The sequence below is a fragment of the Miniopterus schreibersii genome (assembly GCF_964146895.1).
Source record: "Miniopterus schreibersii genome assembly, chromosome: 6".
NCBI classification, from domain to species: Eukaryota; Metazoa; Chordata; class Mammalia; order Chiroptera; family Miniopteridae; genus Miniopterus; species Miniopterus schreibersii.
Genome location: NC_138107.1, coordinates 53,129,079 through 53,250,974, shown reverse-complemented (window position 1 = coordinate 53,250,974; position 121,896 = coordinate 53,129,079). Strand labels below are relative to the sequence as shown.

The 121,896-nt window shown below is 36.7% G+C and overlaps 1 protein-coding gene and 1 pseudogene across 9 annotated transcripts; both read left to right on the top strand.

The window, feature by feature from the left end:
- Positions 1–938: 938 nt before the first annotated feature.
- On the top strand, positions 939–98,490 carry ATG5 (autophagy related 5). Of its 8 annotated transcripts, none has more exons than XM_081139692.1 (8): positions 948–1,217; positions 7,372–7,537; positions 15,526–15,653; positions 21,560–21,638; positions 28,838–29,000; positions 49,315–49,409; positions 82,281–82,398; positions 97,714–98,490. In XM_081139692.1, the coding sequence occupies exons 2-8, from the start codon at positions 7,430–7,432 to the stop codon at positions 97,848–97,850; spliced, it is 828 nt and encodes a 275-aa protein (XP_080995818.1). In that variant the 5' UTR covers positions 948–1,217; positions 7,372–7,429; the 3' UTR covers positions 97,851–98,490. The 8 variants fall into 8 exon arrangements, with proteins under 8 accessions (XP_080995823.1, XP_080995818.1, XP_080995821.1 ...); XM_081139695.1 differs by having other exon boundaries at positions 977–1,217; positions 49,319–49,409; XM_081139694.1 differs by having other exon boundaries at positions 1,133–1,217; positions 7,377–7,537.
- Positions 98,491–120,831: 22,341 nt separating this feature from the next.
- On the top strand, positions 120,832–121,297 carry LOC308558554 (large ribosomal subunit protein uL23 pseudogene; annotated as a pseudogene). Its single transcript has one exon. The product of its transcript is annotated as a large ribosomal subunit protein uL23 pseudogene (transcript).
- Positions 121,298–121,896: the final 599 nt, after the last annotated feature.

The window sequence follows — 121,896 nt, the reverse complement described above, 5'->3', positions numbered from 1 at the left end:
TTTTCTATTTTATTTCCTTTAAAAAGTGCTGATCGTGGGCCTGGCAGGGTAGCTCACTTGGTTAGGAGCATTCTCCCAATATGCCAAGGTTGAGGGTTTGATCCCGGGGTTGGGGCACATACAAGAAGCAACCGATGAATGCATAAATAAGTGGAACAACAAATCGATTTCTCTCTCAAAAAAAAAAAAAAAATACTAGTCATGACCTCCTAGCTGGATTTGATGACCCACCACCATTGGGTTGTGACTCACCATTTGAAAAAGGTTAGACTCCCAAAAGAGGTCTTTTAAAAAGAAGCCGGTGGCTACAGCTAGGATTTCCCTAATCTTTCCAATTATCAGGAAATTATTGACTCTCGAGCACAGCATTTACTTAGCCATAGCGTTATGTTACATGGCAATCTTAAGAGAAAAAAGTTAAATGCCTGGTAAGGCTTCTGGATAGATCTAATTCATACACTCTTCAGGAGTAAGCTTACTAATTGCTTATTTTCACAAACAGGAAGCTATAGATATACACTTTTGGATCGATGGGAGGACGTCAGTACTTACGTATTTTAATCTTCTGTTAAAGGCGACTATTAATCTCTGCTGTGGCTCCGACAAAGTTGAGAAGAACAAAGAGAAAATAGATATAAAAACTTCGAAAACCAACGTTTTATTACAATTACTCTGCAAAGGTAGGAGAGGGATGCTGCAATCAAGTGTCCGTGAGGCAGTGTCTCAGTACTTTCAAAACTCTGAGCGCTCGCAGAATTGCTACATTAAGCTCCGGGAACAGCGATGACTGCGCAAACCCTAGGGGACTCTCCGGAGGAAGAGGCAGCGAACTCGCCGGGGCTTGGAACCCACACTCCCGCGCTCCCTCGGTCCGCGCATGCTTGCTCCCGCCTCCTCGCGGGGCCGGGCTGCCTCCGAGGGCGGAGGGCGGGCCACGTGGGGTCCCTGACGTCATCTCCGGGCGCCCAGGGTAACTGGACTTGGGGTGGGCTTCCAGGGGTTTGCGGCGCCGCGGGTTGTATCTGCTGGATACCGGAGGGCGGAAGTGCAGCGCGGCTCGGCTCCGACCTCCTCGCCGGGCCCTTCTGCGGCTGCGCGGGCTCGGGGGACTCCGGGCTCGCGCGTCTCTGCGGGACTGTGTCAAGCACCCTGCGCCGTCGAAGGATCCAGGTCATCTTCACCCGTGCGGGAAGCCGGAGGAGGAGCCGGCGCTTCTGGTAGGGTGTTTGTGTGAGTGTGTCCTCCGCGTCCCCCTCCCCCCACGAGGAAATGCCCGAAGGGGGAGGGTTGGGGAGATGCCAGGTAGGTGTGGTAAAAAGGAGCGGCGAATGGCAGGCTGGAGGAGCGCTCCCGCGGGCGGCAGTGGCGGGTAAAGGTGGGTCCTCCGGGAGGGGTGGGGCTGGCCCGGCGTCGCCCTCTGATCCCGTGGGCTGGCCCGAGGGCGAAGCCTGGGCGATCTCTCTGGGGGAATACGTCTGTCTCTCCCTTATTAAGGTAGGAAACCTAGGCTCCAGAGTTTAGTTCAAGACCTGCATTTTTCGTGGAACAGTTATTTAAATCAATCATTTCACAGGCAGTTCAGTTCTGTCTGAATTCAGTGGGTATTTCTTCCAACTTATTTTCTCAACGGCGTTCATTCAGTCTCATTTTAATGATATTTAGTGTTAACAAAGCCATTTTCTGTTGGCAAAGTATTTTCACGTACTTTCATTAGACTTTGGATTGTTTTCAGCTCATACCTGAAGCACTTGAGGAACCCAGGGAAACGGGATTGGTTCTAGATTTTTCTGTAGGGGGGGAAGGCGCAGCAGGTCTTCAGCAAGAATCAGAACCCAGAGACCATAATGCAGACTGAACTTACGAGGCCTTTCAGAATTCACTTGATAAATCTCAGAGTTTTGGGGACTGTGAGTACTTTGATCCGAACTGAATTATTTGTGACTTCCATAGAAGGAGTTATTGGTTGAATTTTGAAGTTGAAAGTAAAGATGTTGGGCTGAGGGTAGTTGAGGGGAATTTTAGAATTTTGCAATAGATTTAAGTATGTGCTTTCATCCTCAAAGATGTGCTGGTTAAAATCAGTGGGAAATGAACAGAATGATATTATATGGATATGTTTTTAGAATAATGTGTACATTTCAAGTGTAGGTTAGCTTTATTAATTTAACAAATACCAAGTGCCTGTTAATGTACCAGCACTAAGCAAAAAGTAAACAAAGCAGAACAGTGGCCAAAACTAGAAAAATCCCTGCCATCACGAAGTTCACCTTGGGGAGATGTAATATAAAAACTAATTAAAAAATATATATCAGATGGTGAGAAGTGCGAGCGAGAGAAAAAAAAAGCAATGAAGGGGAATGCTGGTGGTGTGCGTAGATTGCAGTAGTGACCTTAGAAGAGATGATATTTGAGCAGAGATCTAAAAGTGTTAAAGAAGAATGCTGTATGGATGTAGTGGAAAGACCCATCAAAGCAACCACAAAGTCCCCGAGACAGGAGTGTACAGCTAGTTTGGCTGGAACTGAGTGAGCAAGGGGGAAGAGAGGTAAATAATCTGGTTAGAATGGGGCCAGGTCATATATGGCCTTGTAGGACTTTGTAAGAACTTTAGTTTTTACTTTGAATAAGAATAAACTGATCTGACTTGTGTTTTAAAGGATCTTTCTGATTGCTTTGTTGTCTGTTTGCAGCAAGGGCAGAAATGAGACCTATTGGCTGTTACATGTTTCCAGGTTAAAGGTCATGGTGACTTGGCTCTGTGCTAATAGTGGCGGTGGTGAGAAATGGCAGATTTTATGACTTGTGTCTAAGCTAGAGTCATCAGATGTGAAAAGGGGTCAAGGATGACTCCAAAGTTTAGAGCTTGATCACTAAAGAATAGAGTTAGCATAGAGTAATAGGGAGAGGAGGGAGGAAGACCTGAAATCATTAAGTTTTGTAATGTGCTAAATTTTCAAATGAAATGTCAGTACGCAGTAGTATATATGAAACTGGAGTTCAGAATGTAAATGTGGGAATTGTTAATGTATAAGTGATATTTAAAGCCATGAGAGTCTTCCAAAGGTATGGTTCAAGGACCGAGCCCTGGCCTTGAACATTTGGAGGTAGGTGAGATTTTTCTAACTCCCCCAAGGATAGGGTAGGGCTGCTCATTAAAACCCTTGTCAAGAACCACTGATCTTTAGACACAAGGTAGAAGAAAGGAGAAGCCAGGTCCTTAGCTGAGAGAGAGTAAGGAAGGAAAAGTGAAAATCTGAGGAGAGCCGAGATATGAAATGGTGATGTAGGACAGTGGGAGAATAAATGGACTAGGGAAATGGAGGAACCCTGGGCAGTACTTAGGGCCCACTTTTGAAGATAGTGTTCATGAATTTAAAGAGAGATCTATTATTTTTAGATGTTTACAAATTTACTACTAGTAGGCATTTGATATTTTAAGTAATTTCTAGGTAGTTGGGGATTTTGTCAGCAAAATAGCTTTGGGCAATAATTGGTTAGCCTTACTTGTGTGTAGTGTGAAAGGGACTATTGTGCATTATATTTTTGTCAAATTCACTATGCTATTTGCTAAATGTTGTTGATTGGGCACCTGCTCTGTTCCAGGTCCTGAAATAGATGTAGAGAATAGAGCAGTCAGAAGTAGCCCCTGCCCTCAAGCAGCTTGCTTCTAGTAGTCTGCCTCATGGGTTGGGATTTCTGTGCTTCCAAAACATTGCTTCAAATTGGATGCATGATGATAATAGTGTAGTGTATGTTTGAGAAGGAAAAGTATTTTTTTTAAATAATGAAATTTGATGAATTTAAAGTGTGATTGTACTGATTCGGAAAAGCATTTAGATGGAAAAAATTTTTAAGTAGCTAGTATAACTTTTGGATTTATATATTTTATATATTGATGTGTTCAACACATGAATTTTCCAGTTGTTCAACAAAAATTCTAGAGCCTGCTCTGTGCTAATTATGCTAATATTGTGGATACAAAGGTATCCAGTTTCTGCTGTTAAGGAACTCAGTTCAGTGTGGGGAGAGGCAAGAGACGGATAAGATAAACATATCTGCAATGCATGGTTATAACATGCTGTTATAGAAGTAATTAGATTGGAGGTTGCTTAGCGGAAAGCTTCCCAAGGAGCTGATGTTAAGCTTAAAAGGGGATTAAGAGTTTGGCAAAAGAAGAGGGAAAGGTTGTTCAAGCAGAGGGGCCATGGAAGCACAAAGAAACTATATATTAAATCCATATACCATTTATTGAGATAACCAGGTGCTAAACACCCAAGAGCCCCCTGAAATTAAAATTATCTTCATTTTACAGAATGAGGTTCAGAGATGTCAGATTTGTTGTCCAAGGACACACACACAGCTTAGAGGTGGAAGTCAGGGTTTAAACCCATGTCAATCTAATTTCAAAACCCCTTAACTACCTACCTTACTCTATTGCCTGCTGTCAGCATTTAAATCTTCTCTGTCTTGTTCTTTGTTTTTCAGCCAGTTTTTCATCAACTTTTCATTCTTCCTTGGAAAGACCTCATATTTGTCTTTCATTCCACTGCTATGGGCCTAGGTCAGGCACTCGTTATTATATGCCCTAGTTGCTAAAATTGCTTCCTGGCTATATTCTCTCTGACTTGGGATCTCCTTTTGTTCACTACTATCATTTAGTTGTTTTTATTTCGTTATAAAACTTTACAGGCTCTCTAGGCTTATTGGATGAAATTGAGAACCCACAATATTCATGATCTAGTCTTATTTTACATTAACAGATTTGACATTAAAAGAATACTAATTCATTTCTAGCACTTAGTATGTGTCCAATACCCTTTCAAGCACTGTGTATTTTTTTTCCAGAATAGCCTGGTGAATTTTACAGGTAAGGAAATTGAGACTTAGTGAAGTAAAGTGATTTGCCCAGGGTCTACATGTGATATTAAGACTTTACAATGTCATCTCTTTCATTATCTACTCCCAACCCAGAGTTTCCTAAAATATTTGCAAACATACTGCTTCTGCTCCTTTTCTGCCTTTATCAGTGCTAGTTTTCCCTGAGTGGAATATTTCTCTTCTCTTTGCCTATCCATATTCTACCCATTCTTCAGTTTCCATATCTTTTAAAATTCTTCCCCGAACACTATAGGATATATTAATATTTTACTTCCTTCCCTCCTTCCTTATGAAAGCTCTCTGCAAGTAACATTTCATTATAACCATGAATGTTTTGGGGTTGGAAGGCACGTTGGCAATCAGTATGGTGCGATGGAAAGAGTATGACATTAGAAATCAGAGTTGAAAAAAATCTTTACTGTAAGCTTATAAGTGCTTTAGTAGAGAAAAATAAAGGTACGATGAGGATACAGGTTCTACCTGAGTCATGTGTTGAAGAAAGGGTATTTGAGCTGGGTCCTAAAGGATGTCTAAATTGGAAAGATACAGTGGAGAAGGCAACTTTAGAGTAAGGAACCACCAGTATGAGCAGAGCCCTGGAAAGGACATGCAAGTGCATGATATGTTTAGTAGATTTAGATAAATTACCTTCCGGGCAATGCCTAAGGTTTTTAAAAAGTTATTATTATCACCATCATCATCTTGTATACATACCCTCGGCACCTGCCACAGAGCTGGGAATATCAAATGAGCAAATATTTATTGACTTTGCATTAAGGATTATTAGCAATGTTTAATGCATAATTTTTAGTTAATTTCCTTTACTGTTTTTATTCCACTTACATTATATAATACTTTTGATTATTCTTAGTTCTTGAAGTCTTTAGGACTTTTAAACATTTTTTGAGACATGCTCTTTCTTGTTGGTTCTGTAAATTATGATAGATATACTTTATAGTACTATGTTATAGAAATTGCTCTAAGTACTTTACATAGTACTAATTTAATTTTTATATGTTTTATGTGTGTAAGCACTGTAATTCTCATTTGACAGATGAGAAAACAGAGAAGTTAAGTGGCTTACTTGAGGTCACATAGTAAGTGGCTGAGCTAAGTTTTGAGTCCCAGTGATCTGGCTTCATATTCTACATTTTGAACCCCCACATCATAGTGCCTCTCAAGAGATAAGTTTTGTTTATGGATATATTTTAATAAAAGTTAAAACACTGGTATGCTAGAAAAAGCACTGGTCTCAGTTCAAGTGAACAGAGTTCTTATGGTTTGAGTGTTAATTAGTGCTCTAGTTGGGCACAGTTTTTCACCTCTTTCAGTTTACTTACCTGTAGATGACATTGCATCCAGTTGACCTCCAAGGTGTACTCTTAAGTATAGTGATACAAACTTAGAACTCTATTGGAGTTTTTCTCTCTTTGACTAATTAATTTATGGCAGTCTTGATGTACTTGGCATTGGCCAGTGGGAGAGAAGAGAGAGAGAAAAGCTCCTTGAATAATTCAGTGGTAATAGTTGATATTTGGCTAAACTAATACAGTTATTTAAAATGTTTCTACAGGATACAGTATGATAAATTATGAATTAGCTAGCTTATGAAAGATGGAAAATATATACACACAAATATAAGGCTATTGAATCTCAGTAGTCAGGTACCAGCAATATTTACTTCAGCATTTACTCCAACAGTATATTGTGATGTTGTTTAGTTGTAATTATTAGTGCTGGAAGACACTTGGACAAAAGCCATGTCCTTCTACCATATTCAGAATATTTTAGTTTGCAGATTTAGTGCTATATTTGTGGTATAGGGAATATTCTGCATCAGAGTAGAACTTTTACTGTTTCATTGGGTCAGAGGATTGTGAGCTATGTTTGCAGAGTAGGTAGGATTTGAGAGGTGAGAGAAGGGGATATTAGTCAGTGGGGATCGTAGGGCAGAGAGCAGCGTTGTAAGGGACCAGTTTTGATAGAGGGTTTAAAAAGAAATATAGTAAATAAGATTGGAAATATTGGTGGAATCAAGATTGTGGGCAGGATGAAATTTAGAATAGGAATAAGTTTGTACAAAGATTCTTTTCCAAGATGAGAGAGGTATTGTTTGTGTTTTGTTTTTTGGTTTTTTGGTTTTTTTTCCCAGAAAGAGAGTCTGAACTATTTGGAGTAGGAGAGGTTAAAATATGGGACAGGGATAATTGTGGAATGACATTTTGGAGTTGGCTTATAAGGGTCGATAGAGCATAAGTGAGGAGTTTACTTTAGATGAGGCTTGAGGGAATGATGTCTCTATACTTTCACTTTGGCTGTGGTTCATTAGTTAGCGTACATAATTTTGAATTGGTTATGTCTGTGATCCCTTCAAAGAATAGCTCTGCATTTAGAATTTGTTGTACTGATTTTGGCATTCATTTTTTCCTATAATCTTTCTTTGTTTCAGAGCAGGTTCAAGGATCTGATTAATGCTTCTTATTTTATTTTCAGTTTAGCTTTGGTTGAAAAAAGAATTTAGCCTATATGTACTGCTTTAACCACTGGAAGAATGACAGATGACAAAGATGTGCTTCGAGATGTGTGGTTTGGACGGATTCCAACTTGCTTTACCCTGTATCAGGATGAGATAACTGAACGGGAGGCAGAACCATATTATGTAAGTATGTTGATGGTGGCATATGGGGTATTTGACTTTGTTCATTTTTGTAAATAAAGCTCTAAGAACCTGGAGGCTGTTATTCAACATTTATATACAATTAGTACTTGCCTATTATGGAAAATTAGAAAACACAGATCAACAAAAAGAATGAAATTAAAATTGCCTCTGTTCTTACCACCCAAATGGAAAAACCACTGTTGACATGTTGATATGGGACCTTCTTGACTTTCTTTTTCTTATGCACGTATGCATATATATGATGATGGAATGATAAGTTATATGCTGTTTTTTAACAGGAAGCTATTTTGAAAATATGTTCACATTCTTTGTATTTAGGTGGTTCCAAGCAACTGTTTGACAAATTCTTTATTATAGCTCAGTGAACATATGAGCATATGTGTGTTTTCATATGTCAATGAGCTAATATATATTAGATAAAATATATTATTTAATAACAAATTGCTGTATATAGACTTGTAGTTTGAGTTAGTGTATTATCTCTTCTAAAGAGAATATCAAATATCTTCTGAATTTAGCCTGTTTTTCTTTTTTCCTTCTTTTTTTTCCGAGTGCACATATAATCCAAACTTAAGCATGTATCGGAAATCATAGTTTTCTGCCTATTTACTGAATAGCCCCTGGTAGGCATAGACATTCTCAGTTGTCATTATTTGAGTGCTTTTCTTTTTAATTGCTTTGATTTATACATAATATTGTTTACCCAGGAGGTTCTGGAAAAGTGGGAAATATATTTGTGGTTCTGGACTATTTCTTGTTTCACCTTAATAAAGCTTGCCCTTTGCTTTCTCCCTTTTCTGTTTGGGAGGCAGCACTGCTCCTCAACCTGCTCAAGCTATGGGAAGTCAGGCTGTTGGAAAGCTCAACAGTTTTCTCCCTTTAGAAAAACTTCTGTAGTTAAAAACAAAATGTGGCCATAGTTTATTTTTAGAAGAATTTTCATCTGTTATATGTATTTTTTCTCTAATTCTTCTATATGGGTTAGGATATCATTTTTGTTTTGTTTCCAAACTTGAATTTTCTGTTTTAGTTAAAACTTTTAACTGTGGATAACTTTCAAATAGTATCTAAACAAAAGGAAAATATGTATCTAGTTGGTCAAAGTGGCAAAAACTGAAAAATATATCACTTAAGTGGGTTTACTTTTGCATCAGAATATGATATTTGACACATTTCCTGTGGTTTAAAAAATTCAAGGAAAGAATACAGTATTTTTTCTTCTTTATGTATAAATCTGTTTAATTATTAAAAGACTGTCTTGAGAACTAGAGTGTAAGTTGTTTTCTAGCTATTTCTGATTGAATTGAAATTGGCAAGAGGTAGGAGGAAAAGGATTGTTTTATCTAATAGGTAATTGTTTTTGTCTTGAATTCTTTCTAATTCTTCGCCCAAAAGAAACTTATAGTCATAATGATGATGTTTTTGAAGAATATTGGGTAACAGGCATATAATAAATACTAAATAAAAACTAGGGTTTAACATGTAGCATAATCCAGAATTTGCTCTTTAAGTGCAAGTTAATACATACAGGAAGAAAATATACAAAAACAGCAGTGATTAGTCTTAGAATTATAGGTGAGGATTTTAGTGCCCATATGGTTTTAGTTCACATATGTTGGGGTTGTAAATTAAGTTTAAAAGTATTTTTAATTGCTTTGGTTTATAATAATAATGTTTTAAAGATTCTGGATGATATGAGGTAAAAATATCATGGCCTGATAGCCAGTGTACCTCTTTCCCAGAAATTCTCAAAGCTCAGGGTTATCACCATGGCTTGAAAAGTCTGTTCATGTTCAGGTAAAATAAGGATAGGTGAGTAGAAATGTAGTTTACTTTTATAATGCTTATGGTTTATTTCTTAGAAACTAGATTTTAAAATGTCCACTCATACCAAATTTATAAGTTAAATAATAATTATTCAAAGAGTTTTCTGTTTCCATTGGAAAAGCATATGAATGTTAATTTCCTATATCTACATTTTGATTTGTTGTCTTCTCATAAATCTTTCAGCCTACATCCTATCATTAAGAATTATATTCTGGCCCAGCCAGTGTGTCTCTGAGTTTGAGCATCGACCTGTGATCCAGGAGATCACCATTTGATTCCCAGTCAGGGCACATGCCGGGGTATGGGCCAGCAGGGGGTATGCAAGAGGCAGCCAATCAGTGACTCTCATCATTGATGTTTCTCTCTCTCTCTCTCCCTCTCCTTTCCTCTCTCTGAAGTCAATAAAAATATATTAAAACAAAAAAAGAATTTCTATTCTGTCTTGCAGGGAATGTTAGGAAGAAAGTTTGTTAGAATCTAGGCAGCTTTTCAATTTTTGTTGTTTCTGCTGTATTCATTTAAGCTGTTGTTTTTCATTTAGATAATGTAAAAACATACTAATTTGGATTCATATTTTGTGACTTGTTACCAGAGGAAATAACACAGTCAGAAATATGGCCATCAATCTAAGTGAACCCTAAACATTACCCAGCAGTCCTTTCATGTTTTCTTAGTCAGGTTCTGTGTTCTCCATTATAACTATTCTCTGAGCCCTGACCTCATCTTTCACTCTAAACAGGTGACCTCACTTCCTACATCACAAAGAAAATAGAAACTATGTGATAGTACCTCCCATAATTTTCACCAAGTCTGCAAATCCTGTTTGCACTCACACATGTTTACTTCTCTCTTGCTAATGGAAGAGGTATTCTTCCTCTAGACAAGACCCAATCTTCCATCTGTTCTCTGGACCCATCTCCTGCCTTCTTAAGGAAGCTGGTGGTTTCTAAGAGTCTTTCATCCCCACTGCTGCCTTCTCTGTTTATTTTACTTTCAACTTCTGTCTACTGGCTACTTCTTTTCAGCATTTATATTGTTTTAAATCTTATCTAAAACAACACTCTGTTGACCCATCTGTTTCAACCTCTTGCTTTCCCTTCATAGCCAGACTTTAAAAAGGTTGTCTGTATCCATCAATTCCTTACCTCCTACCACTTACTTCGCTGTAGTCACATTTTCACTACTACAACAGAACTATTCTTGCCAGTCACTAATGACATCTTTTTTGCTTTTTATATATTTTTTAGTGATTTTAGAAAGAGGAAGGGAGAGAGAGGGAAACATCGATGAGAGAGAAATATCGATAGATTGACTGCCTCCTCACTCCCCCTACTGGGGATTGAGCCCACAACCCGGGCATGTGCCCTGAGAGTCCAACTGAGATCTGGATCGTAGGTTGATGCTCAACTGCTGAGCCAAGCTAGTGAGGCAAAATCAAAACTTAACTTTTTTTTGCTCACACAAGGATATTTTTTCCATTGCTTTTCCGAGAGAGTGGAAGGGGGAGAGAGACACACATCGATTGGTTGCCCCCAGCAGGCACCCCAACCAGGGTTGGGGATCAAGCCTGCAACCGAGGTCCCTGCGTTTGGCTGTAATTGAACCTGAGACCCTTCAGTCTGAGGGCTGATAGTAACCACTGAGCCAGTCTGACTAGGCTTCTTATCTACTTTTATGTCTTGAGTGTTTTTGTCTTGACAACTCCCAAGATTTTACTTCTGAGCTTCAATCTATATGTCTGGTGGATATCCTTACTCAGATGTCTCAAAGGAGTTAAACTGAGTATGTTTGAAACTGGACTCATCATCTTTATCCCCAGACAACCTGGTCATCTGCCATATTTCCTCCCTATTTTGGCAAGTAGACCTATCATCTAGCTAATTAATTACTCCTACTAGTAATTAACATGGGACTCATCCCTTGATGCTTCCTTCTCCTATATTCCTGACATTTGGTCAGTAACTTAGTCCATCTGATTTTACATCTGAAATATCTCAAACTTACCAGTTCCTTTCATACCCCCTGCTACCAGCCTACTTCAAACCACCATTTAGAAACTGATGGATTGCATAGTACTAATTTCCCTGGTCTCAGTCTTGTCCTCTTTCCATTTTCTAGTCTGCAGTTGGTGTAATCTTTTCAAAACACATATCTGACCTTGCCACCTGCCTGCTTAAAATCTTTCATGGCTTTTCATCATCTTTAGGGTCCTTGATGTAGCTTACAAGGTTCTTCATAATCTGGTCCCTTGCTTCTTTAGTACTTATTCTGTCCCAACCCTCTACATTCCTGTGATATTCAACTTCTTATAGTTCCTCAAATGTGCTAGTTTGTCTTTTTGTATTCACTCCATGCCTTCTTGCAGTTTCCTCTGTCTGGAATGAGTGAACAGCAGTGTCTCTTACCCTACTCATACCCAACACCCACACCCACCTATGTTTGGTTTACTCTTGTTTGCCTTTTGACTGTTACCTCAAAATAGCCTTTCCTGAGCCCATAGATTATGTTAAAATCCTTTGCTACTTGTTCTTATAACATTCTTTACTTCCTCCTTGAATTTATCACATTTATAATTTCAATTTTACTGTCTTCCTTTCTAGCCTGTAAGCTCCATGAGAGGAAGAACTTTCTGTTTCATTCAGTGTTGTATCCTTATTGCCTGGTGAAATGCCTCACACATTGAAATGGAACAGAATTCTAGTATATTGTAATTCTAGTTTTGTTCTAAATAAGTAAATCTCTAATTTTATAATTGAAAATGATGAAACAAAATAGGATTTAGCATGAACAAACAGTATTAGAGGCACCATTTTCAGAAACATAAGTAACATACAACTATATAAAACGTATGTCTTACAAGCTATATAGAAGAAAATGAGTCACTTGTGTCATACTCACTGGAGTACTTGACAGTGCTAAATGAGGAACAAGAGAATGCTAAATTCCATATAGTTGACAATATCCCCAGAAGGGATTAATCCTTTTCATATTAAAAGAACTTCAAGAACCTTGAAGACATTAATGGAAGTGAAATAAACCAGGCACAGAAGGACAAATATTTTATGATCCATTTATTATTATTTTTAATATGTTTTTATTAATTTTAGAGAGGAAAGGAGAGGGAGAAATATTCATGAGCTGCCTCCTGCATGCCCCCTATTGGGGATCCAGCCAATAGCCGGGGCATGTGCCCTGCCCAGGAATCGAACAAGTGACCTCGGTGCATGGGCCGACACTCAGCCAAGTGAGCCACACAGCCAGGGCTTATGATCCATTTATATGAGGTTCCTAGAATAGTCTAAATCAAAAGACAGAAAGTAGAAAAGTGATTACCTAGGGCCAGGGAGAAGAGCAATGGGGAAATTATCATTTAATAGTACAGAATTTGAGTCTGAAGTGATGAAAAGTTCTGGAGATGGATAGTGTTGATGGCTGCACAACAGTGTGAATGTATTTGATGCCACTGAACTATACACTTAAAAATGGTTAAAAGGGAAAATTTTATGCTAGGTATATTTTACCAGGATTTATAAAAAGAACTTAAAGTAAACCAATGAGATAAATCTAAGAAAAATGAGTGGTACAGTGTGGATATACAAGGCAGGATGATGTCTTTTTGCTGTTATTTTCTTTTCATTTTTACCTATTTAAATATTTACTAAGTGCTTATTTAAAATTTATTAGGTAAATCGTATCTAATATAGTCATTCTTAAATCTTAGAGTTACTGTAGATATTTATATCAGTCATAGACCAATTTGAAACAGAAGATGCCAACTACATTTCCCTATAGTTTCTGTCTGAAGGAGGGGCATTCTTTATTATCATTTTTGGCCTTTTGTCCCAGTTTAACCTTTGGCATCTCTGATTCATTCAGCAAATATTTATTGTGTGCCTATTATAATTTTGGGGGCATTGGGAATGTATCAGTGAACAAAACACAAATATTCCTTTCTTAATGGAGCTTACATTCTAATGTTCCTCATCTCCTTATTGTAAAGAAGTTTTGGTTTCCTGAAAATCATTTGTGAATTTTTCAGCAACTTTGATCAAACCCTAGGCATGTAGTGTAACACTCTCCGAAATCAGGAGCTGATGTCCATACTCATTAGTCCTAACGTGTCTTCCTTCTTACAATCTCCCTAAGTTAATATCATTCTCTACAGAACAGATGGTGATTACTATTATTATTAAATGCCTAACGGACATTTTAAGGTAAAGTTCTAGACTTGTAATATAGAACTTACTCGACTGATAGATTATATGTATTTATTTTTTTTTAAATGGCCAATTTACCATACTGTTTTAACTACTTAGAGACTGTCCATGTTACATGTGTATTTGATGCAGTTTCTCTCTCTAATGAACCTTTTCTTTGCCATTTATGTAGTAGAATATGATTTTGGAAAGTTATTTAAGCTGTATATAAAATAGAGGTGATAATATTTCTTGTAAAACAATTAGTGCTTTTCCTTATACTAGTGTTAGTTCTCTTTTTCTTTTCTCTGCTAATCACATTCTAGTTGTTACTTTATAAAAGAGGACCTTATGTTCTGTTGAATCCACACTACTATCCAACAGATTGTTTGTAGTATTAGTGCCATCTATTCCATTCTGGAGCATGCCTCCCACACACTCGTTCTCTGTAGCCCCTAGGATCATTGTCATGTTCTCATACCTACTTGGTTGGAGCCTGTTATCTTAAGCTTCAGTGTTTAAGTATCATTTCCTTTAACCAGAATATCTCTCTTTGTCTGTATTCCCCAGCCCAGTAGTTGTACTTGATTTTTACTGATCAGAAGACATAACCTTGAATAAGCAGTATGAAAAATGATGCAGAGTTACACGCACAAAAGCAGCTGAAAGAGTACCAAAACAATTTTACCAGCAAAAGAAAACAGAAGCTTAGAAAAACAAGAAATGGCTAGAGGAACTATGGCAAAGGTGGAAAAGACATGAATTCTCACCAGTTTTCTCCTTTCATCTGCTATCTTATATTTTCTTTCTGAGTACCTTTCCTGGGGTAAAAACAGTGATGGCTTTCACAGTAATCCAGTTGAGGCTTTACCTAGCCCAGCATTCCCTCCTAGATTTTTCTCTCCAAAGTCCAAGGCCCAACCTTCGTAAGGACAGGGTTGAGAGAGTTAATTGATAGTGCAGGGTCACCAGTCTACCAGCATTCTACCTAAGCTTGCACTTTATCGCACTTTAAAGATTTATGTGTGTAGCTCAAAAGTCAGTCATTTTAAACATCTTTTTGATTTCTTCATTAGTAATCACCAAAATATGTTCTAACTGATCTCTAGACCTTCCCCACTTTTCCATTTCTTGATCCCCATCTCCTTATGTAATATTTCCTTAACAGGTTTCCTGTCTATAATCTTTTCAGTCTTTTATATACAGCTGCTAGAATATTCCTCAAATACTGTTTCTCGTCATGCCATTCTTTTATTCATGGGGTAATGGGGTAGTGACCCCTGTTGTTATCAAATGAAAATTTCTGTTTGACTTTTAAAGATCTGTTGCTGCCATGAATATTTTTATAAGTAGTTATAAAATATACTCATTTTTTTAACCTCTATTTTAGCCTCATACAGAGGAGGACAGATTGTGTCTTTGTCTTGATATTCTTCATTGCAACTGATCTAATACATGGCAGATTATCAAAACGTGAGAGACTAGTTGAGAAGTCCTGATTGATCAGTCAGGGTATACTTTAGGACCGAGTTGATTATCCTTTCAGAACAATTTAATTAACTCTGGTGATTCATATTTTTAAGTTAAAGTTGGTTGAAATACTACGTATCCTGAGTGATTTGACATCTGATCACATTGTTCTTTTATTTGGAGAAAATTATGGAAAGATTGTACTTAGATATGTGTTGTTTGTTCTAGGCATTTATGCTGTAAGCTGTACTTAAAGTAATGATCTCATAAGAAATTTTAAAACATCCTAACCTTTGGCCTTTGATTTGTTACAAAAAGCAGTTGACTTTGAAATATTCAGAATATGCAAAGAACATGGTTGTTTTTCCTTAAAATTCAAAAACCTATTTACCTATTTAGTGTGTGTGCGTGTGTGTGTGTGTGTGTGTGTGTTAAAATAGTAAATAAATATTGTTTCACAATTTTTTATTTCAGTTGCTTTTGCCAAGAGTTAGTTACTTGACATTGGTAACTGACAAAGTGAAGAAGCACTTTCAGAAGGTTATGAGACAAGAAGACATTAGTGAGATATGGTTTGAACATGAAGGCACACCACTGAAATGGTGAGTGAATTTTTCTGTATTAATAAGCATATGCTAACCTTAAGAAGGTACAGTGCCCTGAAGCAATTTTTAAAAAGTTCTATAAAGAAAGAAATCACTGGTTGAGCTTATATAATACAGTAAATTTCAAACTGTTGTTAGACTATTTTATTGAAAATATTTCTACCTTCCATTTGGATGCATGGGAGACTGGACAGATTTGTATGTTTTCAGTAGATTTTTTTATATGGCATAATATAATGTATTTGCTTATGGGTTAGTTTTTTCCCCCAGATATAATTAAAACCCCTTTATAAATAAGTCACTTTGTGACACTATTCAATTTTCTTTCTATTTCCAAAATCTTTTACATATTTTTATATACACGCGATTCCTTTCAATGGCATCTTTCAAACTGATGGCCACATTTAGTTGATCACTGTACCATAGGCACATCTTATCTAGCCTTGGTTTAGTATTTAAAATATATTGATTTCCTTTTTATGTGAAAAATAATTTTGATATTATATTATTTTTAAGAATTGTATTGAAAATTAATCCTGAATCGGGGTTTATCCATATACAGATGATGTATTTTGTACTTCCTCTATTATTGGGAGTTTTGTTCATTATGCATCCAAAAGTATTTAATGAAACTAGAGAAATTACAGAGAGAATATGAAAAAATGGTTGTAAGTGTTGGAAGTGCTGCCAAATGGATACAGACTGAATCAAAATTTAAATGAAATATGAAGAGTAGAATCTGGGAGTATTAAAATGAATTTTAAAGGAGACGTAAAAGGAAGTTAGTAGGTGTTTAATGAGTGCAGCTGAATCCAAGGATTACTTAGAAACAAGGAATGAACTTTTGGAACTCACCTTGTGCTGATGAATGAGTAAATTTTTCATAATGGTTTAGAAATATACAGGATAATATTTAGTATTGTTATGGGTCACTTCTCTGTTCTTTTGAGGTGGTTCTGGGAAGGGATGACAAAGTTCTTTGTAAAATTTTAAATCAAAACAATACTAAGTTTGCTCTGGCCGGTGTGGCTCAGTTGGTTGGAGTGTCTTCCCATGCACCCAAGGGTCATGGGTTCAATTTCTGGTCAGGGCATATACCTGGGTTTTGGGTTTGTTCCCTGGTTGGGGCACGTATGGGAGGCAACTGATCACTCTCCCCACCACCCCATTCCTCTTTCCCTTTTCCCTCTCCCTCCCTCCTCCTCTCTAAAAGCAATGGAAACATCTGCTGGTGAGGATTAAAAAAAAAAAGACAATACGGAGCTTCATGAGCATATATCAGATTCATGACTTGAATAATTATAGACCTCAGACAAGATAGATAAGTTAATTTTTTATGTGTGTTATTTCTCAGAAGAATTGAAGGTTTTGTAATGGGAAAGTGGCTTAAAGAAGTTTAAAAGGAGCAAGAATCAGGAGAGTAGTGGGAAAGGGAGGAGGGGGAAAGATTGTGGGTGAGTATTCTTGACAGACCTATCTATATTGTAGTTGGATAATGTAATTGTATTGATTCATGTGTATTACAGATTATTGTAAGAATCTGTGTGACTGACACCAGGCTTTGCTATTTTTCCATTGTAAAGCAGGGTTTCTCAACAAGGGCCCTATTAACAATTTCACTTGGATAATTCTTTGTTGGGGGGGGCACCCTATACATTGTAGGATTTTTAGCAGCAGCCGTGACCTCTACCCACTAGCACCAGTAAACATTTCCTCTAGTCATGATAATAAGTGTTTTATATGGGATGCAAAACCACCCCCAATTGAAAAACTCTGGAAAAGATAGGAAACCAATTTAGCTTTTATAGTAAATGATTAAGTTACCATCCTTCAGCTGACGTTTTAATCTGTCCTGTGTGGAGGCTATTTTTTTGTTTGATGTGGTTTGTATTCTTTAGGTTTGTATTCTACATATGATATCAATAAATAATGTTTGGACCCATATATCCCTGTTATTCTGGAGTAATATTTTTGGCTTAAATACAGCATGTTCCTACTTTGTCAGTATTTATACCTTTGTCTTTTATTGAAGAGTGAAATTATTTTCCCTTTTAGAGAGCGTATATGAAAGTAATTGTGTTTACAGATCTTTGTTCATTTTAGTTCTGAGGATATGCATGATATCATGTGCATAGTTATGTCTTGCTATAAGCTCATTGTATTTAATGGTTTTGGGTACAACTTTCCTTTAGTATTGTTAGTTACTCCATATATTTAAGGAATGAATAACTACCAGAGGCATGAGTGTAATCCAGGACTTCTGAGTTAGGTCTTGATCATTTCTCTCTCTGCTCCCAACAGTAGCAAGTTTCTCCTTTGTTAAAAGAATTATCTTCCAGGAAATAGGATATCAGTATCTACCTGGTATTTAGTAGGCCTCATAGGATAGGTTAATCATTGTAGCAGCTACTACTGAAGCTTTGTAGGACTTGGGCTTTTGAGACCATGAAAGTATCTTAAGAGTAGAGGAGCATTTATTTGAGTAGGATGATAGCATCTTTCTTATACTTGATTCTCTGGAGTTTTAAATAAATTCAGTTGAGAGAGGAAATCAAACATCAGTTTAGACAATTTATTTTAAAAAAAGAAAGTGTGAATTGATATTCCTTTTCCTATTTGTATTGTTATTATAATTGTTTAAATATCTGAGTGAGATGCTTAAGCTGGGACTTTTTACCGTAAACAGTAGCTTGTAAGAGATGCTAAGTCAATGTTTGTTCAAGGAATGGATAAATGTAAATTAGTCTCTTTTATTGAGAAAACTGAGGCTAAAATAAATAAAATAACTTGTTCAAATAAGCAAGTAGGGCCAGATTTTGAGAGACTTAGTTCAGGGCTCTTTCCATCACACCTGCTGATACTCTATTTGTCAGTTATTGTTTTCTCCAATTTTGTATTTCTTTCTAATTGCTTATTTAATTTGTCTGTATTAGAGTGGCAGAACATTTAAGAACAGTGTCATACTTAATACTTAATATATTGTTGATTTGTAGAGAGATTACAAGGAGGTTTTATCTGATTAGTGCTTTAGCCTCTACAGTCCTTTGTCTAACTTTTTCAAATTACCTGGAAAGTGGAAAGTACTGAACTAACTCAAAAGCTCTTTTTTTTAGAGTGATTTGAGTTGATTAGTCAGCAGAGGGTGCTCTAACATTGCATTTTAAGAAGTGAAGTTTCTTCTTACCATAACTCAAGTATTCAAAATTTGTATTTGTATTTGTTACTTATGTATTAGACCTTTCTGTTGAATGACTAAGTGGATAAAAATGCCATATGTCCTTAGAAATATATTGTTTCTTCATTAGTTCTTGTGTTCTATAAAATATATCTAGTATATCATCATCTGAAGACTCAGTCAGAGGTTTCACTTAAACCTTCAATTTTACCATTGTCATTAAAGTCTGAGGTACTGTTATCTGTCTCTGCAAAAGTGCTCGTTTATCTAATGAGTGTGTAACATCTTCCTCTCCGTTTTCTTCTCTTTCCTATTATAGGTGGAAAATACAACATTTTGAATTTTTAGCTGTATTAGTGATGGCTAAAAGCAGACTCCAAAGATGGAGTCTGCATCCTTTTTTTAAACTTTATTGAAATATGATGTGATATTTTAAGTGACACAGTAAGAAAATGGAAAAGAGGATACATTAATGTATCATCCTTCTAGGCATGCTATTTTTCTTCCAAATTCTTACTATTTTCGTGTTTTTTTAGCATTAGTTGGGAATAATTGCTAAGTAACAAAATAATTCAGAGACTGATGAAATAGCAAAATGTTTCAAGATAGAGGAAAAAACAAGATCACCAAAATCCCATAAGACAGCGTAGATTTATAAAAGGGTCCAGTAGATCCACATGGAAATTACTAGATGAGTAAGTTTTCATCTTTTTTTTTTTTTTAAAGTGAGTTTTCTCTGTGGTTTTTGGCAGACCTTTAAGAAAGAATAAAAGTTATGAAGTGTCAAACCTAAATTAAAGCTGCTCAGAAAAGAAATTCAGAACCTAAAATTGAGTCCATTGGATCTTTATGGTATACTGAGGGTTACCTATTTTGTGGCTCTTTGATTTATGCATTCACAGCTATTTGTGTCTGTGCACCTACAGTCATTTTTTTAATATTGAGGGAAAGATAATAATTATGAATCTTTTTATGTTTAACTTGTATTCTGACCCAAATAATAATTATTTATTTTTAAAATTATGCTTGATTTTATATGACATTATTGATTGCTTTACAATAATATTTGATTTCACTTTAGAATTTGCATACAGTTTCATTATAAGTGGCAGAGAATGTGCACAACACTGCATTGCTAGCCATTTTATGGGCTTCTGGTGAATCTATCCAATATGTCAACTGCTTAATTTGCTAAAGGGATTGGAAAGCAATATGCTCTGCTAGCTTAAATAGCCACATTCATTCTTAACTTAGTTATGGACACTTAAGAGGAACATTTTTTTTTAAAAAATGGAAAGGTCCTTTTTGTAAAAAAGTATAAGACATTATGTAGAGCTTGTACAATTTTAAGAATTCAGAGAGAGGGACCAGAATTGAATAAAATCTATAACTTGTCTCTAGTGCAATGTTTTTTTAATTGTTTTTATTTTAGGTTTTGATTGAGGCCAGAGTTTTCTCTGGTTTCAGAATATCCTGAAGCTAACATTTTATTATTTAAGTAGTCTAAAATTTCCGACCCTATTCGTTTCAACTTATGAAAGACTTGTAATAGATGCTGACTTTTGATTAAAGAGAAGTTTAAGGGTTACTATTAAGAAATACAACTAATATGAAAAGCTACCCACTGTTTTATTTTACTAGCAGGGCATTCATCTTAAATTTATTCTAAATAAATATATGATCTCTAATGACTGATAACTTTCCACAACTATACTTTATAGACATAAGCAAACATAAGTAGTATTAGCTAATATTTGAATCTTAGTGAGAAAATGTATTGGGTCACTTGTTTTGAGGGAAATAAGGTGTATTTTCAGATTTTTGAGTTCTTAAATCTAGGAGTAATTCACTAATATATGGGAAACAACAGGACTGTATATAACACCGAATAGTTCTCTTTTGCCTTTGTTGGGATTATTATTTAATTATGATTTACTGATTAAGCTACTTTAGATTCTTTAAAGGGATAATTTAAAAAATAAAGTTTGTCCACTGAAATCAGCAAGGTTTGTATTCTTTTGCGTATTGGTAAATAATTTGCTTCACTTGTGAGTAATGATTATATTAGGAAATGTTCTCTTATTTAGGAAGTCCAAATTTTATTTTTAAAAAATCACTTTAGAATTAGATTACAGAAGAATAGTCATTCTGGAAATTTTTCACATATTATATGAAAAAAGTGGGTTATAACAGTTTGGAAAGGAAAATCCTAATCTATATTTAGATTTGTACACATAAGTAAAAGACTGGAAATTTATATGCTATAATATTAGTAATAATAACCACAAAATAGGTGATTGCATGGTCTTTTAGCTGCTCTTTTCAATTCTAAAATTTTCTAAAATTTTAAGTTGTTTTAAAATCGAAAATATATTTAAATAAGCTTTATAAAACTGATTGCCCAATATGAATACTGGGGTGATAATTAGGTATTGCAATAGTGTAGCATAACAGTGCTCATGGGTGATAAGAGATGCCTTAGCACAATACCATTATGCAGATTGAGGCTTCCCTGGGGAATGAAATGATTTAGAAGAAAACCACCTGATGCCTGAAAATTATACCATATTAGCACAGGCACGTAAGAGTATAAAATGTCACCTTTCTGTGATACGTGGTTAGAAGTCCCCTGATACTTGACATTAAAACATGCTGGAAATTTATTTTGGAGTTGTAGTTATAACTTTAAATATTTATTCTTTCTTAAAATATACTCTTTCATTTTTAGGCATTATCCAATTGGTTTGCTATTTGATCTTCTTGCATCAAGTTCAGCTCTTCCTTGGAACATCACAGTACATTTTAAGGTATAGTTTAAATAGCATTTCCCATTTGTCCCACTTGTGGTACTTAGTAAGTAGACTTAGAATAGAATTTTTTTAAAAAATGAAGTTGTTTATTGCTTTCCCCATGGCACTTTTTAATTGCTAAGCTGCCATGAGTGTTTATCTATAAAATACCTTCCAGTTTCTTCCTAACTCTTGGAAGATCTATTTAAACATTTAATGTATAATACCTATTCTTTGTTGGAGCCAAATAAACTTTAACATTTATAATATTTTGGGATATTTATATTCATTAATTAAAAAAATAAATCTCAAATAGGAAGAACAAAATTCTCATTGTGGATGTGGGCATGGAAGTAGGAAAGGAGAAAACTTAAAACTTGGTAATGCTGTCTGGCCAGTGTCGCTCAGTGGTTGAGCATTGACCCATGCACCAGGAGATGGCTGGTTTGATTCCCAGTCAGGCACATGCCCAGGTTTTGGGCTCGATCGCCAGTAGGGGGCATGCAGGAGGCTTTCTCTCTCTCTCCCTTCCTCTCTCTCTAAAAACAAAACAAAACAAAAATACTGGGTAACTCTAAGGCCTTTTTGGTTGAATTGAGAGAAGGATTAGGAGACAGAAAATAATTGATCTAATTCTGTTTTGAGAAATATTAATTCCCATAGTTTTAAAGAGACCAAGCTAGATTTATAACCTAATTTTGTCTCAGTATTTTATAAAGTGCTGGTCCCTCTTTCTCCCTAACTACCCTGATTTTCCATCTCCTACCCTCTGAGCAATTCCCAAACACCTATGAAGGATTGAACCACCTTCATTATTTGATCACTAGGCATTGATTCTGAACTGGCAATGAACAATGGGAGGGAGGCTTGTTAAGAGTTTGAAAAGTCATTTAGTTGTTTGATTTGCTTTCCTATAAGGGACACATTCAAAATCACTGCCCAAAGGAGGCTCACTTATTCTTCCTAAGATGCTTTCCTCCCTGTCTTACTGAAATTGAATTTGTGAGTTATTGGAATTTATTTCTCTATTGTTTGCACTGATGTGCTTTGCACAGTACCGTGTTACCAAAGGTTTTAGTTAACACGGAACCATACAGAGGACATGGTTCTGATGTACCTGAGTTTCACTTTCCATGGTACCGTGCAAAGCAAGGACTGTCTGTGTATATAATAATTAAAATTTAGAATGGTGTAAAGATAAAACTACTCCAAGCATAATAAGAGTAGAGGTCCCATATTTCCTAACAAGTCTTTCCCATTATATTGGAAAATAATTTCAATAATTACCGTGTGTGTGTGTGTGTGTGTGTGTGTGTGTGTGTGTGTATGTAATGCACTCTAAAAGACCTTTTATGTTAAAATACATAATGGCTACCATTTATTCATTCATTCAACAAATATTGAGAGTCTGTTATGTGTCAGCCAGACACTGTTCTAGGAGCTTGGGATATATGAGTGAATGATGTAGAGACACTCAGACACTTTATGGTACCTGTCTGGCACTACATATTAAGCCCTCTGTAATTATTGACTGAATGAGCTGATGGGTTGTAATAATGATAGGAAAGGCTTAGAATTGTTAGGATTGGTATAGTGTAATGGTTCTCAAAGGTCACTCTGAACGCATGGAAGTTTCCAAAATCCTGTTAAGGAATTCATGAGGTCAAATCTATTTCTTTAATAATATTAAGATGCTATTTGTCCTTTCCAGTGTGTTTACATTTGTACTAATCTGCAAAAGTGTTGGTGGGTAAAACTGTTGGTACCTTAGCACAAAGTAAGGCAGTGCACCAAACTACTAGTATCCTTCACCTCCAAACACTGACTATTCTGGCTGAAGCAGTACAAATTATTAATTATTATTGATCTTGACTTTTAAGTATATATCTTTTTAATCTCCTGTGCAATGAAATAGGAAGTACACATAAAACACTTGCTGTATGGAAAATATTGTGGTTGTTCTAAGGAAAAACACTTGTGCCCTTACTTGAGTTGCAAGCTGAGTAAGCCACTTTTTTTCATGAAACACCAATTTTTATTTAAAGGAGTGACTGATAGACGAACTGTGGTTATTTAGACTTGGGCATTTGCCAGACAGTTTCTTGAAAATAAAGAAAGCCTCTCATTGCAAGTGAAACAACTGACAGTGTTTGTTGCCAGTGACAAAATTTGAACTTTTAAGTGAAAGTTAGAATTTTGGAAAACATGTTATCTGCTACCGTGAGCCTTGACAGTTTTATTATTCTTAAAAGAATTTTTTATGAGATTTGCGGTCATTTTAACAAATCCTATTTTTAAGAAATTTTATTATAATGACGTGTCAACATTTGGAGAAGATCTACATTAACTCAGTAAACACATATTTTCCAAATGACCAATGCATGATGTTACAAAATCATGCGCATGTAAAAAGATCCATTCAAAGTGCCAGGTTAGGTTTTTGCAAGGCACTCTTGCCTGTCTTACAGTGCTTGGGAAGGCACTACTTGTATGACTGACCACGCCCCTTTTCTGGTGGACAAGTTCTTTCTTGCTAGGCCGAGAGCCACTGTGCCTCTCAGGTAATTTACCATATGCCAGCTTTTTCCACTGTGTGTTGGATGACATAGGTGAGGTAGCTTTCCTTGTTCTTGAGTACATTCTATAGTTTTTCTCATGCTTCTGATAGCTGTACTTCCTAGCTCTAAATATTGGTGTGTGTTTTATAGTATCTGTCACATGATATTAGTTATCTATTGCTGTGTGACAGATCACCACACATGGTAACACAGATCTGAGGATGACTGCTTCAAGGAGAATAGTCAAAGATGTCATATATCCCAAGCTCCTAGAACAGTGTTATTAGGTGTTTGATGAGGGCTTAAAACATTTAAGGACTGAAAGGAATCATTGTTGACCTTGAAGAGAGCAGAGTTAGTGGAACAGTAAGGGTAGCAGACAGATTGCATGGATAAGTAAGAGCTGAATGCTGTGTTTCAAGGTTAGCTCTGAAGGGGAGAAGAGAGGGCTCTAGCCCGAGGAAGTTGAGGGTGAGGGAAAGGTTTGGTTTTTTGCTTTGGGGGTTGCTTTTATTTTTAAGAACAGCGAAGGAAATGGTAATTACAGAAAAACTGTTAAAGATAATGTTACTAAAAGAGAGGGGAATTATTAATTGAGCTGGATTTCAAAGATACAAAAAAAATGGGATCTAGAAAACAGGATGGAAGATACACCTTAGATTGTACCAGGAAAGGAGATGATTGGTTGCAGGTAAGTTTGCAGATTGGATCTTTGTAAAATTAGGAGATTTAAGAACATCAAGCAAGTTTTAACAAATTTTAGTGCTGATTTTAGCATTGATACAGTTAACTTCTGTTAGCATCCTTTTCATAGTATATTCTTTTCTCATCCTGAAAATGATACTTTGGAAGAAATATTTTTGAAAATTCTTCTCCCTTTCCATTTCCACATGCACACTCACCAAAGTGATTTTGGAAACATTTTAGATTTTATAAAAGTAAGCCTTTGGACTGTGGCCTCATATTTTCCCTTCAGAATGCTGAGTCTACTATTAGAGGTGAATCAGCAATAAAAGCACATTGCTATGGATGTTTGCTTTGACTGCCATAACAAAATACTACAGCCTGGGAGGATTAAACAGCAGAAGTTCACTTTCTCATAGTTTAGGAGGCTGGAAAGTCCACAATCAAGTTAAGGTCCAGCAGGGTTTGGTTTTGGGAGGACTCTTCCTGGTGTTTGTATGTTTGCTTTCTCACTGTGTCCTCATATGGCCTTTTCTCCTTGTGTATGGGGAGAGAGACTTAGCTCTCTGCTGTCTTTTCTTTTAAGGACACTAATCCTGTTGTATTGGGGCCTCACCCTTATGACCTCATTTAAACTTAATTGCTTCCATAGAGGTCCCATCTCCAAATAATGCCACACTTTTCTGAAGGGTTGGGGCCTCAACACATGCATATTGGGGCGGGGCACAAACACTGAGTCTACAATGCTGTATTGGCAACTTTTGTATTTTCAATTAGAAGTTAGGTTCTTTATTAATTATATGGAAAATGTTTTTTTGTTTGTTTTGCTGCATTGTCTTAAATGAGCTTGTAGTATTATTAAAAGATTAAAAGTCTTTTTTTTCTCCCCATTTACCTTAGAGTAGTTTTAGTTTAGTGTTATTTGGTTGTCTCTAATATGTCTGGACATATTCCAGACTGTCTGGATTAATATTTTAATTAAAGGACACAGGTAATAATATCTAAGTAAATGGAACCTTTCCAGTCATTTCTGTAAGAGTAAAATTAGATTTAGTTTAGCAGACATTCTGACGAAAATTAATGAAAGCCAGTAAACCTGGTGTCAAACTCCCCTTTATTTGTAACAGTTTGTTTGGACTAAAAGATAAGAACTTATACACAACTGCTAATATATGTAAGAAGAGATTAGAAATATAATGAATCAAGAGTCTGCTTGTAATTTGATTGTGAAGCTTTAGGAAAAAAAGATTTTCCACTCCTACCCTAATCATGGGAAAGGAGGGCATTTCATGAGTAGGAGTTGAGGGACATTTGGCTGAGACATCTGTCACTTTATTTATTGTCACAATTAATTCAACTGCTGTGGCTGCTTAAACAGATAACTTCTTTTTATGTTACTGCTTTCACATTTCCCCTGAGTTCATTTCATGAAAGAGTTCACCTCCTTCCTGGATAGAGTGAGAACATTCTCTGTTGAAGGGTAGGTATGCAAATATCTGCACTCTCTTGATAGACTCCCCCTCTTTTGCTGTAAAGACTAGTCATTTGTAATTGTCAGCTGTCAGTTATAGGTGTCAGCATTGGTTTAGAAACCTGTAAAGCAAAGGAAGTCTGAGAAAAGCAAAACTTTAGTACCTTCTCCAGTTATAGGAGCCATTGAGGGGCTTTGCCTACTCTGAAGCAATACTAAAAAATGGTGAGATATTCCCTACCCCCCAACTTCTCAAGCAACTATTTTTGAGAGATCCTAACTCCTTCTTTCCATAATCAGTTTACATACAGTTTTAACAAATTCTAACAGTACTTAAGCTTAATAGGTCATAAATTCAAACTATATGATAATAATATTTTCTTTAGAATATGAACTTTACTATTTTCTGCCACTCATTCATAACCAATGTGGATAATTAGCAGTGCAGAGAACTCTACAATATCTGAAAGCTATTCTAAATTTATAGATCAAGTATAACAGAGTCAAAATTTTCTTAAATAACTGGTATAATGCTAATTCATTTGAATAGATTTGATATGATATATATTTATTCTTTGTTTTGGTCAGGAAGCCAGGACAAATCCCCTTAATCTAGCTGAATCAAAGCAAATACAGCTGATTATAAAGCTGATTAAGGCAGGGACCCTCTCTCTCTGCCACCATATCCTCTCCCATCTTTTACTTTCTCCTTTCTCTCTCTCATTCTCCTTTTGCCTTTTCGTTTTTATGAAATTTTACATTTTCTCATATGCTTTGCCTTTGTGTTCCTATGTATGAATACATCCACCTTAGTTCTTTATGGACCTCTAGTGCAAGAGCATTATGAATCTGGAATACCTTTGTACCTAGAGAAACAATTCAGTTGTCTCAGCTGTTTCCCTCTGCTCCAGGTAACTGTGACCAGTGGGTAGTTTATATAGCGGCTCACCTTTTACTCAGCAGAAACTATGAGATCAGACTCCATGAGAACAGGAGATAACGACTATTTTCATTTAAAGAATATAATGTAGAAAATAGCTATAGGTAGTCAAGTAACTTTTCTCTTGGTAGGAGGGCATCTACTTTAAGTTTTTAAAAATGATGCAGGAGCTTTCCAGGACTTGAATAATTGAGTGTTTCTATTAATATAGCAATACGAGTAGGCTATGACTAAATGCTATTTTCTACCATTATTATTTGACTCTTTTTATTGAAGGACTTATAGAACAAAGTCTTTTCCTGTAAAATAACGTTAGAATATAATCATTAAGTATTTAGGTGTTACGGAGGAAGTGGTATTTCATAGTGGTTAAGATTTGGGACTCTGAGTCAGACTAATCCTAGCTCTACCACTTGCAAGCTGTATGACTATCCACTCCCTGAGCTTTAATTTTTTTTAAATCTGTAAAATAGCAATGACAATAGTATTTGCCTCAAGGGTTATTATAAAGTTTAAATTATAATCATATAAAAAGTCTTAGCACAGTATCTCATACGTATTCAATTAGTGTTAGCTATTGTTGTTAGCTTTCTTTTTTTCAGTGAAAAGTTTATTAGTCATCTCATTTGCATAACTGCTTGCTTATCTGACCTATGATCTTTGCCTCAACTGCCTGAAAGATTCACTGAAGGTATAGGATATAAATTTAGCTATTTGACCTTAAAAGTTACATTTTAACAGCTTTCTTAAGCTCTAGTTGGTCTATAGCAAACTATACATACTAAAAATGTATACTTAGATAAGTTTATACCACAATTTATGCATTCATTTACCTGACATTTAGGTTGTTTCCTGTTTTTTTGGATCTTACAAATAAAGCTGCTATGCACATTCATGTACAAGTTTTTGTGTGTACATAGGCTTTTTTATCTTAGGTAAATACCCAGTTGGAGAATAACTGGATCAGATGGTGGGTATATGTTTACTTTGCTTAAAGAAACTTTCACATTGCTTTCCAAAGTAGTTGTACCATTTTACATTCCTACCAGCAGTGTGTGAGAATTCCATTCCACATTCTTTTTTTTTTTTCTTTTTTAAAAATATATCTTTATTGATTTCAGAAAGAGGAAAGGAGAGGGGGAGAGAGAGAGAGAGAAACATCAGTGATGAGAGAGTCATTGATTGAGCCCGAAACCCAGGCATGTGCCCTGACCGGGAATCGAACCCCGGTCGATTGGATCCCAGGTCGACGCTTAAGAGCTGAGCCACGCCTGCCCGGGCTCCATTCCACATTCTTGCCAACACTGGGTATGGTCAGTCAGAAAGCTACTTTTAAAATTAGTACTCTTTCATATATTTTTTTCATGTTGTTATAAACATATCATATAAGGAAGAGGTATAAAATATACCTTTATATACCTAAATCTTTAGTTGTACTGAAGTCTCTTTATTGGAAAGGTAAGAGATGGTTTACTAAAAATATTGGAAAATCGGGGGAGATACAGTTCTTTAAGAAGCTAATTTTACACTGTTTTATATGTATATATATATTTCCCTTTGATAGAGTTTTCCAGAAAAGGACCTCCTGCACTGTCCATCTAAAGACGCAGTTGAAGCTCATTTTATGTCTTGTGTGAAAGAAGCTGATGCTCTAAAGCACAAAAGTCAAGTAATCAATGAAATGCAGAAAAAAGATCACAAGCAGCTCTGGATGGGACTACATAATGGTAAATATAACTGTTTCGTTTCAGAATACCCTTTTATAAAGTATGAAGTCACTGTAATCTGTGAGTAATTGGTGCATCTTAGGATTGGTGGTACAAGTTTAGATTCCAATCTCTAAGCACAAAATTTTGCAAAGAAGCTACCTTCAGTCATCTCTTACATTGTACCCTTCCAACATTCCTGTCTTCCTGGATTCCCCAGCATTAGACTGATTGCTTTGCCTATAACATGACGGTAGAAACTTCCTGTGTTTAGCTTCTGGAAAAAGTGCCTTTCTCCTGATTATGATCCTTCTGGAATTGCAATTGATACCCTGTTTGCATACCAAAGTACCTCCATTTGGTTAGGGTATGAACTCCAACTTCTGTTTTCTCAGAACAGTAAGACTTGTTTTGTGCTTAGATTCTCTCTCCTGGCTGGGACTTAGAAAATGTACTCAAGGAAAAAACTGGGGACAATTTGCAATTTACTCTGTATTCTTCATCTTTTAGAGGTCATAGCTCCTTAATCTTTCCTGCACTGATTGCCCTCCAGTGCCTTCAAACAGTTCTGTGTACAGGAGGTCCTTGCTTTGCACAAGTCCAGTATGCATGAATTTTAGTTAACATGTTTTAGTTAAATAACACCATTCCAAGTTGCCAAGAGATTAAATCTTAAACGTTCTCATCAAAAGAAAAAAATTTTTTGTAACTTTATATGGTGATTGATGATAACTAGACTATTGTGGTGATCATTTTGCAGCATATACAAATATTGAATTATTGTGTTATACACCTGAAACTAATATAATGTTATATGTTAATTATACCCCAACTTTAAAAAAAAGAAATAAAAACAGTTTCCCAAGAATATGGTTCAAAATTTTACTATTTTTATTTTTTTTAATTTACCTTTATTGTTGAAAGTATTACAGATGTCACCTTTTTCCCTCATTGACCCCTTCCACTGGTTCACTTTTATTTGCCATGGTATATATTAACTGAATAATTACATAAAGTACAAACTTTATTGCTTGCTCTTTGGTCCATGAATCATTGTGCAACAATGCATATGTGTCATGATCAGTGATCAGTCAGTCACTTCACTTCTTTCAGTGTCTGTCAGTGAATCATCATTATGCATCTGTTATTTTCATCTGTAGACAGCAAAGCATATAGTTATGTTACCTCCTTGTCTCCAGTGATAAGCCCACAGAACGTTTTAAACACTGGATAATTAAAAGAGGGAATTGGCTAAGAAAGGTGAAAATGAAGCAAAGAAAGAAAAAGTGATAATCTTGGAAGCGAAATTTGAATAGAACTAATGGAATTATAGAAGACATTTGCTGACTGTGAGAATGTGGACACTACCACCATTTGAGAGAGTTTCAATAGCAGCCACAGGAAATTAGTGAAGGTGAACTTTTTCACATAAATGTGGAAGGGGTTGTGATGAAAAGAATGAAGTTACCCCAGAGGAAGTGATGCTGGCAAAAAAAACTCATTAAAGGGACAGGGATATTTCATGATGTTGAAAGCGCAAATTGGTGGTATGTTAGAAATTGATCCAAACTTGGAGAGGAGTATGACAGTTCACCATGGTTTATGAAAGATGCTTGCTGGTAAGTTACATGTCCTGGAAGCAAGCACTATTCAAACATGCTTATGTATTTTTTTTTTACAAAAAAATAAAATACTTTAATTCTCTATGTTCCTAATGTTTTAAATTACTGTGTACTAAATAAATACAGTATTAGTCGTATTTACTTTTTTCATTTTTCTATACATTGGTAACTGTCAGAGTTTTTTATGTTTTGACAGTTTTGTAAGGATCACAGAACAATTTAATTTTCCCATTAACTGTTAAGATCACTTTACATGTTCACATCTTGCAAGGTCACTTTTCCAGTCCCATACTACTATGCAAAGCAAGGACTGCTTGCATTCTGTCCATCTTTCAGAATTGTTTTTGGACAGGGAGTTAGTCCAGTATAAGGCACTCTTTCATAGAAACTATTAGAATAAAAATGAAGGCCCTACTCCCCCCAAAAAAACCATAATGTAAAAAAAAAGTGATACAATTTTATCTTCTGGACTATATTATTACCATGTCAAAGAGGTGTTTAATAGTATTAAACTTTCATTATGCAAAATATAGAGTATTATCTGACTCGTATACAAAAGGCACATATTTTATGATACTGTACTATAAATTAAGTTTTCTCATTTCTTTTAAGTTTCTTAGATTTGACCTGAGTTACATGGAGTTGCTCCTTCGTTTCATATTTGTACCTCTGGTATTTAGCAACTAGATTATTTCAGAGGCAGGCACCAGGCCTTTCACCTCATTTATATTACTGAATACACAAATTTTTATTAAATGATCAAGAGTTTACAATCCCTTAAGGTATACTTTTCCTATTTCCTTGCTGGCTATTTGAAGATGAAGTGACATTTTAGGAAACTTGTGAATCAGATTACCTAAATGGAAGAAGCCAGGAATCTTCCAAAGAGAAAAGGGATCTGAGAATAATTTGGCTTCAGAATTGAAGTAAATAATTTAAATGTATGTTCTTGAACTCTATTGTGAATGTGATGAGTCAGCAATAGAGAGTTTATCCCTAGGCAGAGGATTCTAAAAAAGATTGAAATGTTTCTTTTGAGGCATTGGAGAATTGGGTATGGAGGGTGATGATTAACAATTGTGAACACAAAGGCCTGGTTTTTAGTTATCAGTTCTGCTAGTAGCTTCTTAGGGCAAGTCACTCAGTTCTTTTAGCTTCAATTTCTTTATCTGTAAAACAAGAGAACCTCTGTTTCTCTTACAGGTGTCTCTAGAGGCTTTAGTGAAACACTAACATACTGGGTTTTGTTGTTATTTATTTATTTATTTATTATTTTGTTGAGAATATTACAGATGTCCCCTATTCCCCCCCTTACCCCCCTCTACCCATCTCCCACCCCTCCCCAGGCCCCCACCTGTCCATTGTCTGTGTCCCTGGAGAGTGTTCACAGATGCTTGTAAGTTCTTTGGTTAATCTCTTCCCGCCCTCCTTCCCACCTCCCCTCAGATCTGTCGTCTGTTCCATGCTTTCATACCTGTGGTGGTATCTTGTTCGTCAGTCTATTCTATTCCCTAGATTCCACATATGAGTAAGGTCATGTGGTACTTGTACTACTACAGTATGTGTGAAAGTGTTTGAAAGCTGTCTTGATAAAAGAATTATGAAGAAGTCACTTTGAGACTCTAGAACTGGGGTTAGCAAACAGTGGTCATGGCCAGCCACCTGTTTACTGTTTATGTAAATAAAGATTAGAACTCTGCCACACCCATTCATTCATGTATTGTCTATGCTACTATCATGCCACAAAAAAACAGAGTTAAATAGTGGCAAAGACCATGTAGTCCACAGCCTAAAATATTTACTACCTTTGTTGACCATTTTAGAAAATATTTGTCAGCCCATAGAAGGTTGACCAAACCAACAGCTAGCTCATATTTATCATTGACCTAAAGCATGACTGAAAATGTCACACACTCAGAACTTGGTATAACATAACGTATCAGACTTAGTCTAATAACTGCCTTCAGTGATATTTTTTGGAATAAAATTAATTCCCCACCCCAGCCAGGTGGCTCAGTTGATTGGAGCATCATCTTGTACACCAAAAGGTTGCGGGTTTGATTTCCGGTCAGGGCACATACCTAGGTTTCGGGTTCGATCCCTGGTTGGGGCATGTCTGGGAGACAACAAGTCAATGCTTCTGTCTTGCATTGGTGTGTCTGTCTCTCTCTCTCTCTGTCTCTCCCTCCCTCTTTCCCTTTTTCTCTCTCTAAAAATCAGTAAGAACAAATCAGGTGAAGACTTAAATTTTTTTTTCCTATTTTTGTTTTAGCTCATATTACTTAGTAAGTTAAATTTTATAACTTGAGTTTCATGAAATTCAACTTAAAATGGTATGTGGTTAAAACTATTTTATTCCATTTTTGTACTTAGTTATAAATTACTTTTCTTTGGTTTTGTTTGTACTGGTAGTGATTGGGCTGATACACTTAAAATCTTATGTGCGGTATCCTGTGGATAGTGGAGACTTTGATAGTTTATTTTCTACTTTTTAAAAATGAAAATACTCATTTTAGGAAATTTTTAGCTGGGTGAAGGCTGGTTGTAGAAAATGTTATTATTTACATTAGAGTAAATTAGTGTAAGGTGGGTGTAATTAATTTGTCCCTTCTGAGTGGAATGCCCTTTCCATCCTTTTTGTCTATGTAACTTTTACTTGTGTTTTAATGCTCATCTCTTTTGTCACCTTCTATGTGAAACCTTCCCTCTTTTTTAGCCAACAAATATTTATTGAACATCTAACATGTGCCCAACACTATGCTGGGAGCTAGTAATCCCCCAGCAGTGATTGAATAAATATGGATTCTGTCTTTGAGGAGCTTACAGCCAGTGGAGGCAGAACTATTGTTTTCATACACTCCTGGCACCTTGTCTGTTTATGTGCACTTTTGCTCTCATATTTCATCATACTCTGGAATAGTTACAGTTTATGCATTCTGCTAGAATATAAATTTCTCCTTGTTAGACTATATTACATATTTTGGTATCCCCTGCACCTACTCTAGTCTTAGGCATAGAGTAGACAAATATTGACTGAATGACTCCTTTATTTCTTTCTCATACTATAAGGAAGTCATATTACAGCTTTTTATAAATAGTTTAATATTAGTATAAAATTGTGGAAGTGCCTTGTTTGAATTTATTTGCTGAAATAGAGTTTATGTTTAAGAATTTTTCCATCCAAAAGAAAGTCCTATTAATTTGTGAAGTCAAAGGCATTTCACCATTTGGTTAGTATAATTGCAAATTGGTCAAGATTGAGACACAGCAGATGGTAAATTTATATATTCAGAACTGCACCTGTAGAGCATAACAACTAAACGATTTAAACATTTTTTGAATACTTTCAAATGCTAATTTTAATTTTTCAGATCTCTGTGAAAGAGAAATAAGAAAAGCTTTTGAAACCAAGAAAACTCATTTAAGACATACTCTGCCTTTCAGTGTTTTTTATGGGTTTTCATTTTTGATGTAAAAGTATTTAACTTCCCTGTACAACAGAGTTAGTGACCACAAAAAAAGAAAGAAAAGAAAAAGTACCACTTTTATTATTTATAAGACAGTTGTCACATGTGTAGGCTATTTTCTGTTAAATATCAAGCTGTTTTTCTTATAAGCTAGAGATTTGAGGAAATCTCTAAAAAATATTTTTAGTATATGAGTTAGTTTTCAGCCTTATTTTTTAAAATATACTGTAGAAGAAATGATGCCATTAAATAAATTCTTCAAATAAATGTAAGTTTTGACTGCTAAATTTGAATATATACATTTGTTTCTAAAGTGTGGCTAATCACTTTGAGCTAGGTAATGTTTTAGAGAAATTATTTTGTAGTGTACCATTCTAACTTAAAACTGGTTTTTAAGAGGAAATAGTGATTAGCTTAAAGGTGATTTTTGTAACAGGTCATAACATTTTGAAAGTACTTTTGTTGGGTAGGTGATATAAAAGATAAATGCAGTGGTTCTAGCTCTTTGGAGGCTTATATGGTAGAGACAGTTTGGTTGTAATTAGATTGCTTTGTTTTTGTCAGTTGCATATAATAGAATAAATATTTGACTGAGAATCTGTTGCTCAGAGGAGCTTTGGGCCCGATCATTACTTTGCCATCTCTTATCAGTTGTGTGGCCATGGCAGGTTACTCTGTAAGCTGAAGTTTCCTTATAAATGCAGTGTTAAAATCCCACAAGACTCAAAATCCAAGGATTGTAAAGTGGTAATCACTTATATCTGAATTCTGATAATGAGATATTCTCAATTGATTCCAGAAGGACTTCTTGGAATAATAATTAGTGTTCATAATTTCTCTCCCCCTTTTCTCTCTCTCTTCCCTCCCCTCCCTTTTTCCCCTCTTTGTTGTCCCACCCCCCACCTTCTCGCCCTTTTCTTCCTGTCCCTTTTAAGTAGGACGTAGGTGGAAGGTAGTAGATAACTTGCCAGAAATGTGTGGTGTCATAATAGCAATACTACTAAAACAGAGAGACATGAGATTTTTGGACTCAACTCTGTAAGAGTGATGATGTAGAAAATAATATAAGGACATGTTGGCTGCTGAATGGAGAGTGAAAGTGAGTGAAGACTGGAAATAGGCTCTAGTAGTAGATCTGGGAATAGGATGGTAATGGCCTTTAGGGTGACAATAGTGTAACAATGAAATGCTCAGCCTTTCTCACTCCACCTTGTTCAAGCCTGCTTTGTTCCCATGGTCTCCAGGGTAATAGCTTCTACTTAGTCTTGCAGATAGACATGCTAATAATCATTACAGGAATTCTGCTTGTGGCTTGAGTTTTACAAAAAAACAGTCCCGTACAGAAGAGATGAGGGAAATGTGTACAAAAAAAAAATGATTATCAGAGATTTGTAGGAACCTCCTACAAAATCTTCCTCAGACCCCTGCTAGCACCCAGATGTCTGTGCTTATCAGTCATCTCTTGCCCCTCTCATTTCCCCTTCCATTGGCCTAAAGGAAGCCTGAACTCTGTACTTTCGTAAGATGCTTAGGTCTCCCATCTCCTCAGTTGGTGCCTTCTTAATCAATAAACCTTTCCTTACCCCAAACTCTGATATTTTTAGTTTTGGCCTTTTGAAGCATGGGGGCACAGGAACTTTGGACAAATAACAGTAGTAGAGATGGAGATAAGTCAATGAATCTGGGGCTGTTTTTGGAGGTGGAATTGACAGAATCTGTTGTTAGATTGGATGTAAATTTAGGGCGAAAGAAAAGAAAGAATCATTCCTGGATTCTTACTTGGGCAGCTAGATGGATAGTGATCTTTATACTGTGACATGAAGTAACTAGATAGAGAATAGGTTTGGGATGGGGAACAAAGCCTAATTGAAAACATCAGCTTTGAGGTCAAAAGTTTGAAATGTCTCTGAGACATTCATGTGGAGATGTATTGAGTTAGGTGTTAAGTATTGTGTATGCCAGTGGATGGAGAAGGCTTAACAGATTTGAATCAAATGCTACAGCTTCTAATTACATACTTGTTTACTTTCACAATAACTGCCATCTTTATTTCATCTCTTAAGGTGTGACAGTTAATCTTCCCAGTGATACAGGGCAATGAAACATGGAGCAGCCCCTTATATCCTGCATGTTTGGCAGCTTCTTATATTCACTAAATCATGTGTTTTTCTTTCTGCATGTGTGTGTGTGTGTGGCATTCAAGAATGTACCACTTTGAGAAGTTTGCTTAAAACAAATTTGTAACCTGCTTGAGCATTCAGTTAAATTTTACTTTGGAACAAACAAATGTTTTTACTATATTGTATTACGTGTTTTAAATCAATCTCTCAGTATTCTACTTTCTGTAATTAAAAATAATGATGGAAATCTAAAAAGTTTATACATTGCCATTTTAATATAAAGCCATAAATATACCCTGCTAGGCTTCTGGAGAAATATTGCTCTTGGAAATTACATGATTTAAGTGAATAAATTTGGTAATAATTTGGATCATAGCCTCTTCTTACAGTGCTTTGGGTATACTTGGCAATGAACATCATGGATAATAAAACTACATGTTGAAAACATTTAGACAGTTATTTCATAATACACTACAAATTACACTAACATAAGTTTATTGGAAAGAGTCCATTAATAACAGTGAATGGTCATATGTCCCAGAGATCTTCCATGGTAGGGAATACATTTTGTATGAGATTCAGTTGATATATGTATAAATCTATATGACTAGATTAATACTTCAGCCTAAACTCTGATTAGTAATTGAAAATATTTTTGGTGAACTCATGTTGCAGCAATACAAAGGTTTAGTTTGTAACATCCTTTTAAATAAAATTTCAAATCATCTATAGTAAAAAGGCTATCTTAGATCTTTTATTTATATTTGATCCAGTTAAAAAACTTTAAGAAGCTTTCCTTATGAATATTGGTATACTATATAGAGGAAAGGCAAACAAACATCTGTCTGGTCAATGATTTTCACTCTTGGGGTCATGAACATCATTACTATTTGAATTTAGAGCAGGAGTCCTCCTTTCAGCCTTACACACACACACACACACACACACACACACACACGCATATTATAGTTTAACTTATTTTGATTTTAATTTTAAAAATATTTTAAAATTTTTTTAAAATTTAGGTATAATTGAATAAAAACATAACATGTTTTTATTGATTTTAGGGGGGGGAGAGAGAAAAACATCAATAAGAAAGAAACATCATTGATCAGCTGCCTCCTGCACGCCCCCTACTGGGGATCTAGCCTACAACCTGGGCATGTGCTCTGACTGGGAATCGAACCTGCAACCTCTTGGTCCATTGGTCAGCGCTCAGCTACTGAGCATACCAGCCGGGCTATAATTAACATTAAATGGTATATTAAATTTCAGGTGTACAACATTATTCAATATTTGTACACATTACAGAAATGATCACCACAATAAGTCTAGTTAACACCCATCACCTTACATAGTTAGAAAAAAATTATTTTCTTGTAATGAGAACTTTTAAAATCTACTCTCCGCAACTTTCAAGTATGTAATACTATATCATTAACTATATAGTTACCATGCGGTATATTATGTCCCCAGGATTTATTTCTTTTATAAATACAAAGTTGTACCTTTTGACCTCCTTTACTCATTTCTTTCACCTCTTCACCCTTCCTCTGACAAACCACCATCTGTTCTCTATATCTAGGAGCTTTTTTTTGTTTGTTTTTGTTTCTTAGATTCTACATATAAGTGAGATCATACAGTATTTGTCTTTGATTGATTTCACTTAGCATAATGCCCCTGAGGTCCATTTATGTTGTTGCAAATGGCAAGATTTCTCTTTTTTAATAATATTCCATCATGTCAGTCACATTTTTTTTATTCATTTGTTATCAATGGACACTTAGTTGTTTCCATATCTTGGCTATTATAAATAATGCTGCAGTGAACATATAACTTTTTAAGTTAGTGTTTTTGTTTTCTATTTCCAATAAGTACCCAGAAGTGAAATTGCTAAATCATATGGTAGTTCTATTTTTAATTTTTAGAGGAACTGCCATACTGTTCTCCTTAGTGTCTGCACCAATTAACATTCCCGCCAACAGTGCACAAGGGTTTTCTTTTCTCCACATCTTCTCCAACACTTTTTATTATCTTTTTTATAATAGCCATTCTAACAGGTGTGAGGTTATATCTCATTGTGGTTTCAGTTTGCATTTCCTTGATTAGTGATACTGAGCATCTTTTCATGTACCTATTGATCATCTGTATGTCATTTTTGGAAAAAATCTATTCAGATCTTTGCATTTTAATCAGATTAAGGCTTTTTGTTTTGTTTTTTGCTGTTGAGTTGTCTGAGTTCTTTATATATAATTTTGACTATTAACCCCTTATCAGAAATATCATTTGCAAAATATTTCCTCCCATTTGATTGGTTGCTTTCTTGTTTTGTTGATGGTTTCCTTTGCTGTGCAGAAGGTTTTTAGTTTGATATAGTCCCACTTGTTTATTTTTTTACTTTCGTTGCTTTTGCTTTTGGTGTCAAATCCAAAAGAATCATTGTCAAGACCTATACCAATGTATATATGCATATATAGTTTAACTTATTTTGTTTTGAATGTTTTGTTTCAAAACTTAATTTCATAATTCTCCTTAACAGAACAGAAAAGCTAAGATGTATTTACTTTCCTATTTTTTTTTGTTTTGTCAGTTAACTCTTCATCACTTTTCTTAAGACCAGTGTTTCTCAAAGTGTAGACAACTGACCAGAAGCATCAGCATTACCTAGGAACTGATTAGAAATGCACTCTCACCCTGTTTGCTGTGGCTCAGTTGGTTGAGCATCCTCCTGTGCACCCAAAAGGGTCTCTGGTTCGATTCCAGGTCAGGGCATATGCCCGGTTTCTGGATTTGATCCCCAGTGGGGGGCGTGCAGGAGGCAGCCGATTGATGTTTCTCTCTCCTTCTCCCTTTTCCTCTCTCTAAGACCAGTAAAAAACATTAAAACAGAAAGAAAGAAATGTGCTCTCAACCAACTGAATCACACTCTAGGGTACATCCCAGTAGCCTGTGGTGCAGCAAGCCCTCCTCCAGATGATTGTGGTACACAAGACTTAGTTTGAGAATCACTGGAGCCGTATTTCTCAACCTTGGTATTATAGATATTTTGGACTGGTTAATTCTTTGATGTTGGGGTGGGGATGGGGCTGTCCTGTGTGCTGTAGGATATTTGACAGCATTCCTATCCTTCACCCACTCACTAGAAGCCAGTAGCACACTACTCCCTACTCTTAATCATGGTGTTAAAAATGTCTCTAGACATTGCCAAATATCCCGTCATTGACAGAATCACACCATTTGGGAACCACTGCTCTGGAGAGAGGTGCTGTAGAGTTAATGGATAAAACTGCTTCTCCTTTAGAGCTGCAGTGACCACTTATTGGATCCCCAAGTTCTGTCCTAGGCATTTTTCATGAACTGCTACTGTCATCACAACAGCCTTGCAAGGTATGTTTGAAAATGTAAAGCCTGGGCCAACCCATTTATGAAGTTTCTCATCTGTGTTACCAGCTCAGCCCTTGAGAACTAGTGCTTTCAGTTGTTAATTTAATGACTCATTAGACCATATTTGGAACTATATTGTTTAAACAAAAGGAATTTGGCATATAAACAAATTTAAAAAGTTATTTTAGCCAGTCAACTCTGTTATGTAAACTGGACGATGGGGGTTATTTTATTTTTTCTGAGGTGACTATTAAATAACAAGTAAATCAATAGTATACTGTCATTTCAGTAAGACTAATTGTGCTTACATTTTTGAAGTAACGTGTCTTCTATATTTTTTCTTTTCCTTCTTTTGCTTCCTTTTACCTCGCTCTCCAGCTTTCCTTGTGGCACTTGATCTGGTTCTACATGTGTTAATAACACCTCTCTCTCTTACCTCTCATTTAAATTTACCTCGTCTCCAACCAATTTCTTCATTATCTTTCTGGGGTCTGGATTGCCCAATAAATACTTTAGCTCAACAATCTGTAACTAATGCTGGCCAGTGTATGACCTATTCCCAGGTACCTATTTCATGTTCTTTTAAACAAAGACACGGAAATTACTTTATTCAGAATTTCAGAATTTTAAGCCTCTCTACCACTCTCCCACCCTACCCCTGTGGCATTCTGTTTACTCCATCTTTGCCTATGCAGACCAGTCCTGATTTAGTGGCTGTGAAAATGAGTTCTGGATGTCAGATTTCTCTGTATTAATGATGTCTTTTCCTGAACCAAAGAAGTAAGTGCAGTTCTATAATAGTGCTAATTTCTTATTATTCATTGCATGTCTCTCACTGTTTTAAAAACTGTAGAAGGTTCAGAAATCCTTTCATGTGAAAATCACATTTAAATATTATTAAACTCTGCCAGTGTTTTCATTGTCTGAATTCAGAGAGCTGCAAGGTTTTAACCAAACACTAGAAAAGAAGCAGCCCATTAAAAAAAATGAGTACAAAATAAACAAATTTGTTCATCTAAGATGCAGCGTGTTCAGTCAAGTTCTGATTATTATCTTCAAAGTAACATTCTACTTGAGCATTTCTTCCCACATAGTCCATTTAGGATTCAGACTATTCTTGGAGTTAATTTCCATGAAAGATTTAACCAACAAAATGTCACTTTATTTCAAATTACCATAAGCCACACTCAAAACTAAACCTCAAGATTTTGTGGCTGTTTTTCTTTAGCTTCTTGTTTTGTTAATATACTTCTTAGATTTTCTCATAGGCTTGTTAAGGTGAAAGGCTTTACATTTCTAAATCCCCCCCCCAATATTTTTACCTATCAAATTAATGATATTACACTCAAGTAATGTTATTATACTCAAAAGAATACTGTGTGAGATTCAGATATATGAGTTGTAAATGAGTAAGTTGAGAAATAATGGGTAGGATAATTTCAAATTTTAATAACTATTGTTTTTACTGTTAGAATTCTTGGAAGTTCTTATTAACATTTTTTGTGCTATATAGAATACATTCTGTATATCATTCATCACTAAAAGCTACTGAATATGTTTAAACTACTATTTAGCTTGCCCGGCCTGTGTGGTTCAGTGGTTTAGTGTCGACCCAGGAACCAAGAGGTCATGGTTTGATTCCCGAGTTGCGGGCTTGATCCCCAGTAGGAGCTGCACAGGAGGCAGCCAATTGATATATTTCTTTCTCATCAATGTTTCTGTCTCTTTCTCCCTCTCCCTTCCTCTCTCTCTAAAAAATCAATTTTTAAAAAAAGTAAAATACTATTTAGCTCAAAGTAAACTTGTTTTGGGAAATAAAATGTATACCTAATTTTTGAGGTATGTGTGTAATTTTAAGAATCAACTTTGTTTTGGAAATGAAAGAGTTGTTAAGACAAATTAATTTTGTTGTAAGTGCTACCTGAATAATCCCTAATGGCTAAAATTTGAACTATGATTTTTCAGTTTCACTCATCATTGTCCTTGTCTTCTTCTAAGAGGTAGTTCCTAATTGAGTGTTTTCACTTGATTATCATGGTGCATTTCCCCTGGTTCTCATTGAAAAAATTATGACTTAGTGAACATTTTGAAGTAAATATTAGTTATTTCTGCACAGTGACTGCTTACTGTTCAGTTTTGTCATCTATAACTGCCAAAGGAGATGAAATTAAACTACTCTTATTCTGGGGGCTAAAAAAGTTACACACACACACCCTTTCTAAGTTCTTCTAGCTGGGCTAGTAATTTGATGAACAGAAACAAATTAACAGGAGAAAACGTTCAAAGTTTATTATTATGTGAATGCACATTTGAGAGTGTCATATAAAATGAGACCTGAACTGCACTGGGCAGTTGAGGTTTATATGCTGTTATGGACAAAAGAGAAGGGGGCATGACTCTGAGATTTCAAAGGAATAGGCAGTTTATTGGTAGCTGAGGAAGAGCAGAACACAGGTGGCAGGCAAATTCTTGCTAGACAACCCAGAAACAATGGGACATGGGGGCATATAGCAACTAGGCCACTGCCTGGTGCCTGCCTATCTAATGGTGTAAGGTGAATATGCTAAGTTTCCATTCCTGGAGCAGGTCTTTCCAGCTGAATCTCTTGTACAGGAAAGGGAGGGGGTTAAAGGTCCTGAGTCTTTTGTTTCTTAATAACCAGCTTAAATTAATATTGCAAAAGGCAAAGCTTTGGGGTAGCAAAACTTTGGTCCCCTTCACTATTATACCTGACACTACCATGAATTTGAAGTATAGAACTCTGGAATTTTTGATAATATGAACATTCCATTCATTAATGGTTTCCCAGATTCTTGTTAATGAATCATAGGTTATTGAATTGACTCAACTTGGAATTTTACCAAGCAACTATCGTTTTTATTTATGGAAATGTAACTGAGTTTTCTGTGATATGGTAGCATCCCTGAGAGTCTATTGGCTCGATGACCTCGGGTAAATCATTTACCTGCTTTGAACCACAGTTTTCTCCTATGTAAAATGCTGTGAAAATCGATGTAAAACCCATATTGAGTTTTAAAAATGTCTAAATTCTCTTCAGGTATATTATTATTAATAAAAATGATCTCTGAGGTCCTATTACAATCAGAATCCACAACTTTTTTTTGTTTTTTTTTACAGATTTTTTAAATTGATTTTGAGAGAGAGGAAGAGAGGAGAAGGAGTGAGAGAGAAACATCGATGTGAGATAGAAACATTTTTAGGCTGCCTCCTACATGCCCCCTACTGGGGATTGAGCCAGAAACCCAGGCATGTGCCCTGACTGGGAATCAAACCAGTGACCTTTCAGTGCATGAGACAACACCCAGCCAACTGAGGCACACCAGCCAGGACTGGACCCACAACTTTTTAACTAGCATCACTTTAGTCGTGTTTTGTTTAGTACCACTTCTTTACCAGCCTAACCTTTAACATGCTTTTTAGCATCTGTCACTTGGTCATCTGTCTTTGAGGAGATGGGGGCAGGGTGGAGGAGGACTTGAACCGTCAAGCACTACTGATTTCAACATAAAGGACTAATCAGGCCTATTAAAACTTGCGATAACTTTATGTATGTCAATTGGCTTCCCCAACTACATATTAAGTGAAGGAAAAAGCCTATTGTATACATGTTCTATTTTGTTTGTTTTTGTTTTTTTTAATTCTTTAGAGCTCCCAGTATTCACTTGGGTATATAATTGGAGCAAATAAAGTTTGATAGATTTAACTCTGTGCAGATCCTACAAAGTAAAAACTTGTTTGAGTACACTTTTCCTTTTATCAACTGTTTTGTTCTTTCTTTTTTCTTCTTTGCCTAGAATTAAACTAGATATTCACAATATGAACTGTTTGCAAATTGGGACCTTTTTAAAGAGAGGTATTTTTCATCTAACCACCATAAACAGGTTAGATGGATTTGAAATAGAACAGAATTTACCTGGAGTTATATTACATTTACTAAATCCCTGTGGTGTCCCAAGCCTGGATACTTTTTTCTTTTAATAAATCTTTAGCGATTTCAGAGAGAGGAAGGGAGAGAGAGAGAGATAGAAACATCAATGATGAGAGAGTCGTCATTGATCGGCTGCCTCTCCTGCACGCCCCCAGCTGGGAATCGAGCCTACAACCTGGGCATGTGCCCTGACCGGGAATCGAACCTCGATCTCCTGGATCCTAGGTGGATGCTCAGCCGCTGAGCCACGCCTGTCCAGGCCCAATCCTGGATACTTTTATATGCATTATCTCAGTGATTCCTCAGAAGAATTAGATAAACATTATCAACTTTGAAAATGAGCAAATGATCTCACAGAGCTAGTAAGAGGTAGGATCAAGCTTTGAACCTAGATCTCTGATTCTAAAATGAGAGTATTTTTCATTGCATCTGTAGGTTGTGAACTCTGGCTACATATTAGAATCATCTTAGAGCTTCCCATACAGTTGTCAGGGAATCTGAAATAATTGGAATCTGACAGTGTTTTTTGAAGCTCCTCTGGTGATCCAAGGGAGCACCTAATGCTGAGAAATGTTGCATTACTTACTGCATCTCCAGTGAGTAATTATTAGTAGGATTTTCTCATTTACGTTTTATCAGAAGCATGAGGGATTTGTATTAGAAATGACCATATCCTGCATAATAAACTGCAAAGAGACATGAATGTAATGGAATATCCATTTCTGTGTCTGTCTTTCAAAAATTAAGATAGATTTTTATTTTTGCCATGACTCTAGAGTGCTCTCTGCGCGAGTGAAAATGAGCTTGATTACTGCTTCAGTTTGTGTCTGGCCTCCTGAAATAGGAAAGGGATAAGCTATAATCTAGCCTAAGAGGAAAACATTTGCTCAATTTATAGTAGTTTTGAAAGGTAATAAATCAGGTTATTGGTTATAAATCTATAGGTGATTTATACAGGAATACATTTAGTTAATTAGTCTTGGCCTGCCACTGTACTACAGCTCTGTAAATCTCTTTCTGGCAAACAAGATAATTTTTAAAGATTGTCTTTTAGAGTGAAGACTGCTGTCTAATTGAAGATTATTCTCCTTTTTATTTTTATCATGAGCACATAGAATAAGTGGGGGTTTTTTTACATTGTGAAAATTTTAAATTTTGAATCTTTCTTATGTTGTTACTGGCCCAATTTCAAAACAAATTTGAAATAAACTTTACTTAATTAGTTGGAATACTATAATTGAATTCTGTCTGCTTAAAAATAAAGTCAGTTACTGGATTGACTTGGAATACATTAAAGATGTTGTAACTCGCAGTAATGGTTTATTGGCTTGTGATGTCAAAGTTAAAATTTACAGCCTGCTTTTTTTTCCAATCCTTGATGAGATTAGCTTTCTTTAGGTTTTCAGCAATTTTTTTTTTAACCATTTATAAAGTAACTAGTTTTGCCTGGCTCCATTGGTAGATTGATGCTGTACAGGTATAACAATTGTGAGCCTCTTCCCAGATTAATAAGAAACTTCATTTTTTTCACTCTGTTCTTCCCTAATATTTTAAGACATATTAGGAGAGAGAGGGGTTGAGAAGGAGTGGTTGTTAGATCTTAAAGGTAGTAAAGGTGGAACTCAGACTAGCCTGTCAAGACTAGAGGACTCCCCAAATGTTGACTTAGATGTTCTTGGACCACCATTCCTGCCCCCACTACCTATTTCATGATATAGCTGAAGATTAATGCAGTTGAAATTGATGGAAGGTAAACGGCAACTAAATTGTTCCCACAGAGTGAAAAAAAAAGGGCCTTATATATTAGTTGAAAGGATTGGAGGAAGCAAGATGGAACCTGAAGGGCATTTGGTGTTGTGAAGTGTTGCATCTGGATTATGTTATGGCTATTATTCTCCCCACCTTGCTGGCAAAGTTCATTCAGTCGTATCACTTCAGGGGGTAGCATTCACATAGAATTGAACACTCTGAGCCAGACTGAACACTCCAGCAATCTTGTAATGATGGGGTTTTAGCAGAACCACTTTCCCATACTGGTTTTGACCTTTCATTTACCTTGTTGCTGACTCTAGAAGCTCAGTGTCTTTGGCAGCCTGAGAGACAAAACACTCATTGTAGTATTACTTTGTGCCAGGTACCTTTGTAAGTATTTTGCGTGTATTCATTTATTCCTTCCAATGACTTTATGAATATATACTCTCAGTATCTTCATTTCACAGATGAGGAAATTAGTACACAAAGTTTAAAAGTATGTTGCTTAAACTTACCCAGATATTAATAACTGGCAAATTTAGGAAGCAAACCCAGGTGGTGTAGCTCCAGAGTGTCTTCTTTTTCCACTATGCTATACTACACTATTTTGTTTTTCCCCAATTGCCTAAATCAGTCATTCAGTTATTTAGTCATTTAACAAAATTTCATTGAGCATGTACTTTGTGCCAGGAACTTTATAGGGCTGACAACAAATGCTTTACCCTCCTGGAACTTATATTTTAGTTTAGGGAAAGAGATAATTAATAATTAAGCAATAGGGTAATTTCAAGTAATGATAAGTGTTTAAGAAGAAAAATGAATAGTGTGTTAGCTGCAATTATGAGGGAAATCTCTGAGGATGTGACACTTCTTTTGAGACTTGAATGGTGAGAAAGTGAATTAGGGTAGACTTTTCAATTTTGTTTCTGGTTACCTAGCTATTTAGTTGCAAACCTAGAATTAGAACCCAAAACTTTCCATGAAAAGTTCTATACATAATATTCTGTCATTCATTCTTTGGCTTGAGCATATATATGCATGCGTTGTAGGTAGGTGCTAGAGATCATTAATGATGAGGCAGTAAAATTTCAGGTGTGCATGAAGAATCATTTAGCTGTCACATTTTTGCTTAATACTTGATGGAACAAAGGTTCTCATTTAAAAGCACTGAAAGAATAATTGATTCATATATGAAAGGACTGTGGTCAAAGGGGCTTCTCTTAACATCAAGATACAGTTTTGTGATTGCAGCTGTTGAAATGGTTGTGGATTTTGAATCAAAAGACCAAGTGTCTGGTCTTCATTCTGAATTAAATTCATCACAACCTACACCTTAGTTGTCATTTGTGAAACTGCACTGAACTAGCTGGATTCTAAATTCCCTGTCCTACCAGTCTTAGTGTAGTATCAGTCTTTCCCCAGATTGGACTTGAGGGTGAGAGTAGAGAAGGCCTACGGCCTGTCACAGTATAAAAAGAAACAACTAAACTTTATTTTTTATCTAGTTTTGATGGGCCAAACAGAATGAATGGATAGACAGTAAATTGGATTGAGACTAATCTAGTAGATGAGAATTGTGCTTTAATAACCAAACTGATCTGAAATTCTGGAGCTATTATGTGCTCTACAGAGATTTGATTCTGAGAGAAATTTCTAGGGGGAAAAAAAATTTAAGGTAAAATTCTGGGTGAGTTAAGGAGTTAAAAAACAATGCACAGCCTGGCCGGGCGTGGCTCAGCGGTTGAGCACCCACCTGGGATCCAGGCGATCGGGGTTTGATTCCTGGTCAGGGCACATGCCCAGGTTGCGGGCTCGATCAACGACTCTCATCATGGATGTTTCTATCTCTCTCTCTCCCTCTCCTTTCCTCTCTCTCTGAAATCAATAAAGATATATTAAAAAACAAAACAAAACAAAAAAACCACAATGTACAGAATGGGGAAAAAAATATTTGCTTATCCTTTATCAGATAAGGGACGTGTACCCAGAATACATAAGGAACTCTTATAATATACAACAGTAAAAAACAACCCAATTTAAAAGGGGACAAAAGATTTGATAGACACTGTTCCAAAGGAGATAGCATAAATGGTCAGTAAACAAATGAAAATATGCTCAGCATAATTAGTCCTTAGGGAAATGAAAGCAAAACCCTAAGGAGATACCACTTCACCCACTAGGATGACTATAGTAGAAAAGATGGACAATAACAAGTGTTGGCATGGATTTGGACAAGTTGGAACCCTTACACGTTTCTGAAGGGAATGTAAATTGGTGTTTCCTCTTTGAAAAACAATTTGCCAATTCCTTAAGACATAGGTACTATGTGGCAGTTGAACAGTTACCATATAACTCAGCAATTCCACTCCTAGGGATGTGTGTGTGTGTGTGTGTGTGTGTGTGTGTATCTGAAAATATAAATGAATTCACAGAAGACCTTGTGCATGAATGTTCATAGTAGCCAAAAGTGAAAACAACCCAAATGCTCCATGACTGATGGATGGGTAAACAAAATGTGATATCTCCATACAATGAAGTGTTATTTGGCCATAAAAATGAATGAAGTTCTGATACATGCGACAACATAAATGAGCCTTGAAAACATAGGCTTGAAAGAGAGAGGGGTTGCGGGGGAAAAAGAACAGATGCAAAAGACTGCATATTGTACGTTCCATTTATATCAGATATCTGGAAGAGAATAGAGATTAGTGATTTCCAGGGGATAGAGGAGAGGGAAAGGTAATAACTATTAATGGGTACAGATTTGGGATGATGAAAATTTTCTGAAATTAGACATTGGCAGTAGTTGCTTTAACTCTGAATATACTAAAAAACACTCAGTTGTACACTTTAAAAGGATGAATTTTATGATATATGAATTATATCTCAGTAAAGTGTGTTTTTAAAAAATTTGAACCTGAAAATTTTAAAAAGGTGTTGTTTAATAGTCAGTTCACATTTCTTTCAAAGCATTTCCTGTAATTTTATCTTTTTTTGCTGTTTAATGTTCACTGTGTTTGGTATTTTTACTTTGTTTCTTTAAGCAAGTTCTGTTTAAAATTTAGGTCATTTGAAGCTGTTGCCTTTAGAGTTTAGTCAGTAAGAATAGAGCAAAGGAAAATCAAGACATTCATCCTTGTCTGATGTTTTTTGCCTTGATAACACATGTAGTCATAATCTGTTTAGGCTTTTTCTTATGAGAAAAAATGTCTATGAATTACCTAGGAAGAGGAAGCATTAATGTAGAAAATTAATTTTATATCTTGTTTTCTGTCTAGTTATAGAAACATAAGCTTAAGAAAAAAATAATATATAAATTATGCCCTTTCAGAAACTTCTAAGAGGTAGAAGTTTAACAACTTTTATCTTCCCATGTGAGGTATTAAATTATAATGTTGGTACACTGCTGGTGGGAATGCAGACTGGTGTAGCCACTATGTAAAACAGTGTGGAATTTCCTCAAAAAATTAAATATGGAACTGCCATTTGACCCAGTGATCCCACTTCGAGGAATATATCCTAAGAAACCTGAGGCATCAATCAGAAAGAATTTATGCACCTCTGTGTTCATAGCATTTACAATAGCTAAGATCTGGAAATAGCCCAAGTGCCCAGCAATAGATGAGTAGATAAAAAAGCTGTGGGATACTATGCATCTGTAAAAAAGAAGGATCTTTTACCCTTTGGGACAGTATGGATGGACCTGGAGAGTATTATGCTAAGTGAAATAAACCAGTCAGAGAAAGATAAGTATCACATGATCTCACTCATGTGGAACATAATGAACAAAATAAGCTGATGAACAAAATAGATCCGGAAACATAGAAGCATGGAACAGACTGCTGAATTTCAGAGGGAAGGTGGGATAGGGGAGTGGGTGTATATATGCATAACCCATGGACACAGACAGTAGTGTAGAGAGGGCCTGAGGGCAGGGCAGATGCAGAAAAAAGGGAGACATCTGTAATACTTTGAACAATAAAGATAAATTTAAAAAATAAATTATAATGTTCATTTTTAATAAATAATTTATCGTTACAGATAGATTTGACCAGTTTTGGGCCATCAATCGGAAACTCATGGAATATCCTGCAGAAGAAAATGGATTTCGTTACATCCCTTTTAGAATATATCAGGTAGGAAGTTACATTTTTAACAGTAACAACTTATGAAAGCCTAAGACATCTATCTTCTTTTTTTTCTTTCTTTCTTTTTTTTTTTAATATATCTTTATTGATTTCAGAGAGAGGAAAGGGGAGGGAGAGAGAGAGATAGAAACATCAATGACGAGAGAGTCATTGATCAAGTCCGCAACCCGGGCATGTACCCTGACCGGGAATCGAACCCCGATCGCCTGGATCCTAGGTCGACGCTCAACCGCTGAGCCACGCCCGGCCAGGCTATCTTACTTCTTGAAGCACTCTAGTCCAAAACTCTTTAAGTTTGCATAGTAACATAGTAGTATTTCTTAGGGCTTTCCAGATTTCTCTCTTTTGGTGCAAATGAGAGACTGCACTGAAATATTTGACTCATACTCAGTTGAACCTCATTATCGACAGATTCTGTATTTGCAGATTTTCCTGCTTGCTAAAATTCACTTGTAACCCCAAAGCCAGCACTCAACAGTGCTTTCCTGGACATGTGCAGAGGGACGAAAAATTTGATTTGCCCAATACGTACATTCTCAGCATTGCTGTGTCTTGTTTCTGCTCTCTTACTGTGAACCAGTGACTTTTTCCTCTCTATTTAGTGCCACATTTTGTGCTTTTTGTTGGTGATTTTGATCCTTAAAAAAGCTCCCAAGCATAGTGCTGAAGTGCTGTCTTTATACAGAAACACACATAAAACAAAGTGATATATTGATCAGTTGAAGAACATGTGACCAGAGGTTTGCAGTAACCCAACTCTATACCCCCCCTAGGAGCAATGGTTCAGTATTGCTAATTCAGTGTTTGTGGTGACTATAAATAACTACCACACATAAGAAGAATCGAGTGTATTTGTTTTAGAAGCTGGGTCTTCATTGTTGTGCAAAAAAATAGATGGTGGGAGCTCTTTGCAGCAGCACACTTTCATGAGGTCAGGAAACTCCCTGTTTCTGTAGAGTACTTTGAAACTCCTATATGTTTGCCATGTAACAAATAGTAAATATTTGTTGAGTGAATGGTATTGCAGAAAGCAAGTTACCTATATGAAAAAGCAGTTAAGAATAGAAATTGGAAACATAATATTAAAGACATAGACTCTAATCTGGCAAAACTTCCATTCAGACTCAAAGACGAAGTGTCATAACTTCTCTTTGTAGCCATTTTCAGTATCCCACAGTCTTTATTCATAGTTACTTTGATAGCTCATCTTAAATCTTTTATAGAGCCATTATGTAACTGTGTGTTCAAAGAGGAAACAAATTGTCTAATTGAAAACAAGTAAACAAAAATCCCAATATACTCAAAGAATGAAAAATATTTCTGACTTAAATAAGGTTACTTTTCATTGATTTTATTAACATAATGACAAACTATTTTTTAGATCATAGATTCATAATATGTACAATAGGAATAAAATGAGGAAAATGCTCAGTGGAATAAGACCAGATTATCTAATTAGCCACACTCCTCGGCTTCCTTTTTTTAAATAGGAAAGTAAAATTTTAATTCTGTAAGTCTTTGTTAAGCAATTATTACAGTGGGTTTGGAAATACCATAGTTTATTGTTTATACTTTATCTTATATCATGAAGAATCTGAGGCAATGTACAAGAGTATATAATCACAAAATATAAAAAAATTAAAATTTAAAATCAAAGCTACTGAAATATAAAATGGAAACTCAGCGTGAAATTACATAAGTTTTTAATAAGTGAGACCCTCAAATTTATTAAAATTGACCTGCAAATTTGACCTGGAGCTTTTTTCTAACCAGAGCAAGGGGGGAAAATGTGATGAGGTATAATTTTTCCCCCCAATAAAGTGAAAACTTTATTGTCAGGGAAAGCTAAACTTTCTTGGGTGTTAACAGTTACATAGGAAAGAAATTTTATTTAGAGGAATCAGGGCAATATATCATAAGCCATTGATCATCCACAGTATAATACAGAATTGGTGAAGTAATGAGAAGGCTAAGACAGAAAGGATTTTTAGGTTATTTTATGGAAGAATGTGTCTATCAAATAAGAAGGAAAATAATTGATGGAGCATGGCAGTTGAGGAGTGGAATTAACTAGTAAAGGTTAACCCAGCAGAGGAGAGGACTGCAGAGAACTGTTAAGGAAAAGGAGGGGAAAATTTGTTGCTGCTCATATGGGAAAGTCTCAGTCTTTTCTGTACAGCAAGGAATAAAGCCATCTTCTGAGAAGAGGGGTTAACAGTTTTGGCAACTGGTCTGTTCCAAATTGGCCAAATAGTACAGTTCCAATATTTGCTTTAAAAAAATTTGAGAAAGACTGCAGGACGCCTAGTAGTTTATATTGAGAGAAGAAATATCTCACATTAGATGAATCTGTATTCACCACCTTGACATTCCTTAAAAGGAGCTTTAGGAGTATTTTTACAGAACTGGATTTAGCAGTGATATGCTTAGTTATTCCACAGAGAAAAGCCAAAATAGAGTGAGATTTTATGGACTGAGTATAATATGTAGAGTGGGTAAGATTCTTCATAGGGATTTATTTCTTTACCATCACTGACATAAATACTGATGATTAAAATATGAATTAAAAACAATAACAGGTTATCATAGAATTTTAGAGCAGTCCTTAACTTTTCTGAATGGTTTTCAATATTTTTTTAAGCAGCAGCCCACTTTGGTTCTCAGCTTAGAAGGGGTGGGTGGCCCGGCCAGATGGCTCAGTTGGTTGGAGCATCGTCCCATACACCAAAAAGGTCCTGGGTTCAATTCCTGGTTGGGAAACATACTAGGTTGTGGTTTCAATCCCTGGTTGGGACGTACGTGGAAGGCAACCGATTGTTTCTCTCTCGCATCAATGTCTCCTTCCAAATCAATAAACATATCCTTGGGTGGGGATTAAAAAAAAGGGTGGGGTGGGGTAGGTGGATGGGGACCAGTGGAGTTGACTCAGGCCGCTAGACACTCCTCCTGTGGTCAAAAGTTGTAGCATCAGATATTTATGGAAATTTTGAAGCACAGTGTGAAAATTACCTTTCTCTAGGCCTATACAGGTTCAGTGTTTTGCCCAAGTTAGATAGTTCTTGATCTAGTTAGCACCCATGCAGTAATAGCCTCAACATGCCAGTAATAGCTTTGATGTAAGGTCCAATGTTTTTTGTTTAAATCTATGTAGTATGGCCCTGGCTGGTGTTGGTCCGTTGGTTGGGCGACCTCCCATGCACCAAAAGGTTGCTGGTTTGATTCCTGATCAGGGCACATGTCCATGTTGCTTGGCTCAATTCCCTGTGGGGGTCATGCAGGAGGCAGCTGATACATGTTTCTTTCTCACATCGATGTTTCTCTCTCTCCCTCTCCCTTCTTCTCTCGCTCTAAAAAACAATTTTTTAAAAAATCTTAAAAAAAAAAAAAAATCTATGTAGGATTTAGCACAGGGTTTTACACTGTAAGTGCTTCATAAGTAGTTATTTAATTTAATCCTGGGGCATTAAAAGCCTCAAGGATCACATAATTTTAGAGCTGAAAAGGACATTGTCGTTCAAATAATTCAAACCTGGAAAAGCTAGCAGAGTTTCCTTGATTTTAGATGTATGGTGGTTTTTAACAAGGGCAGTGCTGTTGTAGCAGTTGAAGAACACAAAACACTTTTAAAATTAACTGAAATTATGGGAGAAGAGTAGGAACAAGTGGGAAAGAGCTGTTGGAAGGGTTGCATAGAATACAGTGTATGGCCAAGATCATGGTTTTGCCTTACTTGCTTAGTAGAAAATTATTTTGACCACCTTTTGCTTCACTTTCCTAGTCTGATGATTTGTGCCTACATGCAAACCTCACTGAGCTCAGAAAGTTGTAAAATATTTGAGACAAAAAGGATAAAGCTATTGACCTTGAAAGAAAAAGCTGTTTTCTAGAAAGAGCACTGAACTGGAAGGCAGACCTCTCAGGCTCTGCGGGAGGCCTGACACTGACACCTGCGCCTCCATAGGAGGTTCCTCAGCCTCCCTGGGCCTCTGTTTCCTCATCCTGAAAATGAAAGGGGCGTGACTGAGTGAATTCATACACCTGGTTGCAGTTGTTCTTTCAAGAAGCCATGTGATTGGCTTATGTAATTATACGAGTGAAGCTCTTATTTTCTAAAACATTTAAACTCCTGGCTTCAGAGCAGGTTGATCATTTTTACAACAGTCCTTTTCTTTATGGCACGGTTTGACTCAACTCCTGTGGTGCCGTATGACTTTTAATCACTTCTAAAAGTGAAATTTATACTTTTCAGGTGGTTCATCTTTTTATGAAGGCAGAGCATTTGTTTTGTTCATGCTGTGTGTCCAGGCTCTAAAGAGTGCCTGGCATGTCGTAGGTATCTGTGAATATTTGTTAATTCATTAAATTTGTTCATCAGTAATTAGTAGTTGATTTGGGGCTGTTCTGTTTTCCATGACCTCCATAATAATGTGCCATAATACATTCCCAGGGTTTAGCAAAGCATCTTATTTGTGGAATAGTTGAATAAAATATATGAGACTCTGAAGAATCCCCAAAAGAAGAGTTCCAAAACTAATTTGAGATGTATACCTCCCAGCATTTATTTATGCTGGCATGTATATTTAACTATACTGTGCTTTCTGTGTTGTAAATACTTTAAGCACCTATAGGGAAAATGTGTTATGCAATTACTTAACACAGGGATTATTATTAGAATAATAGTGCAGATGTACAGAATGGAGGTCTTTCTTTTCACATTTATCATTCTTTTCTGGGGAAAATTGTCATCTGTATCATACCTCTTACTGGTGTCATAACAGAGGATTTAGAGAGAAAGAATGTGAGAGAGAGGGAGGGGGAGAGAAAGAGAGAATGAATATGAGAAAGAGAATGGTTTTCATAAAGTTCTATAATTAGATAGAAAGTAGGGAGCTAAAGAATTCTCAAAATTTGCTTGACAAAACGTGGCTGCCAGGTGGGACCTCTGTTAGGGCAGAGCTTGCTGCCTGATCTCTCCTGTGTCAAGAGAGTATTTTTTTCTCAAATAGGAGACAGAGCCTGAGGTTCTCAACTGTCCTATATGACTTTCTAGTTGGCTCTACCCCTTTTCCAGTTTGGTAATTACTTGAATTTGTTAAAATTTTAGAAGTGAGATTTGTAAGTGAATATAAAAATTTAGGAGTCTCAGTTTTTGCCGATTGTTATTTTCTTAGCTTTTTCCATTCCCTATCGTGTATTTTCGATTTTTCATTCTTGCCTTAACCAAAGGAAGGAGGGCTTTGCTTTCCGTTTTCCTAATTATATGATCTAAAGGTAATACAGATTTTTGATGCTGACTCCTTTACAGCTGATTTGTTGGTATGTTAGCATATTCCATTGATTTACATAGCTTTTACTTACCCTGCATTTTGATTCATCTGCACCTTTTAAACAAACTAGATATAAATCTCTGTACTATTTGAGACCTTAAATTAGTAAATTTAAATAAAACTTTGAAAGTCCAGGTTTATTAATAATATATATGAGGGGCATAATTTTGCTAAAATACTTTTTTCTTTGCAGAATCCTAATAGAATCCCTCTGTAGCAAGGGGTAAAAAGGAAGGGCACTGAGCATGCTTGAGTGAGGCCCATTTTATCTTTGAAGCGTCAAAACCATTTTATGATGATATAGGGATCATTATCTGATTTTATATAGAAGGAAACTGAAGCTGAGGGACTTTTAAGTCACTCAGGAGCACACAAATGAAAAATGGAAGAGCTCAAATTCAGACCTAGGTGAGACTTACAAAGTATGATTTTGTTTATAAAAGTTAAGTTTATGGAATTTTTAGGACATAATTATCACATAAAGTGAAGTACACCTTGACCAAATAAAGTTGATAGAAACCTTTGAAAATCGCTAACTGGTGATATTTAAAGGCTGATTTTTGTACCAATTGTTAGAAAACTTCAATTCTTTTTCATCCATAATTCACTTATCATGGGCTCAAAATGACTATACTCTAGTTCAGAATTTTAGTGGTATAAGTAAAATAAATCCAAAAGTATTCTATAGGCCTATTACAGACCAAAATGTGTCATTTCTGTCATTTACATAACAGTTTAGTTTGGTGTGTGAGTTTCGGGTCTGTGTTCCTGAAATCCAGGTGCTTCATATTAGCCAGTATTCTAGAGATGAGGTTAATGGCAGGAAGTGTTTCAGAAATGGAACTAAAATGTTATTTCGACTGGCGCATGTAAACAGATGGTGATTAATGAAGATGTCTGTTAAAAAGATTGTATAATGACTGTAAGTGAATATTTGGCACATTATTTCTGTTTTCCAAGAAGCAATGGATTTATAAATGTTAACCTGCCAATATACGTTGTGTAAGAAAAGTTTGTCTTATCCATTCATTAATTCAACAAGTTCATTTACTCACAGATATTTGCATGCTATGCCCTGTGCTGTGCACAGGGCTACAAGTGGTGATTAATATTATACCTCACCCTTCATAGATTTTATAATGTAGAGGTAGAAAGGAGCTAATCAAATAAGTATGTAAAGTAATGTAAAATCACACCTGTGATTGGTGCTGGGAAGGAGAGGTGTACAGTGCAATAAAAGCCTAATTCCTTTAAGGGGAATTTGATCTAGTTTGGGAGGGCAAAGAGGGCTTTCTTGATAATGTCATATCGCTTGAGATGCTGCAAATGGGTGGAATTAAGGTAGTCTTTGGGCACATTTTCAATATGAGGACAACTTGTTAGTCTTGAGCACAGAGTTTGGGGATGGGAATAAGGCTGCAGAGGTAAAGGTAGGACCATATTAAGGAATTTTTTCTTTATCCTATAGATATTTTTATTTTTTTAAAAATATTTTTTTATTGATTTAGAGAGAGGAAAGGAGAGGGAGAGAGAGAGATAGAAACATCAATGATGAGAGAATCATTGATTGAGCCCGCAACCCAGGCATGTGCCCTGACCGGGAATCAAACCTCAATCGCCTGGATCCTAGGTCGATTCTCAACCGCTGAGCCACGCCTGGCCAGGCCCTATAGATATTTTTTAATAATTTGAATATCTGTATTCAATAAAGAGTATTTAATCACCTTTTTTTGTTCTATATGTTATTCTAGAGGTTACAAATAAGTTCAGAGAATGCTTTTAGGAACCAGTATACCAGTATTTTTAGTTTAAACAAAAACATGAAGGTGATAAACAGTGCAGTGCTTGTTTTCTGATAAAGTGAAGACAGGAGAACTGTGGGGCGAATTATGGCATTATTTGTTAGAATTCCTCCTCTCCCAGGATTGTGGCAGCTTTGGTGAGACATTATAATTCTGTTCTTTCATTGTTTTCCATTTTAGTTAATACCTTGCAATAACATCTAGCAGAAAGGCCAGAGGACAAGAGGAGGGACTTAAATTGGGCAGTAAACTGAATGTTATTGCTTCTAATTTTGGTTTTTGGTCATTTCAAAAAGAAATACTTAGTAATTTGTAATATATTTTGAACTGTGCAGGGATATTTAATATCTTTAACAGGTTAGAATGTAAATATTCTCTATTCTACAGCTTATATTTACTTAATTTTTTAAGAGTTATTTATAATACCTTTCTTTAAAATTTAAAAAAATTTTTAATTGTAAAATGAAATACATATAACAAAATTTACTGTCTTAGCCATTTATAAGTGTATACGTCAGTAATTTTTAATACATTCACGTTGTTGTGCATCCAGTCTCTAAAACACTTCTCATCTTGCAAACCAGAATTATAGCCATTAAACAGCTATGAACTTGAGTACTCTAGTTACTTCATATAAGTGAAGTCATTGTTTTTGTGTGTATGTGACTTGCTTATTTCATGTAACATATTGTCAAGGTTGATCCATGTTGTAGCAAGTATGTGTATATACCACATTTTATTTATTCCTCAATCAGTAGACAGGCACTAGGATTATTTCCACCTTTTAGTTACTCTGAATAATACTGCTATAAACATGGGTATATTAGTCAGAGTTATCCAGAAAAATCAGAACCAACAGGATGTAGAGAGAGATTTATTTTAAGGAATTGGTTCACATGATTGTCGAGGCTTGGTGAGCCCAAAATCTGATGGGATAGGCTGGCAAGCTGGAGACTCAGTGAAGAATTGCCTCTTGAGTCCAAAGGCAGTCTGCTGGCAGAATTTCTTATTCAAAGGAGGTCAGTCTTTGTTTTTGTAAAGCCTTCAACTGATTGGATGAGGCTCACCCACATTATGGAGGGTAATCTGCTTTATTCAAACCAAGTTCACCAATTTACATATTAATCTCATCCAAAAACTACCTTCACCCAAACATCCAGAAGAATGACCAATTATGTGAGTACCATGGCCCAACCAAGTTGATATAAAATTAACCATTACAATGGGTATGCAAATATTTATTTGAAACCCTGCTTTTGATTCTTTAGAGTGGAATTCTTCATCATTTGGCAATTTTATTTTTAAGTTTTTGAGGAACTGCTATACTGTTCTCCATAGTGGCTGCACCATTTTACATTTCTACCAACAATGCACAAGGGTTCTATTTTCTCCACATCTTCACCAACACTTGTTATTTATCGTGTTTGTTTGTTTTTCTTCTTTTTATAGTAGCCATCCTAATGGGTGGGATGTAGTATTTTATTGTAGTATTGATTTGCATTTCCCTACTTATTAGTGATGTTGAGTATCTTTTTATATGTTTTTTGGATATTTGTATATCTTTGGAGAAATATATATGAAGACTTTTATATGTAAATCTTTAATTCATCTGGAGCGTATTCAAGTCTTTTTGCCCATTTTAAAGTTGGGTTGGTTTTTTTGTTGTTGGATTGTAGGACCCAAGTTCTTATTTTTAATGTCTACATTATATTCAGTCTGTAGGTATACTATAACATGTTCAGTATCCTCTACTGATAAATTAATTTCCAGTTTTCTATTTGTTTCCAGTTTTTGTCACCACAGAAGTACTGCAGTAAACAGCATTGTATATGTATTTTTTTAGGTCTATGGAATTGATGCCCAAGAATGGATTTTTGAGTCAAAAGGTAGAGATTATATAATTTTTTAAAAAAAGGTTGCCGGGTTACTTTCCAACAGTGTATGAATTCAGATTTTTACCAATAAGATAGGAAAGTATGCTTCTCCCCTTATATCTCCACCAGCAATAGGTGTTATAACTGGCATATACAGAGACAATCTTATTGTTACTTTAGTTAGTATTTCTCTCACACTTAGTAAGTTTATACATCCATTCACCTTTGCTAGCCATGTGGATTTGCTTTCCTGTAAACTGCCTCGTGTTTCATATTTTCTTTTGGTTTATTGATACTATTGTATAAAAGATTTTTTTTAATCCTCACTAAGTATATTTTTTCCATTGCTTTTCAGAGAGAGTGGAAGGGGGGGGGAGAGAGCGAGGGAGAGAGACATCAATTGGTTGCCTCCTACACATACCCCCCTGGGGCTGGAGCACATGCCCTTGACCAGAATCGAACCCAGGACCCCTCAGTCCAAGGGCCGATGCTCTAACTTCTGAGCCAAACCGGCTAGGGCTAAAAGATTATTTTTTATGTACAGGATCGGGGAAAAGTAGGTTTATAGTTGTAATACAAATAAATAATACAATAATTAATGATAATACAAGACTAAACTGTATTTTGTGTACTCACAACTGTAAACCTACTTTTGCCCAACCCTGAATATTAACCATTTTTCTGTAAATCACTTTATAAAAATAATCACAACTGTAAGACTTGTCTTGATTTTTTTAATAGTATCTTTATATAAAAAGGTTTTTAACTTTTGTATAGCCAGTTATATCTTTTTCTTCGTTGTATATGGATTTCTTTCTTTGTTAAGAAGGCCTCTCCCCATATAGCTGCAGGTTATACATAGTTTTCTTCCCTAGCTTTTCTTGTAAGATTGATTTTATATATATGTATGTGTGTGTCTTTAATCCATCTGGAACTTATTTTTAAATACTGTGTGAGATATAAGGGTACAGCTTTATTTTCTTCCAGGTGATAGCTGGCTGTAATAGGATCATTTATTATATAAACTAAAGGTTGGCAAACTTTTTCTTTAAAGAGCCAGATAGTAAATATTTTCAGCTTTGCAGGCCAGATGGTCTCTGTCGCAACTTCATAACTCTGGAGCTTGAAAGCAGCCATAGACAATTTGCAGATGATGGGCATGGCTGTGTTCCAATAAAACTTGATTTACAAAAACACTCAAAGGGCACAATTTGGCTTTCAGGCCATAGTGTATTACTCCTGATATAAACTGTCCTTTTCCTATTGGATAAAAATGCCACCTCTGCTTTACATTAAAATAGTTTGACTACTGGGATCTGTTTCTGGACTGTGTGTTTATTCTTATGCCAGCATTGTTTTTATGTGATTTTAGTCTTCTGATATGTGCTGGGGAAATTCCCCCCCTTTTTTCATCCTTTTCATGTTTATCCTTTTTTTTTTTGTTTTTAATTTAATCCTCACCCGAGGACACACTTAGAGAGAGAAGGGGGGGGGGGCGAGAGAGAGACAGAGAGAGAGAGAGAGAGAGAGGCATCGACTTGAGAGAGAAACATCGGTCAGTTGCCTCCATATGCTCCCCTTCTGGGGGTTGAACCAGCAACCTTTGGTGCATGGGTCTATGCTCAGCCAGCTGAGCCACTCCAGCTGGGCTTCATGTTTAGTCTTCATTCTTAATATTTCCATTTGACTTTTTAAACCATTTTATTGAAGTCCATTTTATTGGACACCATGGTGTCCTATTGAATTATAAGTGGAAAAACATTACATTTCTATTTTAATTTTGGTAGAATTCACCTTATGTTATTAAATCTTATCACATAAGAACATGATACATCTTTCTTATTATTCACATTTTGTTTTATGTTCTTACAGATTTTAAGGTTTTTTTCAGATGAAATCTGCAGGTGTTTATAGCTCCCTCCATGTAGGTCCTGCCTGCCTGCTCACTTCAGCAGCTGCTTTAGCTCAGGAGAGCTGCTGTGTTGGGTGGGAGATAGAATTGGTAGTTGGGGAGAAGCGGAAGCATTAAGCTTCCATACTCCCAGAATCCTTTCCATGTATAGTTGTTAATGTTTTTTGTATAAAGAATTATATAACAGTAATCCTTGAGGAAAGGTATCTAATTCTTAACTGACACCCTAGCTGTAGAATAGCATGCTCAGATATATGTTGAGACATCTGTGTTTAAAAATAGAATTTATATCTCGTGTAAATAAAAAGTATAGTATGGATGCTTAGTTTTTAAAGTAACTTCACTTCTGATCCAGGTGAGCAATTATAAAATGATAAATAACTTGCCAGTTGAAGACATAGCATTCATTTTCATCTTTTACGTATAGATATTAATCTGAGGTCAATTTATGGAGTTAATTTAATTTCTTCCCAGAGTATTTTAAACATTTATTTAACATCTATGGAGACATCTTCTGCAGTTAACTTCTATCTTTATGCTTCTATCTTTGTGCTTCTCACAGTGCCTTACACGTAATAGGTGCTTAATAAATACACAAACTATATGAACAAACTAAGGAAGTCCTGATGACCTATGAAAGTGGTGGTCATTCTGCATTCATATTAAATTTTATGTAATGGTCACACCATACATTTTTACTGTAGAATTCTGGGCTGAATTTTCTGTTAGGCAATAACTCCCATTCTCTACTATTGCTGTAAAGTTGTAGAACAAAGCACTGTGGGGTGTATAATAAAAAAAAGTCATCTTATATTTGTATAGCACTTTATATTTTGTAAAATACCTTCATATTACCTCATTTGATTTTCATAACATTCTTGTATAGACAGGACAAGTATTTTTTATTTTTATTTTATTATTTTTTTTAAATGTTTTTATTGATTTTAGAAAGAGAGGAAAGAAAAGGGATAGTGAGATAGAAACATCAATGGGAGAGAGAAACATGCCCCCTACTGGGGATTGAGCCTGAAACTGGGGCATGTGCCCTGACTGGGAATCAAGCCCATGACCTCTTGGTTCATGGATCAACCACTGAGCCACACCGGCAAGGCAAGTATTATTTTTTATAAGATGAAAATTAATGACAAGGTAAAGGACACACAGCTAGTGAGCAGTGGGACAGGGACTGGAGTGCAAATCTGTCTTAAAATGGCATATACACATGGGCATAGTATAAAAGAGTATCTTTTTTGCAAGAAGGTGAATGTTGAAATTTTAGCAATTGCATATGAGATTAATGCTCTGTGGGTGTAGGTTGGTTCAATTAATGAAGACTTCATTCGGAGTATTGTGATTTGCATTTTAAAGGAATAAAGAAATAAGGCCCAGCATTCTTTTATTTGGTTTCATTTTGCTTTAATTTTAAAAATTTCCTTCTGTGTACTGTATTTCAATGCAAACTCTCAAATTATTTTCTGAAATTAATTGGAATCTTAATTATTTAAAAAATTTTATTATTGAAGTTCTAGAATAGACAAAATGAGTCTGTAGTGACAGAAAGGAAGACCAAGTGGGGGGGGGATGAACTAATAAGGGGCAAGAGGGAACTTTGGGGAATGGTGGAAATGCCCTGTATCTTGTTGGGGTGATAGTCTTAAAACTGTAACAGTTTGTTACAGTTTGAACTATACACTTAAAATGTGTTCATTTTATTTTATGTAATTTTATACCTTAGTAAATTTTTAAAATTAGGTAATCAATCAAATTATGGACTGGGGAGAGCCCTGGGAATTTCTTACATGATGATTACATCCAAACTAAATTAATCCGCTTAAGCCCCTCCTTGTTAGGTTAGGTTCTTATAATATGCTTAGGCTCTGGGTTGTTTTATTTTGCTTTTCATTGTTTTTGTTGTTTTTATCTTAACATTTTAAAAAATTCTTCACTGCTTGGTTTGAGTTGATTTCTTACCCTTTTCCCTAGTGTGAATTGCAGTTAACCTCTCTTCTAATTTTACTTGATAGTAAAAACAATTTCACTTTATTTTGTATTTCAGTCATTAATTTTTGGTCATAACTTGACAATAATCATATAGTACAAGAACAGTTACAGTGTTACATGTACTTATCAGACAAGCCTATCTTAATTTTCTTATAGTCTTAGCTATTACATTATTTCCCACAGTGTAGATCTGGAATCTTAAGCACCTTCAGCGCCACAAGGTACTGATCGGGAATTGAAGAGAAGTTATTATAGGTAGCAGTAAACAGCTAAAATGGCATAGTGTAAGGTATTAGCTTAGAGATTTCTGAAGCAAATTTTTAAAAGATACTTGACAGTAAAACAAAGAATTGCCATAGAACCTTTAGTGTAAAAACTTGTGTGAAATTTACTCAAATATTCTAATTTTTTTGAGATATAATTCATATATCAGAAAATTCACCCCTTTAAAATACACAATTTTAACGTATTTACAGAGATGTATATCCACTACCGCTATCTAATTTCAGAATATTTTCATCACCTTAAAAAGAAACCCCAGCCCCATTAGTAGTCACCCCCATTCCCTCCTCGCTCTCGCCCCTGGCAACTTCTAATCTACATTCTCTTTGTATGTGCCATTTTGAACATATGTCATTTTGTGGCTGCTTTCTTTCATGTGGCAGGTAACTCTTTTTAATCCTTTGAGGAACTGCCAAGCTTTTCCAAATTGGCTACACCATTTTACATTCCTACCAACAGTGTATAAGGGTTTCAGTTTCTCCATATCCCTGCCAACACTTCTCCATCTTTTTTATTGTACTCATCCTAAGTGAATATGAAGTGGTATCTCATTGTGATTTTGATTTGCATTTCCCTAATGACTAAGAATGTTGAACATCTTTTCATGTGCTTACTGGCCATTTGTATATTTTAGGAGAAATGTCTCTTTAAAACCTTCGCTCATTTTTAAATTGGGTTGTCTTTTCATTGCTGGGTTGTAAGGGTTTTTAAGAAATATATTCTGCATACGAAATCTTTACTTGAAATATATGCTTTGCAAATATTTTCTTTGATTTTGTGGGCTTTTTACTTTTTTGGTGGTGTCATTTGAAACACAAAAAGTTTTCCATTTTGATGAAGTCCTGTTCATTTTTTCATTGCATGCTTATGCTTTTATGTTATCATGTTTAAGAAACCATTGCCTAGTACAAGGTGATAAAGATTTCCTCCTGTGTTTTCTTCTAAAGTTTTAGTTCTTTCGTTTAGGTCTTTGATTCATTTTGCGTTAACTTTCATATATGGTGCAAAGTAGGGGGTCCAACTTCATTCTTTTGTATGTGGGTATGTATTCCAGTTCTCCCAGCATGGTTTGTTGAAAATACTCTTTCTCTCATTGGAGTGCCCTGACACTCCTGTTGAAAATGAATTGTCTGCAAATGTATGGGTTTATATCTGGACTCTCAATCTTATTCCATTGATTTTATGGTCTGCCCTATGCCATTACCTCACTGTCTTGAATTCTATAGCCTTGTAGTACATTTTGAAATCAAGAATATGAGTCCTCCATCTTTGTTCTCTTTTTCAAGATTATTTTGGCTAATTCTGGATTTTTTTTTCATTTCCATATGTATTCTAGGATCAGCTTGTTGGTTTATGCAAAAAGGGCAACTGAGATTTTGATAGGAATTGTATTGAATGCATAGATCAATTTGTGCGTTATCGCTCTTAAACAGTATTAAGTCTTTCAATCCATGAACACAAGGGTTCCTTTCCATTTATTTAGGTGTTCAGTTTGTTTCAGTGATGTTTTATTATACTTGAATTGTTCATTGCTAGTGTATATAAATAATATTTTTGCATATTGATTTTGTATCCTGCAGCCTCATTGAACTTGTTTATTACCTCTAATATTTTGTTTTGCTGGTTCCTTAAAATTTTCTATATAGATTATGTCTGCAGATAGTTTTACTTCTTTCTTTCCAATGATCTTCCTTTCCATTTTTAAATGCCTTTTATTTCTCTTTCTTGCCTCATTTTCCTGACCAGAACCCCTAGGTACAGTGTCAAGGTAGACTTGGAAAAGCAGACATTGTTGTCTTTTTTATTTAATGGGGGAAAGCTTATCTTTTGCTATTGAGTATGATGTTGGCCTATACATTTCTCATAGATGTCCTTTTTAAGATTGAGTTTCTTATTATTCCTATTTTGGGAGTGTGTGGAGATTTAACACCTTTATTGATGTTAAATCTTTAAATAATTGGTAGAATTCACCCATGAAGCATCTGGTCCCAGGTGTTTCTTTGTGGGCAGTTTTTTAGATTACTGATTCAGTCTCTTATTTGTCATAGATATGTTCATATTTTTGACAGTGTTCTCATTGCTGTTACGGAGAAAGGGATATTTGAGGTCCTTACTGCAGTTACTGAGGACATCACCAATTATAATAATTATTAATCTTCAAATTTAGATAGGTGGATTTCATAGAAATTTGGGGAAGAGAATAAACACTAAGGAATTTTCTAAGTTTTTAAAAAAGAGAAATCTGTCCTTTCTAATTATTTCTAAATATAAAAATTTTAACTCAATATATTGCTTAAGAACATAAATATTATTATAAATGATATATGATTACTTTTTGTAAAAGTCATACATTCTTGATTATTTGGGATTTTCTTCCACTTAGCTTCTCCGATAAATTGAAAATTTGAAAAATTTGGAAGAATTGAATCTATAACATTCATTGATATAGCAAGTGGTTAAGATAGAGAAGTTTGTTTTTTTTATCCCAACTAGCTGTGTGATTTGGGGCATTCACCTCACATCTGGACCTCTGTAAAAGAGGGATAGTAATATTTTATGTGGTTGTTATGAAGATTATATGTAATTCTTTTAATACAGTGTTGTGTCTGGTACATAGTAAATAATATGCAAATTATTTGTTGTATTGTTATTAGCTGTTAATGACTTAAATCATTACAATTTTGCTGTCAATTATTTTATCAGAAACGATGATGCTTGTCATGCCTCCTATAGGCTTTCATTTTCATGACTAGTGGAACATAGCTAATAAATAGCTCCTCCCATTTATCGGTGTATAAATGGTCTTAGCTTATTCTTCTCTGTGAGGCTCTATTTGGTCCCCAAAATCTGCTTCTTGTCACTACCAAATACTCACATAACCTACTCTCTCTGTTTCAGTTCCCTATTTCGTTACCACTTTCCTTCAAGTTCCTAGACTCAGTACCTTGGAATCACTTTTGATCGTTTCCTAGAATTGTACGTTGTACCAGAACCATTTGTATTTATCTTCTTCTTGTCATTTGCACTTTTAGTTCCTGTTAATTTGATTTTCATAAAGCACAGCTAGACTGCAACTAGATACTATCATATGTTGTTCCCCAAACATGCTTGATGTTTCATTTTCTTAAAACGTTCATTCCTTCTAGGAATAGCCTCTACTCCCAGAATGCTTCTAAACTCATCTCAAATGTCACCTGCCCCAAGAAGTGTTTCTTGATTTCTTCATATGTGCTCCAACCCTTCATACCATGTAGAAGTTATTTCTTATTTCTCTTTTAACTTTGTTTTAAAACATTTCTATCTTTTATTTTGGCAAATGTAATTATAGGATATTAGAACCACAGGAAGTATTTGGGCATCATCTAATCCAACCTAATTTTAGATACAAGAACTTGCACAAAGCTCATATTCCAGTGTTCAGCTGGATATTTGGTGGCAGAGATAGGAGTAGAACTTGGGCCTTGAAATTCCAGCCTAGTTATTTTTCTGTATACAGCATTGTAATATAATATAAATATTTCTTAAGCTGTTTTGCAGTATTTTACCGTGGATCTGTTGAAATCTATGTAGTTTCTCTGTAAGCATTAACCTATGGAGTCTTGGAACTGTCTCATTTCTTTTTGTATCTTTATAGATGTTTCTCAGAGACTATTTTCTGCTCAAATGAATGGATTAATGAGCTAATGAATAATAGTCTGCATTAGTATTAATATTAATGTAAAACTCAGATGATATTCTCTATATATGCACCCTTTAAAAGAAATTGGTAAATTGAGACCTGTAGGGGGCAGCCCAACACAGCAAGTTTTGATTGCTCTTGCTAAATAAAAATGAGCTAGCCACTACTCTCTGACATGGTTTTAGATTGAAATAGCTTTCTATGTGGATTTTTGAAAAATGAAAGCAACTATTAATTATCAGCTTATTTGGCAGGTATATTTTAAAACAATTGTCGCGTATAGGAAGGGGAACTTTTTGCTGCAGATGATTTGCTGTTTTTAAAGTGTTGGATGAGAGCAAATGATATTTATTAGAGCTTTTTAAAATTTTTCATTATTTATTAATTTCAAAATAACACAGATAATATATGTTTTCCCTAATTTTATTGCTGGCTAGAAAAATGAAAATAATGAAAAATTACTATCCCAAACTACTAAAGTTATTATTAAACAAAATCATTATTTTCTCATTACTGATTTGTTACACTAAGCTAGGTCATTGTTTCATTTAATATTTCCAGGATAAAAAACATTGCTGGTAATTATAGACAGATAACAACAGCAACTTATCATTTATTGAATACTTTACTATGTGTCAGATACTATTTTAAATATTTTATATGTATTCATTCATTTAATCCTCACTGTAGTTCTCTGTGATATGTGCTAGCACTGTCCCCATTTTATAGATGTGGTAATTGAAATAAAGGTTGGTTGTTGAAACTTGCCCAGGGTCTCTCAGCTTAGTAAGTGGAAGAGCTGGGATTTGAACCCAAGCAGTATGGCCCCAGAGCCCACACTCTGAATGACTATGCTCTTTGACATATTGTTAAGTTTATTACTTTTATTTTTTACCCCTTTGTATCATAACTTTCCATTTGGGACTTTTCCACCTTCTACATACACCAGGCTCCTCATTATTCTGCCCTTTCGGTTGCTTCCTGCCTTTAGTCCTTTAATGCATGGACAGAAAGTAAAAACATAACATCCTGCCTTTAGTGTGAAAAGATTGAAACAGATAGCTAAAATTATGTGGTTTTCTTTCTCTTATTTACAGAATGTTCTTTTTCTAATTGCCAATTAAGCAATTTTTAGTTATCACATTAAAATATGAACTCTCAAACTTAGAAGGAGAATGAACTTTACTCCCCATGTGTAAGCATGTGGTACTATAGGGTAATATTAAACGCCAGTGTATTAAATTCCTAATTTTAAAAGAACTGAATTATCATAAGATGGTCTTATTTCATTAAAAATGATTTTGTAGCTTCCTGCGCAAAGAAATGCCTTTTTTTTTTTTTTTTTTTTTATATCCTCACCTGAGGATATTTTTTCCATTGCTTTTCAGAGAGAGTGGAAGGGAGAGAGAGCGAGCGAGCGAGAAACGATGTGAGAGACACATCGATTGGTTGCCTCCCACTTGCACCCCATCCGGGGTGGGGATTGAGCCTGCAACCAAGGTAACGTGCCCTTGGCCGGAATCGAACTCAGGACCCTTCGTTGCGCAAGCCGACACTCTAACCACTGAGCAAAACCGGCTAGGGCCACAGAGAAATTCTTGATTGTAGTAAGATGTTTAGTGTGTTTTTACAGTATTGTAGCATATGTAAAAATGAACCTTACTGTCAGTTATTGGTATGTATTTTCTTTCTCATTCTCTGCTTTTGATAATTTCACCTCTTCTTAATACCTCTTTGAGACTATGAGCAGATATAGTAAAAATGAGTTAGACTCCAGTTGGTCAGTTTGAAATTTAACAAAAGCGCAGGTTAAATGTGAGATGGTTTAAAAAGTTTTAACCGTTGACTAAAATGAAAACAGCTCTTCATACCTAAGTACTCAATAGTATTTGTATCACAAAATAAGATCTTAGTATATAACTCCTTTAAGAAAATATTTTTCAATTAAGTTTGCTTCTTGGTTTATTATTATTATTATTTATTAAGGAACCTCAGATTACAGTTTAAATATCTGAGTTTCTTGGAGGAATTGTCAACCCTGGTAATATATGCCAGAGATAGCTTATACCTTAGGACAGTCAGGCAGAGTGTGCTGCTGCCTTAATGATTGACTCACAGTATTCCCATCTTTCCCTGACTCACAGTTTTCCTGTTTTTCTCTGACATGGGTTTTAGATTCCCGATTTACTGCTGGCCTAATAAGGTCTTGGCAGTTGCCAGCCTAAACTTAGTTCTTATGCAAAGAATGTTCATTCCTTCAACCCACTATTCAAAAAGATCTCTAAGACCCAAATTGGTTTCTGTCACAATCACATTTTTTTTTTTTCAATTCCCTTTTCTTTTCACCTCAGAGAATGCCAACATCCAGAAATGGTACCCCTTAGGGTGGTCATTTAATCTGTTGACAATTTTTCATAGTGTAAGAAAATTTGCTTAATCATTTATCTATTCCAATAGTGAAAACTACCTTCTGATTTTTTTTCTGTTCTTCTCATAAATGATTTTCATATAACATGCCAGAACACACAGCACCTGTCTGTAAAGAACAGAATTACTAGGCTTTGATTCTTAGTAGTGGTTCCTTCTTTTGGGTAAATATGAGAGTTGCTTTTGATCTGATTACTCATACTTTTAAAATAACTGCTTGCTAATAATTTCGAGTAGGTAATATATAGGATGATTATTTAGGACTATTAGAAGGAAAAAGCAATTAAATACAAAAACCAATATCCTATTCTTTATTTCTGATCTGATCCTGGAAAATTTTGTTTGACATTTCATATTCTGGTATCATGCTCTTTGATGAAGTATATGTCTTACTTGTTAGGTCATACTTGTTTTGTTTTTAATTTTTAAGGTTTTGTGGGGGGTTATATAATACTTTTGTTTTTGTGATCCATACAGATTGTTTATAATGTTAAGACAAGCACTAAAGAGATTATGTAAATACAGTTATGTATGTACAGATATATTGATGTGTGTATTATCAACTATATTGCTATTACTTATAGGTACAGATATTGATATACATATTTGAAACTCCTCAGATTTTTAGGCAAGTTGCTTCTTTTGCAGATTGCGATATATTAAAATGTTAATTCTTAGTTAAGAAATATAGCCTAGTTTAAACATTGAATTGTATTAGCTTACTTTGATGCTTTGGGAGCATTTTACAGAGTACTGTATATCTTGTCTTAGACAGGATGTATCTCTCAAAGGTCTGCTTCAAAAAAGGCTATAAATTTAAAGGAGGGTCAGTGCTGGTTCAAAGAGCCACTGTTTGAGTGTATTGCTGAGGGGTGGGGTAAAAAGAGGTCTCTGTCAATGGAATGATGAGTCTGATCATAATTAACTCGCACAGAATCAGGCCTGCATTTGGAGACCATATTTGAATAGACTGTCTGTCTACCTTGGGTGTGATCTCATGAAAGTCACCTGCCTGCATCCATGTGGTGTGACACATTTATGTACAAAACATAATTTAATTAAAATTGTACTAGTTGTGAGATTAAATGAATTAGTAAGCTGAAGATTTCAAATAATTATTGAGTTCACTGATGAGTGATTTGTATATTAGATATATGGCTGAGTTAATGTACACAAAACTTTGAGAAATCAAACTAATGTATGTTACTTATTCTCGAACTTCATTTAACCATGTTTTACACCATATTAAACCTGGCCTCAAAACATTGTAAATGGAAATTACATTTGAAATGTAGAAAATTAACATATTTTAAGAAATAGCATGTTTTCAAAGCTAAAGACTCAGAAATCTAGTGTAGTGCTTATTAACATTTTGTATAAATTTCTCAAAACATAGATAAAAGGAACATTGGTTATTTCGTGTGAAAGAAAGAATTTCTGCTGGTGTTTAAAATTTGAAGGAAATAATATATTCCAGTAGGCACTTCTGTCCTTTTAGTCTTCCTTCCTTTCCCTCTTTTATTTTCCTTCCTTTCCCTTTTTTATTTTTCTCCTTTTTTTCCATCTTCTGTCTCCCCTTTCCTCCTTGACAGGTCCTTCCTTTTCTCTGCCTCACTATTCTGAAGAGCGTCTTTACTACATAGTAAAGCACTTCCTATTTTAATTAAAGTTTTGAAGTTTACTTTTAAAAGCAAAGCTTTGCTGAAGGAAAAATACCTCTATTAGCTTACATTTAAAATCCTTTTCATCATGATGAGGGTAATTATCTGTTACTTCTAAGAAGTACGCCATAGCTAATTTCTGACTCTGCGTGTGTACATGTTTAAAGTAACTTAGAATCAGCTTGGGACAGTTCTGACGTCTGCTTATGTAATGCAGCATCCGTACTCTTCACTAGGTGTTCATTTTAGCTACAGATGCTTCATATAAAACAGGGTAGAGTAGCTTTCAAAAAGATCTACACATCAAAGTGTAACTTGAACTATGGTTTCTACGCTGTTTGAGGAATCCTTAATGGAGTAGAACTAACAAATTTGCTTTTCTCCCTACCACATTATCATGTTAAAGTTTTTAAAACTTTGCACTTCCAAGCCTTCCTAAGCTGTATAGCACATGGAAATGAATAGTTTTATTACTTTGGAATGTTTTAACAGTGTTCACATTAAATATTATTGTGATCATTCTGTGTAATAAGGAAGGTTTCTTTTCATTGTAATTAATTCTGGGTAATAATGATGCTGTTTTTGGAACAGTAAATAAAATTCCTTAAGTAAAGCACTGTCTTTTAAATTGGAATAATACACTCTTGCACTCATTTTGTAGTTTGGCTGATAACTATTCATGGGACCAAGTTTATCATCTTTTAAGACCTGGTTCCTAAGAGGACTTTAAGTGCAGTGATTACAGCTTTCAGCCACACTGCATCCTCTTTTGCTAAGGAATTCTTTGTAGCGGAATGCTTCTTGTTCAGCCCCTCACCATGGTCTCCCTTTTCTCAGATGGACAAACTGTCACTTAAATTACACAAGAATTAATCTTTGATGTATACAATTCTCTTCATACCCTATTTAAAACTCACCTCTTAATTGTACTAAGTGACAATATATTTATGCTATTTTAAGACTTCCATTATGGAAAAGAAACTAATTTGACTTGCAGAATTGGTGATGTTAGATTATCTTGAAATAAAATGCTGTTGGGAACATTAGCCTGCTTTGAATTCTGTAGACAGCCTTCTCTTCATATACTATGTTCCAAAAATTTGATTTTTTTATGGTGATAAGGACTTGTATTATAAATAATAATGAAATTCCTAGGACAGGCCATGTAATTACTAATAAAATTGAACTATGGTATTAGTACTGTAAACCCTAACTGCATTTATAATATTGTTCCTATATCGTTCCAGATTCTAACTTGAGAATCTGCAAGAGGAATATTTCCTCTTACTACAGAGTCTGTCCTCGCCCATTTTGATCACAGCAGTGTGGGTGGGAATTAGAGCGTCCAAGCTAGTGAGGAAGGAAGTAGGACGATGAGTTTCTTTGCTATCCTGACTGGTAGAGAGGGTTCTGGGAAAGCTCAGAAACAGTAGACATAATGAGCCCACAATTTGGGCAGCACTTTATCAATACTTTTTTTTTTTTTTTTTTTTATGATCCAGACACTGTATTTGGTAAGAGAGATTACTTATTATTATTAAATTCTGAATGTATTTTAGTAAACCTTCCCCCTTTAAACTAGCATTTTGTAACTTTACAACTTTTTGGCTTCATTTTAAGTGTCAGAACATGAATTTTAAATGTGTTTCGCTGGACAGTTAAGGCAAAGTTATTTAAATTCCCATAGACAACTTTTAAATTGCCATGATGCTATCTATATACATCTTAAAGAAAAACCTGTAACTATTTGAATTGATGAGGACAGGAATATTTCTCTGATCCTTATTGTTTGGGAGCTCCTGACCTTCAAAAAATTTTTAAAACATTACAGGTTTTTAAAAATATATATTGTTTTTTATTTATTTTATTTATTTATTTATTTTTTAATATGTCTTTATTGATTTCAGAGAGAGGAAAGGAGAGGGAGAGAGAGAAATAGAAACATCAATGATGAGAGAGTCATTGAGCGGCTGTCTCCTGCACGCCCTGACTGGGGATCGAGCCCCAACCTGGGCATGTGCCCTGACCAGGAATCGAACCCGGATCGCCTGGATCCTAGGTCGACGCTTAACCACTGACACACGCCCAGCTGGGCAAAATATATTGTTTTTTTAAAAACTTATTAAACAAACATGTATGATAAATAGTTAAAAATCAAACTATAATGAACCTGGGCTATCAAGTGCTCCCCCTACCACCCACATGAGGACTTTTACTTACATTTACTTTTCAATAACAGCTTTATTGAGGTGTAAGTTTGATACCATAAAGTTCACCCTCTTGAAGTATACTCTATTGATTTTTTTTTGTTTTCAGAATATTCACAGAGTTGGTGCAACTATCACTACTACATAGTGATAGTTCCTCATTTAATGTATTTGATAGGTTCTCCGACTTTAAGGGAAACAATGTATAATGAAATCAGTTTTACCAGAGACTAATGATATAAAGAAAAATTAAGTTCCTCCACTATCCCATCAATGTTATAACAAAGTGACATTATTCAAGGACCTGCTGTAATTCCAGGACATTTTGTCATCCCAAAAAGAAACCCCATGCCCCATTATCTGTCACTCCCCATTTCCCCTTCCCTCCAGCCCATGGCAAACCACTAGTCTACTTTCTGTCTATGGATTTGCCTATTCTGAGCATTTTGTGTAAAGGGAATCTTATAATATATGGCCTTTTATGTCTAGCTTCTTTAATTTGCATTACAGTTCTGTGTTTCATCAGTGTCGTAGCATATTTCAATACGTTCATTTTTATGGCCAAGTAATATTCCATTGTATGGAGACATCATATTTCCATTTACCAATTGATGAATGTTTGGATTGTTTCCACCTTTTGGCTATTATGAATAATGCTGCTATGGACATTAATATACAGATTTTTGTGTGGACATATATTTTCAATTCTCTTGGGTAGATACTTAGGAGTGGAATTACTGGGCTATTCTAAAAAAGAATTACTGTGGTAATTCTTTGTTTAATCTTTTGAGGTCCTGCCAGACTATTTTCCAAAGCCTCTGCACCATTTTACATTCTCACCAGCAATGTTTGAGGGTTCCAGTTTGTCCACATTGTTGCCAATACTCATTATTTTTTATCATTTTGGTTTTGATTTGTACTTTCCTAATTACTAATTAAACATCTTTTCATGTGCTTACTGGTCATTTTTATATTATCTTAGGAGAAATATCTTTAAATCCTCTGCTCATTTTTTAATTGTGTTGTCTCTTTATTGTTGCATTGTAAGAGTTCTTTATATATTCTGGACAGTAATCCCTTATCAGATATATGATTTGCAAATATTTTCTCCCAAACTGTGGATTTTCTGCTTTTCTTGAGTGTGTCCTTTGAAGTACAGAGATTTTTAGTTTTTATGAAGTTCAGTTTTTTGTTGTTGTTGCTTCTGCTTCTGTTTTTGGGTTGTCATATCTAAGAAACCACTGCCAAACCCAAGGCCAGTTATTTGTGTCAGAAACAATTATCAACATTCCCATATTATACACTGTATTTAGCATTCATTGTAAAACCTACAGACCATGATCAGAGGGCTGGAGATGTTTGTAGAGCTTTCTAGACCCTAACCCAGGTTTAGAAACACTTTTCTAGTGGATAAGACACTTGACTGGGCATCAAGAGAACAGAATTTCAATTCTGAGGTCATCGAAACCTTTTACTCAGATGTTTCTTCTTGTTACTTTGATTTATTTCTACATTTTAAAAGTATTGCTTAATTATTTTATATACATATACTATAAAGATAGAAGTTGTCCATACATAAAAGTGTCCTTTGAGTCTTCAGTAGAAAACAGTTTATTCATTACATTACTCTTGTATTAGCCTACCTTTTCAGTGTGGCTTTGGAAAAATTAGCAAAGATATTTTAAAGCTCTTATAGATAATGAAGTTTAAACTAACTCCCTTGGTATGATTTTGAAATCTTTTTTGAGAAACCTTAAAAGAAGTTAGATAATTATTACTAAAAACATCAGTCTAGCACTTTTTATAAGAAGCTTCTCCTTTGGCCACTTTACTAATGATTTCATATAAAAAAAAATTTAAGCAGTATTGCTTGTTTTATAATTTGCCTTATAAGCAGCACCAAATTGATCTCAGTTTTGACCAAAAGGAAAACGGTGTTTCTCTGTAACACATATTCAATGAAAGGATATGGAGAAGACACAAACTGTTGCTTGTATTTGAAGAAAATTTTCCTTAACTCTTTGTGTGATAAAATATATTTGGCATTGTCTAGACAGAATTATAATAAATATAACAATTTAAATAAGACAAAACATAAACTTCAAACCAGATGTGTGGCTATAATTCTGATGGTGCTTTCATTTAATCATAGTCTTAATTAAAACACTGCTGCTTTGAGGATTAAGTGTCCCTGACTATAATAATGACAGCTTTTCAAATGTTAATTATTATTTTTTAGAGTTGTCGGGAATATTAAAAGTGGACTTCAGACTCTGGTAGCATAACTACAGAAAGTGCTTATTTTCAAGCCTCCTGTTTCCCCCACGTAGAGGGTAAAAGTCGTCTGATCAAGTGGCGCAGACTCCCCACCCTGCTCCCCTGTTCCCACTTCCCACCACCAAAAGGGCTGTTTACTGTAAAGGTCTAAAAGCATTCATTTGAAAATGGTCTGATTTTTTTACTTAATGGGGTATTGTAATTGTGTATATTCTTAAGCTAATTTTAATATGAGGCTTCTTTTAAAAAGCATGTGATGCAAAATTTGACATGCATGAATATAACTTAGGCCAAATATGCATGTGACAGTTTGAAGCACATATCATGTGTCATTGTTCGTAAAGTCTGGGAGCATATCCTGTGTAAACCCCTGTTTTTATTTATGCCACATATTTATTCTAATTAACAAGACTTCAAAGGGAACTGATGGTCAAGTACCAATTATTTTTCATTCTCTTTGTTAGTGGTTCTGTAAAGACTAAATAAATAGTGTTGCCTTTCTTTGGTTCCGCACTTAATCGTGGTTTAAAAAGGAGGAATGAAAAAAACTAATCATTGTTAAGCACCTGTTGCATAAGGTGTTTTATGGTTCTCATCATATTTATCACAGCAGTCATTTAAAGAGATATATATTCCCATTTTTCAGTTCAGAAACTGACTCCCAGAGGTTGATGTAATTTGCCGTAGATACACGGTCAGTTGTGTTGTGAGTTGGGATTCCAACCAAGCCTTTCCTAATCCTACCGCATTTGACATGACAGGGTCTCTATGCTAAACTCTTAGCCCGCTTACCTTTCCTCATCCACTAATTTCTCACAGTTACCATTGTGTTCCAGCTGCCCTCTGAATACTTTAGTGGAGAGGGGACTTATGAAAGGGAAGAGTTGGTGCTGAACTGTGCCTGAAAGGCCTTATCTCTTTCTCTGTTTTAAAAAATATTGTCTGTTGCAAGTTGGAACCTTAAAGATCTTCTATATTCCTTCCTTTGTTTTCACTCTCTTTTGAAACTTCCTGCTGTTTTAATACATTACATTCTACTACACTTAGCATATTTTACTTTGTACCTACTGGTACATCTTCTACTCTTAGGAAATGAAATTATGTAACCAGTTATGATTTGGGGGTTTTATTTTTGCTCTAGCTGCCAAAAAGTCCAGAATTAAATTTTGTGCTTGGGCTTTTAAATTTCCTCTCTTAGTGCTTTGTACATATTTTTGTTTTCACTGAACACTGTATTGCAATTATTTATGTGTGCTTTATTCATCTTTGTATCCCCTAGCAGAGTGATACCCTAGAAAGTACTCAATAAATATTTAATGAATGAAGATTTATGACATAATTTACCCCTGCCCTCTCTGGTCATTACTCAGAGGCCCTAAACCAGGGTACTGCTATTGGGGTAATTCTTTTGTTGTTGTTTTTTAATGGCTAGACTCTGAGTGCCTGGATCTGGGGCTGTTTGGAGGACAGGAGGCAGCCATAAGGATTCTGCCTAGTTGCAAAGACCACGGGGCTTGGCTGGACTAGGCAAGAATTTACCCAAAGCATATGAAATCAGCCGTAACCCAAAATAGGAAGTAGGAAGTGAATCTAAGAAGTGAAGCCAGAGATGAGAGCTGGAGTGCTGCCAAGGGAGTGGGCTGGAACCATAGTCAAGAAAGTAAGATGTGATCAGAAACTGGGAGGTTTGAGAACAGGCTAGGAAGCAGAAAGAGCTTGAAAGGATGTGGTTCTGGATGGGAGCCGTCAACACTTAGGGAGTGGGACTAATCTTTAAGGTGCTAAGGGTTGGTCAGAGAGCTTTGTGAGGGCAGAAACTCTACTCATTTTTTTTTTTTTTTTTTTTTTGCTGCGTACCTCTAACAAGTATTTGATACAATAAAAGATAGGTTAAAGTAAGAATGAACAAATGAATGAGTCAGTGGAACAAATCTGTTTTCAGGTCATGTCACTTATCCACATCCTTTATATCTATTCTCTCCATTTTCTTTGCCACCATACAAGTTCATATCTCATTATTTCTCAAGCAAACCAAGGGAGTCCCCAATTCCAATTCATATTACAGATGCAGTAGGATTAGTCCTTAAATTTTTTTTTTTCAGTTTGTTGAAACAAAAACAAAAACGGTTCACCCATCCCTCCCCAACCTTGGTTGGCTGGTTGTTTTATTCCACATACAAGAGAGATGGGATAATTATATCCAAGCTATATATGTATTAATAGTTTCTGTTATAAGAAATCTCAAATTTTTTTTTTTTTTTAGCATAGGCAGGAAATAAATAAAATATCCTTCATTGCAATTTATTTATTTTTATATTCTTGTAATGCCTGTCACCACTATTAATCAACAACTACGTGATTCTCAAAAGTACTGTGGTTTTGTTTTCTTGAACTCTAAGGATCTATAAGAAAGGTTTTATTGGTATTCATCATTGTCACCATTTTGGTATTAATGAAGCTTTTACTACTTATTATGTAAAGTTTTTCAAATATAGTAAATTTAGTTCATTATTTTAAAACTGTGTCAAGTGAAAATACACTGATTTTCGTAGCCCCCGTAATTGGTGTCTTTAATGTTGAAGGTAGCTTTTGTGCATAGACAGCATACTTACAGCTATTTGCACTTTGTTAGACTTGTATATTGTGAAATACAGGTTTTTCTAATGCCTTTCAATTCAATTTATACTAGTTATAAATATAGTAATTTTTGTATAAAAATGAGAGCAATCTTTTCACTTATTGATATTTCTTAATTCATCCCTTTTCCAGATTTAATTCTTCTACAACACATAGTACACCTATGTAATGAAATAAATTTATAAACCTAATTACATTCTTTATTGTTTAATAGACATTGATAATTCCAGTTATAGTTCAGTATACTGATTTTTTAAAAAACACCCACAAATCTAACAAGTGAATCCTTTGATATACTTAAGCAACTCTTGTGAATTAAGTAAATTTTATTTATAAATGTAGTAAATCATCCTGACTATTTCAGAGGACTTAAAAAGCAAAGCATACATACAGAGTAGCTGATGATATCAATACTTGTTGATACACCTGGAAAAATTCAGCATATATAAAGTATCAATGCAACATTTGTTTCTTCAGTCCCATCTAAGACTCACTGAAGTAAAGGATATTAGGGATTCAGTATATAGTGATTAGGTCATTGGTTGTAGTTCCTGAACCTAGGATGATTCTGTGCAAGCTGTTTTAACAAACTGGGCCCCTTATCATCAGGTTTTGCCTGCTGCCGTGTCAGTAGGAGACAGCACCAGTACCACCACCACCACCGCCTCACATAGACACACACAACCTGCCCCCACCTTTTAATCCAGTGAATCATCAGGCATCTACTGGGCATCTTTTAGGTTGTATTCTTTCTAATATATGTTTTTATCTTTCATAACTTTTAATCACTTTGTTTCAGTGAATAGAGTCTCCCTTTACTATCTGACGTGATTCTTCCTTCTCTTTATGATCATTGACTCCTTGGTCAGAGAGCCAGATACGTACCCTTCTAGCTGTATTTTGTCATTTTTAACAAAAACCACATTTCTAATTCATACTATGTGTTGATACAATATATATGACTAAGAAAACAAAATTAACACTGATATTATGTAGTGACATGTGACTAGAAGATGAGTATATCTTCTTAAAACCGTATTTTATATTACAACTCAATACATAATACATATTAGTATTTTTTGTGTCAAGTCACATTTAAAAGAACAGCAACAACACTTATTGAGCATTTACTACATGCTAGGCATTGTTCTAAATGCATTGCATGAATTAACTTACAATCTGCGCATTCAGTTGTAACAAATAACACAAAGATCTATGTACCCTTCATCTTTTACCCCTTGGCGGCATCTTCTTTAGCTATAGTGTAGGGTTACTGAACACTACATATTTAACTAACATTTTTACAAATTTCCCCCTGTCTGGGTGGCTCAGTTGGTTGGAGCATTGTCCTGGGCACAAGAACGTTGTGGGTTCGAGTCGCAGTCAGGGCACATACCTAGGTTGTGGATTCAATCCCTGATCGGGAAGAGTATGGGAGGCGGCTGATCAGTGTTTCTCTCTCACATCACTGTTTCTTTCCCTTCTCTCTGAAATCAATAAAAACATATCCTCGGGTGAGAATTTAAAAAAAAATTTTTCCCCCAAATTTGGTAAATATATTTTTTACAAATTTGGTTCAGTATATTTCCAGTATCAACAACATAACTTTTGCATATAGGGAGAAGTTGTTATTTCATTGGTGAGGGTGCATGACTAAGGGAGAGATAGGGAGCAGCCAGCCGGGAGTACCTGTTTTTTATTCCAAATGTAACAGGGGCAGTTTCAAAAATGACTTTACCAAGTCATATTATTTCTCATGAGAGAGTAATACTGTTTCTTGGAGTCACTGAAATAGTTTGCATATTTACAAATAAATGGCTAGATTAAGTAAGTATTGGCTATATTCCTGTTACAGTGGCTTTCTTGTCTGTCAGACTAAGATTTGTATTACAGTGGATGTTAGCATTGTCTGCTTTCATGTATCCTACCTAAATCAAAGTTTAAAGAATGTATGTTCTTTGTGTATTTCTAAAATTCTTGCTATATTCAAAAGGAAGATAGCTTTTAAATATTCCCTAACATCATTTAGTCTTCTCTGCTAGCTCCAATTTAGGTTTAATGAGATTTGTTAAGAAATTTGTATGAATTTATCCTCCATTCCCATTGCCTTTCAGAACTTCTATACTCGAATGTATGATCTGTCTGTGGAGGGCTTTTGTTTTAAGTGTAACTCCTGAAATTGAGTATTTTCCATATTTGGTGTGACTTACTCAGACACTTAATTGCTCTTTTCTAACAATAAATTTTTAAGGATAAGAATATATAAGTTTTTAAAGGCACATTAATCAGTATTAAACAAAATGTTTATTAGATTTTTGATTGGGGTATTTGACTCTTCATCTTTTATTTATTTTTTAAAATATATGTTTTTATTGATTTTTGGGGGGTGGGGAGAAAGAGAGAAACATCGATGTGAGAGAGAAACATCAATAGGTTGTCTTTCGCACACATCTCGACAGGACCAAACCCGCAACCTGGTCATGTGCCCTGACTGAGAATTGAACTGGCGACCTTTCAGTGCATGGAACAGTGCTCAACCAACTGAGACACACGTGCCAGGGCTGGATCTTCATTTTTAAAAATAATGTTTTTGTTATATGATAAACAGCACTTTACTTTCATAGGAGTTTTCTTGGTTACCATTCTACAGAATTTACTCAGAATATGTTAATAGTGCTGGGGCTTCCCTGCTCCCCTTAAGTAAATAACTTCATTATAAAGATTTTTATACCTTTTTTTATAATCACTCAGATTTGGGGGAGAATAGAAAAAGAAGTACACAGAAACTATAGGCTGTTTTTCTAGGACTGGGGATGGAGAATTTCTACATTTTAATAATGTAGCTAAGACTAGTTGGCCTTTTCTGTTTGGCATATTGTTTTATTGTAAATTTAATGTTATTGTTATTACATATTACATTATTATAGCTAAACCATTTCACAGTTTTGTCACTGAGTAGGGGGGCGATTGAATCTTGAAAATATTTCTTTGACTTTGCTTAAAACCTGATTATTTTCAGATCAGACTATGGATGATACATTTTAGCTTTTTTTTTTTTTTTTAAACTGGGGGTACAGTTCTGCCCCTCCTTTTCCACCTACCCAGTCCCAGTTGTCATCACATAGGCTTGCTCTATTCAAACAGCCTCTCACCAGTCATCCTGATGTTACCTCTTAACCAAGTCATTGTACACAGTGCTGCTTTCCATTAGTCTTCAGAAAAAGCCTCTTTCATCATGTCACTTCCTTTGCTAAAAAGTCTTAAAAGCCTCTTCATTGCTTGGATCATAGAAAGCCCTAAGTGGGTGGTGGCTATTTTAAATTATTACTTCAGTCCCCTATTCATTTATTTCTTCTCTGAAGGCCCCTAACCTTTATTATCTTCACATAGTTAATCCTTGATTTTGCACAATACTATTCTCAGTTTCATCTTGTGTGAAAAGCATGAGTTTCCTAAATTGAAGAATATCAATCATACTTTTAAAGAAGTGGAGTTAAAATATTGCAGTGAATTGTATTATATTTGATGCATATTAATTATCAAGGTTTTTGTTTTCTAAATTTTCTTTCATACTTGCCACAAACACTCAATGTATTATTGGACTATTATTTTCAACATTATATACCCACTGAATGCACAATGTAAAGTTGGGAAAGGTAGCTCACATGCTTGCACCATGTCTCTTTTTTCTTACAGTTTAGTCTGTGTCTGCACTTAAAACCAAATCTGTAACAGTTATGTCAAAGAAATTGAGGTATACTTCTGTGCTAAAAGAAAACAAAACAAAGCAAAATTATCTTTAATGGCTAGATAATTGAGTCGATTTTCTTATAAAATATAAAACATTGCTCTGTGCTCAGCACAGTTCTTTAATTATTCCCACAACAAACTTAAGAAATAGAGAATTTCCCAAGTTTTCTAAGAAACTGGATGCAAGATCACAGAGCTCATAAACAATACTTCTCTTCGTAGACTGGCTGATTGTAGAGCTTCTGCATTCTGTGTCGTGATGAGGTTTCCATCATCACTGACATGCTCCTGTAGAGGTAGTTTAGGAAAATGAAACTTAATTTTAAAAGTGGATAAAGCATTGAAATTATTAGCAATAAGTTATGACATAGTGCTAATAAACACTTGTCAGTAGAAATGTTGTATCTGCTATTTTGAAAACTTTTAAACATAGAGGGAAGTTAAAATAATAGAACAGCTAAGACCATATATATACCCTTCACCTGGACTCACCAGTAGTGAACATTTTTCTACATTTCCTTCCCCTTCTCTTCCCTTCCCTCCCCATTATCACACCTAAGAAATTTGACATTAATTCAATAAAATTATCTAATGCTTATTCCTCATTTCCCAAGTTATTTCAAAAATGTCTTTTATAGCTGATTTTTAAAATGTTCTTCTCCAATCCAGTATTCAGTCAAGGTTTATTTTTTGTATTTAATTGTTATATCTTGTCAAGCTCTTTTAATGTTTTTGTATTGTTTTGTTTTATTTTTTATTGCCTTTGAAAACTTTTTTGAAGAGTCCAGGCCAGTTTTTAGAGTGTTGCACATCCTGGGTTTGTCTGATTGTTTTCTCATTACTAGGTTTACTTGACTTTATGTTAAGCATTCTGGACAATAATACCACATTTGTGATGTATGGCTTCTGATTGTACTATATCCAAAGGTATCTAATGCCAGCTTTACATTTCTGATCTATTAACTTGTAATTTGTAGCAACAGAGACTTAATTGTTTGAATTCTTTCTTCATTTTTCAAATAGACGACAACTGAACGACCTTTCATTCAGAAGCTTTTTCGTCCTGTGGCTACAGATGGACAGTTGCACACATTAGGAGATCTCCTCAAAGAAGTTTGTCCTTCTGCAATTGCTCCTGAAGGTAATATAATTAGCAACAGTAAAACATTTCTTTCATTTCTTTGTTACTGAGGTAATGTAAGCGTTTGCATTTATATCCAAAGGTATCTAATAACTTTTACTAGTTACTTCAGGAAGATATTTTCATTACCTTGTAGGGAAGAACCTTTTGAAACCAAAGCACTTAATATTTACTTTATTATTTTATAAATTATTGACACTAACAAAATAAGGAATTGACTCTTCTTTGGCAAAATAAAATACACTGTTCTTAAATTATCCTCTTATCACATATTTGGTGTCCTGGTTCTCTCTCATTTGTAAATTCAGTTCTGGTAAATATTGTGGTAAATACTGTTTTTAATCATCCACTGTGTTTCTTCATTCTAAAGGAATAAGAGGTAGTAAAATAAAATATCTTACCTTTGTTTTTCTTAATCAAATATGCTTGCCTTTCCTGGCATTCCTGTGTGTATCTAGCACTTCTAAGTCACACAAAGGTTCAGTTTGGCGGGGGGAAGGGGCATCTAAAATACCAACAGAACCAGTACCAGGAAAGATTGATTTTAAAAAAAAATCGCCTGGCCGGATGTTGCTCAGCGGTTGAGCATCCACCTAGGATCCAGGTGATTGGGGTTCAATTCCCGGTCAGGGCACATGCCCGGGTTGTGGGCTCGATCCCCAGTCGGGGGCATGCAGGGGGCGGCCGATCAATGACTCTCTCATCATTGATGTTTCTATCTCTCTTTATCTCCCTCTTCTTTCCTCTCTCTGAAATCAGTAAAGATATATTTTAAAAAATATATATCATTGACCACTATTCAGAATTATTGAAATTGAACAGACTTTATTGGTTTAAGAGTTTATAAATACATTATTAGGTCTTGCTGTCATTGTACTCTACTAGACCACATAGTCAAGGTTTTTGATGGTGCCTTACATGTTCTCATATTTCTAATGCTGGTGTTGTTTACTCAAAATTACAGTTACTGAATTTTTTCTTTGTGTCATTAACCTGAAACATTATTTATGATCATTAAGTCATAGCATAATTAACATTAAGTTGATTATAATACTATCTTCAAATCTTAATCTGTTTTGTTGCTGTGTAATTTTAGTTTTCAGTAAGAGTTTCAATTAAATAATTTCCTGGGAGTTTAATTATTTTTAATAAATTTATTGAGTAGTCATCACTGCAGTCTAGTTTCAGAACATTCCTATCACATCAATAGTTCCATTGTGCTTGTTTGCAGCTAATCTGTGCTCCCACTGCCAATTGTAGACAACTATTCGTCTGCTTGTTGTCTGCAGTTTGCCTGTTTTGGATATTTCACATAAATGGAGTCATACAAAATGGAAACTTGTTTTTTTCACTTAGCATAATGTTTTTGGTTTCATCCAATTTGTAGCATATTCAGTAGTTTCTTTTTATTGCTGAATAGTAGTCCATTGGGTATATATATTATATTTTATTCATTCACCAATTGATAGGCACTTGGATTGTTTCCACCTTTTCACTTTTATGAATAATGCTCCTATGAACATACATAGATCACTGTGTGGACCTATGTTTTCATTTTTCTTGGGTAGATAGATCCCTAGGAGTGGAATGGTTGGGTAGTATGGTAGTTTGTGTTACACTTTTTAAGAACTGCTAAACTTTCCCAAAGTGGCTGCCCATTTTACAGTCCTGCCAGCAATATATGCAGGTTCCAGTTTCTTCACATTCTCACAAACATATACTTTTTGTGTTATTACAGCCATCCTAGTGCTTGTGTAGTGGTATCTCATGGTGGTTTTAGTTTTTATTTTCCTAATGATTAATGATGTTGAGTGTGTTTTCATGTGCTTATTATTATTCCTGGATATATTCAAATGCTTTTCTCAAATTTTTATAGATTATTTGTCTTCTTATTAGTGAGTTTTGATAGTTATTTATATATTCTGGATGTATATCAGACATGATTTACAATTTTCTCCTATTATGGGTCTTGTGTTTTTTTTCTTTAGAAGAGTAAAGTATTTAAGTTTGATGAAGATTTTTATGTATTGTATTCAGTTAGTAATTTAAAAATTATCTAATAGATAATAATACATTTATATATTCTAAAATCAAAATGTATTTACAGGAATTTAGAGAAAAGTTCTTTTACAACTTTTATTCGCCAATTCCTAACCCAGTTCCCCTCTGCAAAGATAACCAGTATTGCCATTTTTCTGTATATTCTTACAGGGGTAATTAAATAGGCTTTTTTAATTTTTGAAGTCAAGTTACAGAAATTTTGACTGGGCTATTCTCAGTAACTGGTATTGATTTAGGAATACTTACTGTTCCAGTTTGTGTGTTCCATGCTGTAAGAGTTTATTTTTAAAAAACAAACAAAAACTATTTCATGTCTGTTTTGCTACTTTCTTGAAGATTTGAGAATATAGACTAGTTTTTCCATTTGAAGTATAATTAAGAGATTAATCATTTTTATTGCTAACAGAGATGGGACATGGGCCTCCTACCTACCCCCACTGCAAACATTGGCTTTCAATTATTCATTTGTCTGCACTGTATTTTTTTCTCTTGAGTAATTTGTAGTATTTTAAAGAACATTGTAAAAAAAAATGCCTTTATCAATTAAGAGTAATTGAAATTTAAGCTATAGCTTGATATTCAAATGGCTACCTTATTTTTATTTTCTTAGATTTTTTTGACAATCTGCCTTCAAAACATTGTGTCATTTAAAATAATACTTCTTTATAAGATCCTTCACTATTGAGTGAGAATATTAAAATGAAACTCAACTTTGGAAGAAAACTGTTATACTGTAATGATCTATCCCCCAACCAGCAGCACACTTATCAACAAATACACAGAATGATGCAAGGAAACTTCCTAGGGAAGAACAGGAAGAAATTGGCTGGATGTTAGTTTTGTGTTTGATATCTTTAAAGAATCTTAGAGTTACTTGGTCATTCTTTTTATTTTAGATGATTTGCTAGAAGTCTCTTAGCTACTTAATTGCAGAACTAGGTTTAGAACTCAGATCTTTAACTCCTGGTTCATTGGTTTTTTCCACTTTACTGTGCTACCATTTATTTTCGTTTTCACATTTTCAACCCTTTTGTTTAGTTTAAATTAACATTCTGAAATGTTTGCCTTATCTTCTTTATTTTATGTTTTGTGTTTAGTATCTAATCTCATCTACGTGCTGTTCTCTTTTATAGTATTTCCAGGTGTGATCTTAGGAACCTGAACGTCTATATTTATTTTGTTCATTTTGTTATTTTAGAGTTCCTGTATATGATTCTGACCACTCTTGTTGAATTTATTAAAATGGTGGCTGTGCCATGAAGGCATTTACTTGAAAAGCGGTCACGTGCTTTGGGCTGGCAGAATACACCTTTGTGCTCTTTCGCCACCCTGCACCCAGATCACAGTACATGCAAGGCGAGCGTGGCCCTGCGTAAGAACCGCACACACATTTGTGAGGCCTTTTAGTCTTTTAAAGATTCTTTATTCTCTTCTAAATTTTTTAGCATGTCCTATATTTACATATATTTCTAAAGAATATACAGGGTGACCTCCCATGTATTTTTTTTGAAGGGGGTGTGGTGAGGTAGCCACTCATAACTTTAATCCACAAACCTGCCTTTTAGGTGTTATTCAGATGCTGTTGGTGGATATCTTTGTGCGACAGTGTTCTTTCCACCCAAATTGTCACGTACTTATATTGATGGGGACGCGCACGCTCGCGCGCGCGCACACACACACACCCCCCATATACAGACATCATTGAAATGCTATAAATAGCACTTAAACGCTTGAGGTTCTTTTGATTGTACCTTTCCTACCAGGAGGATGCCACATTTCTAACACGAGTATCTGGAAAAACTTTTATTTGCCTCTTTCTTTTGTCGCCTCATATTGGAAAATAACTGTCATTTCAGGACCTGTGGGAAATATTCAAAACAGGTCACTATTTCAGTTAAGAATTGTTTACTGTCTGGTTCAGTATGCCTGTGGCAGTGTCAAACATGAAGCATTTTGAAACATCTGCACCCAACTTAGGCTGAAAGCGAGACTTTAAGATTGGGTGTGTTTGGATAAGAACTGGCTGTCACCACATGATAGAGAAAGTACTGCATAAAACTTATGTGGCACCATTGTCTACTACTCCTTAAAAGAAGTGATTCATGCATGAAGAATTTTATCTTTATTTCATCACATGAAGGTAGAATTACTAAGAATTATGAAGACGTGTTTTAGGTCATTGTTCTTGTGGAGTAACTAATTATGCTTTGTGTGTTTCTTTTTGTTGTTTTATAAGTGGCTAGAGGAGTTATCCAAGTTAGAGGTAACAGGAAGTAATCAAAGGTGAGCTCAGGTAAATTTTTTCTGTGGTGTCAGCTTTAGTTAAAATGACTCAGAGCTAAGCTTCTGTACCAGACGTGAAGTGAAATATTTTTTTTCTTCACTAAAAACAACATACCAAAATAAAACCAACAAAAGTTAAGACCCATAGCTTTTATTCTTTTACTCGGGAGAACGCAGAACACCTAAAGCTTTGCCCAATCATTTCATTTCCCAGTTTTCTAATTGTAATGTATAAAAACCTAGTAGGTTAGGCTCAGGAGAATAAAAGTGTCTATCTGTGCTTTATAAACTTATTTCAAAGGTCCAGTTGATGAGTTCTCTGTGACAGGCTGTTTTAATCCTGAATTCATATGGATATTTTACAAATGGAGCATATGTGTAAGGAAAAGCTTACATTCCATGGCAAATTAGTAAGTATTCCTGCATCTCTCTTTCCAACAAGTGCAATCCTGTAGCCACTTGCCTTTTTTCATTTCCATTTCTGTCCTGCTTCCTGGGACCTTATTTACTTTGAGTCCCTTCCTAACCATTTTTAATTTTTGGTTTCCAGTTGATGTTGTAGATTTCATTATTCATCATTAAATTTCTTTGTGTCAACTGTCTTCTGGCACTGGGGATAATAAGATGTGTAAGACATAGTCCCTACATTTAAGAAACTTTGGTCCATTTGGAGTGGACAGAAAGATGTACAGATTGGTATGTACAGGACTAGAGATATGCAGAGAATAGTAGGAAGCATCTAGAATTCCTGTTTTATCCATTCTGGAGTAGATAGTGAAGACTGAGATAAGTCCTAAAAGGTGAGCAGAAATTAGATGAAAAGGAGGGGCTAGATCATATACCACATGACCACTGTAGAGGTAGAATCCTTCACCAGCTATCCAGGGGCTAGTTAAGGGGTACTATTTGGTCAAAAATGTCCCTATTCTATTTGCTGAAGGACTAGCCATAGTTTTCTACTTATCTCATAAATATGCAGAAATTTTTCAGTGAGGTCAGAAATGTGGGAAAAGTACTGAGGAACTAAGGGACTTAAGTTTTATCTATTTTTTTGCTTAATTAGTACATTGGAAGATAATTTTAACAGCTTTAGACTAGGGGAGTCATAATACCCCATTTAGGCATTCTAACTTAAATTTATATTGCTTTATTTTTTATATGCTTTATGAGAAACCACAGAATGGTTTTTACAAAAATTAAGAAAAGATAATGTATTCATATTTTTTCCTCCTTTGCTCTATAATATGGCTAGCTTGTGTTTATAAAGTGAGTTAACTGTTTGGGGTTATAATAAATTTTTTTAGAGAGAAAGCAATTAGAGCAAAGAAATATCTAAATCTCATTTTATTCATCCAAGGCAGATCCTTCCAGTTGAAGTCTGAACCAGCAATAGTCATTTTTGTTAGAATGGTGGCACTGTCCCCTAAAAAGGTGGCATTTCATAACACCAAAATGCAAAACCTACAAACCCCCAAACTTCATCAGAATTAGGGTTCAGAAGTAAGAAGAATAATGCCTTTACAATTTCAGTAATTCTTTTTTCACTCACTTAGAATTTGTTTTCATTCTAATATTTCTTTGTGTATCTACACAGTTTTTAATTTGGAACATTATTTCAGTAGTGGTTCTTTTTTTTCCTTTAATGTTTCTTATTCTATAAAATGAGAATATTTGCTAGTACCTGCCTCAGAGGATGGATTTAAATGAATGAAAAGTTTGTTTAAATGATTTTTATAATAATATTATTCTAGGGTTTTACAGTTAGCTTTTTGGTGGTGTTTTTGTATTATTTTGGTAATATTTTTTTCACAAATAAATGTTTTTTTCTTATGGTGTTTTGATAAACCTACTCTGCAGAGACAAATACTTGATGTTCAGCCTATGTACAGAGGTGTAAATATATGGTGAACTCTGAATTGTGAGCTGATACTGTAACTTCTTATAGTTTAGATTGTGGCAAGAGTTCCATGCCACTGATAGTTACTTTTTTTAGAAATTAAATAGTCACTGTGGCCAGCTCTGTTATCATTTACTTGTTAAAATATATTAAAAAGAAAATCTTAAGGCTAGAGGTCTGAAAATGTTGCTGCTAGTGAAAGTTTTTCATTGAAGACTAAGCAGCAGAACACACATTTATTTGAAGGTTCTAGCTATTCACAAGAAGGTCCCAGAAGAAGGCCCTTTTGTAATTTTGCTGAGATACTGTGAGCCCAACATGCGGGACTGGGTCACTGGACTCTAATGGGAGCCTTGCCCTTTCAGTCTCATACTAACACACTCTGCTCTTCGTTTTTTCTTTCTCATTGGATGTATATTTTATGTTTTAAAAAATGTTACAGTGTTATTCACAGTGGGAATTCAAAAAGTTTTTCAAATGTAGCCCTCAGGAGCGAAGATCTTCTGTACTCCAGTTTGGACAAAAGCAATTTGTTAGGCTCAGTTTTAACTTGATAATTATATCTTTTTTCTTGAATTTATCATTATTCCACCAAATTCTAAAGCAAAATGAGTCAAATTCTTTGCCTTAATTGTTTTACTTTCCCTCCATCTCCGTTCTTTGTCCCAACGCCTGGGTAACATGGATTAATGTTGATCTAGAATCTGTTAGTGAGTTAATCCATTGACATATGTCTTCTAAAATCAAAGAAGTAATAAACAGATTATTTTTGTTATTCTCCGTTAATAAAGGTGAGATTACTAGACCTGTCAAGAACATGCTTCTGATTTCCCTCAATTGTTGTTCTTTACCTAAATCTCAAGAAGTTAAATCAATTAACATGACTTTTTCAAAGTGGGAACAGACACTTGCACAATTAATATTTCATCTTTAGCGCTAGAAAACAAAATTCCCTTAACAAAATAGTAACACATGCAGACTATTAAAAGCTAGTCATCTCTTCATTAAAATAAGTCCTGTGCAACCTCAGTCTGGCCATATATGAACTGTGTAACTATCGCCTATATTTTAAATGAACCAGTTCTGAGCTATTCTGTTATTCATACTTGACAAATATTAATGGGCCCTATTATGTCCAACTAGAATTACTGGGTCATTTTATGGAAGCAGATCAAAACATTTGAACCTGTATTTCAGAGTTGTTTGGCAGGGGTAAATGAGCAAGTTTTAATTTCTAACTTTTACCACATTTTTATTTTATTGTCAGGAGGCTTTTAGTTTATTTAAATGGCCTTACAATCACTTAATTTAATATAGTGCCCTATTTATAATATAACTAATTATATGGGATTGTTTTTTAGTTTGAATTTTGGTTTATGTCCTCATTAAGAAATATAAAGATATAAGCGAAAGTCAATGAAAGAATTAACATGGCCATGTTTTGAAAATCATGTATAAAATGTTAAGAGTCAAGGCTCTGGGAATATCATAGGCAGAAATAATTTTTTAAAATATATAAAATTTATACATCGAAAGAGATATGTGGTACATATTAACTGTGATATAATATGTTCATTAAGACCTGTACTGCTAAGTGAGTATAGATCCGGAAGAAGTTAATGTAAGTATTTTTAAATGGGTTTGTATTTCTCTGATAAACAGCACTCTCCTTCTGTTTGTGATCATAGGATAAAAGCTCCGTAAGCTTGTATATGTTCATTTTTACTGCTACATCATGTAGTGTGCTCTTAAGATTGAGACCTCATTCCCCAGGAAGCATTTCTGTCTAAGATTAATTGCCCTTTTAAAATCCGCGTTTGATGTACTCCTTTGGCTGTATCCTGGCTGGGTTTAACCCTCTTTGACCTGACCTCACTGACTATTACCGCTGAGGCTGAGTCAGAATCCTTCAACATGATGTATGCACTTCAGATTTCAGCCTGTGGTTTTTCATGTCGATGGATTCAATTAGTTGGCGTTTTACTAATGAACATATCAGAGGTTAAAGAATTTGTCAGACTGAACAAAATTGTTCAGACCATTGGTAATCAAATGGCTCATCTCTTTATTTGTTTAAAACTTTTTCACAAGTGTTCAGTATTATTTAGAAGTTTTACCTTCAGCATCACACATTTCAAAAGAGCAAATCAAGTCATTTTCTGCTGAATTATAAAATGTAAATGTGAAGCCACAAAGCTAAAAACATAGCTACAGTGTATGGCGTTAGATTTCTATTATTCCATATTCATGAGTGTGAACTAAAAAAGAAAGTTCTTTATTTAAACTGAAATTTTCTGATTAAAATCATTTTCCCATGAAGACATACTAGCCATTTCTTTAGCTTCCTTTAAATTCAGAGATTTCACATATTTAGTTTACTTATTAACGGTAAGAATGAAACTTACGCCTCTCTAGACTCAAGTGACCTGTTTTTAAAGATATTTAGGTCATATTCCTTGTTGAAAAACAGCTAAAAAATAAGGATTAAAATGTAGATTGGGATGGGGGAGGCTATGAGCCATTGTTAATAGAAATCTCCCAAAGACAGATTCATCACATATTGTGAGTTCTCAAATATTTTAAAAATGTATAACAAAGATTTTAGAAGTCATCCCCCTCCCCCCAAGAATGTTTTCATCTTTTAAAAGAATAAGAACCTTACCAAGGCCTATTAAGCAACATAATCATAGCACAATAGGGCTCATGTGACTTGCCATGATGTACTCTCTGAATATCCGTGTTGAGAGCACTGCCAGCTTAATCCAGTGGGTTTACAGCACTTGAGGAATTTTTAAAAATGTTATTCATTCCGGTGTTTGCATAATGATTGAGTCTTTGGATTTTTGTTGCTGTCATTCTTTTTTTGTCTTAACACAGTCATAAAATTCATGTGCCACACTGCATAATAATATGCGGAGTGTATATTAACATGAGGCCAGACGCTCATAGCCTTTGCGTGTTAGTAGTAAAACAATTATTCTCATAAATGTGTGTTCAGGAAGAGAATTACAGTGATTGTTCACTGGTTACCAACCCATGACTTTTCAAAAGCTGATCTTAGGTCTTCACTAACTATTAGTAATATATTTGACACTTATATTTTAGAGAGTGAGCAGGAGGGAAGAATGAGGAAGAAAGTCACTCACTCTTGAATACCTACCATGTCCAAATGCTTTGCTGAGTTCTGTGCTTGTATATTCCACTTAATCCTTCATGCAGCCCTGATGTTAGAATTCTTTATCCACACTGAGATGAAGCAGACTTCAGAAGGTTAGGTGATTGGCCTCTTAATTTGAAACTAGTGTTGCGATTTGAAATTTAAAGGAAGTGCTTTCCTGTCCAGGCATAGAAGTCTCATATAGACCTGGCCAGGTAGCTCAGTTGGCTGGAGCATCATCCCGTGCACCAAAGGGTTGTGGGTTCGACTCCCACTCAGGGCCAATACCAAGGTTGTGGGTTTGATCCCAGGTCAGGGTGGGTGCGAGAGGCAAATGATCAATTTTTCTCTCTCACATCGGTGTCTCTCTCACACACATCGATGTTTCTCTCTTTCCTCCCCTCCCTCCCCCCCTTTTCTCTAAAAATCAATTTAAAAAAGAAACATATCCTCAGGTGAGGATTAAAAAAAAACAAAAATACCGTAATGTAGATGCTAGCTCAGAATTGAATTTGTTTTTATCAGGCTGTTGGTGATGATACAAAGTTATCTTATTTTATAATACTTGGACTTACAAGTGAGATACATATAAGAAATGAAACTTTATTCTGATAGTCTCTGTGTTGATATATGATCTTTATGTGAATTGAGCTCCATCTGTACCTAAAGAAAATACATGCCTTAGACATTTGTTTCTACCCTTTTCCTTAAGTCACAAACCCAAAGGATTTATGAATGACTATTTTTATATTTAGAAGATTAATTAAAATGATTAGTTTTTAAAATTGCTGTGTGGAACCCTGGCCAGGTGGCTCAGTTGGTTGGAGCATCATCCCAAACACCAAAAATCGCAGGTTTGATTCCCTATCAGGGTGCATACCTACGTTTCAGGTTCAATCCCTGGTTGGGATGCACATGGGAGGCAACTGATCAGTGTTTTTCTCTCCCCCTTCCTCTCTCTCTAAAAATCAATAAATACACATTCTCAGGTGATAATTTTTTAAAAATTTGCTCTTGACATTTTACAAAATAATGACATGTACTCTTCAAAGTTGTCAAGGTTATAAAATGCTAAAAACTATCCAGAGTATAGAAAAGTGAAAATTAAATGCAATGTATGATTCCTAGACTAGATCCTGGACTGGAGTAAAAATAATTGGGATTGTTGATAAAATTTGAAATTATTACATAATAGTATTATATTGTGGGGCTACAAGAAATACTTTTCCTCTCACCTTCTAAGTTCTTCTAGCTGTGCTAGTAATTCAAATGACATACAGCAGATTAACAGGAGAAACTCAAAATTTAATATGTGCAAACAGGAAATTCACATAAGCATGAAAATTCCAAAGACATTGAGGCAAGTTTGTGTCTATATGTCACTTTGGACAAAAGAGCAAAGGGGGAGAGGTGGTCTTAGATTTTAAAAGTGAAAATGGATAATTTATAGGTAGCAAGAAAGTGCCAAATATGTTCGTGCTAGGCAGCTCAGAAAACAATAGGACCATGGTGGGGGGTCTCTGCTTGGAGTCTTCCTACCTGTCATACATAAATCATGTTAGGATAAGGCGAATATGCTGAGAATTCCTTCCCCAAACAGGTCTTTCCAACTGAGTCTGTTGGGCTGGAAAGGGGAGGGCCAGACGTTCTTTCTGAGTCTTGTTTTTTTCTCTATCTTTTTATTGATTTTTAAAGAGAGGAAGGGAGAGAGAGAGAGAGAAACATCAATGTGAGAGTGGAACATCCATTGGGTACCTTCTGCCTGAGATTGAGCCTGAAACCTGGGCAATGTGCCCTGACCCGGAATCAGACCTGTGACCCTTTGGTGATGGGATGATGCCCACCCACCTGATCCACACCCCAGGGCCTGAGTCTTGTTTCTTAATAACCAGCCTAAAATCAACATCCCAGAAAGCAATATTAGGGTGGCTAACCTTTGTCCCCTTCAGTATCAGTGGTAAAATGTTTTAATTTTGATAATAGAAAGTACACACTAAAATACTTAGGGGTAATGAGCTTAGTGTTTCTAATTTACTCTCAGATGATTCAGAAAGTAATTACATATACACAGAATGATAAAGCAAATGGAGCAAAATGTAAACAACTGATGAAAGAAGAGGAATTTCTTATACTATTCTTGCAACTTTTCTGTATGTTTGAAATTATATGAAAATTGAAGTTATATCCAAAAAGTGCCCTGTATGAGAGAATTTCATATAGAACCAGTTCACTTAATTACTGTCTCAGTGTTTGCCTACTTTAAAGCATCAAACTAACTTCTAAAAAAATCTGAGTGGGTGAAGTGTGGAGTAACATTTTTCTCCTGAGTCATTTGCTTTGTAGTGACATATTTCTTATCCCCAAGTATTAAATTCTAGATTCGCATTTTGAAACACAAAGACATATTTACCAAAAACATGATTTGCTTTAGCAGTATCATCAAGTGTTTCCTTTCTACTGTTAGGAAAGAAACATCTGCTGATTTTTCACCGCTCCATTTTGTTCTTTCTGATGTTACCAGAATGTATTGTGGGGGTCGGGAGCAAGCATCCCCAAAATGTGCCACCCTGCATGCAGATTATTTCAGACTGAAATCACTTAAAATCCAACACACTCAGGAAGAGTTTTTTACTTCCCCTTTTTCTTAGATTCCTACTTTAGGAAGGGAGCCTTGACTTAATCACCTTAAGAATTTTGACTCTAGCATTAGCCAGGAAGACCAGGCAAGTTAGGCTAGATACAACCCCCCGCCCCACCTTTGTGTTCCTGTCGTTTCTGAGTTGCCTAACAAGAATTTGCTGCCTTGTACTTCAACTACGATAAATTGCCCATTCTCACTTCTGAAATCTAGTACCCTGTCCCCCCTTTTCTCTTTTGCCCAAAAATGTCATATATACCCAGTATTGCCTCGCTGTTTTTGGAGTCTTCATGCTTATGTGAATTCCCTATGCACATGTATTAAAATTTTTATTTTCTTATGTTAATCTGTATGTTGTTTGTATTTTTCAGCCAGCCTGAAGAACTGAAGGGCTAAGGGGACCTTTCTCCCTGTCCCAATAATACGGTCATGCTATGTTGTTATTTATGGTAGCATGAGTTTAGGTGATAGCAAATGTACTTGGCTTATCTGGAAACATTTTGACTTTTTGTTGTTTTAATAACCAAAACAGTCTTTACAGGTAGGGCTCTTCTATATAGTCATGTTAGCCATCAAAAGCTATTTTCAAAAAATTAATTTTGGCAGTGTATTTTACCAGCAGCCAAGTTATCCAAGCCCTGAAAACATTTACAGACTAAAGTTACTAAGTGTCAGGCCCTGTGCTAGGCACTGGAGATACAGTGATGAATGAGAGACTCTGAAGTTACTGTTACCAGGAGAATTGCTGCACCACTCTAAGAATCCCTCTGTGACAGTGTGTTTCTGGAGGAAGTCAGAAAACAAAAAAGATTCTACACAGGTGACATGTTTGGACAAATGTAGGCTGTGACCAAATAATGTATTTGAAATTTTAAACTGTTATGTTGCGGGACATGACAGTTCTAGATCCGCTTCCTTCGTTGTCTTAATTTACTTAGTGACACTTTCATGTTGTAGATTAAAAGTGGCCCCAATTTAAAGCAGAGAATCAGTGCTGCCTATTCAGGTTTGTGATTATGTGATTTATTGAGTTTGTTATACAGTGTTTGGATCATGCTTATGTTCTCCAGCTTCTGTTGTACAACTTTAACTCCCAGTATCCTCTTGTGTAACAGGGTTTGTCTTTCACCTTTCAAACACGCTATGCATGAGTGGGCCATATTATATTTGCTCCCACATTTAAATACTTGAGGCACAGTATTTTGGATACTGAGTTGTGACTTGTTTCTTCTACTAGGTTTCAGAATATCCAAAAGTGACTGGTTTAAGGAAAAACCTTACAGATAAGGAACTTTTACTCTTACACCACTGCTCTTTCATTTTTTGACTCAGTGCTAAGTAGGAGGAAGATTCTGAGAATATTAAGATATTTCAAAGAAATATATAATAAGAATATAAAGAGAACTACACCGGAAATGTTTTCAAATATTCTAAGAAAGATTTAATACAGTAAAGTTTGGCAATCTAGAATTTACGAAGCGTGAATCATTCCAGATAGCGGAGGGCTTATCCATTTGAATACCAACGTTTTCAGTGTTCTCAGAGTACTAATACCCTGCTTTCTATAGTATTCTGTATATAGCTTTATTTATAGATGATACTTACTCATCATTACGAAAACCAATCATTGTGTTAACACTGATCACAACTGTGCAAAATGCATGTATAGATACAACGAAGATTGGCAGACAAAACAATGAAAGCATTTTTTAGGTTGGTGTGGTAGTATTTTGAGGTGATGTCTTTAATCCAAAATTTTTTTTTTTTAAATATATCTTTATTGATTTCAGAGAGAGGACAGGAGAGGGAGAAGGAGAGATAGAAACACCAATGATGAGAGAGTCATTGATCGAGCCCGCAACCCGGGCATGTGCCCCGACCGGGAATCGAACCCCGATCGCCTGGATCCTAGGTCAACGCTCAACCGCTGAGCCACACCCGGCCGGGCCCAAAATTGTTTTAAACTATGACACAGTGATTCAGGGGTTTGTTTGGAACTTTTATTTGACTGTTTCAGGGATTGATAGTGTGTTTAAGGGTGGTTTTTTGGGCATTCTTCTAGCAATTCTCTGTAGTGTTTTTGTGTCCTCTCGTATTGTCAGTCTGTTGACTGTCACTTCCCAGGACTGTGCTGCTTCTAACAGGAAGTTTAAATATTTTGTTAAAAGGTCTCTTGTTTCAGGTGCCAGCCAAGCCATTATCACCATACATCATCAGCCCATTTTGCCTAGACATTAGAGCACTAGAGATGCAAAAGTTATTTTGAACAGAGAAAAAAGAGGAGAAAATAGGGTATTTCCCTCTCATGTGGTTCCATGAATTCCCTGTTTCCTTGTCTTCTCTCTCCAGGAAGCTGAGAGGTTTAGACATTGTATTTTGAAGAGGCTAAAAGAGACAAACCAAGAATTGTGCTAAAGGAGTGATGCAAAGTTTCTGTTTTTTCTTCCAAAAGAGATATATGGTTTTGCTTTCTTTGCTTTCCTAGGTGTTTCTGTTTACTTTAAAGATTGTCAGCACATCATACCAAAACCATAAAAGAAGCAAAACTAACCTTAATTTCATTTGTAATGAAATTGGAATTTAAAAGAAAAGTATGAATTGCTGCACCCTTTTAATTAGTGAATGGGTGTTGACGAGAGTCAATCAGGTTTCGTGACTCTAAAACAGAAATCCCTGCGACAGACTCGTAGTTCCTTCTCATGGAAACTTGAACTCTTATCCTAATAATGTCTCTGAAACTTCCTGACAGATATTTGAACAACTTTACTGAAAATTAACCTGCAGCTCCCATCTGTTTTATTCCTAAATAGATCTTATTCTTGATGATTTCTACTCACATACCTATTTTATTTTTTTTAATTTGTATTGACCTACTTCTTAGACCCACGATTTTTAATTGCCATGTAGTACAGTTTTTAATGCACAGCTAAAATAAGTTTTGGTCAGTGGGTACAGTGGGCTGTTTTCTCCACTATAGTTTCATTAACGTCAATCTTAGGTAAGCACAGTAATTAAGAAAGAATGAATACTTTCACATAGAGCAACAGAATTTTTTTATCAGAATTCATTGTAACTCTCAGGTTTCTGTTTTGGGTGATACATATTGCAACATTTCAACTTTCTCCATGTCCACATTTCCTGCTGAGGGGACAGACCAGGTTTAATCTGTTGAAGCTGTAAAATCCATCTAATTCACTAAGGACTCTTAAAAGGCAGATTATTTTTCCTTCAACTGTTTTGAGTCGTATTGATTATTATTGGATTTCTTTCTTGGAATAGATGGGGGAAAAAAGAATCAAGTGATGATTCATGGAATTGAGCCAATGTTGGAAACACCTCTACAGTGGCTGAGTGAACATCTGAGCTACCCGGATAATTTTCTCCATATTAGTATCATCCCACAACCAACAGATTGAAGGATCGACTACTTGCTTGAACAGAATCGCCCTTACACAGGATTTACCAGAGCATGTCACCCTTCTGCTTCAGTCAGGTTTGGTGGAGGCAACCTGACCAGAAACCCTGCTGCAAGCCAAACAGGAAAAAGATTCCCTGTCTGATAAGGGCACTGGGGCTGGTCTTGCTTTGCATCACCACTGCTTTCCTCCACTGCCGTCATTAAACCTCAGCTGCGACAGGAAAGACTTTACAGGACCACTGCAAGTCTTCTGTTTTCTTGTAAAATACAATGAAGCCGAAACCTTTGGCCTAAGAAGAAAATGGAAATATGTGCCACTCAGTTTGTATTTCTGATTAACAAATAAACAGGGGTATTTCCTAAGGTGACCATGGTTGAACTTTAGCTCGAGGGAGTGGAAACATTGGTTTAATTTTCAAGAGAATTAGACTTAAGAAAGTAAAAGAGAAATTCTGTTATCAATAACTTGCAGCAATTTTTTGTAAAAGATCAAATTACAGTAAACCCATCTTTCCTTAATGAAAATTTCCTATGTTTACAGTCTGTCTATTGGTATGCAAACAATCTTGTAACTTTGATAATGAACAGTGAGAGATTTTTAAATAAAGCTTCGAAATATGTTTTGTCATTTAATAACATACAGTTTTGTCACTTTTCCAGTATTTTGACTCACACATAGTAGATCACTGTTTTTACTCTCACGTGTTACCATTGAGACCCGTCGTCATTGGCACAGGATAACCTGTCTCAGGAGCTCTCCTAGGAGTTCTAGCTGCCGATTTTTGCCGATTTTAAAATCTGTGTCCTTTACATGCTAAAGATATTAATAATGTTATTTATCTTTGCTGTTTTCCCACTGCAAACCTGTCAGATCATAGTATACTAAGCATCTGTATAGAATAAGTTTGCATTTTTGGGAAAACTGATTCCTTTCCAAGGTAGTGTGTTTCATTGGCTTCAGGTCTAATATTTCACTGTGGTCCCTGGCAGCGAGTCTTTGAAGTCTAAAGATTACCGATCTCCTGACTGCAGTAGCTTTTCCTTAACATTACCAAAAATATTCAGGGGTGACTAGATTCTCATTCAGTATAAGGAAGGTTTTGCTGCACTTTATTACCACACTGCTGGGATTCTCCCAGCGGGAAGTATTTGTGCATTACACTTTGTTCCTTGTAAGCTGTCCATACTGAATGTCGACCCATTTGGGTAATGCTAAAAGACATAGTATCATAAAATAATGGTTTTAGGTTGCACAATACAAATGGATGTTTTTCTTCTAAAAGTTATGAATATTGAAGTGAGATCCTGCTGATGCTCACCGCTGCTCTTTTCTTTCTGTGACTTTCACTGATTTAATAACAGACTTATTCCTAACATGAGATAAAGTTAGTCAAAGATCAAATATCCTGGAATGAAAGGTATAAGCTCAATCACATAGAAAAATAGGTACTAGTGTGATCAGAGAAAAACAGAAGAAAGCAGTGAATAACTGGTGAATGTCCATAAAATGAAAAGTGCTGTTTTAGTACAGGTGGAAAAAATAACAATATTTGAGTTACTTAAGGATAAAAAAAAAAAACCAAAACCCACTGACTTGTATTTTTTCAAAAGAGGTTGATTCTGAATATGATTGTTCACATTAAAAGTGTTTATTCGTCTCTTCAGTTTGGGGATTTTCCCCCTTGATGTTTTGACAGACTGAAGTGAGCTTCAGTGAGCAAAAGGATGAAAATGCCAGGGAGTGCGGAGCCGTGAGGCAGCAAGTGCGGTCAGGGCAGTAAGACCCTCCTCTTCCACAGGCGAGACGCGGGTAGGTCTCTGCAGTCGCTCACGGGAGCTGCTGCTGATCTTTACTTCCAGATTGGAAAGTAGATCTTATCAAGCCCTCACCCATTTTTATGTACTTGTTCTAATGATTTATACCAGCACAACTGTATTACTCTAGTCCCAGGTAAGTCAAGCCTCCGCTACCCAGAGGGAAAATAGAAACGCAGATTAGTGCTGGTTTAAATATGTTTTTGTTTCTTTTTATTTGAATATTTAAATTTTATGGTTTATTAAAAAATCAAACAAATTTTCTGTCTGTCTTTATTTCTAGAAGTTGGAAATGAAGTTTATATAAAGCAAGTTACCTATTAGGGAACTCATTAAAATCGCCTTAGGCTTATGCCAGTCTTAAAAGTTCCTCTAAGAAATAAAACCTAAAGGAAAATGTAGGAAAGAAAATTGGAGGCGGCCAGAAATCTTTCTATGCTGGTTTAACTCATCCTTGGTAGTGAACCCCCTTAGAGAATGAAATGTGTTTTAAAATTATTGACATTTTTAACCAGGAAGGAATAAGTTCAGCCTAAATAAAGTAAATAGTTGCTTGTCTTCCATAATGTTTTACATTCGGATGATCTTAGTTCTAACCATGGATAGAGTTGAATTGATAAGCACCTTATGTACCTAGAGACCCAAAGTAGCCTGATTGTAATGGAATGAAATTGACCTACCAGTCTTTACAGCATGGTCATATATAGACATAGTCTAAGCAGTCCAAAGCGAACCCATGAGTGAACTCGTCCTGTTATGTTTATTTCTCCCCTTACCACCACCCCCCATTCTCTGGAAACTAGAAAGAAATTGAGAAAATAATATACAAGATTTGATATTGAGTGACAGTAACTTTTAATGATTATTTTTCTGGAATATGTTTATTTTTTTATAGGCTATGTGAGATAACATTGTCTTTAAATTTTCAGAAAAATGTAAAGGTTTATGTGGGTCATGCTAAAGAATGAGTCTTACTTGTATTTATCTTACTGTTGATATTTAGGGCTGAGGTAAGTTGGTTTCCTGTTAGATGTGCCAACGTAGTTGAAGTAGAAGTGTAGAATCTTGGGGTATAGCAGGATAAAAATCAAGTATAACAACATTTATAGTGTGGGGCTTAAAAAAAAAAACAACTTCTGTTGGCAGCAGTGAAAATGACACCAGGTGTTAGACTAGTGGAGTCAGACCAGACCTTGGGTCAGCTACCTTGGTACTTGAAACCTAGCTAAGAAAGAATTCAGAGTCAAGACTCAGACCGTAAGAAAAAGTTTAGTCAGAAAGTCACAGAGGTAGAAGTGATCTGTAGAAGACACAAGCTTAGGAAACAAGTTACAGATGCAAAAGAAAGGAACTTAGGAGAGAGAAAGGTGATGCACCTGAGGGGAAGAGGAGGTGGACTGGGAAGGCACAGGCATGCTCCCGAGAGGGAGAGCCTGCTGGGTCCTCCATCCTGAGGGCTTTTAAGGGTGAAAATGTTAGAGGAGGTCCCAGGGGAGGATCTCAAGGATCTGAATATTCATCAGTATTCCAGGTGTGCCCTTTCAGGGTCACAGTCTCCACTGATCGATTGGTCAGCACCAGGGCAGGGGGTCGTCAGTCAGTGCAGCTGGTCCTGAAGTCAGCCATGGCATCGCTTGCCTGGTTCTGCTGCTTTTCTGGGCCTGGAGCTGAAACACAATTGAGGCCTAGATGTTATTCCTAGAGATTAATGCTTAATAGAGTGGTCTTGCAAGGGCCCGCATGGGAGTTGAACGAAGCCACTCTTTGGCCTCTCTTCCCCCTCCAAGGGGGCCTGCCAGGGGAGGGTCCAAACTACATGACCAGCAACATGAAAGGTCAGGGGTCTAAACCGTGATAAGCTAGGGGAAGAAAGGTTCCCGGAGGGCTGAGGTCCTTGTTTTCCCAGTTTTGCCCAGTTGCTAGATACCTGGGGCTTTCTGTCCTGATGACCTTTCTGTACCTGGCCCATCATCCTTCCTCTGCTCATGTCTATCTGCTTAACACGTTTCCACCTAAGTTCTTCTAGATGGGCTAATCAAGTTAACAGGCAGATTAACAGGAAAAAACCCAAAATTTTAATACTTGTGCACAGGGAATTCACGTAAACATGAAAATTCCAAAGAGAGTGAGGAAACATTGGGTATTTGTGTCATTTTGGACAAAGAAGAAAGGGTGGGGTAGGGGTCTGAGATTTTGAAGGAAGAAGTAAACTACTGGTAGTTGAGGCGTAGGGGATCATGCTTGGTAGGCACGTTTTTGCTTGGCAACCCAGAAACAATAAGACATAGCAGGGCATTCAGTAAATAAGCCTTTGCTGGATCCTTCCTGCCTAATGCTTGAGGTGATTATTCTAAGGTTCCCTTCCTGAAGCAGGTTTTTCTGTTTGATTCTCTTAGGAAAGGGGTAAGGGTCAAAGATTATTTCTGGGACTTGTTTCTTAGAAACTCACTTAAAATCAATCTCCCAAAAGGCAGCTTCTAGGGTGGCAAAACTTTGGTCCCCTTCAATAGTCAATCCCATTCATAGTTAATCACTAGGACAGAATCATTAAAAATATTTAACCTTTCTGAGTTCTATCATCCTCTTAAGTGTTTTCTAAATAAAATCATCTCCTGGTCTGAAAATGTTAAAAATTACCCGTAGGGCTTTTGAAAAGAAGGAAAGAGAGACATGCCTCTTTTTGGATGATTTGAGATTAAGTGACACTGTAATTATAAAATGTTATTTACAATATAACTATTTGATAAAAGAATGCTTTAAATTCTCTCAAACGTGAATTATGAGTAGTAGGCATAACACAGAGTGGGGCAAAAGTAGGTTTATAGTTGCCTGGTCAGTGTGGCTCAGTGGTTGAGCATTGACCCATGAACCAGGAGGTCATGGTTTGATTCCTGGTCAAGGCCCATGCCTTGGCTGCCAGCTCAATCCCTGGTAGGGGGCGTGCAGGAGTCAGCTGATCGATGATTCTCTCATCATTGATGTTTCTCTCTCTTCCTCTCCCTACGTATCTCTGATAGCAATGAAAACTTTTTTTTAAAAAAAAAGTAGGTTTACAGTTGTGAGTATGCAAAACAGTTCATTCTTGTATTATTGTTTATTGCATTATTTTCCATATGAACAACTGTAAACCTCCTTTTGCCCCACCCTATATAGCAACCATACAGTGGGAAAGAACTCAATTTTTAGGTCATTTAGGAGGTTCATTAAATATTTAGGTCTTTAAATACTTAATTAACAGTGTTTGTTAACTGATAATATGCTGGAATGACCAGCAGTGAGATAAAGACAAATCTGAAGGTTTGGAAATGTCAGCATGCTTTCACATACCAGTTGATTTCTTCTGAAAGTGATTAATTTGGCTTTCCCTCTAGCTCCCCCCAACCCCCCCCCCCCATCACAAGGATAAATAAAACACAACCAGGCTTTTTCCTCTTTGTCTTCTCTGGTTCTTTGTGGCCTGTCTAGCACATAGCTCGTGCTTTGCAAATGTTCATGAAAAGAAAAAATAAACTCAAGAGTATCTAATGACACGTTAAAATCGTTGTATTACCCTGTTAAAAATACCATCTATAAAAATAAGAACCTTGTCATTTAGAAATCAGCATACCAAGTGCAGTTGGTTCGGGTTTGCATTACTGATGAAGACTTGCTTACTCAAATCTGCTACTTTCAGTAGGAACCACTGTGGATCGGATCCTTGCGTCAGTCCACATTCATTTTAGTTGCAGCATAGACCACAGTACATATCTTCTGTTTCGACATCACTCTAATTTAAGCAACCCCTAAAGTGGGGGCTATTCTCATCAAGCATCTGGAGGTATTTATTAATTCTGACCTTTTCATAAATGAGTGGTTTGTCTTGCTTTTGCCTCTAGACTTTGCTTCTGAAAAAGAAATGCATTTTTAGCAAGGGAAATATGTTAGACCTATAAGCAAGGTTATTCAAACTAGACTATTAGAACCATGCTCATGAAAAGCTTTAAGAGAAATATTTGGGTTTCAACTTTTTATATTGAGTGGAAGAGGCATCTTGCTTCATGTTATTACTTAGAAAATGCCGATGAACTTTTCCTTTATATAATTTACTGTGTTTATAATACATATTTGTGTGGTATTTGTTTCTCACACTGAGCATAAACTCCATAAGAGCGGGGAGCAGGTCTGTTTGGTTCAGTATTGTATTCCCATGACCTAGCACTGTGCCCAGAACATAGTGGACTGTCCTAAATATTTGTTGAATAAAAGTTTGGAAAATGCTGTGTAGTATATCTCCCTTTTAGAGCCTAAAGCATATGGACATAGTAAACGCTTTGAGAAGTTTTAACGTTAAGCTGAAACATTTGATCTAGCATTTCCCAAGCTTTCTTGATTATAGGAATTTTCCCCCTAGTACCACATCCTATTGAACTGTAATTTGGAAAATGCTACATTGTCATTAGATCCTAACAATCTGGAATGTGTAACGTAAGGTTTAATTTCTCCCTTTCTGGTGACTCGGTTTGAAAGAAACTCTCAAGCTTCTGACTCCCAAACAAAATATCTCCAGCCCATTCATTGCATCATCCAGATCTGTCCCATTTTGTCATTCTTGAAATTCATTCACCAAGTGTGTAGTGAGTAAGTATCTAATACAATGTCAAGCTATGTTCAGGGGATGCAAGAGTTCAGAACTCATAACGCCAGTGTTGGGTGGATAGTCAGCTGCTCAGTAGTGCTGTCATTTGACAGGGCACCTGCAGAGTAAGATTTAGTGAAAGGACTGGGAACCCTAAGTTTCTACAAAACATATATCCAAATACAGAAACCAAGACAAGTGGTCAGTGGATTCGAGAAAAGCCCTTCTCAGTCCTTAGGTATGAGCGTCAATAGGAATCGAAGGTGACTACAGTGGTACCTGGATTTCGAATGTAATCCGTTCAGGTAGAAAGTTACTTTTGGACTATACCATGCATGAAACAGGGTAAAACAGTAGAAATGCCAGCCAGATTGTGATAAGCATTAGTCTGAGAAGTATGGTGGGTATCTTTCATTCTAGGCCGAACAAAGCGCAGGCGACACACGTTAGTGTTAAAGGAAACCACTTAGGGCATCTCAGTCAAACAGGCTCTAATTGTTGACTCTGTGTTAGGCATATTCTCCCAGGTTTTACAGCATTCTACATGATTCATCCATTCAGACACTTACTGAGCAAATAGGGTAGTAGACGTTCTGAGAGGAACAACACGTTCTCTGGTGTTAAGGGGCCTCTATAAGAGGAGAGAAGACAAAAATAAAGATACAACGTAATAGTTGAAGGTTGCAATGAGAAAGGGACCAATAGAGCCCTATGAGAGAAGAGAGCGGAGTGAAGGATGGCTTTGAGCTAACTAAATGGCACCTTGCTTGACCTCTCAGAAGCATTTGACAGTTGATCACACCTTCATTCATGAAACACTTTCATCACCAGAGACCACGCCCTCCTGGTTTTCCTCCTACCTCAGCCTCTCTCAGTTTCTGGTGAGCGATTGTTCTTCTCTTCTTGACTCCTAAGTGTTGAACTGTCCTTTTCTCCAGCTACACACAGTATGTCTGCTCCTTCCGTGTCTTTTAACATGATCCATATGTTACTTCCAATATTAACTTATCTCCTAAGCTCCAGACATACCCAACTACCTGCTTGACATTCATCGTAGATGTCTAATAGCTTAAATTTTATTTGGTCAAAGTAGAACTTCACTTTCCGTTCAAACCCGTACCTCCCCCACTCTTTCCTTTCTTAATAAATTCTACCTTGCCCCAAAGTCTACTGTCTGTTTCTAACCTAGTTATCTTTAATCCCTCCTTTCCACACCAGCAAATCCTAATGATTCTACCTTAAAATATGCCCTGAATATATTTACTTCTTACCACTTACACTGGTACCACCTAAGTCTAAGCAACCGTGATCTCACCTGAACTGCTACGGGAGCCACTCACATGGTCTTTCTGCTTCCATTTTTGTTCTTCAGTCTTCAAAATACAGTGTTGTTCTTAAAGCATAAACGGCACCTTGGTAGTCCTTTGAGCAAAGCGTTCCAGTGTCTTTCCATCCCACCCAAAGTAGATCTAAAATCCTTCCCAATTTCTGTTCCACCTGGTTCCTGCTTCTGACCTCATCACCCTCTGCCTTTGCTATTTAATTATGTCTACAGTAGCCTCCTTGCCCATATTGTCCCTTGAATATGCCAAGATCATTCTCCCTCCAGGGACTCTGCATTATATGGCTACATAATTAACAGTTATTGAATGTTTACAATGTCCCAGGCACTGTTCTAAATGGTTTTCAAGTACAGTGGTACCTCCGTTTTCTAATGTAATCCATTCCAGAAGACCAAGTTCTGAAACGTTGGAAAACCGAGGGATCGACAGCCAACAGATAGGCCCCAGGATCTTGCACTCAGCGGAAGCCGTGTGGCATGTTCGACTCCTGAGGCGTGTTTGAAAACCGAAGCATTTACTTCTGGGTTTACGGAGTTCATAAACCGAGATGTTTGTCAACGGAGACGGAAAACCGAGGTACCACTGTATTAGCGTGTTATAGGTATTGGGGTTCTTGGGTTCCCCAAGATAAAAATTGAGAGGCAACCCTCAAGGAAATTTCCAGACAGATTTTATTAAGTTTGTGCTCAAGCACAAGGGAGACGAACAGAGGTAATAAAGGTCCTCTGAAATGACTCAGGGACTGGCTCTGCTTGTCTGCTTTTATAAGTTGCGGACAAAGCAGGCTTGCAAGAAAAGACAAGGTTTTGGAAAAGGAGGGCTTGTGGAATTTTCCATGTCAGGGTAAGAAAAGTAAGCAGAAGGGAGAGAAAGTTCTGCAATTTTTTTTGAGCAGAGAGTGGAGGGGTGGTCAGCCTATCCAACATTCCTTCTAGCCACCTGGTCTTAACTTGGCTTTCTGGCCACCAAGTATTTTTCCATTACCAGACCCAAGCCCCTATACTGTCTCATTCCCCCCCTGAGAGATTTTATTGTTCTTTTTCTTAAGGGATTAAGGTGGGAGGTCTCTTTTGTAGCTACTTCCTGCTGTATTAATGCACTGATTCTATACTTGAGAGTAATAAAATTCTCTTGCCATCTGATCTAGAAAGGGGTAAGGACATGAGTCTTCCTTGTCCAGGATGGGCTAGAATCCTTGCACAACCATCAACTTGACATGGAATTGACATAATCTGAAAGAAACAAGGTTTACAAGAAAGTTAAAGAGGCAAGGGCCAGAAGTCGTAAAAATAAGATCGTAACCAGGGTTCCCGGGTGAGGAAGGAGCCAAGTGATATTCAGTAGGTACCCCTTAATGGAGTTCCATATAGTTTGAGTGCTGGGGTTATTAAGATTGTGTAGCCATTTGGCCTGGTTTAGATTCTTTGTTCTTTCTTCAGTCTGTCCACTGGTATTTACATACATGTAGCAGGAAGTATTTACTATAGCCCAAATCCCTCCCTGTTTGGCCAATAAATAATGTAGGGCTACTTGGTTATCTAGTGCAAATTTGGGTAGGGAGTCTTAAGGGTTTTTGGAGGAGCTGGAAATAGTGTCCAGTCTCTTCAGCTACTATTGCAAGGGAAGCGGCAGAAGCCAAGATGAGAATAGTTACAAAAGCAAAGATTAGGCCTATCCACCACAGTACTTACCTGAACTTGAAGTGCCTCTTGACTAGGTGTTGAAGGTCTTCCAAGGGCTCACAGATATACAGGGCGTCTTGGTCGAACTGCGGGTCTGGCAGAGGAAAAGGTTTAGCCTAGAGAGGTAGATCCGGCTGGGGATTTCTTCGAGCTTTACCGCTGTGGGAACTGCTAAAATTCCTTCGTATGGACCCTTCCATTTTTCTGTCAAATGGTTCTTGGGGACTCCTTTCCAAGTTCCCTGAGAAGGCCAGGAGGCCATCTACTGCTGGTTCTAGTGGGGGATAGAGCTGGGGGAGGGGAAAGGTTTAGAGCTGAGGGAGCACAGGGGTTAGGAGCAGGAAGATTTGGGGGACTCTCAGCCAGCAGGACGGGGTGACTGGGAGGCACTGGGTCGGTCGAGAAGGGCTCCCAGAGCCAAATTAGGAGGAGACCAAAAAAAGGGGGTCAAATGTAGGGCTATGGGGTCAGGTTTCTTTGAGAGTGAGACCATGCAGACACAGCAAGAATCTCGGAGCTTTGGGTCCTGGTACAGTTTCACCAAAGCCAGAACATAGGGAATTTCCAACCATTTGCTGGAGCGTTTACAAAAGAACCATTCTTGGGTCATTTCTCTTGGTCCCCAAGAGAATATTGGGGATGGGCCTCATTACAGAAGAAAATGAATTTCTTCCTTTTTAGATGGTTCAACTTAAATTGGTTCCAATTAGTGAAGATGCATCCTAGGGGAGAATCTCTTGGGATACTGCCAGGAGTGTTTCCCATGATAATGGCCAACCATCAGGGGGCCAAGAGCTGGGTAGAGTGATTGTTAAGAAAATAGGTATGCTCCTGGTAGCAATCCAGAAGGCAGCTAGACAGGAGAGGGAGGAAAGTGAGAAGGAGAGTCAGAGCAAGGACAACTAGGGAACCCAGACCTGTGTAGAAATATCCAATTTCCCCAGCCTTATACCAGGTCCAGTTTGGCTAACTTCTAATCCACCCCTGATCTGTATATAAGTGACAGTGAATCAGATGCCTGATGAGGCAAACAAAGAGAAGGAAAAGATCTTCCTGGGTAAGACAGATGATTTGAGTCCAGGTTGAGAATTCGGACTCACAGATACAGCAATGAGAATTCATAGGATCACAGATCCGAGAAGAGAGTCGACAGAAAAGATCAGAGACTTCAGCGCCCCAAGTCAAAGACAGAAGGTGGGAGAAATACTGAGAAGAATTAAAGAGGGATACCCAACAAGTAGCCAGGCTGACACCAAAGTAGGAAGAACAAGTGAGAGAAGACAAAGATTAGTGAGACAAAAGAGCAGAGGTCTTGCAGAGGTTGAAAACCTAAAATGGGTTTGCAGCGGGGAAGGGTATCCTCACTGCATGGACATTTGCTTCACATAGGTGGGAAGTGAGGAGGCTAATGCCAATCTACCCTGTTTCATGACCTACTTATCGTTTCATGGGCGTCTTCATGTGGCCATCACCCTGTAGGTAGGCTTTTAACTGCTCCACTGGTGTCCACAAAATTGTGGCAGAGTTCCTCCAAGAGACGTCCTGAACACAGGACAGAAATAGAACACAAAACGATGCCTGCAGTGGGACTCAAACCCAATTTCAGGGGCTTTAACCCCAGACAGTCAGGGTGGGATAGAGGGAAGTAATCCATCTGCCAATTGGTTAGCCACTCTGGGCCAGTGCAACTGCAGTGGGACTCAAACCCACTTTCAGGGACCCAAGGGCAAGACAGAGACAAACAGAATGGGACAAAATCTATCCGGGCAGGAGGGGCGGGAGGGTAGGAGGCAGACTCACCAGTCACACTGGGGCTGAATCAGAAGTTCAGGTGCTGTTCCCCAGACACCATGAGCGCAACTTCTCTTCTGCCCACTTTGTCTCTCTGCTATAAGAACACAAGGGGTCTCATCTGGGGTGACACAAAATGTTGGGGTTCTTGGATTCCCCAAGACAGGAATTGAGAGGAAACCCTGGAGAAGTTTTCAGATAGATTTTATTAAGCTTATTCTCAAGCACAAAGAAGACAGCACAGAGGAAAGGAAGGTCCTTTGAATTGACTGGGGGTGGCTTTGCTTGGCTGTTTTTATAAGCTGGGGACAAATCAGGCTTGCATGAAAAAAATGGGCTTTTAGAATTTTCCGTGTCAGGGTAAGAAAAGTAAGCAGTTAGAAGGGAGATTAATTTCTGCAAATTTTTTTTGAGCAGGGAGTATAGGAGTGGTGGCATTCTTATGGTCAGCTGGTTCTAACTTGACTTTCTGGCCACCTAGTATTTTTTTCATTCCCAGGCCCAAGCCCCTATACTGTCTTAAACTCATTTAATTTCAGAGCTATATGAGATAGTTTCTGATATATTATCCCCATGGGGAAACTGAGGCATGGGACAATTAAGTAACTTTATTAGCATCATAAGGTGAGTGATAGAGCCAGGATTTAAATCTAGGCAGAATGAGCTCAGAGGTCACACTCTTTCCCATGTCCTGCAGTTGCCTTGACTTACTCCGGTCTCAATAGAATGCACGTTCCGTGAGAGGACTTTATCCCATACTTCTAACAGTGCCTGACACATCATGAGACTGTGTTAAATATTTGTTAAAGGTGTATGTTTCTATTCTGAGTAGGCTTGGAAAAGCACCTTTGAAGAGGCTTTTGAACTGGAGCTTGAAGAAAGGGGAATTCAAGACACTGGGGAAAGAGAGAAGTAAAGTGGATGACAGTGAACCAGGTAGAGCCCTATGAATAAAAGCTCAGAGAAAAGTTTGTCCAGTTTGGCTGGAACCTAAGTCACTGCAGGAAGATGACAAAGATAATACAGGAAGGATAGATTTTGTTCTGACAAGATTATAGAAACCCCTGAGTACCTGGCTAAATGATACCATTATAATAACTTGGTTATTATTAACAAAGAAGTAGTAAAGGGAGACTAGATAATATAAGCATGCCATTTATACAGCTTTGCCGGAAAGCTGCAGTTAACAGTCCCCAAGTCTGTTCCCTGCGGATCGCTGGAGGAAGGGACTAGACGATGGACCCATGCCCAGTAAGGTCTGGAGATGTGGGAAGATGCTTACCTGTCAGTCACACCTGGGAACAAGTCAGTGGCCAGAATATATGTGGCCACTGCAAGCCCAGGAAGATTTGATATTTAAGTCCCTGAACAAAGGAGCACCCTTCTCTCTCTTGCCTCTTGCTGCTTGCCTGTGCTCATGGCTCTCCTGTTGCAGGGGGCACACTCCCCTGCATTTTCCCATGTGACTCACGGCAATGGGGGACCCACACAATGGACTGATGGACTAAATCTAGCCTAATGCTGCATTGGATTCAATTCCACCATGGAATGGACACTCTGGACACTGGCCCTACTTTTACCTCTACTGGAGCCCCAGCTGCACCTTTACCAGGACTGAGTTAAGACCAATGGGACTTTGCAACCCAAGAAATGTAATTCCATGCCAATAAAAACTATTCATTCTCCCATGCGAGTCTTAGAAAATTCCTTTTCTGAAGATATTGCAAGAACCCCACTTCCACTAGTGTCGGGGAAATTGGACCCACTGATTTCTCCAGCAACAGATGGAGAAGAGATGAGATTTTATTTGGTGTGCAGTAAGTGCCACTGAATATTTTTCATAGTTAGATCATATGTTCAGAGCAACCTTTTGAGATGAAGACTCTGGTGGCTGCACATAGGGAAGTTTAAAACAGGCTGAGTTTTATCTCTGGCTTTATCACAGTAGCCTCAGAAATGGAGCTCCTACATACACTCCTGCCCCTTCCATTTCTTCCTCCATCTGGCAGCCAGAAATATCATTTAAAACTTAAGCTCAGATCCTGTGATATTGTGATTTATAATAAGAAATATATATCTTCACCCTCCTTTCTGGCACAGAGCTCCTAAAACCCTTGGAATTTCCTAGTGATGAGAGCAATCGAGGTGTGTTTTGTTATGTGAATGAGGTGACTTTTGGAAAGCACCTAAGGATGGGGGCTGATGGCCTGGAGAACCAACCATGTGATTAGAGGGTTGGAACTTTCAGTCCCACTCCCACCCCCCAACCTCTGGGGAGAGGGGAGGGGCTGGAGGTTGATTCAGTCACCAAAGGCCAATGATTTAATCAGTCATGCCTCAATTGTAGCCTCAGTAAAACCCTAAAAGAATGGGTTTCAGAAAGCTTCTGGGCTAGTGATGTCAATGGAGACGAAGTGAGAGTGGTCCCCCTTCCTATACACCTTGCCTTATGCATCTCTTCCATCTAGCTTTTCCTGAGTTACATCCTCTTACAGTAAACTGTTAATCTGGTAAGTAAAATGTTTTTCTGAGTTCTGTGAACTGCTCTAACAAATTAATTGAATCCAAGGAGAAGTGGGTCATGGGAACTCCCAATCTATAGCTGATCAGTCAGAAGTACAGGCGGCAATCTGGGCTTACAGTTGGCATCTGAAGTGGGCTGGGTGGGGGGAAGTCTCCTGGGACTAAATCTTTAACCTCCGGAGAACTGCTTGTTGGTGGTGTGTGCAATCACACCTCGACATTGAAATTGGCACCAGGATCATTTGAGGTCCATTTTCTCCTGTGCTTAAAATCTGTAAATGGCTTCCAATTGGCTTCAGGGTACTCCAAATCCTTACTGCAATACAAACTTTGCAAGATCTGACTTCCCCCCATTAGATTTGTTCCCCAATACTCTTCCTCTTTTTTATGATCCAGCTGAACCATACTTCTTTCAGATTCTCATAAGCGTGACGCTCTCATAAATTCTTGCCTCTACTATTCAGTCTCCCCAAAATATTCCCCTCTCCTACCACCCCTTTTGCTTGCTAATTCCTACTCATCCTTTCTATTCCTCAGGACTTACCTCTCCTACTGACCAACCCCTTCTGATAGGGTTGCCAGATGTAGCAGATAAAAATATGAGACTCTCAGTTAAAGCTGAATTTCAGGTAAATTAAGATAATTTTTTTAGTATATCCCATGCAATATTTGGGGTATACTTAAATGAAAAAGTATTTTATATCTGAAATTTAACTTCAACTGGATGGCTTGTATTTTATCTGAAAACCCTACTTCCTCAACTAGGAACTTCACTCTGGCTTTTTCCTCAGTATTTTTCTCACTTGCATTAATTGCTTCCTATCTGTTACCGGGTAGGCTGTCAGTTCCATGAGGGCAGGGATGGGTCTGCTCTGCTTTGTTCACCAATGCCTAGCACAGTACAATAGCATGCCATAGGCTTTTATTAAATATTAAATCCATGAAAATAATACGAGACTACTGAAGTTCTAGAGATTCTAGTGTTATCAGTGGGGAGAGGTCCTTGGGGCACTATTGGAATAACAATTTCAGGAGGATGAGGTATTGTAGAAAGCTTTATTTTTGTGGAATTACACCCCTGAGTTTCCGAGGTCCCATTTCTCCTTTTCTCCGCCAAGGAAGAAGCATAGCTTCTGCTTCAGCAGAGCTAGAATCAGCGCCAGTGTCCTAAGTTTCCATTACATGTTAGGGCATAGTCTAATCCAGCATCAGGCTAGCTTAGCTTGTGTTTCCTACTGCAGTCCATCAGTCCATTGTGTGTGGGGTCTACATGGCCGAGGGCCGTACAGGTGAATGCAAGAGAGCGAAGAGTCACAAGAGAGCAAATTCCTCTGTTTGGGAAATTATGTATCCCCAAAGTTTCATGGGCTTGCATTGGCTCCACCCCTTCTCTGGCCAGTGATCTCTGTTCCTAGATTTGATTGACAAGCATCTTCCCTAGTCACCCCAATGTCAGTGCTTATGCATCTATCTCCCCTTTGTTGGACCCCTTCCCCAGTGTACTGTGGGGAATGGACTGGTGGTTCCTGGGGAGTGAAAAGTTGCAGCTTCCTGGTGAAGCTGCTCAAATGACATGCCTATAATGTCTGGCTTTCCCTTTGATCGTTTCCTATTATTAATAACTAGCTAATTACAATGGTATGACTGGTGCTGAAGATACTGTCCAGTAGTTTACTGCATGGAGGCGAGTGACCTTTGAAGCAGGATCGGGTGGAGGAGGGGAGAGAGTATGCAGCAAAAGTATAGAGTAGTGAAGAGAACCAAAGTTTTGCCCCCTGAAGCTGCCTTTCTGGGATATTGATTTTAAACTTGTTATTAAGAAACAAAAGACTCAGAAAGAAACTTTGACCCTTCCCCTTTTCCTGCCCAAGAGATTCAGACAGAAAAATCTGCTTTAGGAAGGAGATCTTAGGATGATTGCCTTAGCCTCATTTGAATTAAGTATGATAAATAAGAGAACTTCAGGCAGGTACCTGTTAGCTAGATACCCCCTGTGTCCCATTGTTTTTGAGTTGCTTGGCTAAGAATTTTTCTTCCACTCTTCCTCAACTACCTGTTAATTGCCCATTCTCACTTCTGAAATCTAATGCCCCATCCCCTCCCCCTTCTTTGTCTAAAAATGTCATATATACCCAATGTTGCCTCATTGTCTTTGGAATTTTCATGCTTATGTGAACTCCCCATGCCCATGTATTAAAATTTTTATTTTCTCCTGTTAAGCTGTCTCTGTTAATTTTATTATTAGCCCAGCCAAAAAGATATGATGGGAGGAAAAGTATTAATTTTCTTTTTATCCCCCATAGTAGGAAGAGGAGACCCTGCGCTAAGCTGAGGGGACTGCCCATGGTTGGGGGTAAAAAGAGGAAGAAAAGCAGATGCCAGAGACAATAGTGCTAAAGAAAGAATTCATAAACTACAGAGGGATCTAGGGGAGTAACAGAGACCAGGCCTCTGGATTTGGCAGTTCAATACTTGGGACCTTCAAAAGAGCTGATTTGGGTCAATAGATGTCCGGTTGCATGCAAACTACTCTTGAGAAATTTAGTGATGGAGAAAAAAAGAGAGAGACTAGTGGAGCGCTAGCATGGTGGAGAGAAAATGTGTGTATATGCCTGTTTTATGCATAAGGGAGACCTCTGTGTGTTCATTGGTGAAAAGGAAGGAACCAGTGGAAAAGAGATCTGATCAGCCTTGGGGAGGGGGTAATAAATGACCTAGGAAGAAGTGGATGGGATGGATTCAGAAAAGAGAAAGGATGTTTCATAAGAGGAGAGGGTGGGAACAAGGGTTTTTATGGTCATTTCTGCTAAGCGTGACTCTTTTTTGGTTGGCCTCAAAAAAGTCACATTGTTTTTATTACTAAAGATTATATGCAGTGTTCATGAAGCAGTATATCCTAAATTTGAACATAATGAAGGTTTCTGAGCCCAGGGCTTCTAAAGCTTTTAACAGGCATAGGAATCACCACCTGGACTCTTGCTTAAGTGCAGATTGTCATGAGTAGGTGGACTGGACTGAAATTCTGCATTTCCAACAAATACGCAGAGGATGCTGTTTCTGCTCGTCTTAGGTTTTTCATCCTTGCTTTTGTGACCCTTTTTTTTTTTTAATCCTGACCCGAGGTTATTTTTTCCATTGCTTTTCAGAGATAGTGGAAGGGGAAGAGAGAGAGAGAGAGAGAGAGATGTGAGAGTGACACATCAATTGGTTGCCTCCCAAATGCACCCTGACTGGGGCTGGGGATGGAGCCTGCAACCGAGGTACATGCTGTTGGCCAGAATCGAACCCAGGACCCTTCAGTCCACCAGCTGATGCTCTAACCACTGAGCAAAACCAGCCAGGGCTGTGACACTTTTTTTGTTTTTGTTTTTGTTTTTGTTTTGGCAGCTGAATGTAAATTTTTACATTTGACACAACCTTGTAGTGAAATCTATGCAAGAAAAATTGGGCCTTTTCTCCTGAAGTTAGTTAAAATATGATTGAATGTATCTTCTCGCAAATGCATTCTAGTTTTTTAAATTACTCAAAATATGTGTATCTCAACATTAATTCCCTCAGGACTAAGGAGTTATCTTTGGAATTTGAAACCATATTGCTTTGGAATGTAAGAAAACAGAAAATTGCTTAAAAGCAGAATGTGAACCTGATGAAATACAGGGTATCCCCCCAAAATGTATACACACTTTAACAGCTGATAGCTCAATTTTGAAAATGAAATGCAGTTTAATAAACACTGCCTTTATAATTATTCAGAGTATGAGCATACCTTTTTTGGGGATACCCTATATTTCTAGTGAATTGATCGGTGTTTTACGTGAGGGATCTATTGTGTGTTAATTTAAAAGGACTTGAGAAATCTTTCCCACAAATGTTTTAGGGTATTAGTATGATTCATTATTAATGGTCTAAAGATGATTTTTTAAATGTTTACGTGCAACAAAATAATCCTTTTTAACAAAACCACAATGTGATATAAATGCGCTATTTGCCAAATGAGTAGAGCATTTCTTTTAAAAATTAATTCTTACTTTAGAATACGTAATCTATGATGAATGTCTTCCTTTCTTTTCCAGTCCCATCCATGTACTCCTGTAAAGCCTCATTTGAGGATGCTAGGACTTGTTAAAAGCAAGGACTTGGCCTGGCTGGGTCAGGGTTGAGCAAGGCTGGGTCAGGGTTGAGCATTGACCTAGGACCCAGGAAATCTCAGTTCGATTCCTGGTCAGGGACATGCCAGGGTTTCGAGCTCGATTCCCAGTCGGGGGCGTGCAGGAGGCAGCCGATCAATGACTCTCTCATCACTGATGTTTCTGTCTCTCTCCCTCTCCCTTCTTCTCTCTGAAATCAATATTTTTTTTTTTTCTTTAAAGCAAGGACTTGGCAGGTGGAATCGCCTGCCTATCACCTGACCTGTATAGATCCTGCAGAAAGCAAAAGGTTCAAAGGTAATCCAAGCAAAAATCAGGAAAAGGGATTCTTGTAACTTTTAGCCAAAAATCAAAATTTTCTTCCTCTGGAATAATTTTTTAAAGTTGGTTTTTGTTTTTGTTTTTTAGTTTCAAATACAGCGGTACCTCGGTTTTCCAATGTAATTCGTTCTGGAAGACTGTTGAGTTCTGAAACATTCGAAAACCGAGGGATCAGCAGCCGACAGCTGGGCCTCAGGACCTTGCCCGCAGCGGAAGCCGCAGGGCATGTTCGACTCCCGAGGCGTGTTCGAAAACCGAAGCATTTCCTTCCGGGCTTACGGGGTTCGTAACCCGAAATGGTCACCAACGGAGATGTTCGAAAACCGAGGTACCACTGTACATTGTAAATGTATAAATTTCAAAAGTTTCTAAGAGTGTACAGTGCAAGTCTCCTCCCTCCTATGCCTCCTTCACAGAGCTCCCTCTGTTCACCAGGTTCTTGTGTTTTTTATTACTTTATTTTAGTTTTGATAAAATGTTTTTATTGATTTTAGAGAGAGAGGAAGGGAGAGAGATAGAAACAATAGAAACATCAATGATGGGAAGGAATCACTGATCTGCTGCCTCCTGCACGCCCCATACTGGGGATCAAGCCCACAACCCAGGCATGTGCCCTGACCGGGAATCGAACTGGGGGCATCTTGGTCCATAGGTCAGCACTCAACCACTGAGTCATGCCCGCCGGGATCTTGTGTATATTTTAGAGAGCAGCTAGGCACATATAATACCTATGTGATATACACACATCCTGAATACAGTATAGTGACATACTACATGTTGTTATGTAATTCCCTTTTTCATTTTATATATTTTGGAGCTTATTTTATATTATAGCACATATCAACATAGTCTACCTCTGTTTAGTACCAGGTGCATAATTGGGTATGATTTTCCTGAAATTTGAATTTGTTTCATAAACAAGGTTATATGCAAGTGTGGGGGCTAAAAAAATTAATATTTTTTCTTCCAGCTTCTAAGTTCTAGCTGGGCTACTAACAAAATTAACAGAGACAGATTAACAGGAGAAAATAAAATTTTAATATATGCACATGGGGAATTTACACAGGTATGATAATTCCAAAGGCAGTGAGGCAACATTGGGTATAAATAACATTTTGGACAAAGGAGAAAAGGGGAAGGGGACTGGATATTAGCTTTCAGAAGTGAGAATGGGCCATTTACAGGTAGTTGAGGAAAAGAAGAACATACATAGCAGGAAAATTCTTGCTAGGCAACTCAGAAACAAGGGGACACAGCAGGTGTCTAGCTAACAGGCCCCTGCCTGAAGCCCTCCCATTTTCCATACTTCATTCAAATTAGGCTAAGGTGAACATCCTAAGATCTCCTTCCTGAAGCAGACTTTTTTCTCTGAATCTCTTGAGCAGGAAAGGGGAGAGGGAGGGTCAGAGGTTCTCTCAGTTTTGTTTCTTAATAAACAGCTTAAAATCACTATTCCAAAAAGGCAGCTTCAGGGTGGCAAAATTTTGGTTCTCTTCACATGTGAATATATTGAGCATTTAGGACCAATAAGGAGGAATGTCAGTAGATGCGTACAGGGAAATTCAGGATCTTCTAAACTATCCCCCTACACTTCTGGAGAGCATATCGAGGCCATGTGGAAAGCTTGAAGCCCCTCCTGACTACTGATTCCCACAGTGCTATGAGCCCCTGCTGGGTTTAATGGGACATTAGAATAGAGCAAGAAGATGCCAATCACTCCTGCTTGTCAGCAGACCTGCCTGTTAATAACATCAAGAAATGCTTCAAGGAACTAAGCTTATGTCCTAGCACTTCAGTGTCTGTGGATGAACATCAGGGCCATTCAAAGTCAGTGCTACCGTGCACATGCTTTCCAGAGGTGCCCTGATGATTCGAACACAGTCATCGCCATGTACAAAACTGCAGATCCAGTAGGCACCTGGGAGACCTAGTGGTTCTGGAGTTCAGGTGGTTCTGGAATTCTGGTGGAGTTCCAGTGGTGTTATCGGTGGAAGTGGAATTCTTGGGGTGCCGTGAGGAAAAAATTTCCTGAGGCCCCCATGGTAGCATGGGGTTTCGTGGAAAGCTTTATTGATGATGTAAAATTAAGGGGGCTCCCCTCCAGGGTCCCATCTCTGTGCATCTTTCCATGGAAGAAGTCCAATCTTGCCCTTCAGCAGGGCCACTGCCGGTAGTTTCTGTTCCACATTGAAGTCCAGTCCAGTCCAGCATCCGACTAGCTCAGCTTGTGTGCCCAGCTGCAGTCTACTGTGTGTAGGGTCCGCACAGCCGTGGGCATGCGGCTGCTTAAGGCCACATGAATATGAAGAGAGAACAGGTGAGTGCATGGGTAAGTGCAGGGTATGGACAGGAGGGAACAGGAGCAAACAAGCACAAGGGAACTCTTTGTCTTCAGACTAACTGATTAACTTTTCAAGATTCGTGTGCTTCTGATGGGGTCCACCCTCTAGCCAATCCATTGTTCCCCAAGCTAGACTGGTAGGCAAGCACCTCCCCTGCACTACTCTGGCTTCTGCTGTGCATGGGCCTGTCCCCCCCTTCTCCCCACAGTCACCAGGCACTGAATGAGGGAGGGGGTTAATCCCCTGGGAGGAACCATGCTGTGTGAAGCTGTAGCCTCCTGGGGAAGTTTCCCAAGGTGATCATGCTTACTTACAATGTCTGATTTCCCCTTGCTTGCTTTATTAATATCAACTAGCTAATTACAACAGCAACAGTAGGGCCTTGTCCATTTATACAGTCACTCGTCTACTCATCACACCTTTATGAACGTTTCCTGTGTTCCAGGCACAGTTCTAGCACTAGGGATATAATGAAAAGACGGACAAGGCCCCTGCCTTCAGGGAGCTTGCACTCCGGCGGGGATGCCTGAGTCCCCCTTACCGAAGCCAGCCAGGCCTTGGCTACCTTATTCTCAGCTCTTTCTCTCCCCTAGGGGGTGGGGTGGGGTGGGGAGAATTAAGCTTCACCTCCTGGAGGTTAGTGTCTATATAAATTATTTGAAATTCTTCTGTAAGGAAGATTTATCTCTTCTCCCCTGTCAACATAAGAAATATTTAAACCTGTGGAGAATTTCAATGAGTTTATTTGAGCCAGATTGATGACAATTGCTGGGAAACAAAATCTCAAAGGATTGAGAAAATGCTCTGGAAAATGGCACCTTTACCACTTATTTTATACATCAGAATCGAAGGGGAAGATGTAAAGGGTTACATGAAATTCATTGGTGATAGATTAGGGAGGCAGGAGAAAGCAAAGTTTGGAGAGGGTCTCTGGGATCGGATAAAAAGTAAAATGAATATACACAGGCGGGCACAGGATAGTTAACAGCTGACAATTAAAACAGTAACAATGAGGGTCTCTGTGGCCTCCTGCTCTGGTGGGAGATTGTGCCCTGAAGGATCTGGAAAAAGGAAATTACCTTGACATTCCAAAGGTATGTTATCATGGATGCAAAAAGATAACAGACAGGCTCAGTCAAAGTAAAGATGGACTTTGTCAAGAAAGATACTGGCCTAGGACATGACTACCTACCAGGTTAGAGCTAGAAAGTTTTCATTTCAGACCATCCTATGTGGTTTCTTTTTGTCTCTGAGTTTGTAAGGCTTCCCCTGAGCTTGTCAGGTTCAGCATGTGGCCCCTTTTTCGTCCACACCCCCATGTATTTTTTAAACAACCGTGTATTTTTATCAGTATGGACTTTCCTGGATATTTATTCAATACTTTGGGTTATAATCTGATAATAGGTTATTTTGTTGCTCAAATTATTCCAGCTTTGAACATTGGGAGCTCTTCCAGCATGGTTTCTGTGTCCCTTTGACATGACCCATCCTTGGGTTTTCCTTACTTTCTGGCACTACTTGTATATTTCCTGCCCCAGCCCGAGAACCAGCCATTTCTCCAAGCAGACCTGGTTCCTTTTTGGAGAGGTTGCCTTTAAAATCCAAATCTCAACAACACTTAGTTAGTCAGTCAGTGAATATTGATGTATATTCTACTCTGATGCAAATCACTGAACCGGATGCTAGACAGACAATGGGGAACAAAGCAGACCAAGCCCCTGCTTTCAGAAGCCAGCAATGTTGTGTGCGAGACAGTGAGCAAGTCTCATGGGAGAAATATGTAATTATAACTCTGATAAGTGCTATGAAGGGTAGCAACAAGGGACTCAGATGAAAAGTCACCTAAATCAGGGGCCTGGTTTAGATCAGGTGGCCAGAGAAACCCCGTGAGTGGCCAACACTTAGATTGAAAGTTGAAGAAAGATTTGGCCATTTAAAGAGCAGGTGGAGGAGTGTTTTCAAACTGAGATTAGTTCGCCTTAACTAGCTTTTGTTTTGTTTTTTTTTTTAAAAAAGGCATAGGAAACACCAAAAGTATTATTATAGAAAACTAGTGTTACCTATGTATAGGTTGATGTGTGTTTCTGGTTCATGATATAAAATGCATTTCTTACTGGGGATTATCGTCAAAAAAAGTTTGAAAGCCACTGTTTTGGGAGGAAATCAGAGCAGATTTAAAGCGCTGAAGAGAGAATATATCTGAGGGTCTGAAAGGAGACCAGAGTGACTGTGAGGAACGAGCCTGAGATGTGAGAAGAGGCCAGAGAGGTGAGGCAGCAGCCACCCACGGGGCACGGGAAGCCTGGTATTTTAATTAAGGGGTGATGGGAAGCCATTGGAAGGTTTTAAACAAAGAAGTATTGATATTTTTAAAAGATCCTTTAGGCCTTTTCATGAAGATGGCGCAGAAAGTGAAGAAGAAAGTCCCTGTGCCTCCCAAAGCTGAAGCCAAAGCAAAGGTTTGAAGGCAAAGAAAGCAGTGCTGAAAGGCATCCACAGCCACAAGAAAGAGAAGACCCACCCGTCATCTACCTTCTGATGTCACCCAAGACCCTCGGGCTCTGAAAGCGGCCTGCATATCCTCGGAAGAGTGCCCATAGGAGAAACAAGCTTGACCACTGTGCCATCACCAGGTTCCCCTGATATCGAGTGAGCCATGAAGATAGAAATCAGCAAACATTCGTGCTCGCTGTGGATGCCAAGGCCAACAAGTGCCACATCCAACAGGCTGTGAAGAGGCTCTGTGACATTGATGTGGCCAAGGTCAACACCCTGACCAGGCCCGATGGAGAGAAGAAGGCATCGGTCCAACTGGCTCCCAACTATGATGCTTTGGATGTTGCCAACAAAATTGGGATCATCTAAACTGAGTCCAGCTGGCTAATTCTAAATATAAAAATTTTTCACTATGCACTAAGATTTGGGGTAGTTTGTTATACAGCAATAGATAACTAATACAGGCTGCCTGAATTTAAATCCCACCACTTATTAGCTATGAGACCTCGGGTGAGTAACTTGAATTCTTTGCCTCATCTTAAAATGAAGACAATAATAATAACACTGTCTGCATAGGGCTATTGTAGAATGAAATGACTTAATAAAAAAAAGAAAAAAATTATTTTTCACCGTAAAAAATAAAAATAAAAAGATCCTTTAGGCTACTATGCAGAGACTGGAAGGAAAGAACAAAATAGGAAGCGCAAAGGCTCTTACAAGTGGCTAAAGCATGAAGAGTCACTAGCATGAGTGGTGCACATTTCATTGTCGGTCTTGTTCTCCCAGCCACTGGAGCAGACCTTCACTGTATGTTTGGGGAATGAGTAAATTACACAATTGTAGTAACAATGGAGAGAAATGGATGAGTCAGTCACAACATGTATGGAAAATGGTAAGTCTTGCCGATAGATTGGGTGTGGGGGAAAGGGAGCGGGAGGGCCCTCCTTCACACACGTCTAACCCCACCA

What these genes read in the sequence shown, in the direction of transcription:
- ATG5 (XM_081139692.1), top strand. Translation starts at nt 7,430, where the DNA reads ATGACAGATGACAAAGATGTGCTTCGAGATGTGTGGTTTGGACGGATT. An exon ending in ACATCACAGTACATTTTAAG is followed by an intron (nt 21,639 to 28,837) that starts GTATAGTTTAAA and finishes TCCCTTTGATAG; the next exon opens with AGTTTTCCAGAAAAGGACCT. An exon ending in CTGGATGGGACTACATAATG is followed by an intron (nt 29,001 to 49,314) that starts GTAAATATAACT and finishes TTATCGTTACAG; the next exon opens with ATAGATTTGACCAGTTTTGG.